The following is a 144179-nucleotide window of genomic DNA, read 5'->3' on the forward strand; positions in this document are numbered from 1 at the left end:
CTACTGTGGACCCGCAGAAGGATGAAGGAAGAACGTGGCCTTGGTGTTCTCCACCAGAGAGGCCTGACTGCCAGCCAACAAGGGGAGGACGCTTTCCTTCCGGGCTCAGTGGAAAAGCTCATCTTCCTGAGGCTATCGCTGTAAAATCGAAGCTTTTGCTATGCAGAAAACTCAAATCCAGTCCTATTTTCTAAGCTGGTTTATGTCTGTGTACTATAGAATACGTATTAATCTATATGAGCAAAAGTTAATACCTAGAAAGCATTTACTGTTTGCCAAACACTAAGGGTTTTACATCTACCAATCTGTTTCACCCTCAGAGCCACACTAGAAGGCAGGTGTTATTGTCATCCCCATTTTAGAGGTCAGGAGACTGAGGCACAAGGAAGCTCAGCTCTAAGTCAAGATACTAAGTGGTGCAGCTGGTCTTTGAAGCCAGGCAGTCTGACTCCAGTCTGTGCTTATGACTGCAAAGCTATCATGTAAACGCCACCACACACATGCGTGCACGTGCATGTGTGTGTGCTTGTGTGGGCATGTGTGTGTGTGTGTGTGTGTGTGTGTATGGCCACTGTGTGTGTGTGTGTGTGGCCACTGATCCAGGCGTCAGAGATGAGAATGTTAGCTCACTGTCGTCTGCGGAGTAAGAAGGATGATAGAGTCTTATTTGTAGGTTGTTAATGACTCACATGGGGGGTAATTTGTATTAGCGGGTTTAGTGAACACAGCACAGAGCGAAACCTGTTAGCAGTGCCAGCCGCACTTTCTGTAAGAGGCTTTCTGCGAAATTCGGTGTGCAGCTTGTATGTTGACAATATTTTTCAAGCCAGCAAAACCTGGGACTTGCGGGATCAGAGAGGATATTTGCAAGTTAAATTACTGGGAAATCCAAAATATTTATTCCTCTACCAGCAGATGATCCATACCGAATTCTGTCTTCTTAAAAGGCATGAACCAGTAGCCACAGAAAATATTTCAACTAAATTTGTCATATTTGTTATTTTTAAGTTTACTTTGGAAAACACTTCGAGACCAGGAGGACTAGATAACACGAAGCTGGATTTCCCACCTCTATCCCAGGTCATTTGAAACAAACAAAATCGTGGGTTATAGTTTAACCAACAGATTAGCCAAAGTTTGCAAACTTTTGTCCACAAGTCTAAAGGTTTTTTTAATGCAAGACGGTTTTAAAATATTATTAACAAAAGAGAATAGTTTAGTATATACGAAGGCTTATTTATAGATATTTATTTGCATATGAAGGCTACAGTTATCTTTTAAATAATCTAGTTCTTTGTGCCTTAAACATTAAAATCCATTAGGCGTTAGATGAGCATACATCAGCCACATTCATCAACCCAGACACACTTACATTGCCAATGTGATAACTGATAACTAATCAAATATATCGCCAACATTTTATAAAACTTCTCAAATAAAATTCTATATCACTAAAAAAATTTTAATGTTTGGGGCCATTCAGCACTTCGAGTAAGAAAAAGGATGGTGTTAAATTTAAATGCAAAACTATATGGGAATTTGATTTTGCATTTCATCATTCAAATATCAGTTTTACTTCACTAGATATTTTAAAGACATAAGGCATTATTAGAGGATAATCTAAGATAAATCCCTGGGTTTTTCACTTTTGCTTGTTTTAGTGGAGTAACCAGTTTTATTTTTAGAAATCCATGAATATAGTGGCAAAGTTAGGCAGCACTTGGTAAAGGAAAGGAAACAGAAACACTGATCATTCTCAACAAATGATACTTTTTACTAGACCCCTGATAAGGAATGTCCGAGAAAGGCAGCCGTGTGCTAAGTTGTCTAGATTAATCACTTGCTTCTGCACAAAGTCATGGGCTTTGTCCCAGGCACAGGTGTCCCCTTTCCAAAGTTCACAGGAGGCCACTTCGCTTTTACATTAGCACCCGTTTTAACTAACCAAAAGAAATACGAAGAGGATTTTCACTTCTATGAAAAAAGCCGTTATCAGACGGATGCTCTTCACTTTACGCCATTTCAAAAAGTTTCATAAGAACGCTCTCCTTTTGGATCGTGGGGGAAACCTGCATCTTAAAAGTCCCATTACAAAGCAGATCTTCCCAGAACTGAAATCTTCCTTCCGCTTGTGGTTAACAATTCTACTCCTTTTCCCAACTCTCTTTGCTCCTAGAAACGTAAGCGATGTATATTCATCGACACATGAAGTACACATCAGTCTTCCCTAAGTGAACACACTCACCCCTTTTTTTAAGATTTATTTATTTGAGAGAAAGAGAGGGAAGGGGAGGGGCAGAGGGAAAGGGAAAAAGAGTCTTTAAGCAGACTCTGCACTGAGCACAAGCCCAACGTGGGGCTCGATCCCACGCCCCTGAGATCATGCAGGTCCTGAGCAAAACCGAGGAATGCTCAGCAGACTGCCCCAGCCAGGCGCCCCACTCACCTCTTCTTTTCCACTGTTGGGCACTCGGCAGTATACATCCCCCGTAGACGGATCATAAGAATCAAGATAGGAGTTACAAGGTACAAACTCTCCATTAATGAAGTTTTCCAGCGTCAGAAGTGCCTTTGTTCCAGCCATGGTGGAGACAACTCCCGCTTTTCTCCGGGGCAGTTGTTCCCTTTGGTTCTCCCTGCACGCTTCCCTACCCTGAGTGAGCCCTGTCCTCACCTCCAGCTCCAAAGTCCTCATTTGCCAATCAGTGAAAGTGGGAGGTGGCCTGACACTCAGGAATGTTCCAGTCTCCAAACTCTGAGTGAAGAGGATTGGGGCATACGTCACAGATTCCAGTACTTCATGAGAAAGGGATAATAACATGGTGAGCTAACATCAGCTTACGTGTTCATGGCCCTCTGAAATGTCAGAAGGCACCTGTGTGTCTCCTTTTATTGGGTTCACACTCTATCGTTCACACATGGAGGGCCAGACCCTGAAGCAAGTCCTTGACATGAATTTACTCATTTATTCCACACAACAATCCTATTTAAGTGAAGTCATTAAATCCCCTGTATGATACAAGGAACCAAGCCTCAAAGAAGTTAATTTGTCCAGAATCGCAGTTGCTAAGGAATGAACTTCAATCCTTTTATCTCCAAATCATGTGATTTTCCTCAACACATCACTGCCCTCACCCCACAGAGGTGACTGAAGACAGACTCCCTCTTTCCATCTCTCGTCTGTTTCTCCTTGCTGTGGCTCCCTTGTCTGTGAACGGTCCCTCCATCCAGAAGCCAGCAGCTCCCATCTTCACAGCTGTGCCCGCCAGTAAGGACACAAGCCACATCTATGTACGGGGAGAGGAAACACACGGGGACTCATAGCCATGATGCATGTAAGAATTGCTATAAATTGGTAAGGGAACTGGACAAGCCAACTGAAAAAATACACACAAAGGCTATAAACAAGCAATTCACAGTAAAAGGGACGCAGTTGGCTAGCGAAGGCCTGAAAGGTGTCCCACGTCGTTGCTAATCAAGGGAACGTGACGTACAAAGAGGTGCCCTGACTCCCCAGTCAGACCAGAAACATTTTAAAAGGTCCGTAATATCCGCTCTGTGTGCGGATGTGGAAAAGCAGGTGCTCTCCTAGTCCCCCGACGGGGGTGGGAGGGGTCACGGAACTCCCGCGAGGGCAATCTGGCCATATCAGCATTTAAAATATGCCCACGTGGAGGCTAGTAATTCCCCTTTTCGGAATCTCTCCCACAGGATTTCTTGCTCTGGTGCAAGTAGGTAAGTCACAGGGCATTGTTTTATATGGTAATTTCAAAATCAAAAATAGAAATACCTACCAACTGACAATTATTATGATGAGTTGTGACACCCAGAATAAGGAATGTTATTTAGCCATTGAAAGGATGTACTGTTAAATGATAAAAAGAAAGCTAGTGGATAATATACACGATAGGATCTCCTTGGATGCCTGCTTGAGGGGGGTGCAAGGGGGGAATGAGGGTTTTTTCTTCTTACTCCGTATGTTTTAAATTTCTTGAATACTGTATGATGAACCTATATCAATATGCCACTTTCGTAGTTAAAATTTAGTCAAATGAGATATCGATACTCTAAATTCATTGGTCATCTGGGACATTTGCTGGCTGCGCACATCCTCACGTCCTCCTGCTCCCGCCTCAATTGGTCTCTCTCTAAATAATCTCCCCAAATTCTTGCTGATCACCCATGCAAAGCAAAAGCACCCCATTCCCTGTGCAAAGAAGCTTCAGGCCTCTCTGCAAATCGAAAACTGACCTATGATGGTCTGCTGAACAAAGGACCAACGCCCCTGGTCTTCTCGCCTTTGCAGCTCAAAGCTTCTGCAGAAACTTTGGAATTAGAACTCATTTTATATAATGGGGCCAAATTCTTGAGGCTCCTTCTCCCTACCCAGTAAGAAGCCAGGAAGAAGTTTAAAGATGAAATTTTTTTTCTCAGCCTAAAATTCTTAACCTTTCCGTTTCCAGGACAGTCTTCTTTTTCCTTTATCTTGTGTTAATAATTTGGGGCCATTTTGATGTGCTTCTGTTGAATACCTGGTTACACATAAATAAAAATATACCTACATGGACAAATACAATACTACATACAGCCCGGGTCTGTTCCAGAACACAGAAACTATGTGGGTATTTCAAAGTCTAACATGAGGAAATGGTTACATTGGGTTAGAAGGCTGAGAGAGGGGCCGGTCCAGCTGAGGTACCCAGACATTAGTAACATCTAGTAACAGGAAGAGAGGCCGCCATGTCTGAGACTGGACGCACAGCTCCTGCAGGCCTGGGGTGTGGCTGCTGCTGGCCAAGGGCNAGTAGTTGCTGAGATGCTGACAGGAACTGGAGACAGAGGCAGCATCTCCTCCCTCCCCCTCCTTCCAGGCTCTTCCTAGTGTCTCCAATTGGCAGAGAGCCAGCTGGCAAGAGCTGTGAGCAATATGGTTTAGCAAACCCAGCCCTGGCCCCACAGAACAAAGTAGAGGGGAGCCTAGAGCAGAGAGACCTCAGGGAAATGCCCAGAGAGACTTTTCCTAGCTTGTGTCCCTGGTTCTCTCACTCTTCAGCTTCTAGTGCCTTCTTTGCTCCTTCTGAACATTGTAGAAGCCCACTCTTCTCCCAAGCACTTCGCACTCAAAAATACACATCACTTTCCCTCACCCACTTCCTGAGATTTCTCTCACCCAAGCTATTGAGAAAAAAATCTGATATGAGACAGAAGCAACTGAGACTAATGTCGATTGATTAATCAGATTTGTTTGTCTTTTTGTATGGTTCATAATAATCCAAAAGAGTCCAAGGAGAGGACTCCCTAAGGGAGAGCTTTTTAAAGAAAGGAACTTTCTAAGGACACCATGGGGGTGGTGTTTTCGGCCACATAATCGCAGAATAGTGTGAGAGACTGGACCCGTACTCCTAAAAAGTGCTTGGTGCTTCTCAGGCCTTCCCAACACAGAAACAGGCCCAGCCTCTGGTCCCCGCATGCAGGTCCACCACAGATCTGGCTCTGGAACCAGAGCTCAGCTGAAGTGGGAGACACTTCCTGAGGACGCAGCCTCCGGCCTCACTTCGCCCTGAGCCCTAATCTGCCTTCACACTCTTCCCTCGAAATGTGGCACCAGTCATCTCTTGCTTTGTTTCCCTTAAGAAGACATAAAATCCTATATCCAGGCCTAGGAATAGAGGCCCTACTCCCTTGCGGCCCCACCTGCCTCACCGTACCTCTGGAAGCCACCTGCTCCTGAATTCCCTGGACTGGTGCCCTGCTCTCCAGGGCACGTTCTGCTGAGCGCTGGTCTGTTCTGGTCCCGGCCCTGGAGGAGCGGCCAGGCGTATTTCCATCAGCGGCAACCAGCTCTGCCCCCACCACACCCCAGGGGACGGATTTAGGGCCAGGTCCTGCGCGGTGAGAAGAGAGGACTCAAGACAGTAGCCCAACTGACAAAAATTATAAACATGACGTATGGAGCATACTACTAATTCTGAAAAACTAATAGTTCTAGAATATTTCAGAAGAGGAGAGGGTGTTTTCACCTCATAGACAAAAATCACTCTTTTAGGAAAGGGTGGGCGTTCGCTGATTTAGAGCTCTGGCGTGTGTTCAGAACTCTGCATCCCCCTCCCCCGGGCGGGCTGCGGTCCCGGGAAGCACACGGTGGGTCTGTTACGGGAGCGCCTCCCACCGGCCAGAAGCCACAGGGAGACGTAGAGGCACTTGATGCCGGGAGAAGTCCCCTGCGACTCGGGGAGACGGCGCGCTAACAAGCCGCAGTGTAGGAGCATGTGCGCCCCCCAGCGGTGTGCTCTGTGCTCCGCAGAAACCCAGGGCAGGGAACGGGGAGCTCCGCCTGAGTTCGGGGAAGGAATCGCAGGACGGAACCTGGGAGAAGGGTAAGAAAGGATTGGGGAGGAGGTTAACAGGCAGGCAAGAAGTGGGTAATTCCAGGCAGAGGAAATGCCTACTCAGGACCCCACCTGCCTTCTGTCTCCACAAGAACCTTGACCAGCGGACCATCTCCTCTCCGAACCTTTGTCCTCCTCCTCCCTCCTGGTTCTGCAGCCTTTCGAAGAGCTCCTCTCTCCACTAAAATATCGAATCACGTGACCAGCGTGGAGGCAGGAGTCTGGCAAAGGGAAGGTTGTGTACCTTCAACAGAACATGCTCCAACAATCACAAAACTAAACCCAGTTATGGGGTGCTGAATTGATATTACAAAGGCCACAAGCTACTTCATGTCCCCACATTTAGGTATCATTTAATTGCCCTATTTATGTTGTTTTACACTATTATTTCTACCTATTTAAATAATTTCCGTGTGAGAAAAAGTTGCTTCTGAGAGCTAAAAGCTGGTCTGACCCTCCCAGGCAGGCCATGGTGTTCTTCTATCGACCATTAACAATTCCTAAATCTCTGACATCAGACCAGGTCGCTCTGTGATCCTGATGAAGTGAGATCGTATTATCACACCTGGGCGAAAACCCAAGTACCGTGCAAACCTTAAAAATGATGAAACAGCCCCCTCTTGTGGCTAACTTGAGTAACTGCCGCCGCTTTGCCTTGTTCCGTTGCCCCTACCTCTTAGATAAAAATGGGTTACTCCCCCCTTCAGAATTACTCCCTTTCTGACATTACCCAATCCGGAAGAAACCCTGGCTCACTTGAGCCCTCCTCAAAATTACCTACCTTCATGTGCCAAATTCCTTAACAAGCCCCTCCTTACACCGTCGAGAAGCACTTATTCCTCTATGGTGTGTGGTCTCTCTTGCTGCAGCAAGCACCAACAGCAGTATGTGCCCTGTGGTCTTTGATGACATCCACAAATGATGGGCACCGTCATACGCTTGCTGCAGAATATTCTACTGTGACCTCCCTAATCTTAAAGTTTTGAACTACCTCCATGATCGGAGCATTTTATATCCTGCCTCCCCACTTCCTTCACCCCTCTCCCACAAGAACATCTTACCCTCACCTGTGAACCACACACAGCTGAATAATGAGTTCGTGGGTTGCAACCCCTCTAACTTAAAGTTTTATAGATTTAGCTCCTGTGTCTCTTTGTCTTTTAAAATTTAGTGCTGCGGGGACACCTGGGTGGCTCAGTCAGTTGAGCATCTGCCTTCGGCTCAGGTCATGATCCAGGGTGTTGGGATTGAGTCCTGCATCAGGCTCCTTGCTCCCTTGGCAGCCTGCTTCTCCCTCTGCCTGCCGCTCCCCCTGCTGGTGCTCTCTCTCCCTGATAAACGAGTAAATAAAATCAATCAATAAATAAAATAAAATTTAGTGCTGCAGAAAAAACTGGAGTTCAATTTTTGTTTCTTTGAAGATGACTCTTTTGGGAGCTTTGTTTCGTTCCCAAGATTTGTTTTAACCTTAGAAATGTAAAAGTTTTAACAGAAACAAATGTGGTTGTAATCGCTTTGTAAGGTCTCGAATAAAACGTTACACTCCCTTCGTGTGCGATCTTGGGGTCTTTCTGTTTATCATCTTCAACTCTCTGTACACTAGGAGCGGATTTCAAGGACAGCGGCCACATCATCGATTCACTGTCTCCAATTAGTATCTATTTTTACAGCCCTCAGTGCGTATTTGGATGTTGCTGTTATGGTATGGGTTCTTGTGCCGTCTCTTCTAACCTACCCTGATTCTCTTCTCAACTCAGGAAATCTACATCTCACAGACACCATGCCGCCGTGAAAGAAAACTTGTTACCTACAATACAAAGAAAGGTTTTTGCCTCCACCTGCTCAGAACCCTACATGTACTTCCGATTTTTCCACAGGCCTGTTACTATGTTTCATAGTCATCTTTAAAAGAATTCTATGTAAGCCCAGGGTTGGCGGGCAAGAATGCATCAAGCTCCCTCGGCCATCTCAGTCTACGCGAGGCCTGGTAGAATCCCTGGCAGCCAACTGATTTCCTGTCCGGATCCTGAAACGCGAGCACATCTGAATCTCCGAGGCTCACAAGGCTTGCCCCGCTCAGGAAGACTCCAAAGTGGGGCTGTGGTTTAACAGACAAGAGGACAGACAGAAGCAGTGCTGAAGTTTGGTTCTATAAGTTTTCTTTTTCCTTCACTATAAAAATAGCCCCTGCACACACAGCATTAGGATAGAAATAAAAACTTGTAATTTTCGGACAACACAGACACAAGGAAATTAAAATCATTAATTCTTTCACTCATTGAACAATTGTATGTGCTAGGGACTAATACCAATAATGAAATAAACAGAAAGGGCTCTTTCCTCTTGGGACTTACATTTCAGAAGGAGAAAACAGTGAATGATACAAATAATGTGAAACTGCAGCGCTGACAGTGTTCCAAGGAGAGGGACCAGGTCTGCTGAAAGCACATCGTAGCCCATCTTGTTACCGTGAGCAGAGTCCATGGGCTCCCTGAGGAAGTGGCGAAGAGCTGAGCCTCACGCTTCACCTCATATTCCAATTAGTCCTTCTCATGCACAATTCTATGCCTCATCTCGTCCCTAGTGCTTTTTAAAATCTTGAATAGCTTTGGCATTTTCAAAGAACCAGCCTGTAAATTACTCAGCCATTCTACTTTTTCTAAGACCTCTGATATAGAAGGGCTTTCAACGGCTCAAACAAGGGTTACCGCTGGGATCATCTTTCCACTTGGACCCATTCTTCATGTCAGCATGACTCTGCTGGCTTGTGAAGATTCTCATTCTTGTTGGCTCTTCTTCCTGGACGTGGGTGGGTTCTAAAGAATGGCTTTCACTCTGGAAAACAGTGTGGAGGTCCCTTAAAAAGTTAAAAATTGAGGGGCGCCTGGGTGGCACAGCGGTTGGGCGTCTGCCTTCGGCTCAGGGCGTGATCCCGGCGTTACAGGATCGAGCCCCACATCAGGCTCCTCCACTATGAGCCTGCTTCTTCCTCTCCCACTCCCCCTGCTGTGTTCCCTCTCTCGCTGGCTGTCTCTATCTCTGTTAAATAAATAAATAAAAAATCTTAAAAAAAAAAAGTTAAAAATTGAGCTACCCTATGATCCAGCCATTGCACTACTGGGTATTTACCCCAAAGATACAGACGTAGTGAAGGGCCATATGCACCCCAATGTTCATAGCAGCAATGTCCACAATAGCTAAATCGTGGAAGGAGCCGAGATGCCCTTCAACAGATGACTGGATTAAGAAGTTGTGGTCCATATATACAATGGAATATTACTCAGCTATCAGAAAGAACGAGTTCTCAACATTTGCTGCAACATGGACGGCACTGGAGGAGATAATGCTAAGCGAAATAAGTCAAGCAGAGAAAGACAATTATCATATGATTTCTCTCATCTATGGAACATAAGAACTAGGAAGATCGGTAGGAGAAGAAAGGGACAAAGAAAGGGGGGCTAATCAGAAGGGGGAATGAAACATGAGAGACTATGGACTATGAGAAACAAACTGAGGGCCTCGGGCGGGGGGGGGGATGGGATAGACCGGTGTTGGGTAGTAAGGAGGGCATGTATTGCATGGTGCACTGGGTGTTATACGCAACTAATGAATCATCGAGCTTTACATCGGAAACCGGGGATGTACTGTATGGTGACTAACATAATATAATAAAAAATTTAAAAAAAAATAAAGAATGGCTTTCACTGTTGGTGGGATTTTAAATGTTGCTAGTTTGGAGGCCAAAAGCTGCCCTCTTGGATGATTTTGCCAAAGCAAAACCTGCCTCCTGTCTTCCCCCACTGATTTCTAAATTGGCAGGAGGGAGACTGTGACTTACAGGCTGATTTACTTTGACTCAAGAATCTTTTATAGAAGTAAAATTTTACTTCAGCATTAATGGCTCTCCCTCCTCACCTAGACCGTTCTGCACTGTCCTTAGGGTACATTCTTGCTGGATGCTTTCATATTGTTAATTCTCCCTTGTAGTCTATGGTATTGAGACTCTCCCTGCCAGCCCTCAGGTTGGGCTGTCAGCCCAATGAAGACCTGCACTCCAGAGGTCTCTCCTGTGCCTAGAACATGGCGACCTCATGCTGAGGAAGGAAGACGTGTTTTTACATTAATATTAATCTCTGGATATTTTAGAGAAAAACTGGTAAGTAATGACCCAGTAATTTTTATTGGGTCTTCTGGAATGTGTGTGTGTGTGTGTTTCAGCTGTATAATCCTGACGAACTCCTATAGATCAGAAATGTGCTAGGGACATTCAAATAATTTCATATTTTTACATCATTTTTTAAAAGCTACTAATATTTTTTTTGAAAAATCTTGTTACATTATAAAATAAAAAGATCACAGAGGGGCTCAAATACTGTGATAAATAATGAACATGTGAAAAAACACTAACAAGTCTACACGTGCATTTATGTTTTTAAGTCCAGTTATTCTAGAGGCAATTGAGTAGTAGAGACACAAAGAGTTGAGATCAGAGAACAAACAGTAAAACTACACACAGGAAGAAGAAACACAGTATGTTAAGTAAAGTAATCCCAAATGGATGTACTATTGTTAGTATGGGTGGAAGTTTCAGGGGGAGGATTTCCACCAAAGCCAACCTTGGGCACGCTTGCTGTATGTCTTGTCCCTTAACCCCAATCTCCCACTGTCGGCACCCCTGTCCCACAGGTGGTCCCCTTAATGTCACCACCCCCTTCAGCAACAACCAATTGTAAATATAATGTAAATAAAAAGGCCATACTTTATCACAACTTAAGAAGGAATAAATAAACTCATTTCTACTACTGCTACTACCATTCGTTTTATGCTGTATTCTTATTTAAAGTTAATTCTATCATGACCTTATATAACATGGTGGATGTTCCTTGTTCTTGCCTCCAGCCCCACCAGGTCTCAATCCATTTCCCCTTCCTAGAAGCACCCTGAATTTCCTTCCCATGAATCTCAGCTATGTGCTGCGGGTGATTCACTTCACACTCAACTACAAGGATGCCCCAAGCAAAGAAATTAAACTCAACTATAGTCAATGATAAGATGTTTCTAGAACTTCTGGAAAACACATGCTCTTTAAACCTGCCCTTGACCCTTGATGAAGGCTCTGAAGATCTACGTGTGGAACTGCAGGGGGTTCTGTATGGAGTCTGGGGGCAAAACCAACACTGGGGAAGGCAGAGCACAGATGAGCCTTTGCTCACATTGCGAGCTGCTCGATCTAGGCAGAGTCAAAGCAAGTCTACCGCTAGTCTTTCGTGCTTAAGTCACTTTAAGTTAGGTTTTGTCAGATCTACCAGTTAAATTCCTGATTAACATAATATAAATAAAACACTTTCTTACCTTAGCAAGTTTATCTGAAGTAACAACTACTCAAATACTTCTCAGTAAAGAAATAGATTATACAGGTGCTCACTTTGTGCCCATTCACCAAGCAGCACATTTACGCTCTGCGCATTTCAGCATATGGATGTATATTCTCCCACAGAATAAAAGCAATGCTGTTGTATATGGTAAGTCATCAACATACAAATCACACCACTTCCCAATAAAAAAAGCGTATCATACAGTCTATCAGATCAGAGTGCCAGGCTCAGCTGAGCACAGATTCTACTCTAAAGCCACGAGCACTCAGGAGGCCGCTCAGCAAATACCCGTTACCTAAATACACCTTGGAGCTTGAGACTGAAACTTCAAAGATACATGACTTTTACTCACAGGGGACTTACAGTCTATAAGGTATGCAAGATAAAGATAAAGTCATCATACATGTAATTCTAAAAGAGAAAATAGGAGGGGCGCCTGGGTGCTTAGTCGTTTAAGCGTCTGATTCTTGATTTCAGCTCAGGTCATCATCTCAGGGTCATGGACCAAGCTCTGTGCCAGGCTCCACGCTGGGCACAGAATCTGCTTAAGATTCTCTCTCCTTCTGCCCCTCCCCTCCTCTAAATAAATAAATGAGTAAAAGAGAGAATAGGAGAAATAAAATTATGGTTAGAAATAGAAATACTATTAGGGGGAAAAAAAACAAGAATTCATGTGAAGGAGCCAAGAAACTTAGGTGAAACTGATCCCATAAAATCCCCAAGTCATTCTTAGCAATGGTGGTAGAGAAGCTCATAAACAGAATCTAAGAAATAAAACACAGTCTGCTGTTATGCTCAAACTAAGGCATTTTATTAGTTGGCTTTACACCTTAAATAATATATTGGTTACCAAAGGGACAGATTCCACCAATTCCAAACTAAGCTTTCAAAAGTTCATTTGTTGGAGGGAGAATATTCTTATGCTCAACACAAAACACCTTTCCTATAGTCTTTTGTTAGCTAACTAAAAAAAAAAAAAGAAAAAAAATTGCTCAGGTTGAATATTAACTGCCTGAACAACCCAATTTAGTCACTTTCCCTTAAAATGTGTGCAGTAGAGTTGAACACTGTAAACGTTCTGTGGTTTGGCTGGAAGCAGAGGTCATTTCATGATGACTGAATGTCGTCTAATACATATTTCTGATGGTTTCCATAAACCTCAGCGAAGTAAATCCATTCACTAACATTTCAAAGGGAAAGCATTTTTTTAAAGGAAAGTGTAGTATTAGCCTTTCTTTGCCATTTGGCAACTTGAAACTTTAGGAGGAGTGATGATTAATACTTCTTTGCAGATGATTATATCATTTTAAGTTTCTCATTTAAAAAAATAACCAATTGCACATTGCTCCTTTAACTGAACAACTGGATTCTTTAAAAACAGGTTAGCTATTTCATTGCATTTGGAAACACGGTAGAAATTCTGACCCATCATTCCTTTATCTGTAAAAGAAAAAAGAAAGGTGCTATAATTTAATCAATCACATTTTAAAAACAACAAACGGAAAATGGCAGCGATATAATCATTAGGTCAAGACGAAACTATTCTTTTTTCCTGTAACTCTTCCCCTTCCTCAGTCATGCTATTTCTGAGATTTACTACAATCTCTCCATTATTTTCCACAAGAAACCGTATCTTATTTCTAGAATGCTCTTTTAGAAAGAATGCTTTGGCAGACTGTGATATTGATGACAATGCATTAGGTAACATTTACTGAATGCCAATTACTGTGCCAAATGCTTTGTGAGCGCCTTTCACTTCACAACTGTGGGAGGTGGCTTCTGCCAGCCTGTTTTTACAGGTGAGTGAACTGAGGGAGAAATGTGCTTGCGCTGCTAGGAAGCAGTGGGTAACAAACGTGGGCAGCTGAACGCCAAAGCCTTTTGCAGGATGCAGGTATAACTGAATTTTGATGCAACATAAAGCCCTATGTTCAAGGCAGACATCCCATTTTCATGCAGAAAACAATCAAATGAAGTATTCATTAAAAATATAGTATTCTAAGTATTTTAAGATTTATATTTATGATGATTGCGTGGAAGAACATTTAAATTACTGAAGCTTGTTGGTTCACCTCTGGCTATTTTCTCCAAAACTCAACTGCACCTTACATTATACAACAGGTCCCTTTCGGAAACATTAATTGAACTTTCTGAATGGATCATTTCAAACGCACGGAGAACCAGTTATTTCAAGAAAAAAAAGTAATGAGGGCTCTGCTATTCAACGAAATCACCTCCCCCAATTCGTTTGACTCTTAAAGTCTGTGTTCTCATAATCTGCATTGCTTACTTACAGATCTATATGTCAACAAACTTACTTGAATTTTGAGAAACATTTTTCGTGGAGAGGACAGTTCGGAAGTCTCACTATGAAAAGTTCTAAAACCAAACATTTTCTTGACATCATTTAAAAAAATTTTAAACATGAATTTTAAAATCTTGTTCTAATACCATAACTGTGCTCCCCTTAAGCCAAGAACTCTCAGGAATTATTCTTACAAAGCAGGTCATGCACAGACACCTGGACCCGTGAGCAACCACTCCCTTCCCGATACCTCGGTGACCACGCCCGCGGCGATCGTGGCACCGCCATAGCGCAGCATGAACCGGCCCAGCTCTTTGAAGTCTTTGTACAGCTCCAGGGCGACCGGCCGTTGAGTCTGCAGCTCCACCAGGGCGTTCTGGCCTCTAGTCAGCAGTCTAGCGGTTAAGAGGTGGGGGGGGGGGGACAGCCCATACAGGTGAGTGAACATGGTAACAAACTGAAAAGCAAGTATTTCACGTTCGATCAAATCAACTTGCAAGAACTTAAAAAGAAAAAAAGGGGCGCCTGGGTGGCACAGCGGTTAAGCGTCTGCCTTCAGCTCAGGGCGTGATCCCGGCGATCTGGGATCGAGCCCCACATCAGGCTCTTCTGCTATGAGCCTGCTTCTTCCTCTCCCACTCCCCCTATATATATATATGTATATATATATATATACGTATATATATATATTTTTTTTTTTAAACCACTCTTCCAAATACAACTCTTGAAGGACCTTATGACCTAAAATGCTCAAAGACCCTCCACCAAAGCCTTCCCTTTCATTCATTCCTCATGCAATTGACAGGTTCAATTAATAAAGAAAACTAAAGAATTTTCATTTTAAAAAGAGGGATGCAATGTAAAATTCTAACTGGTGGTTTATAAGTTAGGAAGTTACCTATGAAGAGGACAATCTCCTAGTGCCAACAGACTACTTTAAATTTCTCTCCTTCCCTCCCTCCTCTCTCTCTCACACAGGAATAGTGATTCTTTAACAGGGGTTCGAATAAAATCATGTAAGATTTTTTTCCCACAATGTTTGTAGGAAATGAAGGTGGGGTGGGGGGGAGACAGGGGACATGAGCCTGACTGTAAGCGGTTTCATACAAATACCTAAACAAAAATCCTTGTGCATGAGCTCATCTAAACTTACAGAAAGAGTAAAACCCAAAAGGGGGCACTTTGAAAAGGTTCTCTAATTTAATTTTGATGTGCTCTAGAAGGATAGAAAATAGCAATTATAGACTCTCCTTCTGAAAGATTAGTTCGGTGACAGGCAGATTAGAATAAGCCAAACAAGTTTTTAAAAAAGTATTCCAAAATTTCCAAATACTGGTTTTGGACAATTTCAGTCCAAAGTCCCATTCCTAAGAAAGGAGAGCATCTAATATATTCATTATCTGCACTTAATTTTGTTTCTAGAAAGCTCAATCCATTCCACATAAAGCAACTGAGTCTATAATATACCTGAAGTGGAAATGAAGGAGAAAGACCAAAAGGTGTTGGTGCAAAGTAAGAGAAAAGCTGCAAATAAGGTGCCAGGGAACATTAATATGAGAATATATTAAAACCCAGCATCATTGAGTAAGGACTTTGTAGCAGAAGCAGGGAGGGGAAAATTCAGGATTAGGTATGATGAGTCAATTCTAGATTGAGAATTCTCCAAATCACTTGTGTGGGTCAACTTGGCTCCTGCCAAAAATAATATCCTGTATGTGAACCAACAGCCGAGGTTAAAATCCTGACTCTGCCCCTTGCTAGCTCTGTGAACTTGAACATGTTATGTAACCTCTCTAACACCTCAGTTTCCTTATCTGAAAAATGGGGGAAACAGTACATGCTTCATAGGGTTGCTGAGAACATAAACCATGTGAAAGCAGTCATGATAGAGCCTAGGAAATTGTGGTCCTCAAGAAATGCTGGCCATTAGTTATAGTTCTCAGAACATGATGGCAGACACTCATGCCAGAAGCTAAAGACTCAAGTTAAAAATGAAGAACTATCAGTTACTACACTGAAAAATGCACAGAACCGTTGGGTCACTATGCTGCACACCTGAAACAAATAGAACATTGTATGTCAACCATAGTTCAGTAAGTTCTTAAAACTTATCTTTAAAAATAAAATAAAAAGAACTATTAAAGAACTATTTTTCAGAGAGAGATTAAGTAGCCCTTTCTTTCTAACTAATGGAGAAACAGGCATGGGTTCAGAGCCCTGTGAAGACTCTCTCTTCTACTTGCAGCCAAACTATTAACCCATTAACCACCTCTGTCCTCTTTACAGGTGCAAATGAGGAGGAATACCCAAAGACTAAAAAAGGGGGATTTTGGGTGGGATTCCCCATAGGGTTGCAGTGAGGAAAACCCCAAAGCTGAAGCAGCCAAGCCAAACTGTGGTTAGCCTTTATTGAATTAGGGTTAAGAAACTTATTAAGTTTCTCAGGAAGCACTTCCTTTGAAAAATCCCAATCTTGTCCCAAAGGGAACTGTCCAGATGTAGGCCTGGATGTTAATGGTAATCAGAGGGAAACAACATGGTGAGTGATCCCCTCCGCTTAAAGCTCCAAGTGGATTCTGAGCAGAAAGGGAACAATTTCTAGAAGCTACACAGTATGTATTCATTTTCTTCTTGGAGTGTTCTTAGCATAGAGAATGATTCTCATTGAGGGGGTGACAAGAGAGTTAAGAGGAACACTCAGCTGGAATTTGGAACTAGTGGCTAGACATAATTCAAATTCATTCTTTAAAATGTAGAACTGATTTTTTAAGTGCCCCTTTATTTTTACATCATCAGTATCTAGGGCTTGACATATACATATAAATTTATACTTATATTTTTTATATACAATTCACACCCCACTGCCATCATCCACAACAGAACTTATACCTAGCATTCATACCTAGACAGGAGCTTAAATATGTGTTTTGTGTTTCTTTTAATCTAGTCTTTGAAAAAAAAAAAAAGATTTCTGGAGCAAGTAAAAATAGACTTTACTTATCACAAAGAGAAATACTACAAAAATGAATTAATCAGTCAAAAATTTGCTGAATTGTTTGTGTTCACTATTTGTGCATTAAAACACTCACTTTGGCTTCTTCTTTGTGACTTCACCGGTGCTCTTGTTTAAGACGCTAATCAGTCGTTTAATAACGGCAGGTTCACTGACAGTCTGGTAGTGTAACAGCACCTAAAACAAAAAACTGTCACATCAAACAACGCTTTACTGTACATCTGTGGCCTTTTACTCTGACGGTCACATCTCATCATATTATTATGGCCAGCACTTCTGCCTGGACCTTCCAGCGTCTCCAGCGGCTTCCTCTAAGTCCTACCACTCTGATCAGGGTGTTCCCTAACTTACTAAGGCAAAAAGGTCACAGGAGCCAGTTCAAGTTTCTCTTTACCACCTTACTGTGTGAACCTACAGGACTGTGAAGAGAACTGAACAGGACCAGAGACAGTGTCCGGGAGAAGAGATGCTCAACAGAGGCGAACTGCTCCGTCATACCGATGAGGGAAGGGGGATCATGTCCTAGTCAGCAGTCCTTACTGTATTCATTGTTGGATAATGAGAATAAAAGATTATGTGGGAGTGTAGACAGGCTTTGAAGTCAGGCCTGACTCGATACTTTCTAGGTGTATGATTTGGGGCAAGTCCTTTAAAAGCCCTTTACCCCCAACACCTCCAGCCTCAGGTTCGTTACCACTGAGGAAATTCAGATGAAGTTATTTTGAAGTGGTGCCTAGCACATGGTAAATATTCGGTTAACTGATGACCTTGGATATTTGCTATTACTGTTCATGCTTTATATATAAGGAAGTTTAAAATCAAAAAAGGCTAAGTAACTTTATGTGGCCATGGTGATATGTTTCAGAGGTGAATTTGATGCTGAGGTCAACTGGAGTCAGAGTCAGACTGGCTATCCTCATTCAAATAATAAATGCTTAGTGTGCCACATGTCTATGTTAGGGGATAGTGGGAAGACCAAATACTAAGGAAGTGGCAAAACCAAAGTTTAACTGGTTTGAAATACCATTTTATGCTGTTTGCTTGAAGAAGCACTGACACTTCTACTATGAAACTTCCTGGATGAAACAACTTGCACATTCAGAAAATAGAAATACAAGGGGGACTTGTGAACGCATAATCCTGAACTCTGTAACTTTCTAAAACCTGAGTCTTTCAATCAGCACTTGGTTAATTCTGTCGACTTCTCTCTCCAGAACAATGCTGTCCTCAGTCCAGGACCATCCTCTGTCACCCAAGTTAAAATGCAGGCTTCTTCCTGGTCTCTCTGCCACCACTCTTGCCCCCTGTCACCCATTCTTCATATGTCTAGTAGACTGATTTTCCAAAAGACAAATTTAATGGCACATCCTTGCTTTTTAAAACCACAGAAACTTTAATTCCACAACAAGGCACCAAGGCTCTTGGTCAACCTGACCGTCACTTACTTCTCCAGCCTCATCTCTCTCCACCTTCTCTCGCGTTCTCTGCTCCAGACACATAGAGCTTCCACTCCCTACATGAACCAAGTCCTTTCCAATCTTTAGGTTGTTACATATTATCATGCTTCTGGCCAGAACACATCAGCTTCATCTGGCTAAATTTACTCATCCTACTCTACCTCTCTTAGAGTAAAGCATCACTTCTTGCAAGGAGCCTGAACCCCTAGTCCGAGCTAGATCCTTCCTCTCTGTTCCATAATCCCATGACATAACATCTCACCTGTATTGTAACTGCTGTCTTAAGTGTCTGTCATCTCAGGTAAATATAAACTCTGTGAGACTAAGAACTATGTACACCAGTGCCAGATATTTAATCACTACTCCGTAAACATTTGTGAAATAAATAAAAGAATGAAGGAATAAGAACACCTAAAACACATGGAGGAAATCAGTCATGTGGTGTCCCTTTGTTTTTTTTAAGGCACAACTGAACCTCCATTACTCTGCAAAGGCAAATGAGTTTTGGGGTGTTTTTGTTTTGTGTTGTTTTTGTGTTGTTTTTATAAATGGCATTTGACCATTATAAACTGGAAACATTCCAGAAAAATTTAACAACCAACTCTTAGGGGAAAAAACCTTCCATAATGCATGATAAAGTCATATTTGTGCCCAATGGATTCAGGGGTCAAATAGCACCAATGTATAACATCAGTGTAGGTCTACATATCTAATAAATAGTCCTTTTGCAACAAACAGGTAAACAAGCAGAAGCCCCTTACCTGGCTTGGGTGTGACTATGACATTGGTACTGGTCTCCATCCATGGCTTGCCAAATTTGAAAGAATGGAGGCACATGAACCTAGTTAAGCTTCTTCTAACCTATTTGTGAGCTATGTGTGGGTTCCATGCAATGAAGCGGATGAAGAATGGGTTGTGGCGGTACAGTGTAAGTTTTATTTGTTTTTTATCACCACACCATCTCACAAGTAGTAGCTCAAAAACAAAAAACAAAACAAAAACCAAAACCCTTGTGGAACACAGGTGAAAAAAAACTACATACAAGTAAGTGGATGGAAAGTAATTATATATTATCTTAACATTATATAAACAAAGTCATCTAGAATTCAAAGCAGTCTGCAGCCTAATGTAAAAGGAAAAGAAAGGACTGGGTGTCAAAGTAGAAAGTACTGAGTCTGAGTCCTGCCTTAATCACTTCTTATCCAGACAGTCACCACCCCCTGAGTCTCAGATTCCTTCTCCGTAAGTGCAGACAACACTAACACAAGTGCATAATCTTATCTGCAACTGCAAAATCCAAAAGATTGAAAACCTAAGTTTTTCCTAATTCTGCTATAAACCATTTAAGTAGTAAAACAGCACCTGAAGTAAGGCAATTTATGGTTCTTATTTTTTTCACTTAGCATTAATATTAATTAGCTGTGGTACAGAATGATTACTATGCTTGATTACAGGGTGTTGCCCCATTCTCTCTTAGGGGTTTTACATAACCTACATGCATCACATCACCTTTCTATTATCTGAATATTTCTGTATTCTGAAACACACTAGCTTGAAGAGTTTCATATAAGGGTTGGGACTCTACTTCATGTGCAGCTGTGAAAATAAAATTATAAACTATAATGAGCTATATAATCTGTTAGGTGGCAAAATAAGCCAAATTCTTATTTTCCTTACACCTCCAGGTAACCTATATTATAAAATTATCAATGCATATATGGTCAATTAGTTTGCAACAAGGATGCCAAGCCCACTCAATAGAGAAAGGACAGTCTTTATAACAAATGGTGCGGAGAAAACTGGATATCCACATGCAAAAGAATGAAGATGAAGCCTTGCTTTACCCACATACAAAAAATTAATTCAAAATGGATCAAAGACCTGAACAAAAGAACTAAAACTATGAAACTCATAGAAGAAAACAGAGGGGGAAGTTTCCTTGATGTTGAATCTGGCAATGATTTCTTATATGTGACACCAAAAGTAAAGGCAATGAAAGAAAAAGATAAAGGGGACCTCAGCAAAATTAAAAACTTTTGTACATCAAACAGCACTATTAAAAGATCAAGAAGACAACCAATGAAGAATGAAGAAAATATCTGCAAATCACGTATCCGACAAGGGATTAATACCCGAAATACATAAAGAAGTGAAAAGATGCTCCCCAGCACTAGACATTAGGGGAAGTGCAAATCAAAAGCACAATGAGATACCACTTCCCACCCATCAGAGTTTGCCTCTTATAAACCAACAAACAACAAAAATCACCCCCCCCCCCAACACACACACACAGTAACAAGTGTCGATGAGGAAGTGGAGAAATGAGAACGCTGTGCACTGCTGGCAGGAGCATAAACTGGTACAGCTACTGTGCGAAACAGTTTAGTGTTGCCACAAAAAGTTAAACACAGAATGACCGCGTGATCCAACAATTCCACTTGTAGGTATACACCCAAAAGAATTGAAAGCAGGGGCTCAAGCAGATACTTGTATGACAATGTTCGACGGCCAAAGACGGAAACAATCCAATGTCCATCCACAGATGAACGGATACACCACAGGTGGCGTATACACACAAAGGAATAGCATCCAACCTTAAAGAGAAATGAAATTCTGACACCGGCTACAACACTGATGAACTCTGACAACATCACGCTATGCTGAGTGAAGTAAGTCAGACACAAAAGGACAAAATTGTGTGATTCCACTTACAGGAGGCACCTGGAATACGCAAACTCATAGAGAAAACAGAATAGCTGTTATGGGGAAAAGGGGAAGGGATAATAGGGAGTTATTATTTAATGGGTACAGAGCCTCAGTAGGGGATGAGGATAAAAGTTCTGGAGACGGGTGGTGTTGATGGCTGCACTCAATGCCACTGAACTGGACACTTAAAAATCATGAAACTAGAAAATTTTATGTTACGAAATATTTTGCCACAATAAAAAAGTGTGAATTTAGTTAAAGTCTAACCCATTCTTCTATTTTTTCTTCTTAAATCGAGTTTACCATATAAACCAAGAGAAACAAATATACTTCTGAGTGTTAAGAAACTAGTCCCTAAATAGTAAATTTTACTTGCTTGGGAAGCCTTTTCTTGGTTTAAAGACAAAACAAACAAACAAAAACTGGTTTCTTCCCACAAGAAGTAGATTAAATGACAAAACACAACTGTTTCTTTCTGAAACAAATTTCATCCGGGTACTCGTGAATTAACGTACGCGGGTGGAATCCCATAAAGCAGCACTGACAAACTTTCAATTCATCCGTATTTTTAAGAAACTACAGTAGACAGGAAGACAGTATTACTATTGAAACTAACTGCTGACCTCTTGACCTCTCTGCCTCTCCAATGGCAAAAGATTATTGCTGCATGAGTAAAAACACACAGTAACCAACCTCTCCAGCTTCTCCCCATTGGACGTACTGCTTTCTAAGAACGAGGGCCAGTCACTCATAGCAAATTAGCTGTAGTTTCTTGCCTATCAAACATGCATTCTAAATATTTAAAAATTAAATATTTTCAACTATAACCATTTGTTGGGGAGAGAAACTTTTACTCCTTTTTTAGGATATGGGAGAAAAGGAATATGGATTATAAAAACTAAAATATTTCAACAGTATCTTACAATTTTTATCTGATCAAATTTACACAGAAATAATTACAAAGGATTATAATCAAAGCACATGGTTATCTCAAATAAAGATGTATAAGTATAACATGAATTTAAATGCGTTAAATAAATTTATTCCCAACCTCTAGACATTATTACTAAATTAAGTTTAAAGGTCAATTACTATTATTGTCTTATTTTTACTGCAGTAATGCATCAAATGGTAAAAATCGATCTGTTTGGATTTTCAAAGGAAGTCATTTAATTCCACAGAGAATCATTTCTTTTGTCATGTAAATCTGTACTATATAGGCTGATGAAGAAAAGAAAAGCCTAATGTGAAAAACATCATCTGTTAAGTGGCAAAAACAAAGTATCAAACTATAAACAGAGTATGGCTCCCAAACATCTGAAAAAAAAATTACACATAAGAGAAGGAACTCATGCAATTCACAAGTAGTAGGTCTTCTGGCTAAGTAACATTATAGTATAAAATCCCCCTCCTTCCCATAATGTGTATGTTCAGATGATGCTGGGAAATGATAACCTACCAAACTAACCTCACAGTTTGCAGGGTCTGAACATGTTGCTTCAGCCCAATTAAAGTTAATTCTATGACAAGCATCCCTAGAATATACTCATAAATACTGAACATGAACACATAAAAAAAAAATCACTAAAATGTAAAGTGTAGAGATAGTTATGTGTTATGTAATTACAGAATATTCTTATCTTTTATTTGTGTGTTTTCCCAAGTTTTATATAATAATGTATTATTTTTATGATAGGAAAACACTATAAATAAGCATATCAAAGCAAGAACAGAAAGACACAATCTGAGATTAGTCAGATAAGCTCTAGAACACAGTAAAAAATATATACCATTTGCCCTAGATGAATTTGACTATTATCAGTTTGTATCCTACTGATTATTTCTTCGTAATACCTCTTTGAAAAAATCCCCAGGCTCAAGAACCAAAATAAAAAAATAAAAAATGACTTTCAAAGTCTAATGTCATGTTTTTCTGGATTAGAGTATTAAGATGTTAGTTGAAAATAATTATAGCATTCTCACTTGTAAACTAAGTTACTACTTTTTAGGATGCAGTTACTTTGAGGTTTACTTTGAAGTGACAATAACAAACATTTCGAAACTTACAGGAAATCCTTTAGTGATTGGAATTTCAATATTAAAGATGAGGATTCGAGCTCTGAAACGAGTGCAAGCTTTAATGGGTTCTTTGGGGCCACAAAATACGCAGCCAACACTGTAATAAAACAAAACAAGAGCGAGAGAGAGACTGTAACTGGAGGAAAGATAAATATACATCCAATAGCAATACCTCTAAAACCATTTACAAAGTAAAACAATCAAGTAAATTGGGGACTTTTCCTAAATACTCCCTTTTGGGTTAAAGCATAGCTTTATACCATTATTAACCTTACACCATTTTTACACATTATAGCTTTCATTCAAAGGACATGTCAAGTACATGTGCTGACATATATTAATTTCAGTTTTAAGTATGTTGTGCTCATCATTCTTATGCTTCTACAAGTGACTACTTTTGGCCAAATAAAATTCAAAATTAATACTCATTCTTTCAGTTTCGTGAGCGAATAGCAAAATCTATGTTTTGAGGTCCTATATCCAAAACAATGGTCGCTTAAACTGATTTTCTCACTCACTTGATCTTGATGATATCCATCCCCACCAACGTAAGACTAACATGATCACCTGCTGCAGCCCAGTCGACGGGTTCATCGTGCAGAGTGATTCCTGGAAATGAGTAAGAACCAAAGCATACAGTGAAACACCTCAATATCAAACCATAACAACCAAGACAGCTTGGCTGACTTATGCCTCCTCAGTCACTACTCATCATTTTCAATATGAATGGATTGAGAATGAGAAGTGTAACTGTGAGCGTTGAGGAAAACACACTTCCTCTAGACTTGACTCTTCTAGAACACCACCCTAAACATAAAGTGACTCCTATTTGTCCAAAAAAAGGCCGATTTTGACTTAATTAATCAAAACTTTAAAACTCACTTATTACAACCGGTATATTCATTAAACACACCCCATTCAAATAGTTCACTTACATTAACAGCTGCATGCAGAATAATGCAGTTCAAATACTTGATAACATAAAGTATGGAACTAAGGAAGGTGTCCACTAGTATTTTATTCTCTTGAACTTTGCCTTTAATTAGACAACTACCTAAACAGTCACCTTAACTCTCTGAGTAACGCTTACAGCATCAGTGCTCAGTCAGATGGTGCTCTTCACATGCTCCTTCACTACCCCTGGCTCAAAAGAAATGCTTCCCAGAGAGAGAGAGATGAACCGTGATAACTGATTACATGAAGAGTGTAGGAAATTTAATTTAAAAACGGTCCCAGATGTTGCTATATACCTTCAATACCTAGGGAGAATCCTGGAGAACAATTACAAAGGGCATTACTCAGCTACCTTATTCAAAAGCTTTTCAAAGGTATCTCATATTTTCTGATTCGAAGGGGCAATGAATGGGGTAAGTTCCTTTCCACTAGAATTTGAACCTTTTGATGAAGACAGTATACAGGCCAACCCCTGTGAAAGAGTTCTGGATTGACATGTTTTTAGTAAATTATAACTCATTCATATGTTTCTCAAAATACTCTAATTTCCCATGCAGCATACTCTTAAGAACTCTTAAGCAAGTTTCTTTTAGACTTTTTACGAGTTCAAGGAGAACTTTAAGAACTCTGAGACAACCTATGGTTTTATTTACAATTTTATGTATGTACACAACCGCATTAAACCGAGAGGGGCTGTAACTGTCACCAAGGCACCAGAGAGGCTCTTGACTCCAAAAAATGTTAACAATTACGGTATTAAGAAATGTTTGTTAAATTTTCAACTAATTAAATTTAGTTTTAAAATGTAAACTTAAAGTGACCATATCTCATTTTTGTTCTGAAATGTGGAACTGAAGACAGGGCTAGCTACTTACATACAACAGAGATTGCTTTTAGCTTAAGATTCTGAAGAGCTTTCATACTAGAAGTTCAATTAACAACAGAAAATTTTTTAGAGGCAATCTATCATCTGATTTTTTTCCCTCCAAACATGTTACACTGTCCTATGTATGATATTGGTCTTCTTAAGGACCTTCTTCATTGGACAGACATCACACAAAGAAGTTCTTTTGTAACAATCCATGAACCTGATATGTTAACAAAATGAAAACTCAATTTAGAATTTCCATTTGTTGGTAGCAGATTTAGTCACTTCTCTCTTTTAGGATACTACTGGTTAGCGACCGAATTGTTGAGATAGAAGGGTACACTGAATAATGAAGAAATCAAGCAAACGCAAGAGTTAGACATTGAGGACTAAGAACCTCCCAGGCGGGTTACAAGAGTGGCCGTTAAGGAGTGGGGTATGATCTTCAGGTGCTTCTCATACAGCTTCCCCTTACGATTAAAGATAAATGGTTAGAGTTTTTCTGGTGGGGAAGGGACAGGAAGGACAGAGGAAAAGAATGTGGTACTTCCACAGGTAAATTATGATTCTGAAGGTCACAAAAGAGCCAATCTGTAAGGTCCATGATAATTTTAGGATCATGGTTTTAATTCAGGTCTACTGATTATTTTAAAAATTCCTATTCTCAAAAAAGCTCGTTAACATACAAATAAATTAGTATTTCAAAAGCGCTGGAGCTCTTGATCACTTTAAAAAACAAAAGCAGAGGGGCGCCTGGGTGGCACAGCGGTTAAGCGTCTGCCTTCGGCTCAGGGCGTGATCCCGGCGTTATGGGATCGAGCCCCACATCAGGCTCCTCTGCTATGAGCCTGCTTCTTCCTCTCCCGCTCCCCCTGCTTGTGTTCCCTCTCTCGCTGGCTGTCTCTCTCTCTCTAATAAATAAATAAAATCTTTAAAAAAAAAAATAAATAAAAAAAAATAAAAAATAAAAAAATAAAAAACAAAAGCAGAGATCTGAACTTGCAAAGGTTAGGTCAATGGAAAATGATTCTTTTATAAAAAGCATGCATTACTGGGGCGCCTGGGTGCCTCAGTCAGCTGAGCACCCGACTCTTGGTTTCGGCTCAGGTCATCATCTCACGGTTGTGAGATCAAGCCTTGCGTGGGGCTCCGCACTCAGTGAGGAGTCCGCTTGAGATTCTCTCTCCCTCTGCCCCTCCCTCTGCTCATGCTCTTGCACTCTCTCCCTCTCTCTCTAAAATAAATAAATCTTTAATAAAAAAAAAAGTATGCATTACTTTTTATGGAAACAGAAACAGAATTTCCATGACCACTAGGCTGGCAGAAATAAAAAAGTAAAATGGAAGTAACTTTGGCTTTCATTCCCTTATTCATCATTAAGTTTAAACTCTTGTTACCTAAACAGATATTCATTAATTTCTTATAATCTTTAAGAAATCAGCTTTTAAAGTAAGCAAATTAATTCAAACAAAATGTACATCCAAATTTATAAACCAGTCAGGTGCAACTCTGGATATAAACTATAAATAAGAGTAACAGAGAAGGGGCACCTCGGTGGCTCAGTCGGTTAAGCACCCGACTCTTGGTTTCAGCTCAGGTCATGATCTCAATGTCGTGAGATCGAGACCTGCACTGGGCTCCATGCTCAGTGGGAGTCAGCTTGGAATTCTCTTTCCCTCTCCCTCTGCCCCCTCACTCATTCTCTCTCTCTCAAAATAAATAAATAAATCTTTAAAAAAAGAGTTACAGAGGAAAAGTATTGAAATCTAAAAATTTTTAACATTTTCAGTATACTTTAGCTTAAATTGTTATAAATTATTTACTCTGTAGTATAAAACAGATCATCAGTTTTATTTTGAAGTTGGAGGCTTACCTGGAAGCTAGACTAAGATACTTTTAAGCAGAATTCGGAAAGAATAACACATACACTAGTTAAGGACAAAGGATTCGAAGATAGAAATAGTTATCGGTCATTATGAAAGGCCATATATTACAGGTGGGAAAGCAGTTATTGCAGCACGTTAGCTCAATTTCTCTTTTCAACATTTGGATTCTCTGCATTTGCATCTTATTTTCTTAGCTCTTTGTGCAAAAAAACTTTTTTGGTGGAAACATGATCAAAGCTGTTAACTTATAGTAATTCTGAAATACACATTTCAAAACAACGCAGTACAGCAAGCAGTCTGCTTTGTTATTGACTGTTTAGTGCCAGGATGGGGTTAGATTTAATTTCTGCTACTGAATACTATTTTAAATGTATCTGTCAGGTGTCTATACATCTGGTTAAATCCTAACCAGGCTTTTAGAATCAGTGTCAGAAAAAAAAAAAAGAAGAAATGCTACCACAGTTAGAATGTTCTATGTACATTTATATACACATAGTCACAACAGAAAAAATCGTTTAATGTTTTCACATTTTTATCTTCAACAGTTAGTATCACTTTGACAGTCAGTTACAATTTCACTAAGAGGTTATTTACTCAGGAGTTAATAACTAAACTACTTTTAAAAATCTGCTGTCTCAACTTAAAGATTTTTAGCAAAAGAATCTTGCAGAGGAATACCTTTTGCAGTACAAGTTTCATTAGGAGGCATTGCTAGTAGTCGGTCACCAGTCTGGATATAACCAGCTTCAATTTTACCAGTTACACAAAATCCAGATCCTTGATCTGCAAAACATGCCCAAGTCTTACAATTCATACAGCACTGTTACCTGATGACTGCTGCCATCAGCTACAGCTGGCTCCCTAGGAGTTACACACAACTAGTAATGCAATGCACATTAAGCAGTGATCATTTCAGAATTTTTAACATATCTACTAAATATAGCATACCACATTCTACTCTAGACCTTCCTAAAAATAAAAATATTCATGTTATAAAAAGTGAGATTCATTCCTTTTTCAAATATTTACTGAGTGCTTACTAAGTACCAAGTCATGTGCTAACCTCTAAGGATAAAAAGATGAAAATATAAGCCCCTACCCATAAAGGGGTTTACTCCAGTGAAGAGAATGACAGAAACAATGACACTATCCAGAGACAAATATTATTTAGAATGTACAGTGAAAATAGAAAAAGGTACACCAAAGAATCCATGATGAGGGGGAATGACTGCACTGTAGCTGGACACTCGGAAGGAGAATGAACAGGAGTTTCCCAGGTACTTGTGTATATGGGTAGGGGGAGAAGAAAAACACTGCTGACCAGGATAGTGTTTGTGCAAAGGCACAGAGTCATAACTGCATGTGGGATGTGCTAAGTCCCACGTGTCATTTATATGACATGTTTATGGGACCACACGGAGTAAGGAGGAAAAAGCCAAGACATGAAGCAACAGGGATAGGCAAGGGACAAATGATAGAGGGGCCTCATAAATCATGCTCAGGGCTTGAATTTCATCTTCAGTTAAAGACTAGAAAGCCAGTAAATAGTGAACAGAGAAGTGACATGGTATTTCTGTGTCAGAGAGGAGGGGAGGTTGACTGAAATGCACACACTGCAGACAGGAAGTAAACTCAAGAATTTGGGAATAAAGTAGATATTTGGGTGACAAGGTAGATGGCGGACAATGGCAAAAAGGGAGAAGTCTAAGATGATGGTGCATTAAATGTGAGACAGGAAATTAAGGAAGATCTGTTTTAGCTTGGCGAATGTGAAGTGTCTACAAGACATGCAGGTGGGAGAAGATGTATTCCAGGGGGCACCAATCACACCAGATCCCATGAGAATGGGACCCCGGGAGCACACTCGCTGTGGAGACACCCAGCAGCAGTTAGCACATGTATCTGGAGAGCGAGAACAGGCCTGAGCTGGAGATAGGGATTTGGGAGCATCGAGACCCAGGAGGTGGATGAGCCACGGATGTCTGTCTGAAAATAGCATGTAGACCGAGCAAAAGACCGAAGCAACAGAACACCAGCGAGGAGTCAGAAAAAGAGGAGCCCGCAAAGAAGATACAGAGAAGTCAGAGAAATAGGAGAGCAGGAGAAAGTGGGTCACAGAAACCAAGGGAGAAAAGTTTCAAAACGGATATGGCTACCAGTCTCAGAAGTGATGCCAAATTCTGGTAAGGTAGAGGCAAGAGCTGGAAATGTGTACTGACTTCGGCAACCAAAGGCTCATTTGGTAACCTCAGTGGGAACTGCTGACGGGGAGGAGTGTAAGCAGAAGCCAGGGAGCAGCCCAAGGAGAGAGAGAACAGAAGGCGAAAAAGCAGACTCAGCAAATACTGTTAATCAAAATATTTTTATATTTTGTATTTTAAGTAGATAACAGGCATTTTAAAAAGCATTACCATATTTCTTCTACTACTAGAATTGGGAAGCTAATAATAATGATTCATTTCAAGTTCATTGAATGATTTTTTAAGAAGCACCTTCATTCATCCATTTATTAAACATTTATTAAGCATGTACTATGTGCCAGGCACTGAGCTAGGTCTTGCAGATTAAGACACAGAAAAGACAGTACTCACCCTTAAGGACTTCACAATCTAAGTTAAACAAAGGGCACAGAAACAATTATGATACCGCACAAACAATGCGATGACAGAGGATACACAGAACACAGAGGGTACCGTAGGGTCCATGCATGGGTGAGCCCATCTGTTACCAATTTATTGCTGCTCAGTCCTGAATCCACTCTGCACTGCCTGCTTGGTGATAATGGAAATTTGGGAGACCACTGCCATCTACACTGTACTGATTATTCCAACATATATGTTATACCCTTTTATTTATTAAGATCTCTATTCCACTTCCATTTTATAGTTTTCTAAATAGGGTCTAGTACACATTAAATTGGATATACCCTTAGGGACTTAATACAACACCTTCTTCAGCACGGCCTTCTAAGTTTCTCTTTCTTTGTGTCTCTTCCTCAGCCCTCCAGTACCAGATAGAGTTTCCTTTCCTCTTATAGTCACTCTTTTTATCATATTAATATTTTTTTATATTAAACTTAGCTTTTTAGCAAGGTATGGTATCCATCTCCTGTTTGGACCCAGACTGCTACAGATGGGTAGGCGATGGGCAAGTGAAGAAAAAGAAGAGCAGAACATCGGGTAGCCAGAGTGGCAACAAGACTCCATGTGCTTAAGAAATGGCTAACAATCCAGTTTGGCTGAAGGATACAGAAACTAAAGAGATCCAAAGAGAGGAAAAAACACAGGAGGCTAGGAAGGAAAGGATAAGGTGTGCCACACCTGGAGGATGAGGATGAGCTGGGGAAATGACGTAAACTGAAGCAAACTGAAGAGTTTTCTGGGCAGGGGAACTAAAGAACTAGAACTATGCACTTGGAGATTAATTTGGCAACGATCCTTACACTGGCACAGAGAAGGGAGAATACCAAGACAGTATAATAATTTTGTCTAAGAAAAGAGGTCAGGAGAAAATGAAAAGCAGGGGCCAGACTGAAGCAGCACTGTAGAGGGAGTACTTACCTTTGAAAACATCAGACACACATAATCTAAAAGGCTTATCAATAGATCTCTGAGGAGGCTTGAAGGAGTCTGAAAAAAAATCGCAAAACAAAACAAGGTTTAATTTAAAAATAAGTTTTGACTCAGGTCCAATTGGCCCATTATAGTCCCAACTCTCCTAGAAAATAATTTTCTCTTATAATTACTAATGGCAAATTGACTCTCATTCTTATAACACTTGGTAAAATGTTTCCATACACGTTATCTCATTTAAGGTCAACAATAGTTTGTGGGTTAGGTAGGATAGGCACGAGCCTCATTAACTAAGTAAAGAAAACTGAGTATTAGTTAAATACTGCAGGTGATTTCAAAACTACTACACTAGCTCTTCTGACTACAAATCCTATGCTTTTTCACATACGTCACTGTCTCCCATCAAGAACTCTAAATAACAACATCAAGCTTTTAGTGCATCAAAATTAGTATGGCAGGGGCGCCTGGGTGGCTCAGTCGTTAAGCGTCTGCCTTCGGCTCGGGACGTGATCCCAGGGTCCTGGGATCGAGCCCCACATCGGGCTCCCTGATCCATTAGGAGCCTGCTTCTTCCTCTCCCACTCCCCCTGCTTGTGTTCCCTCTCTCGCTGGCTGTCTCTCTGTCAAATAAATAAAATCTTAAAAAAAAAAAATTCGTATGGCAGTATACTTACCAATTTGTTCTAATAAACACAGTCCTTTATACCATTTTGTGAGTTCACTTGATTGAGATCTTGTGATTAGATTTTCACCGCTGAGACCACTTGTAGGGATAAAAGCTACATCACTTTCCTATTAAAAAGGATTGAATATATGAAACTTAATACAACACTGCTTTCAAAAAGTTAAAAGGCTCACTATTACCATGCTGCACCAAGTTTGCAAATTCAACAATGTACTTTTTAAAAAGTAGTAGAAATCATTGAACCAACAGTTTTCAACTATTTTGAGTTTGTGGGAAACTTGCAAATTTGTTCCAAAACACTCAGGCATTTTTACCTGGTAACACAGGGATATTTTATTCACATTTTGCTATAGAAATTCCTCTTCACTAGTTTCCACTGTAGTGGAAATGTAGTTTTCATTCCTCTGTGACCTCCCTAAACCTATCCACCTAATTAATAGCTGCAGAAAAGTCTTTTATTTATTTTAAATCCAAGCCAATTTATAAAATGTGCAATTTTCTATGGTGAAGTAACCCAAAGAACATAAGATATACATGATACCAGGCAGAAATAAAAATAAACAAAATTAAACATACTTAACAAGAACACCAAAGCATTAGGTTCTTCTCCCATATCAGTAAGACAAGACTAAAGGTAACTAAATGAATTTAAAATTATCTTACCTTAAAACCTGCTTGTTTAAGAAAGTGCCCAAGCTTTCCGGTAATCTCTTGAAACCTTTCTTGTTGCCAATTAACCTGATAAAGATTCAATTTTTAAAACTATGCTTCAGACCATGCTATATATAAAATTTAAATTTCTGCAATAAAATATAAAAAAATCAAGACTATAAAATATAAATATAAAACCTATTAAATATGAGATCTATTAAAATTTGAACTCAGAATATGAGATCTTACTATTGATATGATCTAAAAATAACTTTTCCTACAACAGAAAACCTAGAAACAAACTCCAATACATACAGAACTTTTTATATATGCTGTAAGTGATTTCAAATTTAAGGAGACAGAGTGAGTAATTTCTTAAACTGTGCTCGGACCAACTACTGAAGTAAAGTAAAATTACTGATACACCTCCCCAAGCCAAATAGACTAAAAATGTATATGTGATATGAACTCTGCATGCTGTAGTATTTAGGGGTAAGTGTAACAATGTGTAACTTACTTGGAAATTCTTGTCAAAATAAGATGAATTAATGGATGGACACAGGGTAGACAGACAAAGCTGTGATCAAGTACGTAGAAGAATCTTAAGCAGTGGGTATTATACGGTATTTACTGTAAAATTCTTTCTACTATTCTTTTCTTTTTTATATTCTCTGTATTTGAAATTTTTCATACTAAAATACTAGGGAAAAATAAAAGGTATGTGTAATAATGATACTGTAAAAGAACTATACAGAAAAATGTAGGTGAATAAGTACTTGATCCCAGGGTAAGAATATACTTAAGCATTAAAAAAAAAAGAATCAAAAAGAAATATTTATAAAGTTGAGTATATATCAAAAACACACAAAATGAAAAGTAAACAAAATGAAAAGTAAAATAACACATTGGGAAAAATATCTAAGACAAGATAAAGGCTTAATATTTTTAATAAGTAAATTATACTTAAAAATTGGTAAGAAAAGTTTTAAAAATGAGCAAATTATATAAATAATTCCAAAATTAAAAAACATAAATGGTTAATAAATATACAAAGTATATTAAGTTAACAAAAAAAGACATGTTTTGCATATCAAATTGGAAAATAATCACTTAATAACAGCAGTGTTGATAAGTGTTTGAAGAAGTGCATATACTATATATGCTGAGAATAAATAACTAGAACTTTTCTTGAAGGCATTTTGGTCATATATATAGCAAGTCTTAAAAATGCATATGCCCTTAGGCCCAGAAATTTCCAAAGAATAAGCTATTTCTAAATACATACACATACACACACACACACACACACACACACACACACACACACCTGGAAATATTCACAAATAGGGGATTATCTGAATAAGTTACATATATCTTTAAAACAGACTAGAAAAGAGCTATCAAAACAACCTGTTCATACAAAAGTTAATTACTAGGAAACATGCACAAGAACATTATCATTTTTTTAAAAAGGAGATAACAAAACAGACTATAACACAACGTTATGAAGAAAGATATTTTCACCTATAAAAATAAACAGGATGGATGCACAAAACAAAATGTTAAAAGATTTTGGGGGGAAAAGGGGAGTTGGAAATATAGGTTATTTCAGGTTTCTTTATACTAAATTAAATTATGTATTATTTTATACCTAAAAACAATTTTAAGATTTTTTTTCTTTTTTTTATTTAAATTCAATTAGCCAACATATAGTACATCATTAGGTTTTTGGGTAAGATTTTAAAATTAATGTTGAAAGTGAGAGAAGACATCTTTTTGCTTAAAAACTATTTGTATCTCATTTATTTAATATGAGGACCATGAATTAATTCTTTTAAATATGACCACCAGACGAATAAGATGTCATCTGAGGTCATCGACATGGCAGGATAACATCTTAACTAACATCTGAAATGAAACGAATGCTCATTCGTCTTCAAATACCTGATCCATCTTATTGACTGCAACAGCAAGCTGTGTGACTCCAAGAGAACGAACCAAGAGGCCATGTTCTCGTGTCTGTCCCCCAGTCTCAAATCCAGCTTCAAACTCTCCCCTGCTGGCGTCTACAACTAAAACGGCTACATCTGCCTAAGAAAGAAGAAATAATCAAAACTAGGAATAACATCACAGCACTTTAATTCAAAGGACAGATTAGTCCATTAATTGTGGTTAGATTTTAAAGGCAGACCCTAACCTGACTCCAAACCCCAAAGCAAATCAAACAAAAGACTTAACACAGATGGATTAAAATTTAAATATAAAAAAATACTAGCATGTGGCTAAAAATAATGGCATAAAGAATAAAAAAATTCCCATATTTGATTACATAACAATTAAAATATCTAGGCAAAGGAGAAAATACAGAAACACAGTTAAAACATAAGTAAACAGGGACAGATATTTGTAAAAGTTATAATCTTAATATGAACTTTACTAAACCAGGGAAAAAAGACACATCTCTGTAGAAAAATAGTTAAAGGGTACAAGTAAACAATTTGCTAAAGAAATACAAATGGCCGAGAAACATGAAAAAATTCAAATTCACTAGAAACCAAAAAAAAAAAAAAAAGACATTAAAAATACATGAACATATTCTTTCCTTCTCCCACTTTTAGAAATCACATAAGCAAGACTTAAAAGAATGATTTACTACAGGCGAGGGCGCGGTGAGATGGGCATTCTTCCGTACCTCCTGTTTAAGGAAGGAAGCTTTCTGGAGGGCATTTTCACAATAAGTATCAAGAGCCTTAAAATTATACATATTTTGCTTCCCATCACTTCCACTTCCTGGCCTTTATCCTCGAGAATTATAAATCGACAAAGATGTTTACCAGAGTACTATTTATAATGATGAAAAACTGAATAAATGAGTTACCCAGAAATAGCACATTCACCCTTTACGGCAGAGAAAAAGAACCTGGACTTAACAAAGTTTCCTAACCTTTCTGGAGCATTTTGAGAATCAGGTGAAAGAGATTTTTCCTCTCACACTCCATTTACATACAAAAAAAGAAGGAAAAAAGCTAACATTAGCTTTAGTTCCATTTCCTCTTTAGCCTTATTGACACTAGTTTTATGGGTTCCCATTATTTTGTGTTGATGCTTTTTTAAAAAAAGATGTTATTTATTTATTTATTTATTTATTTGAGAGAGACAGAGAGCGAGCACAAGCAGGTGGAGCAGCAGGCAGAGGGAGAACCAGACTCCCCTCTGAGCAAGGAGGCGCTCAGGGAGCCCGCTGAGCAGGGAGCCCGATGGAGGGCTTCCAGGACCCCAAGATCATGACCTGAGCCGAAGGCAGACGCTTAACCTACTGAGCCACCCAAGTGCCCGGGTTGATACTTCTTTATGTGACTCCACCTGCATCATGTGGATGCAGTCTTTGAGAATTTGCAGAGAATGGTTTGTGCAATCCTAGGTGTCCCTCCACTTTCGTCCTCGTCAAGTATTTCTGTCGATGCAATGTCAGGACGTTCTTGAGAGGAGCACTCTTGCATTTTCCCCCTTTGCGGTTTTTGCCTTGCAGGCCTACCTGTTCTCACAGAAATCTGTTTTTCTCTAATCCAGGGTGTAATGACGAACTCCAGCAGTCCCCTCCTGGCCAGCTCAGAATGGACCTGGATAATCGCTCTCTCGAGGCTCTTCCACCCACAGGAAGCGCTCTGGCCTTTTAGTCTGAACAGAGTCCATAAGAGCTTTCCTCATCATTGTTTCCTCAACATTTTATGTTTGCACTATCCAGTTTTTAAAGAATGTCACATACATTGCCATATAATCTTCACCAAAATGAGAAATAAAATGGTCATGAAGTAAGTAAAGAATTTATCAGATACTTTGCTCTGAACAGAACTTTATATTAGACGTATCACCCACATACTGTGGTGGGGCAATTTACACCATGATTTCCAGTCTTTTTCCTTTTATTCTTACCCACATATGCCTGCCTTTTTTCTCGTCTTAAGCTCAGAATTCATTTCCAATCCTTCATGACTTGAAATGTCGAACCCTAGTTTCTTCAATGAGATCCAGTTCTTTGAACAAGAATTCTTGGTTAAGAGCACAAATTGGAGCAATCCATTTGAAAACTGTTTCACTCATGTGTACTCACCAACAGGCCCCATACCTCGGGCACATCGTGTCATCTTGCCGGGTCTCATTCTACTTGTATGGAAGTGTTGAATCCCTATACTGTCCACCTGAAACTAATATTACACTGTATGGTAACTAACTAGAACTAAATAAAAACTTGAAAAAGAGTGCACTCGGTAGTGAGGAGCTCCAGGTGTTTTATGGAGTGTGGAATGAAAATACTGTACACCCGAAAATAATATTGCACTATATCTTAACTGGAATTTAAATGGAAACTTAAAAAAAGGTAAAGATTTGCTCACTTCACAGAAACACCGAAGAGTACGTGTAGTTTATATAAAGCATCCAGCCCTGACCTTCCAAATCCTAGGCTCAATAACTGTAAATCTCCTTCTAATCAGGTTTCGCTGATAACTGTCAAATTGTATTTATTTTCTTAGGTTAAAATCTGAAATTCATTGGGATGCCCTAGTCGCTCAGTCGTTAAACATCTGCCTCCGGTTCAGGTCATGACCCCAGGATCCTGGAATTGAGTGAGTTCTGCGTGGGGCTCCTTGCTCAGTGGGAAGCCTGCTTTGCTTCTCCCTCTGCCTGTTGGTCCCCCTGCTTGTGCGCGCTCTCTCTCTCTCTTTCTCTCTCGGTCTCTGGCAAATAAATAAAATCTAAAAAAAAAAAAAAATTTTGAAATTTATTGAATTGACATTAAGATATCTAAGGCAATAAGTATTCTTCCTAATTCTCTCTCCTATTACTATCTCTAAAAAATTTCGGGGCGATTTCTCTATTTTTTCATGCAGCAGCTTGTCTCTGGGAGCTCAAATGCCTACACATTTTCAAGGAAGCCTTTTCAGCACTACAGAGATCTTTCCTTATCACGTATACTGTGTATATTCTTATAGTACATTTGTGTTAGCCTTTCATCTTTATATGTTTTACCTTCCTACGTGATTTCCGAGGAGAAGCTGCATACCCGCATCTTTCTTTGTATCCCTAAAAGCCTACCCCAGTATTTTCCACACTAAGTTCCCTAATATGTTGAGCCCATTTCTTCATTTGTCATATAATAGAATTCAATTAGATAATTTCTGAAATCCTTTCCTATCCTAGTTCCATCAGGAGTTTGGAATAAATGATCTTTATGATTATTCTGGATTCTAAGATTCTAGGACTCAAAGACATTTTACTGTACTCCTTGTTTTGATGTTTGCCCCCCCCACCATTAAACTATCAAAATGTGCTTCTTAGTTCATATCCCTATACTGCCTACCACAGTGCTTGGCACACAGCAGGCACTCAGCAAGTATTCATCGAATAAAAACAAACATACGTACAGTACACACACACACACACACACACACACACACACACACAATGAAACAAAGGGAAAATATATTGTGTCCTTTGGTAAATGAAATGAGAAGTACACTAATTTAAAATAGGGATGGGGCAGCACGTGGACGGCTCAGCTGGTAGAACATGCAACTCTTGGTCTCGAGGTTGTGGGTTTGAGCCCCACTGTGGGGGAGAGATTACTTAAAAATAAAATCTTAAAAAAAAAAGGTAAAATAAAATAGGGCTAATATGCACCTTCCTTATAAGGATTAAACTAAATATATATGAAACACTTCATAGAGTGTCTAGCCCCTATTTGGTACTCAGTCAAGAGTGATAATTAATTTTCAATCTTCAATATCTTCTTCAGTCCATGGGCCTAAAATTAATATTCTGAAATTATGTATCAACTTCCTAAAATAGAATATTCTCTCATTTATCTTCAAATATATTCTAATTTATTTATGTAACATCCTCTCTAGGTTGACGAATGGTCATATGAACATTCCCTTTAAATAGATGTTAAGAACTCAGAAAATGGCCAATTGCTTAAGTCATACTTTTTGCCAAGTGACACAAGCAAACTTTTGAACTCTTCCAATAATCATATTTTATTAAAAAAAAAAATCCATGTCCTCTGGGTGCAATGCTATTTTCATCATTTTAATTATTTGAAGTTATTATCTTTGATTTTTTTCAGTATTCTTAAGAATCATGTAATTCTACAAATTGCAACTGTTTTTTAATCCTACAAAGAAAGCAATTAAACCACAGGGGCAAAAGTCCCAAGCTTCATTATCTCTGCATAAATCAGCACTTTCAAGATACAGGCCTTAAATATAAATACAGTAAAAATTCAGATATTGAAATATTCACTCCAACTTATCAAATACAATATAAAAACTATATCTCATCAACTATTTTACCTTTATTTTTACTATAAGAAATTCATAGCTTTTATACATTTATTTCTATATAATATTAGAAAAGCTTTTATACATTTATTTCTATATAATATTAGAAAAGTTTTATATAGTACCAATAAGATCATAAAAAAACAATCTTTATTTTTTCAAATTTTTTCAAAAGTTAAAATTTTTAATTTCAAAATATTTTAAAAGTTATAATCCTAGAACTATAAGCTCGGCATCAGAAAATTGTATGTACAATCAGTGTAGTATAATTTAGGAACTATCTGGTACCTGGGCTGCTCCTGTAATCATATTTGGAATGAAATCCTTATGGCCTGGAGCATCCATTAATGTAATAACTTTGGTTGTGGTCTCAAACTTTGTCATACCAACATCCATTGTTACTCCCCTTAAAGAAAACATAAAATGGTTAGAACACACTATAGAAATAATCGGTGCTATGGGCTAAATTATTTAATAATATAGGCTAAATAACAGTCTAAATTCTTAAGAAATAATGGGAATTTTATCACACAGTCTACTATTTTGACAAATTAAGCCATTCAATTGGGGCTAGAATTTCTGCTGTAACAGAATTACACGTGTATGGCTTTAAAATATGGTTGTGGACACAGCAAGAGCTTAATCAAAATGCTGGATATTTCCCATTTCTTTTCTTTTTTTTTTTCTTTTGCTAAAAGGCTAGGTAGACTGTGAACAAGGAAAGCTATATGGGGACACCTCTGGAGGAGGAAACAGTAAACACTGCACACAAGAGAGGGTAAAGTGGAGCATGAGCAGGCAGTTTTCCTCATCTTCATATGTAGATGCTTCACTAATTATAAAAATAAACTTATAAAACTTTCATTTGCAAGGTAGGTCAGTATGTCACACATTTAGAAAAAAGGAAATATCAAAGGAGATAACAAATTTTTAAAAAATGAGAGAGATAAACAGTAGTTTGTTTCACATCCCACTTCGTCCTTCTTGGAGACCAACACAGTGCCTCTTTCTAGCCACAAAAATACAGGTTCGGTTTATAAGAAAGCCCAGGGAGGGTCTACAAAGGTACTGAGCCTTTCCAGACAACAGGAAAGGGAAATAGGGTGGGCAATAAACTGGGTAATCATTCATCCTGGTTTGCGCCAAACAGTCCAGAATAATGAATGAGCACTCCCTTTTACAAGGGTTCTGACAATTATAATAATTTATGTGTCTCCCCTAGCGGGGTGGTAACGTAACTGTGGGTCTCCTTGATCAAGTCATTCTAGCTTAATCTATAACAATGAGCCATTTGACTTGATGAAAATGATGCTTAATTCTTTCTAATAATCCTCAAATAATTGCCTAGAATACTGATGAACCAAGACTTATTCTGAGCTCCTCCCTAGACTGCTTTGACCAGAATACACTCTTGAGCCAGCTCTGGTCTGCATTTGTAACCCTAAGGATGTAAAAATGTCACTCATTTTACTAATTTCTGTTCAACATATGAGAACAATTTATAAATATTTAACATGGTGGGATAAGTAACGCATTGTATTTTTGAAATGCTATTAAGGAATATACAGTGGTGAGTTAAAACTCTCATTATGTATCTAGAAGCATCTGCCATCTACAGAACCAAAGAATATTCTAAAATTGCATCATGTTGAGCAACAGAAAACTACCAGCAGCAAAACAGCCAACGAGTAGATGTATTATCAAAAATTAAAAATAAAAATAAAAACCCCACTAAAATTATTGGCTATTCTAGGAATTAGATAATTAGCTCACTTGCCAGCTCAACTCACATATTAAGTAAATTCAAACAAGTTATTCTAACTTAAATTTTACTGCTCTCAATCTCTTTACCTACTTAACAGACAACACAAATACAACTAAAGAGCCATATATTTTAATAATCTATTTGGTAAGCTGATAGGTGGAAATTATTTAGTCTTCTAACATTGACATCATACAAAAATTCCACTATTTTCCAATATTCATTTTCCCAAAATTTGCAGCCAACTAATTTTCCTTACTAGATTGGAAAACAAGTTTATAATGTGATATAGAATAAAAAAGACCATCTCCAGGAAAAAAAAAACCCACCATGATATAAAATTCTGTTTATCAGAAGAGCTAAGGAATATTATGCCTCCCTTTATTGAGAATTACCTTATATATTATAATGTAGACTATTCAAGACTCCCCAAGAAAATAAATACACACTTTTTTTAAAGTATGAAAATCCAAATATATTCTCTAATTGTACTCATAAGGAAGATATGGAACATGGAATAATTTCTTTGTTGATTTAGGACTTTCAGAGGACTTCAGAGTCTTCAGTCATTATTCTGACACAGTTGATATACCTGCCATTTCACTTACTAGGTGTCCTCTTTCTTTCCTGACAAAGGTGCCATTGGCTCCCCCATCCCTGACAGTTCCAACATGATGCAGACCACCACTCTAAAATGACTTCAAAAGAAATACTTTGGCCAGAGGCATATGAGTAGCTGTTCTCTCCTACAGAGTGAGCACTGGGCACAGTAATGGACTGGATTAAATCTCTATGGTAGGAAGTAGGTTTAGTTACTAGTTTGTTGACTCTATCTCATAAAAACATACAACAGAAAGTATAAAGATGAATAAAGTTTGCTAATTTAAATTTACTGGTCATCTTAATTCCAGACAGAAGACAGTAGCTCCCTCTCCTTAAAGTTACCTTACATAAAATTTAGTCCTATTCATAATTTTAATTCAAAATCAAGTCAATTTGTGACATATACTTAGGGAAGGAACAACTGAACCTTCTCCCACAGAATAACTAACTAAGGATTTTTAATGTCTTTTTCTGTGTGTGGTTTTTTTGTTGGTTTTTTTTTTTTTTTGATAAAAATTCTTTTCAACTATTCTCATAGAATTTGGAAGAGTAGAAAATGCATATAGATAAAATGGAAACTACAATAAAAATATTTCCCTGGTAATTAAAAGCTTTTCTCTAAAAGAAGTTTCTAAAATATTTCATGGCATGTTTCATACATATTCAACACATACTACATACTTATTTAAAAGACTATATATCATTTCAAACTGAAAATTTTGAAATATAGTGACTACCTTTCCCTTTCTTCGCCAGTCTCATCCAAGACCCATGCATATGCAAACGAAGCTTTGCCAGCCTTTTTAGACTCTTGTTCATACTTATGCATAGTTCTTTTGTTTACATTACCCAGAAGATAAAGCATATGGCCCATCAGAGTACTTTTCCCAGCATCAACATGACCTAAGGAAAATTGATTCAGGATTAATACTAGGTACATTTTCCAGACGCTGTTCACATTGAGGCATTGCATGAATATGTAATCCAATAGTTCATGTCAGTGTTTAGAGTGATAAATACCAATTTTTATCAAATGATAGTTAAAGTAAACGGAGAAAAAAAGAGTATCTCTTTAGAGAGGGGGGAAATGTCCTTGACTTTTGGAAATTCAAAATGTCAATAAGACATTGCATTTTCTAAACGTTCGCAAAATGAAAATGCCACAAGCAAGTCTAATGACCTCCTTGGCAACTTGGCATCATTTCCCCGGGGTGACTAGAAAGCATTATGATGCGACGCCTCCTTGTGTCCATTTACACCCATACAGAAACTCAGAGTGGGAACGAGTGTCCATGCTGCCACTAGGAAGTGGCCAGGCTAAGGCAGAGGTGACTGGCCACCCAGAGGAACAAAGGACATTACCGATGACCACCAAGTTGAGGAGCTGCTTCCCTCCTTGCCGCTTCTCCAGTTCCGCTTTGACATCTATTTGCTGCCTCAGCTTGCCAGACTTTTTCACCAGCGTTGGTGTTGAACTCTGCTCTTCTGATGTTTGAATGGTGTGGGATGGAAGAAGTGATTTAGAAACAGTGTCAGGAACATCAGAAGCAGCAATGCTGGTTCCTTCACTAAGATGTCCTTTTTGAGGTGTGTGGAAACTATGACCATTTTCTTCGGTTACTCTACAGAAAGCAGAGATAGGAAAAAAAGTGTTTAAACCAACTCAACTGACATCCTCTAAGGTCAGAAGGGCAGAGAAGTTGTCTCTTCCTATTTCTTACACTTGCAGACCAAAAATGATCTCTGCTAAGTGGTTAGTCTGTCAAGGTGGAAATGATAAGTAGCTTGACCCAAACCCACAAATACAGCCTTGGAGGATCCCAAGAGAAAAACAGTCCAGCAAACATTAAGATAAGAAGAAAATATCCTGTAAAATAACTGAATTCAAGGCCATAGCCTTAGTCATATAATCGTATCAAAACAGATGGCATAATGGAGATATTTTGTAAAACCTGGCGCTAAATGTGTTCCTAGAGATAAAGTAGTATTTAAAAAAATTAGTTTTATCCCTAACTCACTCTTCCAACAGGACAGAGACTTAACAATCTTTTTTGCTCAAACACTATCCTTAAGGGAGATAGCTCTGTCTACATTTTCTTAATACCTTCAGCAATAAGTTTTTAATTCATTAATTCAACTAATACTTGATTTTCTAAAAACTACAACTTCTACTAGGCATTGAGTTGAGAAGAAAAGAAGATGCAGATGAGAAATTTATCTACTAATCCCAAAAGCTTACAATCTAGTCAGGGACTCAAATACATAAAGTAGAAACCAGGCCATCTAGCATGACTTATTCACTCTCTGATAATGATGGTGCCCCCAAAAGTAAACACTGGCCTTAGTTCATTAGCTCTTTGACAGTCTTATCTACAGAAACTGTATCAGTGCTATCTATCCCGTGGACAGCTAGCAGCGATGTGATCTCGTCAACCAGACTACGATATACTTTACATTCCTTTCTGTGGCACAGATAAACAGAAATAGGACAAAGAACAGGTTAAATAGCAAGTTATTAAGAATGAAACCAATTCTACCCAATTCAATTTGGAACTGGCAAAGAATTACATACAAAAAGCAGTTTATGTGAGAATAGTACATTATTTTCTTCTTGTCCACTGTAACAAAAAACAGACTTATTTGTCCCTCTCAGGGCATTTTTATGGGCTGAACACTGACCCTTCATCCTAGTCCTCAGGAAAGAGTCACATTAGTTATATTTGCAACTTCACTAAAAACCTTCTATCCACTCCCCTTTTCTCTTGCTTTTGTAAATCTCTACTAACAATTTTGGTGTTCACTTGTTAACACGGAGTAGACAGAGTAGCTTCATCTAGATCCACAGGGGAAAAAATGTAAGTATGTGGAAAAGATTCCAGTTCTTTTAAAGGATTCCAACAGGCTAAATTAAATGAAATCTTAGACTATAATTTGCAAACATTTGAATGACCACAGCTAGTTCTAAAACTAAAACATGACAACTCTGCATTTAGACAAGTTGAAAAAACCCTACAAATTATAATAAAAGTGTTTAACCAAAATAACTAGACATGGGTTCTGGTTCTGATCAGATCTGGGAGAAATCACAATTTCTGGTTTCAAATCTGTTTTTAGTTTTAGAAGCTTTTCTTCAAAGGAAAGTTTACATTAACACCAGTGTGGAGAAGAGATCCAAACGGAATGGCTATGGCTGACAGTGGGTAGAGGCCCAGCTGGCCCAGCATAGGGAAGGGCTTCACAAACCATGGGTCTGACTTGATCGTTTCATTTACAACTCAGTAACGTGAAAGATTTGCTCTTCTTTTGGTTTCATGGAAACCAAATAAATTCTGGGTAAAATATGAATTAGTTCACTAAATTGTATACTGTTAGAAGGAAGTGACCAAAGTAATTAAAAAGCATCCTAGGGGGGCGCCTGGGTGGCACAGCAGTTAAGCGTCTGCCTTCGGCTCAGGGCGTGATCCGGGCGTTATGGGATTGAGCCCCACGTCAGGCTCCTCCACTATGAGCCTGCTTCTTCCTCTCCCACTTCCCCTGCTTGTGTTCCCTCTCTCACTGGCTCTCTATCTCTGTCTAATAAATAAATAAAATCTTTAAAAAAATTAAAAAATAAAAAATAAAAAGCATCCTAGGTAAGTCTGCACTTCATAAAAACTTCTACATATTACAAAGTAAAATTCAGTATTTAAAGGTTTTGAAAAATTTCTAAGATGAGGCCTAAAAAGGCTGTAACTACTGACTGATATGAAAAAAGGAGTAAGTTGGTTGAATGTTTTTCAGGTGCTTTCTGATACAATTTTGTAAACTTATCTATTATTATAAAATGACTACTCTGGTGTCCTTCCTAAACCATCTTCCAAAATTAGGAATACTTCTATATGACTCTAGAGGCTTAACCTTTCTTCTTCATTTATTTAAATGAGACTGGGAAGCTAATTTAAATTTAAGAGTATTTGCTCTCTATGCAAGGTTCTAACCATTTATACTTAAATAAGCTTTTTTTCTAGAGAGGCATTTACCATCTTTAATATTAGTAAAGGAAAAGTTTGCTGTTTTAGTTTCTTCTAAGCAACGCACTACCCCTTTTTTATGAGCTGCCATTGGGAATCACACTATGTAGATATTTATGATGCTGAAATCTTGACTCAGAAGTGTTTCATTATGTTTCTCTGTGCTTCCTCAAGATCAAATCAGAAAAACAGCCTAAGTATTATCCTTAGTATAAACTTCCTAAAAAATCCTATGTATGTATTTAATCCAAATACAGCTTGGTCCTTAAGCAATATTATGCATTTCTGGGTATCCTGATCTGGACCTACAGACTTCTCATGTTCTGAAGACTTCTCTTCTAGAGCTATAACAAAATATTGACTCACAAGCTGTTTTTTCACCTTTACATTTTTCCAAGTTTGTTTGTTTGTTTGTTTGTTTGTTTATTTATTTATTTATTTATTAAGATTTATTTATTTGACAGAGAGAGAGACGGCCAGAGAGCACAAGCAGAGGAAACAACAGAGGGAGTGGGAGAAGCAGGCTCCCCACTGAGCAGGGAGCCCCATATGGGGCTCGATCCCAGAACCCTGGGACCATGACTTGAGCCAAAGGCAGATGATGAACCGACTGAGCGACCCAGGCATTTATTTTTAAAATAAAATGTATTTCCCCAAGGATTCTGATCAATAAATAAATTATTCTATGAAAGAAATATGATGATAAACATTAGTGGTCCCTGTCCTCATGAAGCATGTAGTCTTGTAAGGTTGTAAAAGGCTTGCATTACACTTGTGAAGTACAGAGTTAGGTTGTCAAGAATTATTTACTTGTATTTACTATGTTTTTCTTGATCATCTATTATCCATCATTTTTTATAATTATTCCCATAGATAACTATGCACTTACTTCTAATATGATACATTAATTTGGGCTTATTTGCATGTTGCTTTCAAAGACTTCCAAAACTTTTGCAAAAAGATTATAAAATCCTTAGAATAAGGACTGAGTATTCTATTTTTTTTTCCTCTCAATGGAAATAATCCCACTATAGGATTAAATGGTTCCCAAGACACAAGAATAAAAAAGAAATTTGTGATTCTGACAACCCAACCCCAATTCAAAGAGAAAAGACATATATATTAAACTTCTGGTAACTAAATGAGGACTCAAAATTTTTGTAATGGGCTACAGTTACCCAAATTAATATGTCATTCATTTTAATTCATTCATCCAATCATTCAACATACACTGAACACTTACTCTGTCCTGGTTATGGAGTTCTTTCCTTCACTGAATTGGAATCTAAATCAAGTATTGTTTTTATAAAATCAAAAAAATTGAACTAAGTGATCATGAAGATTCTTCACAACCAAGAATCATGAAACTTCCATTAATTTAGACAGAACAATGTTGTAAGGGAGAAAAAATAAGGCTACTCTATTTTTTTGTTTATATTTGACAATAGTGATTCTTATCTATCTAAATGACAGACAAAATATATGTACGATTTATAAGTAATGGGTTTAAGAAATGATTAAACAATCTGAAAGTTTTTAAAGAGGTTTAAAGTTAATGTTTAAAGTTAATGTTTTAAAGAGGTTTAAAGTTAACTGTTCTGTTAAGCCTCAAGCAACCAACTTCCCTTACCTACAAAAACTCTTGGGAGGGCCTCCTGGGTGGCTCAGATGGTTAAGCCTCTGTCTTCAGCTCAGGTCATGACCTTCAGGTCCTGGCATCAAGCCCCACTTCGGGCTCCCCGCTCAGCAGGGAGTCTGCTTCTCCCTCTCCCTCTGCCTCTCCCCCTGCTTGCGCTCTGTTTCTAACTCAAATGAATAAATATAATCTTAAAAAAAAAAATCTTGAGAGAATCCTCGAGATTGTGATAAGAACAAATGAGTGCTACTAATGTAGGATCTATAATTTCTCACCAGATTTGAAATTCTAGGTATGTTTCATATTTTGTGCCTTTGTTCTAGTGATCCATTTCATTCAACCTGAAAATCTAAGAGTTTAAAGATTACAGTTAGAAAAAAATTTTTCATTAATGATTACATGATTCACCAACCCATTTAATTCCCAAACACTGCTTACCTACACCATCTAGTGGTAGAAGGAGTGCTAGACTTCACAAAACAGATAATTTGCTCAAAATTATTTATTATGAGGAAACTGACAGTGAGAGATGAAGTAACACGCGTATTACTACATATGCAAGCCTAATTTCTCATTCCCTTTTCTTTGTACCATGTCACACTGAGGACCCATGATACTTCAACCTTACTGACACAACATACAAAATTTATTAAAGTAGGTTCTCTTTCTTAGAGTCTAGAGGAAGACAATACCGATTTCCAAAAAAAGATGGGGAAGGGCTTAAGAACTTACCCAGGCACTTCGAATCCCATAGTTTGCTTCTTTCCAGACACAGTCATTTTAGCAACTTTTGGCACAATTTCAGATTCACTTCGAGACGACTGGGAGTCTACTGATTTTCCTAATTAGAGAGTAAAATGTAAAAGGCTAATTAATTAAAGCTGATTTCTAGAAGATTTGGTACACATTATATATTATATAAATATATAGCATGATAATTAAGTTTTATAGAATATATATCTTTATACATATTCTTTTCTCTAAAAAAAATTTAATGAACATTAAAATGCTGAAATTCTTTTGTCACCTTATATTCTGGGAAATCCCCTACTATTGGGACTCTGCTATGCTTAACCTCCACCAAATCTCTTCCTAATTTTGAACTGACTCTTAAGTTTCAGTATTAAGAGGTCACAAGGTGGTTTCTGCACTAAGCCTTGCTCTGACAGAATACCTAGACCTTAGATCCCTCTCTCCTACCACGCCCTTTCACACTACTAAAATTGTTTGGTCAGTTAGCAGATGGCTAAGCTATTTTTAATCCCATGATACCTATAAACTGATGAGCAAGTTAAGAGGCTGCTGAATTGTGCTGGACACTGTATATATTCTACTTGTGCACAATACTAGGCTTAGTAAGATATTTGATATCTAACAAGAATGTGGGGGAAGAGGTCAATATAGAAAAAGTGAACTAAGAACAAGATCAATTATGAGCTAGATCAAAGCCTTTCATGCATTTGATATTTTAAAAATATATACCTGTGATTCATGGAATTCTTTAGAACATATCTTTATAATTTTCAGTAACATTACCATCAGGACTGAGTCCCCTTAAAACTGGAAACTGCACATGCTACACTAGTAAATATATATACATAAATTACTTTTTAAGTTAGAAAAGATAAATTAATGTATATAATGCATACAGAACGTTTGCTATTTGCCTACTATATGCCAAGCACTATGCTAGAAATAAAATGGTGAACAAAAGCAGATGTAATCCTTGTGCTGAGAGAGTTTACATCTAGTGGAGAAAGTGTACTAACTGACCAAAAATAAAACTGTTATTAGTGTTAGAATGGGTACATGGTGTCATAGGTTTGGTGATAGGGGACACAAATTAGAGAGCTTCCACAGGAAAGTTAAGAGTTGAGGAATGATGCAAAAATGAGTGGGAATGACCTACACAGAAAGGAAGAGCACTGTGACCAGAGAGAGTAGCTGGTACAGTGACTGTGCTGTGGGACTTGCCGTGGGACCTCAGAGGAAGTAAACGCAGAGGAAAAGGGAACACAGCCCACTAACTGAAGCTGAAGCGGGGGCAGTGGCCAGGCCGTGCTGGGGCCCTCAGGCCATGCCACAGAGCCTAACACTTGTTCTAACAAAACCGGAAGCCACCAAAACGATGTAAGCAAGTGACGGGAAGAAGAGAGGAAAAGACAGAGTCAAGCTCAAGGAGAGGTGTGGGCTGGAGCGTCTATCTGTGATTCATCAGCACATAATTAGTAGTCGAAGGCACAGACCTAAGTGAGATCACAAAGCGAGTGAATAGAGAGTAAGAACAGAAGTGGTCCTAGGACAGGGCCTTGAAAGAAATCCAGCCTTTAATCACAAGATAGAGGACAATGAGCCTGCAAAAGGGTGACTGAGGAAGGCCGGGGTCGGAGGTGCCAAGGAAGCTGGGAGAAGAGTGTTTGATGGAGGTGGCACCACCTGAGCCTGGAGAAACATTCACTAGTGACATGATCGCTTCAAATGAAGGTCATCGGTAGAGTCAGTAAGAGCCATCTGAGAGAAGTGAGAGAAGGAAAAGCCACAGTGGGTTTAAAAAAAAAAAAAAAGTGAAGATGAGAAAACAGAGGCAGTACCTGGCCACAATCTCTTATTCGAAATTCCAAAACCTGAAAGCTCTGGAAAATTAAGGTTTTCGTTTTAATTTGGAAGCAAAACCTGACCTGGACTGACATGAAAGCTATTTGTAGCCGTTATTTATCCCACTTAAAGTGAAAAGCCATACATTTCAAGGTCAGAAATCACAATGTGATAATTATAGGGTGCTACTCCCCATCCCACTGAGGTTATCACACCATAGGTAGTACAAGCATGGTGATGCTTTTCTAAATCCCAAAACTTCTGATCTCTCAGTCAACGCTGGTCCCAAGGGCTTTAGATGAGCGATTACAGATATGGGCAAATGACTCACTTAAAAAGTTTGGCTGGAAAGGGAGGGCTATGGTAGAATGATAGCAAAAGGGTCAGCTGATAGAAAGGATAGAACTGAGAGGGACTGGTTGAAAATATTAGGAAGAGAAAAGATCACATTAGATATTTTAGAATTCCTGAGAAGGCAGAAAGGGATGTGATATGAAGCACAGGCCAAATCTAAACGTTGACAGGCGAAGGGCTCTTTTTACTGTAATAGGAGGTAGGTTTGTGTACTGAGGAGCTAGAAGATGACAATTCATAATGGTTAGCTTCTATTTTCTCTGCAAATAGCAAACGTTTTCTCTGTCACCAGTTAGTTACCTGGTGAGACTGAGGGTGAACAAGAAAGTAAAAGGACTGGTGAAGCAAATCGTTTCCAATAATCTTTGCACAAAGAATTGTTGAACAGTACTGAAGGCCCACTTAAGATCTGTGATAACACCTGAAGGTAATGTAACATTGTGGGTCAACTACACTCAAATAAAAACATCTTTTAAAAAGATCTGTGATAATGTATTTATAAGGGAATCAATCTTCCTTTGTGATTTTTTCTACCAATGCTCAGCCATTTAGGAACAGGCACAACGAAGACTAACTGCTTCATTCAGGGTTATGTTTCTACCCAATAGGTGCAAGGAGAAAGCAGAGAAATAAGGCAGGTAAAGGTATTGGCAAAATGGGAGGAAAAGTTATTGAAATTATCAATCATGAATCCTAAGTGGGATTAAACAAATAAAATGACAAAGGCAGAGTACTGATGCACGGGGATAGAGAAGAGAGGTCCACAGGTCAAGAAAAGGTCATGATCTGAGAAGCACAATGAGGTGGTCGTGGTCAGAACAGGACTGTGAATTCATGATTCTGATGGAGGGGAATTGGAGTGAATTGCTGAGGAAGTGAAGGTCAGTGGAAATCAAGTGGTCAAGGAACTCAAAGTCCACATGTGGCATTTGTTGGTGTTTTTCCACACTGATGGACAAGTAAGCTATCATCATCAAGAGCTGAAGGTGAAGAAGAAAACTGTAAGCCAACTGCCAGTATTCAATGAACAAGGAAGAGTGGGCATGAGGTTGTTCAATAAATGATAGCAGTGAGGATTTAGGCAAAAGATGGGAATCTCAAAGGAGCAGGAATTTCAGGGAAACAAACAAAAAGAATGATGGAATAATGGATTGGAAAAGGCAGCAAAGAGAACAAAGTTGACATTCCAGACCCTGAGGTTTGAGAGAATACAAGTGAAGTAAGGCAAGAAGTGGAAAAACCACTTGGAAAACAGATGGAGAATTACAGAGGGTTTTTTTATGGAAAAAGCAGTTTCAAAGTTATAGCAAAAGTAGAAAGGAGTGAGAGATGAGACAGGGATGAAAAAGGAGGATACACTGCATTGATGGTGGTGGTGGTGTGTGTAGAAAGGGAGGACATCCTAAGGCAAGGAGAAGAGGCATGGTAGATTTTGGCCTCTGTCAAAAGAATAGGGGAAGACCCAAAAAGCACAAAAATGTCTCAATCCAGGCTATCCAGGACTAATTCCATTTCGTACACATTTAGTACACTGAAAAACTGTACTTCTGACTTAAAAAAAAAAAAAAAAACAAAAACTAAAATGACATAGAAGGTCTTAAGCACAAAAATCAGAATATGACCCCATAGTATTTCTGGGGATGCAATAAATATATATTCTTTTCATTTCTAGCGATTCTTATATATAAGACATCAAACACAAGATGTAGTAATTCAAAAATTTGGTTAAGTGAAAGTCTTTTTTTTCTCAGAGTAAAATAAGTCTAGTATTATAGATCTGAATTTCACCCATTAAACCAGTGGTTCTGAAATCTTTTTATTTAGGTCACACACCCCTTTGAAAAAGCTCACAAAAACAATGGGACACGCTTGCCAGAAAAATGCACCATACACACAAAATTTTGCACGCTATTTCAAGGGGTTCAGTAATTCCAACTCTAGAACCCTCCCCTTGAGAGAGAAACTTGACTTGGGCTATTTTGGAAATATGTTAATTTCAATTTGGTGTTATCCACAAAGATAAAAGATACATTCCATAAATTTTCCACTGAGCTCTTGTCAACAGCAATGTGATACACTTGCACTTCTCCAACCACATTACAAAGTTCCTCTCATAATTACCATCACGCCAATGCCAGGCAAAATCTACAAATAGGTCAGAAGTGAACTAATAACTAAAATAACCAGTCACGGATCACCAAGAGATACATATGAGAATTTGAATCCATCACATAAAAGTATGAAATATTTACTGTGTTCTGCCATTTTCCCCAACCAGCTAGAAATTCATTCACTGCATAACCACCTCAAAAAACTGAGCATTAAATTTTCAGAAAGTCCAAAAAAATGTCAGTATGGAATGAATACTTGCACAGAAAAAAGAAGCGTGGATTCTGGGTCCTGCTCTGCCACTACTTAGCTACCACCTACCTTACAGCTTGAGCGGTTCCCTTAATTTCGCTACTTTCAGTTTTCTCATCTACAAATCTTCCTCAACTTACAGTGGGGTCACATGCCAATAAACCCATCATAAGCTGAAAATACCGTAGGCTGAAAATGCATTTAACACACTTACCCTACAGAACCTCACAGCTTAGCCAGCCTCCTTTAAATATGCTCGGAACGCTTACATTGGCCTATGGCTGGGAAAACTCATCTAATGCAAAGCCTACTTTTTAGTAAAGTGCTGAGGATCCCATGTAATTTACTGACTACTGTACTGAAAGTGAAAAACAGAATGGCTGTGTGGGTACAGAATGGCTCTAAGCATATTGGCTGTCGACCCCCGTGATCAGGTGACGGACTGGAAGCTGCAGCTCGCGGCCACTGCCCAGCATCACAAGGGAAGATCGCACCACATTCAAATTCAAGGTACGGTTTGTACTGAATGCATATCACTTCGACACCACCGTAAAGTCAAAACATCTAAGTAGAACCACTGTAAGTGGGGGACCGTCTGTTACAATGAAATAAGTGATTTCTAGTCCAATATATGTCTATGACTCCCAAACCACTAAAATTATTTTTAAATCAAATAGCCCATTAGGAGGTAAAAGTAAAAGGTGCCATTCCAAAGGAAAATAATCAACATCCTCCCTCAAGTCATGTAAAACCCAGTCACAAAAAGATACGCATTTTGAAGATTTACATATTAGTGACTAGTGTTCAGGCTCTAGGAGATGGACGAGAATCAATCATCATTTTGATTTTTCATTTGGATGAAAAAAACAGCCTCCCCAGTTGAGCAAGCCTAACCTGCTTATTTTATAGACCAAAAAAATGACACAAGGAAATTAAGTGACTTCATAGTAAGTGGCAGGACCCGCACTTAATCATCTCACCCTACCTGTCCAATTCACCTTTCTCATACTCCAGTTGTCTCTAAATCAAAGCCTTCTTTTGTCCCTGTAGTTACTCCTTGATGGGCTGCTTCCTCCGGGGCTCCACCGCTTCCTTTCTCGACTGAGATCTAAATTGCAGTGTCACAGTTTTCTCTTGAATACAAAATTATCTAGGTTTCTTGTTCTGAAGATCTTTTTCAATGTATATGCCTTTTAAAGGATACAAAGCTCAATCTGCCCAGCACTACACAACTGTCATACTCTTGCTGAATTTACTGAAAACATAAGCTTGCATATCCACATGATTTACCTGCCTCTAATTTATTTCATTGGTCTTAAAGCACACTCAATATTAGACTACCAGCTCTTGGGAGGGTAGTAACTGTCCTATACATATATTCACATAGTCCACAGCACATGACAACAGTGTTCTACCCACAACAAACATTCAATAGAGTTTAATAATTAACCCCTAAGAGTTTACACTTTGAAGACATCAGATGGTCTCTATTGCTTTTGCAAGTTATCTTTGATCTCTTCTTTGGACAATAACCTCAATTTACTCTCTATTACTTGCACTTAATAGCAGCCACCCCCTAATGTTTAGAGATCTGCATTCTAGAAAGCCAAACTGGCCCTACTATGGGCACTCTCGCATGCTCTCCTGTTAGGTGCTTACATGCTCTTTTACCTTCATAGCAACCATGCGGAGTAGGTATAATTATACCTACTTTACTTTAGGAAAACTGAGGTCACATCGGTTGATTTGACAAAGGCTATACGACCCTGGCCTGTGACATAACTGAGTTTTAAAAAAGATATGAATTGCATGGTGGCTATTCTCAAATGGCTTATACACTACCCTGAGAGGTAATTATAGTAGAGATGAGTTATAGACACACTAAGCAAGAGAATTCAAAGTATGCACCTAATTAGGAAAGTCTCAACAAAATGAAATTTGACATGACCCTGAAAAAGAAAGAGGAGGCAAAAATAATTTGAGACAAAGCATATTTAAGGGTCAACCAGGCAAAAAAAAATCTGAAAAAGACTGGGCTTTGTCACAGACAGACAGTAACACAAAAGTGTACCTTACCTTTAGATCGAGCCCAGATTTTTTTTTTTTTTTTTTTTGACAGAGAGAGACAGCCAGCGAGAGAGGGGAACACAAGCAGGGGGAGTGGGAGAGGAAGAAGCAGGCTCCCGGCAGAGCTGGGAACCCGATGAGGGGCTCGATCCCAGGACCCTGGGATCATGCCCAGAGCCGAAGGCCAATGCTTAATAACTGAGCCACCCAGGCGCCCCAGCCCAAGTTTTTTTGTTTGTTTTTATTTGCATAAGTGTCACGCAAGTAAATTTCAAGAGTACATAACAACAATAACAAAAAGAATGATCCAGTAGTACAAAATCCAAAGGGAGTATTTTGGGGAGAAACAAGCCAAGTTGATGCTGAAGTTCATCTGGAAGAGTAAATGTGAGAGAATGACCAATACAATTTTAAATTAAGAATAATAATAGGGGACTTGAACTACCAGATATCAAGAACTCCTATAAAGCTGGAGTAAATTAAAATGGGGTATAAGAATAGCTTGATGAAAGAGAATAGAGCATCTGCAAATGGACCAATAGGAATGTATTTATATTTGGAATACATAAGAATAGCATTTGAGTATATAGAAAAATATATAAGAATATACATATAGTTACAAGTAGAAATTCAGTATATGCAAAGTGATATTTCAAATCAGTGGGAAAAGGATGGGTTATTCCATGTTGTATTGGGAATACTGGCCATTCATTTAAAGAAATGTTCTATCATTTGTCTATGATATATCATATATAAATTCCTTATTGATCAAAGATATGAATATAAAAAAGAAAAATATAAAAATGTATTTCTGGGGCACCTAGGTGGCTCAGTCAGTTAAGCGTCTATCTTCGGCTCAGGTCATGATCCCAGGGTCCTGGGATAGAGCCCCACAACAGGCTCCCTGCTCATCAGAGAGCCTGTTTCTCCCCTTCCCTCTGCCCCTCTCCCCTGCTTGTGCTCTCTCTCTCTCAAATAAATAAATAAAACTTAAAAAAATATTTCCTTTAAAAAATATATTTATAATCTTTCAATAAGACTAACAAGTTTTATATAAAAATTTAAAAATTTCTCCCTGATTAAAGACACCACAAGGGAACATAAAGTATGTAGGGAAATATATACAAGGGGTTAATATATATAATAAAAGAGCTCCTACAAACCAACAAGAGAAAGCAACTCAGAAAAAAAATGAACAATAAAAGAACCGGGTCAAGATACACATGTCAAAGAAAGGTGTAGCAGAGGAAAGGTGAGACACGGATGGGAGGGGGACTAAGGAGAGGACTAAAAAGAGGAGGTGGTGGAAGAGGGAGGACAGAGGGGGAGAGAGGGCAGAGGAATAAGTAGAAATATTCTACTTTTCTCCTAGCATCTAGAGTTGCCAAGGGAAAGAGGAAGAAGAGTGCTATCTGACACTGTCGGCAAAAGCACAGCCTGGTGTACTTTTAGCAAGGAAAAATGTGATAAAATAAAAAATTTTACTGTGTACATTATACTCCTGGCAATGTGTTCTACAGAAATATTGACAGGACTGTGCAACGATATATGAACAAGACTGTTTACTGTGGTGCTGTCTGTAATGGGGAAAAAAGGTGGGTGTACATCAGGAAGGGAATGGTTAAACAAATTACGATGCATGTAAATAATGGAATAGTTGGCTTCAGATATAAAAGTAGTAAACCTATACTCATGAAAAGGAAACATAACACATTAAGTGGAAAAAGCAACTGCAATATTATATAGCAAAGATGCTATATCATTATATTTTTGGTATTAAAAAGTCTGCAAGAACGGAAGTGAACTTTTAAAAGCGATTATGTCTAGAGAGTGACATTGAAAAGGAAATAACTTTCTTTCCAAATTTATATACTTCTATGATACAACTATATTATCTTTATAATTAAAAATGTTTAAGTGAAGGGGCGCCTGGGTGTCTCAGTCGGTTAAGCATCTGATTTCAGCTCGGGTCACGATCTCAGAGTCCTGGGTTCCAGCCTGTGTAGGGCTCCGGGCTCAGCAGGGAGTCTGCTGCCTCACCCCCAGTTTGTGCTCTCTCTCAAATAAAATTTTTAAAAAAATGTTTAAGTGAAAAGCATTCAAATTAAAACAAATACTTCAAAACACTAAAAATTTCTTTCTACACTATTCTTCAGAGACGCTCTTGATTTTTCTTAGAATTTAATAAAGTAAAATCCTACGTGACAGTAACACTTAGAATCAGCACACCACAACCCAATCTCCATCAATGATCCTGAATGCCACACACTACTGAAAAGGTCGTGTTTGGAAACAAAAGTGCAAAGTTCATCCAGTCCGCCATTCAATGACAACTGTATATTCAGAATGCTCTACTAAGCTGAAAGAAACACTATGAACAGTTTTGCCTTTTGTGTCAAGCCATCCCCTTGTCTAGACTCCGAAGCTCCTTGACAGTAAGGGCTGCACATTTTGTATTTCTCTCTTTCTGCAACCTAAATATTTGATACTTTGTATGTCACTTACACATGTTCGCTGATTGAACTGAGCAAACACAATCATTTCCTGGTAGTTCTTTCAAATTTCTAAAGGAATACGGGTGACAACTAAAAGGGCATCATCGATGTGACTTCTTTGAGCAATGTCATGATAAAATCTATCCTGCACTCCTCGTGTGCTCTACAGCAGGGTTTCCCAGCGTTGGTACTACTGATATTTCGGGGCAGGAAATTTCTCTGCTGGGGGGAGCTGGCATCCCCACCACAAGATGTTTAGCAGCACCCCCAGAGTGTCTACAGACACAGCCAAGTGTCCCCTGTGGTCCAAAATCACCTCCAGCTAAGTACTGCTCAATGGTTATTAGAAAAGAATTAAATACATATTCTATACCCTACAATCACCATCTCAAATGCACAGACCATCTCCCAACTCATCCTCTTGCCCACGAAATGATCAACTGCCTTTTCCTGTCCACAGTTGTTATCTGCTTCTTCCTTTTCTCGAAATCTCTATATACAATTAATACTAACTCTATTTACTTTTTCCTCATAAACATTTCTCAAATTTGTCCTTTTCTTTCCTTTCCCACCTGTAGGTCAAGCCCTTAGGATCTCATGGCTGATTTACCTTTCAAGACTCATCTCTTCCCTACTACTCCCATAAGCGGACTGGAATTTTCTGGCCCCCACACACACTCTTATTTTCTCAAAACCACGGCCATGGCCCATGCTATTTCCATGTTCATGCGAATACCATTATTTTCATGAAAATTATTAATACAAGGAAGCCAAGGCTTCTTAATAATACGGGAATCACAGAGGCCAGCTTTAGCACTGTACGATCAAACACTCTCAGAATCATCCTACAAAGATTTACTGAGAGCCTATGAGGTAGACACACGTCTCCTCCACGTAACTGGCAACAGAAAAAGTACCTGTAGATACATTTGCACACTTTCATGTTCCCACAGGAGAACCCCCATAACTACTCCGTGTCAAAATCCTCCAATTTACCACTCAGAGTTTGGTGAAGTAGGTAAGACATGGACTCTGCTGCAAAACAGCCTAGGTGGAATCCAGGCTCTGCTATGTGACTTCAAGTGAGTTATTTAACTTCTTTCTGTGCTTAGGTTCCTCATCTACAAAATAGCAATTATAGAATCTACCTGGTAGGGACGTTACGAGATGTAAATAAGTCAAAGTGCTTAGAGCAACGCCTGATACATATTAGGTATTCAGTGCTTCATAGTAACGACAGAAAGCAGCCGTCTGTGAGTCTCTGATATCACCAAAATACCAACTTCCTTTTCCTCATTTGATACCAGGGAATCCACAGATACATAGTACTCTCTGGCAATCACATATTAATTAATGATGGGGAGAAAAAATATGCCAACTGTGTGACACTGTGCTAAGTACTAGGATAAACAGATGAAGCAGTATGACATCATTCCCATGCTCAAGAAACAGAAGTCTACTAGAGGTAACACACATACTACCATGTGAACTGTGACAATGCAGGCACAATGAGTGTACAGGAAAGGTGCCGACCCATCCACAGTGAAAGAATTAGGCAAGGTTTCCTTTAAAATATTTCTAAAGAATCTTGGAGGACAAAATAAGGAAAAAGGGATTGGGAAAATAAGACACAATGCCTGAAACAGTATGACCGCTGGTAGATCAGCATGGCTGGGGCACAGGAAAGAGGTTAAGTGGGTAAGATATAAGAATAAAAAAGCAGGCAACATATTTAGGGTCATGTATAACATTTAGGAATTTAACTTGATTTTGAAATACAAGAAGACCCACTAACAGAATTAAAGTATTGGAATAAAATATCCAAGCTTTTAAAACTTATTCGGACCACAGCATGGAAAATGGATTGTGAAGGCAAGACTGGAGAGAGAACAGTTAGAAGACTGTTGTCTCAACACATGTAAGAAATTCTATGCACTGACCCAAGATCAGACAACGGAGACAATGAAATCCAAGCTATTACAGGGTAAAATTAGAACTGCTTGATGCCTGGATGTATGCAGGCAGGTCAGACAAGTAATAGTTCCCAAGTTTTCTAGCAAGGAAGAAAGAGCAGATGGTTATGTCATTACCAAACAGAAAATACATTCCCGAGACCTAAGAGAAATCTGCTATCAGTGCCTTATTGTCTTGATTGGTCCTTTCATCAAGTGCAAAATTACAACAGTCCATAGAGAAACTGCTTCCTCCTAAATAGACGGGGATTGCCACCAAATTATTTTTTTAAACACTGCTTAGATACTATCTCAGCTCTTTATAGAGTTTTGCAAGTTAAATTATAACATGTTCTTGGCACTGGGGACACAAAGATGAGTAATAGTCTCTGTTTTCAGGTAACTTTCATTCTAAATGTGACGGACATGTAGACAGACAAGACTGAAAGAAAATACAGACAATGAAATTAAAGAGAATTTTGCAGGAGAGAAGTGCTATGACTACAGCTGAGCAAGTACCACAGCACACAGAGTGTGTAAGAAGAAAGAGGCAGGAGAGAAAAATACATCCGTACATCATGATGATGAACTAAATGTCAGGGAGGCAAAAAATCGAGCTCTTAATCCCTAGGACTCTAAATTAAATATGAATATAGAACACACTGGGTCTGAGAGTCTTTCAAGGTGAAGAGAAATTGGATAGAAACCTGGATAATCACGTTTGCAGAGCAGAAGAAAGGAGAGCCCCAATTAAAACACGGGAAGCAACTTATGACCTGGGAACGGATGAGGCAGCTTACAGAAAGGGAAGGCTGAGCAGGCAGGCAATGGTGGAACTCAGACTAATAAAGGGCAGGCGGAAAATAAGTATTCGCATTCCTTGTAGAATCCTGACATGGAATCTAGATTCATGGAACCAGGCAATGTTGTGGCTGTATTTTTAGAAGTCACGTGGCCCAGTCCCTCATTTTACAGATGAAAATTTTAAGTAGATTTCTAAAGATCACATGCCTAATTAATGGAAATTTTGCTTCTTTTCTCCCGGCTGCTTCCAAGACATGTTCCCCTTTCCCGTTTCTGGTTACACCTCCTCCAGACTTCATGGGCTTGATTTTCCCAAGATTATTGAACCAGGTTTATTTTGAAGTTAAATGTATACAAAAACTGCTCAATCAAGTGTCTCTATAAACTGTTAATGCTTTGTCAAGATCATGATTTTGTGATTTTAAGTGAGGTTAATCATTCAGATCTACTCACATGCTTCAGATAAGTTGTTAGAATCAGTAATTCTGATTTCATGTTTGCGTTTCAAAATCTCCAAAGAATCTATTTGGTTAGAGCCTAGTAGTTAAATCTTTCTCTGCTTACCAAAGAAGTTTGTTTGATACAATTTTAAATTCCAATGGGAAACTGGAAGGGTAGGCTAGTCTTCCCCTAATAACACATGCATACTACCTCCTCAACCTTTTGCTGATGCTGATTTTAGGAAGGCAAAGTGACACTTAGGCTCTAAAGCATACATCACAGCATAAGGCTATCAATTTTAGGTCATACATGATACTCCCCAATTCTTACCAATGATAACTCCAGACCAAAATGATATGACTTGAAGTCAAAAACCTTTACTGTATATTCTCATATTGCATATGTTGTTTTCTGACTATACTGTAAAATATCAATACAAAGTATATGCCTTACCTCTCCAACTAACCTATGAGCTCCAAAAGGGTAGTTTTTGATGTTTTCCACAACATCCAGTCCAGTACCTAGCACATACATACTAGGCATGCAAATATTTAGTAAGATTACATAATTTTATAGATGGAAAAATATATTCTCTAAGCCAGTGATTCTCAGCTTGGGAGGAGGACGTGGATGGAAAGAACAAGACCATCCTTGCCCCTCTTCCTTCGAAAACCCTTGTCACTGTAAGATACTGATGCTGACAAAGTGCTGTATCTCTCAGATGTCCTGAGACAGAAAAATAACTGAGAATAATTTATCTGGTGTAAAAATAATTTTATAAATGAAGAAGTGAGGTTCATGTAAGTTAAACAATTTGACCAACCCAGATTAACATTCTTTGCAAATTATAACCACCTACCTCTTTTGACTGGTTTCAGGTTCATAACTAAAAAGATGTTTGAAGATCTGCCTCAAGTCAGGAAATTAGTTCAGATGACCTTTTAAGGTTCCTGCCCTCATAATCCTATTCTTAAAAATAACTAGTTAGCCTATTCAGTGAGACTCTCTCATAATTATATATATATATATATATATAATTAATCTCTAAATAACACCAACTGTTAAAGTTTTTAACACTTTTAATACTATCAGGCACATCAAACAGGGTACTAGTTAATGAAAACTTATCTAGGAAATAATACTTTTAAACCCAATTAAAAATAACCAAGGTGTGTTTGGTTTTTTTTTCCCCACGTAAAATCCGTAACTAAACATGAGAAATATTACAGGGGACGTGTTTAAACTGTAGGCTTGTTTATCTGATGGCATTAAGTAATTTCAAACTTGAAAAGTACCTACAAAGATGTAAAAACACTAATATAAAACACTAGTTTTTGTTTTAAATTAAAAATGCTTTTCACAATTTTTTAATCAATGTTTTTCAAGTATTCACTGAATCAAACTGGGATATGTAAATTGATTCTACATTTAAAAATGTGTGCACAGAGATATAAAATGTAAAGAAGGAAAATACAGGATACAAAATTTTATGTATAATAATTGTATATAAAAACCTTAATAAGATAAAGAATATGCATAGAAAAAATGAAAAAAATATGGCAAAACACAAAACTATTATCTTAGATAAGAAAATCATGAGTGACTTCTTCCCTTTTACTACATTAAAGATACATTACTTTGATACTGAGAAAAATAGGTGAATAGGTGATTTGAAAGATTTCAAAAGGAGAAAATAATTCTTTGTATTTATAAGATTAAGATAGGAACATTCAAAATAAATCTACAACAGATTCTGAATGTAAGACAAATTTACAATTTAAAGTCATTCGAATCAAAACACCTTGAGTTTAAAAAATATTTAAGATTACTTAGAAAGAAAAAAGAGTGGAGGGGGGGAGTTCCAGGTAAGTATACTTTTTGCCATCAATCATTATTGTTCTTAAAAATGTTTGAAATACACCAGTACATACAGGTACACTCACATACAAAAATAAGATTTTCAAAATTTCAAAGAAACCAGTGTTAAATTTTCAATGAAAAACAACTATTTCAACTACTTCAGATATGAAATCGTTTCAGTGAATCTGACTACATATTTAAATTCTAGTTACCAGATGTACATTCAAAAAGTAGATCAACTAGGTTACAGAGAATAAACCACTTCCTCCAATATTACAGCTGCACAGACTGTGATTTATTCAGTATGAATTATTTTTTCACTTTAAAACATCTTTTACACAGCAAAATTTGCCTCATCAAATCCCCCATGTACCATCACCTGCTATCACACAGAAGAAAAAGTTTTACCCCAAAATATCCATTGGGATCAGATTTCAATTTAAATATTGCTGAGCCAGCAATCTTTAAAAATTAAAAAACTTTAGATGAACAGATTTCAACCTGTATATTACTTTAGATTATATATCTTCAAGTAGCATCCACAAAATTTAAAATCTAATATATGTAACAAATTTAAAATATGGTACTTTAACCATTCCATAGCAATAAAATTCTTGCTACTTCAAGAGTTAAAGAATAAAGACCATACTACATTACTAATAATTTTCCTTTTAAACAAGCCATTTACATTTTGTTAATATTGCTGTGATAAAAATTTTGTTAGACCAGAATTAGGAACAAAGCCTTTTTATTTTATAGAATAAAATTGTATATTTCAAAAAATAAATCAAGTGTCCCTAACCATTCTTTCCTAGACCTCCTCTCACTTATTCTAAACTCTCCCTGAGAAACCTCATCTGTATTCCTATCCCTGGGATTATCTACCCTTGAGACTCTTCCTAACAAATCTTCTTAATACTTCACATCTTCAATTTAGGCATGAATGTATATTTGAGAAACACCTCTTCAACAATGCAGAATAACTAAATTTAATGAGTTCCTACTATGAGCCAAGACATGCTATAATGGCTTACTACAGCATTTCATTTAACATCGTAACTACCCTAAAAAATAAATTATCCTAATTTTGCAAATGAGGAACTTGTGACACACAAGGTTAAGTAATTTGCTAAAGGCACAAAGCTAATAAGTGGTTCAAATGAAATATAAATCCAAGAAATCTACACAAGTTAACAGTGCTCTTCTCCAAATTACTGTGGAAACTAGGAGTGAGAATCAACTTTCAGTCATAAAATCAGAAAAACACTAAGCATTTGGACAGAGGAAAAGGTACGAGGAAAAGTCTCATAGTACAGATATGAGCTGAAATAATGGAAAAAAGTTTACAAGAACCTTGTTAAAAACATCAAGAAAGAGGTCCAACTTAAAAAGAGATGATAAGTAAATATTAAACTGTATTAATCAAACATAAAAGGCATAAAATTTCATTAATATTCCCATTACCTAGATGGTGTTCACACTGTTTTATTTTAATGACTATAACATACACACATATGTACACATACCCCGGCCTACACAGGTTCAACCTAATCCTTATTCCCACCTAATCTTCAATTTCTTTCCTAAATTCTACCTTTGGGATCTTCCAAGAAAATGACCTTAAAGACAGGAAGAGGCTACTGCACTGAATAATTCTAAAAAAACTGAAGTTTTAAAAGGATATACAAAAGGTCATATACTAACTGCAGACATCATCGTGAATTCATATGTGGGACCAAGAGTCATTCCCAAATGATTTAAGAAGACCTAGTAATATCGAACTTTACCCATATACAGAAATAATTCCCTTATAATAAATGTAATGAATTTTAGAGTAATTAGTAAAAGGAAGAAGGTAAGGGAAACCAGCACTGTTTTAAGAGACTACTCTATGGTAGAAGCTGGGTTCAATAAATCATAATACATTTGAAGTAGATAACATTATTGCTATTTCAAAGACAGTCCCAGAAAAATCCAGTCACTTTACCAAGTCCTGCAGATAACAAATGAAAGAGCGAGTTTGCAAAACAATACTGACCTAATTTGAGAGCTACTATCCCCTACTACTGTACCACACACTACTGATCACGGCATAAAGCTGACGCATTGAAAATCTGGAAGAAAATGAAGTCTGACCCTTCTTTACATACCACACAAAAATAAATTTTAGAAGAATTAGAAGTCAAACATAAAAAAATTCACATAATTCTCTCAAAAGAAATTTTAGTATGTTTATAACCTAGAGACTGAGTTTTTGGAGTTTTTTTTAAATCCCAGACTGGAACTTAGTAAGTTAAAAAGACAGATATAGTGACATAAAGTTTTTAAATTTTTCTGTAGAAAGAGAGATGATTAAAAAAAATAAAGACTGGGAAAATTACTTACAATGCATTGGACTAAAAAAACTTATCTCTTAGACACTGTCCTTAGCCACATATTTATGGATATGCCTCTTTAGGCAAGGGAAGCAAAAACAAAAATAAACTACTGGGACTACACCAAAGTAACAGTGAAGGAAACCACCAACAAAATGAAAAAGAAACCTCAGGGAGAAGATATTTGAAAGCGATAATATCCGATAAGGGGTTAATATCCAAAATATATAAAGAACTCACATAACACCAAAAAACAATCTGATTAAAAAACAGGCAGAAGACCTGAACATTTTTCCAAAGACATACAAATGGCCAACAGACACATGAAAAGATGCTCAACATCACTCATGATCAGGGAAATGCAAATCAAACCCACAATGAAGCATCACTTCACACCTGTCAGAATGGCTAGTATCCAAAAGACAAGACATAACAAGTGCTGACAAGGATGTGGAGAAAAGGGAACCCTTGTGCACAGTTGTTGGGAATGCAAACTGGTGCAACCACTGTGGAAAACAGTATGGAGGCTCCTCAAAAAATTAAAAATAGAAATACCATATGATACAGTAATTCCACTACTGGGTATTTACTCAAAGAAAACAAACACATTAATTTGAAAAGATTTACGCATTGTGATGTTTATTGCAGCATTATTTACAATAGCCCAGACATGGAAACAACCCAAGTGTCCGTCAATCGATGAATGGATAAAGATGTAATACACATACATATACACACACACACACACACACACACACAGGAATATTATTCAACCATAATAAATGAATGAAATCTTGCTATTTGCAACAACACGGATAGACCTAGAGAATGTTATGCTAAGTGAACTAAGTCAGAGAAAAGACAAACACCACATGATTTCACTTATATGTGGAATCTAAAACACAAATGAACAAAAAACACCTCTCAGATACATGGTTGCCAGAGGAGAGGTGGGTGGGGAGATAGGTAAGGAAGGAGATTAAGAGGTACAAACTTCCAGTTATAAAATAAATAGTAATGGAGATGAAAAGTAGAGCACAGGCAATAAAGTCAATAATAATGTCACATGGTGACAGATGTTGATTACACTTACTGTGGTGAGCACTGAGTAATGTATAGAATTGTTCAATCATTATGCTGTACACTTGAAAGTAATACAACATTGTATGTCAACTAAATTTCAACAATAATTTTTTACATTAGTGTCTGTAATTCAAATTAATAAGGAAAAGACAACCTAATTAAAATGGACAAAGGATACGATTAGCAGTCCACAGAACAAGTCCAAATGGCAAATGAATATATGAACATACTTGACTTCAGTAATGATCACAGACATGCAAATTAAAGTAGCAATAATACATTAACTTCTCACTTGTCAGACTGCCCAAATCAAGAAAAGTACTAATTACCTACTGCTGGAAAAGGGATGACATGCAATAACTTTCATAAAGAATGGTCAATACCTATTTAAAGCAAACGATACACTTTTCAACATAGCAATCCCGCTATAGGATATCTATCTCATAACATCAAAAGCCTTGGCTCATAAAGATATGTTTGTAGATGTTCTACAAACAGCGCTCTTCATAGAAACAAAAATCAGAAATAAAATGAATGCCCTTCAATACGGTAAATTTTTAATAAATTGTAGCATAGCCACATCATGGAATATTATAAAATCACCAAAAAAATAAGCTGGAAATATCCTAGTTGACAATGTATTATAAGGAAAATGATAGTATTTTGATAAAACATTAATGAAAAATCCCTATATGTGTGTCTATTTTTACATATTACGTGAAAATAAAGAAATATATAGAAGAATCTCTATCAGGCTATTAAAAATGGCTAAGTAGAGAGAAGAGCAAAAAGGGGCTTAAATGAAAACATCATGAATGATGGGGGAAAAAAAGCCTAAAAAAGTCAAGGGCTGGAGGGCACTTGATGCAATGAGCACAGGGTGTTGTATGCAACTGATGAATCACTGAACTCTACCACTAAAACTAATGATATGCTATGTTAACTGGTTTTAAAAAAAAAAAAGTCAGAAGTCATTTAAGCACCCCAATACATTAGACTTCAATATAATCACCTTTAAAAAAATATATTTATTTATTTGTCAGAGAGAGAGAGAGCACAAGCTGAGGGGAGCGGCAGGCAGAGGGAGAGGGAGAAGCAGGCTCCTCGCTGAGCTGGGAGCCCGATGTGGGGCTCAATCCCAGGACCCTAGGATCATGACCTGAGCCGAAGGGAGACACTTGGGTGACTGAGCCACACAGGCGTCCCTAATATAATCACCTTTTAACTGCACTTGCTTCTTAGTTGGTAGTGAAAGAGCACTTCATTTCTCTGAACTAAATCACTCAGCACTTGTTGAGCATTTTCTATGTGCCATACACTGAGCCAACAGCACATCATTTTCCTTCTCATAGAAACTTCCAAGTTAGGTACTGTTTTCTCAAGAATAAGTGGTATTTTATAAAATGCCAACAGCATGCACAATGCAGCACAGATAAAATTTTCAGGAACACACAGGTGACTGTCATCACAGCAAGCCTCCCAAAAATGGCATAAAATAAGTCACCATCTCTGACTCTTATCCAGTCTATTAATGAAACAAAACGTTAATACAAATATATAATCCACCAGTGAAATATAATTATCCTTTACAAAATAACGTTAGAAATGTTACTATGATTAAAAATTAAATGTAAGAAGTAAATTAGTACAATCTTTCTAAAGGGTAACTTCATAATATGTAGCAAAAAGCATTAAAAATGTCCATAACTTTTTAGCCAGCTACTCTATCCAATACTACTCTATAAATACCTTTTATAACAGAATTGAAAAAACACACAAATGTACAAAATGTTTGCCAAAGCATTTTTTGTAATACGTTGAAAACCTTAAGTTCCTAGAGTAAGTGATTTAAATAACAGAATACTATGAAAACCTAAATTTGCTGGCATACAAAAAAAAAAAGTCTATGGATCGTTGCTAGGGGCGGGGGGCGGGGAAAATGAAGAGCTGTTTTGAGTATCGAGTTTCAGTTTTGCAAGATGAAAAAGTTCTGGAGATTGGCTGCAAAATACCATGAATTTACTTAACATTACTGAACTGTACACTTAAAAATGGTTAACGTGGTTGTCTCCTTGACTATTATGGATAATGCTGCAATAAGCATGAGAGGGCATATTAAAAAATGGTTACTATGGTAAACTTTATGTGTTATTTTACCCCAAGTAAAAATAAAATTGAACAAATTTTTTTAAAAATTTTAAGTATATATGACTAAGTTAAAATGTGTTTAAAAAGTGATGTGTGGTCCCATTTAAAAAAAAAAAAAGACTAAAATTCTCTCTATACAGAAACAGATACACAATCAATACATAACAGAGAGAAGGACATTGGTATTAGAAGCATCTTACTTGGAATGCTGGTTTCACCATGTACTAGTTTTGTGGCCTAGAGCAAGATGTCTCGTCATTTTTGAGCTTCACATCCTCCAGGTGTAAAGCTAGGATAAAAAGAATCCTTACATGGGGCGCCTGGGTGGCTCATTCAGTTAAGCGTCTGCCTTAGGCTCAGGGATCATGCCCTGCTCAGCAGGGAGCCTGCTTTTCCCTCTCCTTTTGCAGCTCCCTCCCTCCTCCCATCCATGTGCCTCCCCCCAAATAAATAAAATCTATTTTAAAAAAATCCCTACTCTATGATTATTGTGAATATTAAAGGAGATGAGATAAAAAGTTAGTACAATATTCAGCATGTAAGTGTTCATTGTCTACTGTTATTGCTTAAATGCATCAAAATGCTAATAACTCTGAATTCTGGATAATGGGATTAGGTACATGTTTTTTCTTTCATTACCTCATTTGAATTTTTTAGTTTTACTCAATAAACACTATTATTTATTTAAGCTTTTGCCTTAAAATGGCACGACACTGGCAACTATAAAAAATTTAATTTTTCAAGATTTTAAATCAAACAGAATTGTTGCTCAAGAAATGGAAGACCACAAAGCGATTAAAAATTAAGTAAATGAGAAAAGGCCTTCACTTCTTAGGACTGCTCATTGGCAAGGATCTGGAAATTGATACCAATTCTCTATACATGAATGCCATGTCTCTTAGTTAAGTCATACCGGCAAAAAATACTTGGAAGTAATTTTTGAATACCTCACTGATGATGAAGCTGATTTCCCTAACAAGGGATTTAATTTTATCCTTAAGATACTTATCAACAAACACCAAACAAGGTTAAATTATTACAATATAAAACTTTGTTGCAAGTACAATGTAACCATGAAAAAAGCACTGGAGTTCAAAAGAACTCAGTTTGAGTTACAATTTGCCTCTCAATACTCATGTGAAATTAAGTCAAATTATTTATTTTATTTGGGCCTCAGTTTCTTCCACCTAACTCACAGATTCTCCTGCTGACCAGGAGAATACCGGAGCTACTACAGAGCTCCACGGGAAAGTCGGTGACCTAGATCTATGTCTCCAATGGCTACCACATGCTTTTCTGATGAAAAGTGAACATGAAAATTAAATACTGGCTAAAATGAATTTTGTCATTCGCTTCCATTCTACTCCTTGCTGAAGTACTCAGCAATGCTTAGTATGTACACACATTAAGGACTCAAAAACCAAAAGAATTGTCTGAGAATGAAACATGGAAGTATACACCTGTAATCAGATTATAATTTCTATGGTTTAAAAAAAATGTAATTAGGCCTAAGAGAAAACTCTGTATTTAGCATTCATGCATTTCTTGTATGGTACTGGCTCTATCAAGAAGGTAAGCTGTTTTGAAAGTCTCAAGCAAATTATTTTTAAATTAAGCAATTAGTGTTTAAGTTTTTCCAGTGTAGGTGTACATACAAAGAGAATCTTAAGACCTATCTGAAAACATTCTGAACCAGATGAGTTTCTTCAGCGAAATAAACCACTTCCTTTCAAAAGCCCACATAATTTTAAAGCAGAAAGTCAATTAATTCTTAAGTTTTCTGTACAAGTATAAAATTCTTCTAACTGCTTGAATAAAATTACTTAGTGATAAACTAGTGAAAAAAAATTTTCAAAGAAAAAGATATTTTAAAGGGACATCAAAAATGCTGTAGTTTAAATTAAATATGCCTATTTTAAACTCCTTACAACAAAGGATTAAAGTAAAATGAAATATGTATTTTAAGCACATTACTAAAACTTCACATAAAAGTGTTCATAACATCTCATATTAGTAAGTTTTCTTTGTAATACAGACTTTTCAAATTAAAACTGGGATTTGTTCTCAGGACAAGGATAAAAATTTTGCAATACGCTCTGAGAAGAAAGAGGAGGCTGCATCTACTCCTAAAAATCTAATGTCACTTTCTCTTCCATTTATAGCTGGGTAATGCCGAAAAGACAAATACAGCACAATAAAGACGTAGGAAAAAAATGATTCTGTTGCAGGCGCATTTACAACTCTGCTTTTATCTTTAATTCCTTGTACCTTTTCTAAGTGAACAACCTACCATTAAGACTCAAGAATATGAAAATATTGAGTATAGTTATGAATTATATTTACAGATATTCAAATAGTAGAATACAGACATACTATACGAAGACTGTTAATAGAGTATTAACATTACAAAACTAGCAAAGTGATGCTAGAAAATACCACCTCACTATGTAAAATTAGAGTTTATTTTCCAAATGAAGGGAAAACAAGATGAAATTCAAAGGAAAATGAATAGATTTCTAAACAGTATGGGCAACCCAATATTACTTAAGACAAACCTTACCAAAAATAGTAGCTCTACTATAAAGTACGCTATTGAAATACATTTCTCCAAAGCCTCCAACACTTTTAAACAATCAGTTCTTTGAATGATCTAATTAATTTAAATAATTACTGCCTACTTTATTTGTAAGGCAATGGAAATATCAATTTTAAGAACTGTAAAAACCATTAAATTACATATGATTCCTTTACCAGACTTGCAGACCAACCATTTTTCTTAATGCTTACTGTTTTTTAGGCCAACTATTTTTCTTAAAAAAAAAAAAAGAGAGAAATAAACCCAATGTTAGAAAAAGCCTCAACAGCCATCAAAGAGTTAAACCTCAATCACACAATATCCGTGTAAAAAGCTATTTTTCTTCCACGTTAGGTTGACTAATCATACAATTGTAAAGATAAATATTAAGATTTTTCTGCCAAGAAGTCTCCTTTCAAACAATACTATATGTATCTCAACTTGGATGTTTTTGTAACAACAACAAAAAGAGTCTGTGTTACTCAGTTTTGGAGAGTGTTTTCTCCCTTGGTAGATTTAAGGTAACAAGGAAAACACCATCAGAAAACTAAAAGATTGTCCCAGGATTTTACTCCCTAAATATATGCTCTTTTAGCAGTCCACTCATATTAATGTATAACAAAATTAGACAAATAACCCATTTGAAGGTCATTTAAATTTGCTATTGGTGATTTTCCGTATTACGTATGTCAACAAAATGAACTAAAATGTTATCTGAATTAAGGAGACACACTGACATTTAATGCATTATTTTAGACATCAGAGTTCTGATTTCATTAAACCATAATAAAAGGCTAATTTTCACACAAGTATTAAGTTCCCGTTCCAAAATTCTGAAAGTACAAAAACATTGAAAAATTCTCTAAATGACGAATAGGTTTCCTTCTATATTGTTCAGCAGTATGTCATGATCAGGTCGGGGTGATATGGACAAGTGGAATCATTATATCTAAGCATTTAAATCTTTGGTACAAGGTCTGCCTTATTCATGAGTCTCTCAACTCAGTCTAGCTTTACAGTTGGAAGGGAGGTGTTTAATCTGATCCCGTGCTTTAAGGAAAAAATTTCTAGTTTCTATTCCATTTTTCTCCCAAAACACACACACACACACACACACACACACACACACACACACACACACACGGGGGGGGGAGGGCGGGGGAGAGCAGTAAGAGAGAGAAAGAGAACACTAAGGATAAAAGAGAAGATGATAAAAACACCAGGAGAAAAAGTTGGAAAGCAAGTCTGCAGAACTCAGAAATACAGAGAGGAAGGGAAAAATACTGGAGAAATAAAAGCCGCACTAAAAGCAGCAGAATTAGACTAGCCAGCAACATACAACATTAGAAAACGGTACAGCAGTGTCTGCAAAGCCCTCCACAAAAGAAAGAAGGACACAAAACCATTATTTGTCAATTTGTCACTAAAATATAGGCCATAGAATCACTTTCAAATATTCAAAAATTTGCGAAATATTTCACACGTATATTTTGCAAGGAGGGGAAAGTGATCTGTCAAACCAAATGTCAAAGTCAAATGATACAAACAGAAGCCTAATCATGAGAAATCTGTTTTAAAATAACTACGGTTGGTTTGAAACTATGGAAGCTTTCAAGACAGAATAAAATAAAAATGCTATAAATCTTGGCAATAAAAAATATGACTAAAAATATAGAACAAAAAGAGAGAGGGGGGCAAATATGAGAAAGTGTAACTTTGCTGAGCTCAACTTTTAAATCCAGGACTCATTAAATTAACTGTTTAAACTTAGTAATTCAATTAGTAGAAGTTTAAACATATTATAAAAGGTATAAATAAGAACTTAAAATATCAACAAAATTATGAGAAACAGAGTGGAGGTGAAGTGTAAATTAATTTCTTCATCCTTCATAATGACATCAACACATACCTTTTAGGGTTGGCAAATTTTAAAAGTTTAAGTATGTTATTATGTTACAAAGACAGTACAAATCTCCAAGTTATCAGAGTACATACCAAGTCAAAATACAGACCACATATCACAGAAAGCGTTCTATCCACCCTATCATTCCCATAAACGAGAAAAACTCACCTATTAAAACAGTCTCTGACAAACGCAATTACACACATCTACAGGAGGCACAACTAAACCAAAGTGATTCAAAACACTGAAAGCAAAAGGATGAACAAATACAACTTAGAGAAAGCAGCAATCATGACATTAAGAAAATTGAATTTAAGTCAAAAAGCATAAAACAAATCATAGAGGAACTTTTCAGTAATGAAAACTGAACTTCAAATCCACAGAAAGATCATGTGTCTCCATCTATCAAAAGGCATAGGGTAAAACCTGTAAGTAGTAAGATGAAATAAAATGCAAGGATCTTATTACATTTTAACTTACCTCTCTCAGCTTATAACTACCAATTAAGGAAACAATTTCAGTAAGAATACTGAACCCTGTAACAATTTAAAAAGTAACTAACAAGGAGTGCCTGGGTAGCTCAGACAGTGAAGCATCTGCCTTTTCATGATTCCAGGGTCAAGGGATGGAGCCCTGTGTAGGCTCCCTGCTCAGTGGGGAGTCCGCTTCTTCCTTTTTCTCTCCACCTGCCCCTCAGTGCCACTCCTGCTTCGCCCTCTTTCTCAAATAAATAAAATCTTTAAAAAAATAAAAACCAAAAAATAACAGAAATGTATCATATTTTGTATTCTTCAGACAGAACGCATACTCTTTTGACAAGTGCCCATGAAACCATTCTAAAACTACATCGGGCCTCAAAGAAAAACCTCAATATACTTCAATGTAAAGGGCATAGACCACATTCTCTGGTAACAGTACAATGAAACCAGTAATCATAACAAAAAACAAAAAACAAAAAAACTCCCATAACAACCTGGAAATTTTAAAATTCTTTCAGATTCTTGGCTTAAAGAGGAAATCAGAATCAAAACTGCAAATTATCCAGAAAATAACAGTAACTAAAAGAACCCAGAAAATAACGATTCTAAGAGAACCCATGAGCCACAGCAAATGCAGTATCCATAGGAAAACTGTAACTTCAGAGACCTAAGTAAATGAGGCAGAATGTGAACAATGCACACGTACTACAAGGCAGTGGGGAAGAATAAGGAAAGGGTAGAGCTAGGACTCCGATCTAACAATTTATTTCTTACAACAGAGAGAGATCTGAAACTAAATGATGGGTCCACGAGTGATTGTCACATTACTTTCTGAATTTTTCTGTGTTTGCAATCTCATAAATTAAAAGTAACTTCTAAGATAAAGAATTAAAAATGCATTTAAGTTAAATGTTCCACTCACAAAGGTAGAAAAAAATGGAAAACAGATTTGGTAATAAACAGATAAGCTCACAAACTAATGAAAAAATACCAGTAGAGCTAATTATTAACCCAGGAACCAATCTTTGGGAAATAAAACAAAGATAATAAAAAAAAAAATCAATAGGAAAAAAAAAAAGGCAGAGGGGAGGAATAAAGTAGAGGGAAGAAAACAGTATTTAAAATAAGAACAGAGATTGGGGTGCCTGGTGGCTCAGTCTGATGAGCCTGCAACTCTTGATCTCGGGGACCTAAGTTTGAGCCCCATGTGGGGTGTGGAGATTACTTAAATAGTAGTTTTATTAAACTACCAAAAACAATTAAAATAAGAATAGAGATGTAACTGCATATAAGAATCTAAAAAAATAAGACAATGTTTGCTATAATGCTAAACAAATACATCTGTCAACCTGGATGAAGACGATTTTCTAAGAAAAACAAAACATTCAAACTGACCCTAGAACACTGAGAAAGACAAATCCTTTGATGAAAGGAATAATTTCAATGCTCTTTAAATTAGTTAAGGATAAAGAAAAACTCTAAGTTCTCTATAAAACCATCACAAAGAGAAACCAAAACCCAAACATACATACAACTGCAAATTAAATTTATGAATAGATGGAATAATTCTGAATAAAATATTAGCAAATAAAATCCACCACACTAAAAGTACAACCTACCATGACCAACTAGGATTGTACCAATATTACAAGTCTACTAGAAAATCTATTAAATAAAGTTTAACTTTTAATAATGTAATGTCAAAAGCCTTTTGCCACCTATAAAGACAGTATATTTTCTCCACAAAGCTTCTGATGACATTTAATATCTTAATAACAATTACAACTGGATTTTTTTCAGAAAATTGGACAAGCTGTTTCCAAATGAGATAACTCACGGGAACTATGAAAAAGGAGAGAAGAAATAAGATAGCCTACAAAACATAATCGAAATTGTGTAATTGCTACAGTAATTAAAAATCTGCTACTGGCACAAAACAAGACAAAGAAATGGAACAGTAGAGTCCCAAAACAGAGACAAACTTAGTGCACGTCAAAGGTGACAGTTCAAATAAGGTTAAGACAGAAAAGGGATATGTAATTCAACAAAAGGTACCGTTACAAAACCAGCTGTTGAAAAGACAAAGGATGCTGGTGAAGAAACTGGATTCCTTGTTACTCCCTAATGGCAGCTGGATCAAAGATTCAAAGGTGTTGAAAAAAAGAAGAAGAAGAAGAAGAAGAAGAAGAAGAAGAAGAAGAAGAAGAAGAAGAAGAATCTGTCAAATGCCAAATATATTAGAAAAAATGAATAATGTTTTAAAAAATTATCTTGTAGTGGAACAGAACTTTCAAACAAAAACCTTTAAGAGAAAGATCAATGCATTTGAATGTATTAAAATTAAAATTCTGTCTCACAAGAACAAGCTGGGAATCAGAAAAAGTATTTTCCATGCATATAACAAAGGACTGATTTCTTTACCATTTAAATACATGTGTATGTATGCATGTGTGTATACAATACATACATCCATTGCATGTATACACACACACACACAAAAAGTCATTATGAAAGATAACAAGCAGAAAAATGGACAAATTAAAAAAAGACAGTTCCAAGAAGAAGAAATACAAATAGATTTAAATATACAATAAAGCAGTTACCTTCACTCTAATGAAGACAAATAATAAATGGAAAAATATTTTCTAATTATCAGGTTGGTGTAATACCAAAAAGAGTAATAACCATATCTGTGAGAAGCTAAAGAGAAACACTGACAAACTTGTGAGAAGGAAATCAGTACAACCTCTGCTAAAGATAATTAGGTAGTATCTATCAAAAATTTGAAGTATATATTTTTTGGCTTAGAAATCCACTTTCTAAAAATATATGATGTTCATTTCGGAGTCATTAGCAATAGCAACTGAAAACACTTAAAAATGAGTATCGACAAGGGCTGTTTAATGTACAACCCTATAATGGAATTCTATACAGCTTTCAAAGAGAATGAGATTGATCTCTACATAAATTGTAAGGAAAAATCTGCAAAATGCTTTGGTAAATGACACAGACAGAGAAGTGTTATGTATCTTCCCATTTGTCTAAAGATATATATGTAGGTTCACATATGTGGTATACAAGTAAAGTTTCTAGAAGAATAATACAAAAGAAGCGATTTGTTTACAGATTTATTTACAGCTTCCTGTAGGGAACAAGAATGTGGGACGGTATTAAGAGTGACACTTGCTTTCTACTTTAAACCCTTTCCTACACTTATGAGCCAGACATATTCTAAGCTGAGGAAACAGCAGTGAACACATAAAATCCCTGCACCCATAGCAATTGCATGGGGGGCATGGGGATCAGTAAGGAGACAGGTAATAAAACAATAACTGTGTACACACACACAATGTCAGATGACGTAAGTGCTGTGAGGAACAATAAAGCAGGGTTACAAGGGGAAAGGACTATATGTATTGGAGAAAGAGATTACATTTTACATGGAATGCTAGTAAAAGGAATACAGTGAACTAGAATGTGTATGAAGGTTCCCCTACCCCAGGATTAGGAGTAAAGTGATATATAAACTACAACCTGAAGGATGATCAGCCAGGGGGGAAGTGGTGATGGTGGCAGGGGCAAAGCACTATATAGAAGCAGAAAAAATTCAGGTGGGTTTGTTCTTAGGCGGGTTGGGGGGAGGGGCACACATGAACAGAACCCAGTTCCTAAAAGGTCTTATAAAATAATTTAAAACGTTTATACAGAGGACAGAAAATTAGAGCTAAATTTGGAAAAGTTACTCTGGCTGTAATGCGTAAAGTGTTTTGGGCAAAATAAACCAAGAAGTAAAGAAAACAAATGTTTCCATAATTCTGCCCCAAACTAATAGTCTTTAAAAGGAAAAGTAGCAACAAGGATGGAGAATAGTGGGTCAAAAAATGTACAATCTATCCTTATTACTCACAGTTTCCATATTTGCAAATTCACTTGTTCACTAAAATTTATTAGTAACCCCAAAATCACTACGTGTGGCACTTTTGCAATCACGCCCAGACAAGTGCAGAGAAGCAAAAAATTTGAACCCCCACATGCACAGTCCCAGCTGAGGTCAAAAAGGTGAGATACTCTGCCTTCTTGTTCTAGCTCTCACACCCTAAACAAGTACCCTTTTCATGCTCTATTTAGTGTCACATTTTTCACATTGTGATTTTAGTTAGCAATTTTGCTGTTTAAAATGGTCCCCATGAGCATCGTATGTTAAGTCCTCCAAGGTAAACATATATAAAATTCTACTTTTTGGAAAGCAAGAATTCTAAGTGACAAATATCTTAGAAGAAATTCTTTACAACCAGGTAGTTTCTTTTTTTTTTTTTAATTTGTTTACAGGAACATAAAAGCAGGTATCTTTAGCATAAATTATTAAAATTCTGTTCTGAAGGATCAAGCTTATCTAAAAAATCCCTATGGATAAACTGTGATGTTTTCTTATTTAAAAGAATCTCACAATTATAATTTATTTTAATGTAGCTTTTACAAAAATGTATATATACACTCAAAATGACAAGTCTTTTACACCCTAAAAATTAAAAATACAATGTACAACTGTGAACACTGGGCCTATGTAATTTTAACAGAAAACTAGTAAAGAAATTTCTATCAACCCTTCCCTGTCTGGTCAACATTCTCTTTGTTTATATAAGTAACAAAAAACAATTTTTAGGCTACTACTAAAATGACTCTAAAACCAAATACATACTTATAGGAACACAAAACAAAAAACTTGTTGATACACAGTCTTCAAGGTGTAACTGTGTAGTTGGTTTATTTGTAATGGTCCACATAAAAATTCAGGGTCAATTTAAAAGGAAATAATCACATACGAACTCATTACTTTTCTCTTAAATGTGTTTAACAGCGCTTCCTTTCATACACAAAGAAAAGCACTGTACTAGTTTGATCTCTGGTGTGACAATCAGTTGCATGACCTGCCACTTGGACACTAAACATGAAATATAACACACTGGGAATATTTATTATTACTTACATGAGAAGATAAAAGAGTAAAAGAGAAGTTCAAGAAAGAAGGATTCAAAGTCAAAAAGAAGTTAGAATGCCAGTTATTAAACTCCAAATAGGAAAGAGTAAAACAAAAAAGAAAGAAAAGTTAAGCAAAGTATCATGTACATAAGTGAAACCCTAGTTTTTGGAAATTAATGGAAAGAAGAACCATAACCAAAAGAGCCAACCAAAGACTAGAATGCAAAAGGACAAAGCATCCAAGAACCATTTAAATCATGTAGATCATTTAAAGACAAAAAAACGTGAGCAAAAATAGTAATTTTCAATGTCTTTTGTATTTTATATCACTTAGAATATAATTACAGTACCGCTTACATTCCTAAAGAAAAATATTAATGCGCTTGATCATAATGCAAATAAAAATGGCTTTTGCATCACAAAACTGATATTGGAATTAGAAAATTAACCAAAACTCTTTGCATACCTGAGCTACCAAGACAGCAGTCAGTCAAAAACCAGCAGCTGGTGCAGAATATGCACATAGTGCAAGCAATCATCGTCACTGGGAATGTAGCCGGAACAGGCACTGGTCTCTGTATCAACGGCCAAAGGCCAAGGGTGGAAAGGGCAAGGGGCCTTCTTGGTTCCACCCTCTGAATCTCAGAGACTGTGACACTTCCTTAGTCAACAAGGCCATATCATGCATGTGCCTGACGGACCAGTAGCCATGACAAGGGAAAGAGGGAGAGACCTATTTAAAAATTGTTGCCTTCCCTATCATTCTGCAACATAGTTTTCCCCCTAAATAATCTTATAAATGGTATTTACAATCCTAATCAGTCAACAAAAAGAGACCTAGTTCACTCTATAAGATCTACTACACATGGCTTAGAAGTATTGTATTTCCACTTGAAAATCTGTTATAAAAGAAGGTAAAATAATAGTACCACTGTTCAATTTCAATATGGGTTAAATAAGTATTCGTGGGTTCATGTGTGAAGTGGACCACTTGCTTAACACTTAATCTATCTGGAATTATTGTCAGTTCCAAACAGACTCATAGAATACAATTCAATTCTAAGTGGGAGACTGCCCATACATAAATCTAGCTGATGAGCTGTATTCTAATTTTGCAAAATTACTAAAAATGTGTCATCGAGGTTTAAAACTAGGAAAACAAAATCAGCAGTTGGGATAATTCAAACTTTAAAATTGACCATAAAACATAACGTGATTTATATGCTCTCCTAAGCACCAGTATGATATGCACTGAAATATGCAATTAAAAACAAAACCTGAAGACATCATGAAAAAAGTGGTCAAGAACAATGAAGACATAATTCTTGCTTTTCCCACCAAAACACTGGATATAAGACATCATACACAGCTAAAAATATTGGAATGTCATTCTGAAAACAAACAAACGAGAAATACAAAAAAAAATTATCAAAAGCACAGTGAAGTAGCTGCCAGAGAAAAATATTTCTTTACTGGGAAAAGGCCAGCCATTTCATTTTCACTAAGAAATAACATTTTAGATACTATTTCCTGCAAGAAATATTAATAATACAATATCAGCATGCTCATGTAAAAGACTATAATTCCTAATTCGCAATTTTCCTTGGTATTCCTGATTACTAGAAACTATGAAGTACAAATTCACATTAGTCAGATGTTATTCTCAGCATCATTAATTCCTCTCATACCACTGATTTCTTCCCCTAAGGCAGTAGTTCTCAAGAAAAAGTAACACATCACAATCACCTAGGGACTATTTTGAAAAAACACACTCACTCCCAAATGCCATCCCTCAGAGGCTGATTCACCACGTCTAGAGTGAAGCCACAGTTCCTGTGTTTTGAAAAAATTTCCCCAGCAATTCTGATTGTTAGCTGAGGACTACTGCTTTAAGGGATGAATTACATACTTGTTCTAGCAACTAGAAGAGCTCTTATTTCGTCTACCATCGCTGAAACTTTGTCACTGTAGTACACACAGCTGTCAGTATCAAAGAGGAAAACTCCACATTTCTTTACTTACAGTATAAAAAAAAAAAAAGGTAAGAGATCTGATAAAACTATCTATCCAAACAACATGCAACCATACTTGAAAACACTTTCTATATATTTATTTTAAAGTGTGCATTTAGGACAAATGGTTTTGAAAATGTATAAAAATAATTTATGTATTAATCCAACTTTAATATATACATGGTCCCTTAAAGGATTTTCATTTTATTATCATCAAAAATGTATTTCAACAACCTCCACAGTATTCTTAAAAGTCAGGAATTTTAAAATTTTCTAATAGAAAAATTTTAAGTATTCACCTACAGAAAAATAATGAATGGGAATGATATTACTAATATTTTAAAATATAATTACGTCTCACCTATGCTATGCCACGTATCATAAGAAAAATCTTTATCACTAAACTATAATTCCAAGTGGCATTTTTGCTTAAGAACGAAGCACAAAAATACTTTATAAAAGAAAACATCTCACTGTAAAAACTTATAAAGTTGAATACTTTGAACAAAAATATCTGAGAGGTTTGATTTCACAATATCAAGTTTCCATATGCACTTTGTAAACATACACCCATTTTTAGGCTATCAACTTAAATAAAGCCAGTTATCACTAAAAGAAGATAGAGTAAAAAAAAAAATTTTTTTTTCAGTGCAAAAATACATATCAACTAAAGCTATCAACTGACTTAAGACAATTTTAATATAAAACTCACAACTTGAATCCCATTATATAATTCTACAGACTTTAAATTAATTGAAAACAAAAGCTCTACAACAATTATCAAGTTTTCCTTTTGTTACTATTCTCTAGTGAAAGCTTTCTTTTGATTAGCTTTTACAATGTCATCAGGAGATGCTGATTTGAAGTCAAATGGTGTTATTGCTATAAGAGGACTTATTTCTTTGTCCTTTATGTCTTGAACTTGTCTACTATAAAGAAAAGTCTTATACAGGTCAAGGGTGCGTCGCTTGCAGCTTTTCAGTGGGTAACGAAGACACAGTGTTGACGCAAAAGCTGAAGGTCTAGCAGCAAGGGCCTTGGTCCAAGAGAGAGAAAAAGGTGGTTTCCTAGTCAAAGAGCCTTTATTGGTTTTCTTATTATCCTTAGCAGAATTGAAACTTTTCCCTAACTTTGAACTTAAAACTTTTGTTCCTGATGTTGGAGCAACTGATTGGTCTACCGTGTGTTTTGGAACAAAATCAGGGGGTTTTATAAGGACACTAAGATCAATATTTGAATCTATTCCAGGTGACTTCATTTCAGATAAACTGAGCTTAAAAGAATCCTTCTTAATCTGAGAGTTGTCTATATCAATTGTTTCTGCAATCAAATCAGAAAGTGACAAATTCTCAAGGTCTCTTGTAGGAGAGGCTTTACAAAATGCCAAAGATGACAGAGATCCTGTTAATTCTGACACTCCAGTAGAAGACGGACACCGATTTGCTAGCTGTGACAGGGGAAAGGATCCCAAACTTAGATCTGTGAAACTGGCAGATGACTGGTTACAAAGATCAGATAAAGTAAAGCACTGGCTCGGGTTGTTTTCTTTGTGTTCCTGAAACTGCTCAGCTAGGGATGGACTTTCACACTGGGAAAACTGCAAATTGTCGTTTTTTAAAGTGTAATTCTTGGCACTTTGTTCAACTGAAGAAACATTTCCAACTTCAGTCATTTTACTAGCATTTAAATTATCATGAGCTCTATTTTCCAATGAGCTAGTTAAGACCGAAGGATTATTTAAATTTCCTATGCTGTTTTGTACTGGAATGTTTTGTAAATCAGGCAGTAAATTATTTTGAGTACATAAAGAGTTATTAGGTGTTATGTTCTTTATCATTAAGGATTTTAAATCTGGTATTTCTTTGAATGAAGAATCATCTTTGGAAACACATTCAGATTCATGAGGTCTTAACACATCAGCACCTAGATTCTTTGAAAATAGACTTGCCAGACTATCTGTGGTTGATAATCTGACTGATGGCTGACTTTTACAAGAATCTCTTGGCATATCATCAATTAGGTCAGCTAGTGACAGCTCTTTTGTTAACTTACATGATTCTAGTTTCTTTTCACTTTTAGGTCTGTCAAGTTTCTTTTTTTTATGGAGTAAATAGTGACTTGGTACAACTGAGGAATTAGGATATAATCCAGATTTTGCTACTGGGCCAGAAAAATCAAAGGGTTTGCTACTATGATCCAAGTGGTGTGCGGATTGAGGACCAGAGCTTTGAACATTATCAGCTGAAACTTCAGAGGAAGATAATAAGACTCCTTACCTTACAAAAGCCATTAATTTTCAGATGAATAGGTTGACATATGCAGAAGACAGTCACAGCAACCAAAAGGAAACATGAAATGAGGCATTTAATTACTAAATGTTTTGATTATAACATGAATAAAGTGATCAAATATTTGATCATTATTTAATAAAAAGTGAACACTCTGAAAAAAACAGTAATAAAGGAATTTTACCTTCCTTTAACCATCTAAAGTGACCTTCATACTTTGCTCACTGATACGTACAAATATAAGTACCAAGTTAGTCAATATTCTAATTTTCACAAATTTTATAATGTGAGGTTTTAACATATTTAAATTATCATCAGAATTGTCAAATTCAAAACATCTAAAAGACCAATGTAAGGAACTAGGTTCATCTTCTCCTGTATTTTTTAATGTATTAAAAACAAGCAAACAAATAACATTCTGTAATTTCTGAAATAAACTATTAATAAAGATAAAATATTACAGACTCATTTTCATAAGGTCAGTTACAAGTGCCTCCCCATCAAAATTCTTTTAAAATTTAAATAGAAAATAAAAAACCACCCTTATTTCATGGTAACAGACTGCATACAACTTTGCATGGTAAAAATCTAGTCTTCAGGATACAGGAAATATTAACCCAGTTAAGAAATCACCATGCTCCCACTGACAGATACCAAACCAATTATTATAAAGATCTCTAGTTCCCTTCTTATGCCAATTAAATTCAAGAAATAACTCCAAATTCTGTAAATTTAAAATTAAAGATCTGGCTTTGAAATGCAAGAACAGTGTAATTATGATACTTATGATATTTAAATAAAACTAATACATTTACAAATGCTATAAACATAAAGGCATTTTTGTAATTAATTATCTGGCTATTAATTTCCACCTTCTGAGCCATCAGAGTTAAAAAAAAAACAATAATTATTAAAAAGCTCTCTAAGCTACTGACAAGAAGCAACAAGTGTCTTATCTTGTTTTTATCTGATTTTATTTCCCCTATATTCTGCTAGTTAAAAATAAAGGCAGGGAAATAATCAAAAAACAAGCTTTAACAGAGGGAAGAAAACATAGCACTCAGCTTAAAAATTCACAAATGGGAAAATCAACCGATGATCATCAGGATTACTGTAACACGCACAATTTTCTGCCTACTTTTCTAAACAGCTAAAGGAAATCAAAGCCTCTTTTAAACCATTAGCTGTAAAACAAATAAAAAAGAACAAGTAAAAGCATACCTTTTGCTATCTTCCCTGTAGATATTGCTCCCTCACTCTTGACCTTCCAATTCTGCATCTTATCTTGTTCCAGAACCACTGCCAAAGCCTTCTGCACATCAAACTTGTTCTTCAGAACTGCTTCAATCAAAGTGTCATCTGGCACAGCATCTCCAAGTACCTCTCTCATGTGATCAAGGCATGAATAAAGACGAGCTAGAACAGAAAATAATTAAAAGCCATAAACGATGCCATGAAAGAACCCTCAATCTTCAAAACAAAACAAAAAAAGGATTTGAAACTACATTAGGATGTCCAACTCTCCTCTTTCCTTGGCAAATATTACTTATAATGATTATATTTCTATCCACAATATACCTATGTTTCCCTATTAGAGCTCATGAAACAATAAACAATAAACATTGCTAGAAGAAAACAAATCACTGAAGTTTCTCTTCTAAGGAAATGAAGATCTCAGTCGAAAATTCCAGTTACTAAATAACAGCCACACAACCAATTTTTCAACCATAGAGTTGAAACTCCTCACAAAATATACTTACTAAAATGTAAATTTTCCTTGAAGATACAAGAGACATTTATACCATTCTTACCTACAATCACTATTATGAACAATCACAATAAACCTAATAACTTCTGGTATACTGATTATCAATCATTTTCACACATGAAGCACAGATTAACCACTTTTTACTATACCTTGATCAATTCCACTCAGCTGATGGTTCAGAAGAGAACTGGAGGACTCTTTCAGATCTTCATAATCGTACTCTTCTACAGGCTCAACAAGTGAAGGCTTGTCGCGCCGCGAGTAAATGAACTGAGCAGCTAGAAGAGAAAATGACGGAAGAACGCTGAAGCACAGCCACTTCCCAGTAAATCTTTTTTTTCCCCACAAAAGTTAAAATAGAAATTAAAGATTCTGACCTACCAGCTATGGGCATTTACCCACATTCTATAATAATGGATAAAAACAAACGAAGACAAAGCATACCATACCCTAAATCCCTCTCAGACGTCCTCAGTAACTGCTCACTGGCCTCATGCAATCATCCTCTTCCTTTCTTCCTATCTTCAACACCTCAACCAAGCTGATTTTCACTACAGTTTTCAAACGCTACCTTTCCTAATACCTCTTCCCTGCCTACTACTCCATCTTCCATGCAAAATGTTCTCTTCTTTGGAACAAATATTTCAAACCACATACCAAACTTGCTTATTTGTATAATTAAGAAAATACTAAAAACGAGTTAATTTTCACTTTCCAAGAACTGCTAATTTTGCCTGAACCCAACAGTTGACCAAAATCATAGGCCTTAACTTCTGAACAAGTCCTACTTTCAGTCAAACACTAGCTACGCTGCATGCTAGTGTCACATACCTAACTTTGACTTTCAGCGATCAGTCTACGCCATACTACAGCACTCAGTGTCATCACTCAATGTATAGCTGGTATTGTAGATTTCATTAAAAGAAGGAAAGACACGATACACCGAGTATCATAAACAAAATACAAGTGAGCAAAGGAGAATCACACACGCCCAAAGTGCTGACTCTTCCACCTCAGCGGGATGCCCACTGAACTCAATTCCTGGAGACTCTGCTCAATTATGAAGAAATAAAATTAAAGAATAAGAAAGACAGAAATTTTAATACAGTATTCTACAGGCAAGGTGTTACTAGGGATGTGATATTATTTAGCTTTCTGCAAGAGCACGTAACACTTAAGTCTACTGCTTAGTGTTCCTACATTTAGCTTTTGTTCATGTGTTCAAGAAGGCACTATCAATGAAAGAAAGGGAAACTAACTACATTCAAAATTTATGGCTACTGCTTATAAATAATGCACATACAGACATTAGATAATACTATGGCTTATGTGTAACACCCATACGCAGAACGCTGTAGCATAAGGGCTATGTACGCATAGAATAAATCAACCGTGGCCTTACGGATGAGTAGGAAAGGCAAAGAAGAAAAATGGAGCGATGTATTTTAAAAGCCAAAATAGTAGTATAGATAACAAGTGCCACAGAAGCACAGAAGATTGGCACAGTTCTAAAAAATGAGGTGAGAGCATCAGAAAAACTGAGGAAGAGGTGGAAGACATCTTGGAGAAGGAGAGCAAATAGAGAGAACAGCTGAAGAGAATTCAATCTATTCCGGTATAAGGCATGTTACCCCAACAAAACCTATTCTGACCAAATGGTAAAGAGGAGAATGATGAGGGTGTAACTTTCAAGTGCTTTGGTCTATGAGATTTTTTCCCCAACACTTCAATGTTTGGCATCATCACCTAATAGCAGCAGGTACAAAGTAACACGCACCACAGAATATGACACCGTAACTGTAATGGAGTGCAATGCCAGAGAGACCCACACACTTCCTCCTGGCTCAGTCTGGAGGACGTGCGGCTTGCTTTGTGCATGCTTACTGCTTGGCTCTCCAGGATCTGTGAGCATTTGCCTTTGCAACTTTACTCGTTAGTTCAACTCCTTCTCACATTTCTATTAAGCTTCCTACCTTTTTTTAAATGTAAACTCCTATATTTACTAGAATATTTCTTTATTAGGAAGTTAACATATCTTTTCAAATGTGCGAACATTTTTATTAACATGATTACTGCCTTAGCTAGTACTTCACAGATTGAGTCTGATCTGTCATGATCCTATTTTTTCCCAGATGTTCTGTTATTTTCAGTATACAGTTTTGAAGACCATAAGGTTTTTCCAGAATACACATATGATGCTGTATATATATCTCCCTATTTATCCCCTTCTAGTACGAGGAGAATAGAACACTATTACAAAGTCAGCATGGCTAAACAGAAGAGACATCCTATTTACAGACTCTTTAAGAGGATCACTATTTTCATGTTAAAATCTCAGAATGAGGACGTGTCTTACAATCAAATGGCATCTCAACATTATTTACTTCAAGTGGTACATAAAATTACAGTATTTACATTCTGTGTCATCTTAGATTTAATAAAATGTGGTAGTACTAAAAAAAATGTGAACGGGGCCACTCGGTGCCTGATAATTTAGGAATTATTTTCCTAGCTATAATAAACTACTCAGTTTAGCTTAAAAGTAACAAATACACTTTCTCCAACTTCCTCTCATAGCTTTCACCTGCAAAGAAAATCCCAAGAAAAATAAAAAATTAAGTGAGGAAAAAATCAGATCATTTCCCTCAACAATCTTCACTTAGGAAATAGTGACGGGAAAAGGAAGTTGTCAATATCCAGACTGCTACCCAACCTCAGGGAAGCGTGAGGGTTCCTTACCCCCGATCCACACACAAATCCAACTCAGAAACCTCTACTATGGCCACTGTTTTGGAAGCAGGGTTGGCTAGATTTGCTGGGAAGTGGGGAGGGAAGGAGGGTAGACAAATCCCCCAGGGAAAATAATTACTAGTGGGGAAAAACAGTCCAAATCTTTGAAGTTGAAATGAGAGCCCAAAAAGCAACAAATACAATAAAAGAATAAGAAAAAGAGCAATGGAGAGGAAAGGATAAATCTAAAATGCTATTCGTTTTTAAATTTTAATCACAAACTTTGATGGAAATGCTTTTTGAAAAACTGGGACACCCGTGGTGACTTTTAAAACTTCAGGCAGTTTAACAAACATAAAAGTTTACAGAATTCAAAATCTGACTCCTACAACTGCCCCAAATTGTTTCCTTAACACCTTAAAAATAAAAATCATGTAAGAGGCACTCGTTAATGACACAGCTGTCTGGGCTTCCTGCTCTGGAGGTTCTGATTCAGTGATGCTGGAAACGGGGCAGGGAATCTGCATTTTTAAAATGTCTCCCAGCTGAGCAATTGATCATCAACAAACATTAGGAAACACTGGCCTACAAATCCCCCCTGTAGTCCACTCTGTACAGTCATCAATTCCTTCTGAAAATACTGTCCCCTCACTCAAAACCCTTCAACAAGCTGACATGACACACCTACAGTTAAAAACTGGCTCTCACAGCTTGCCTCCTACTTCCTTTCCTAGTCCTCTTTCCAGCTGCAACTGCATTAATCGTATGAGTGTTCTCAAATAAGCCTCACACAGGCCACAGCTCAAGCACGCTATTGTCTTCTTCTGCCAAGGAAGCCATTCTTCCTCCCTAATTTACCAGTCCAACCTCCCCTCCCTCCAGAAGCCTTCCCAGACTCCTTCATGCGGGGCTATGGCTTCACCCACCATACCGCTGTGGCATGTTTGAAGAGGACTTTTAACATGCTAGCTTATATTAAACTAATTTATAAACTTATTAGAATAGGGCTTTTCTTACACGATGATGCTCAGTAAAGATTCTGAGTTGGAATGGACTGAATAAGGATCACTACTGTTTGAGTAATCACTGGAGGCCTTTCGACTGAGGTGGCTTCAATGCCTTGACAACAAATGGAAAACCAAGCCAGAGTGAATTACTGTAAATGCCTCAGGAACAACCAATCACAAAAGGCCAACTAGACTTTCCCAAATAATGCAACCCTTAAGCTACAGCCAACTAGACTTTCCCAAATAATGCAACCCTTAAGCTACAGCCAAATAATTTCTTTGCTTTGTTTCCTGTATTCTCTATAAAAACCTTGCTCCTAGCTCTGTTCCAGTGGAGCACTCCTAACCCCTTCATTTGCAGTTGCCTGATTCAACTGTTGTTTGCTCAAATAGATTCTTAAAAATTTCAATATGCTTCAGTTTATCTTTTAACACTTCTAATTTCAGTAGGCAAAACAAAACCCACAACTGTTCAAATAAAGTTAAATATATAGGTTATTTTTGCCATCCCCAATTCCTTGACATATGTTCAATATTCAGTATCAGAGTCAATCTTTCCAAAGGAAAAAAAACCGTAACATTTAGAAATCACCGTTTCATCATGAAAACTGTGCTTAGTAGAGTTCAAAAAAATACAAGTGCTGATGAATTTTAGACATATTCCTATTAATTGATAAAATCACTCAATTATGAGAATTCATTAAGACCATGAATATGATCATCTCTTCAATGACAGTGGCTAAGAACAAAGAAGATCCTTCTAAAACTATTCTTTTTTTTTTTTTCAGAAAATCACTCGGAAAATATACCACTAAAGAGGAAAAGTTTCTGATCTAATATCACTATGTTTTGAAAAATTAAAAAATCCAAAACCACATGTTTTTTGTTAAAAATAAAGTTTGTCACAGAAAAAACTCAAACCATTTACCTGTATCTCCTGCTTTGATAATGACATTGACTTCTTGGAGAGTACAAAAGTAACTAAAGGAGTAAAACTGTCCTGAATATGAACCACACACAAGACACACATGAAGAGCTATGAGAGACACAAGGATAAACTCTGACCTCAAGAAAGCTAGACCATGAGTGCAAATATCAGAAAAGCATCCTCAGAATGTCTGACCTGGTGTACTATCAGTTCCTCACATAAGATTAAGGATGATTTATCCAGATAAGCCTAGATAAATCAATGTGTTAACCTGCAAGATTAAGATGTCTTTCGGTAGTTCCTCCCTCTGTAAAGGTTTCTACCCTCATGCAAGCCAGATTCAACCAACTTCTAAATCCTGCAGACCTTAACTCCTGTAATTATCTCTTGAATCTATCTCCAAATCGAATGCTACCACCCTTGTCCCAAACGAATGATTCTCAAAGCAAGCATCAACATACCATGGAGGGCTTGTTAAAACAGTAGCTGTGCCCCACTCTGAGTTTCTGACTGGAACGGGGCCAAGAATTACTTTTCTAATAAATTCTCAAATGATGTTATGACACATGGACCACATTTTGAGAACACTGTCTTCAAATATCCCCATCTCTAGATTAGTACAATAATCTCCAAACTAATCTACATATATCCACTCATGTACTGCCTTCAATCCAGTCACTACCAGGTAGAAGGGATTTTTTAAAAACTCCAATCTAATTATCACATCCACATCATCTTCTCATTTCATGAACATGTCCTGCTCTCTACTGCGCTTACAATATGAATGAGGAAGTTAATGCTACCAGCTATCACTTTATCACCTAGTCAATTGTGTCAGTATTATTACAGGAGCCCACAGGGTTAACCCACGAAGTTTTTTTTTTAACACTGCAAATAGCAAGTGTTTGGGAGGTTCCTTGGACAAAATGAAATTTCTTTTATTCCTCATCCCTACAAAAGTGGCCTTGAACCCCTGCATAAGGAGCTCTAAAGGAATGCTGATGAAGCCATCTCTCAGCTTCAAACCCAGCCTTCTTTATTCTGCTTTGTGATGCTGGGGTTGCAGTCTCTAGGTAGTTCATTTCTTCGACAGCTGGCTTCCTTTTAGGATCAGCCAATAGGGGAGATGCTAAAGGGAGACTGGAAGGCCAGAGGAGGAAGACATGTGCTCCTGTCCTTTGCTTCTTGTGCAGCCCCCTTGCCCCAGCAACGCTGCACTTTGCATAAGAGCAATTAGTACCAGTGAACAGTTCACCCATAACTCCCAGAACTAGCTTCCATGTGTCCCCACCACATCCCCCAGAAACCATGACCGACCAGCCAGCCAGCTAGAATTCCTTCTTCAAAAGACTGAATTCCAGCTTCACGGGGTCCTTTTGCTGACACCAGTACCAGCCATGCAGTATCCCCCTCCTTGGAGGGCTGAGTCCCCATTCCACAGTCCCTCCTCTGAATTTCAAAGGCGAAGCAGAACCCCCTTATCATAGGTCTAAGCCCGAGCTCCAAGTAGGCCCTCTACAAGCTCCTTAAAGGTTGGGTCTGACCTCACCCATTTGCTCCTCCAGAACTAGGTAAATGCTTCCTGAAGTTACCACCTCCTTGATATTTTGCTTGCCTTTCTTGCATTTTTTTGTTCTTTAAAATCTGGTGAACAACTTCTTGTATTAAATTCTCTCTGACAAAATAATTGGTGCAATTTCTATCTCCTAACAGGATCCTGACTGGTAACGGTGTTAACACTGGTGCAAGAGAGGAAAGGCCTTGATTAGGAAGGCTAAATGAGGCAAGTACAAATAAAGAGTTAGATGCACTTCAGAGGAACAAGTAACAGGGTAAGAGATGGCAGGAAGAGGAGAGGTGCTAAGACAACTTGTGGAACACCTATGCTTCATAAAGAAAAAGGAATTCTAAAAAGTCAGAAGGCACATATTTGGTCTTCAGAGACTGAAAGTGAGATTAAAGCAGGCACAGGTGTACAGGACAGCCCCGTAGACTATATGGTATTAATGACAAAGTGGATTTTGATACAAATGTTAATTGTATTAAGTCTTTAAACTCACAGAAAATGAGTTTTGTGAATTATATTTATGTTGTACCTAACTGTATTTAATTTCACCCTTCCGTGGCATAGTAAAATTGCAGGGCATTTTAACCAACTGTTTATAGAGTAGGCTGAAATTTGAAGACAAATATATTGCTAGGGAAATTAGGAGAAAAGGTCCGGTCAAAGAGCACATCTTTGCTGAAAAGAACATATGAATGCTTCATGTTTTCTTTATATGGTGGCAAAGAAGAACTCTTTCAGAGGGTAAGACAGGAGATGCAGCTCTGATGTGGAGTCCTACAGGAATGTGAACTCTAAATCACTCTGGCTCCAGGAGGACTGACCTACATATATTTGGTTTATTTAACGAACTGTTTAATAGCAGATAAACTGAAGTACTGAAGTATGAAGGGAAGTCTATGCATAACACCTCAATGTTTCTAAAACTCAAGAGATTCCTGAGTATATAAAAGTAATTGCTACCGGCCTTCAGAAGTTCTAAATTTTCGTTACTGACTAAATTACCATTTCGGTACAATTCAGATTAATTGCAAGGTACAAAGAACATTGTAAAAAACATAGTTTTCAACATTTCTTCAAATGTTTAAAGCTAAATGATGAAATCAAAACTTTAGATTCTATTCATGGATAAAGAAATGATTCTATACACCTTTAGAAAGTTAAAGACATTATCTTTTTAAATGTTACATAATATAATAGTCTTCAGGAACACTCTAATCCTAGAATGACAATAATACTTAGTTAACATTTTTTAACACCCAAATAATGGAAATTAAATTATTTTTTAAAAGTCACCTGTTGATGGCGAAATACAGTAATCATCCTCCACAGACTGGCCATAGAGATCATCATCTTCAAAATCTAAAATAAAAACACAAGAGATAAAGTCTTCACAAGTTCTTTTTATATTCTTAGTTATTAACAAGGAAGCATCTGAATTCTCTCCAAACTAAATTGTTCCTCAAAATTAAAGGACCTTGGAATGTCTACATTTCCAAAAAATTCTAAAAATTTTACCCACAAAGTAGGTACTTACTTTCTGTATTCATAAAGACATATATAGTTCTTCAGTTTTTAAGCTAATTGGTTTTTTTTAATTTTTCCAAGTTTTCACTGCATGTGATCAAAAAATGATACTACCAGAGACCACACGCCTGAATCGTCTCCAGTGTTAAATCTGAAATAAGTCATCCATTCATTTTTTTTCACCAAGCGCCATTCTGTGACCAAAGCATTTATTTCCCATACAACTGACTAGCACGGGGTATACAATCAGACCATGAAAACAGTTTTTCTTCATGTCAAGCTGGTTAATTTCTGTAAAAACCATCTTATCCTAAATTCCCTTATGCTCTCTGTTCATGCTAATTAGACTTTTTTCCTACTGACTAGAATATGTACTTTGCCCAGATTTTCCTAAGGCTGTTTCTTTTTCCTCGTTAAGGTTCCAGCTCAAATGTCACCTACTTGCATACGTCTTCCCTGACCACTCTGGTAAAGCGGCAAGTCTCACCCCAACACGTTCACTCTCTAGCACACTCCTCCAGTTGTGTCTTCAATGCACTATCTGTCTCATTCCATGAGACTATAAGCTCCTTGAGGGAAAGGCTTTGTCTTAGCCAACTACCTGGCACATGATTGGAACTAAATTAGTGTTCCTTTTATTATAAATTAATGAACCGAACAATTTAAAACTAAAACCCACAAAAAAGGTTATTATGTTTACATAAATGCATTTATTCATTTGACAAATAGATTATGCCAAGGACTATTAGACATATCTGAGGGACAACAGTGAGTGACAGGTACATTCCCAGATCTCTATGAACCTAAAATCTAACAGGAAACATAGACACAAAAGCAGGCAATTACAAAATTATATGACAAATGTTTGAGACATGAGAAATATACAGTGATTTGGGATCACACATATGAACAACAAAAACAGAACTGGGAATGGGGTGGCTGGGGAAAGATCCCCAGAATATAATATTTAGACAAATCCCAAAGGACAGTAAGCTAGTTTCTGAGGGTATTCATATAGCAGGAACAGCATGTTCAAGGGTTGAGACCAAATATTTACAGCAAAGAAAAATTAGATAAATGCTGCTTTTGGATAAAAATATGTAACAGTCTGGGGTGCCTGGATGGCTCAGTTGGTTAAGTGTCTGCTTTCGGCTCAGGTCATGATCCCAGGGTCCGGTGGGTGAGCCCCACACTGGGCTCCCTGCTCAGCAGAGAGCCTGCTTCTCCCTTTCTCTCTGCTGCTCCCCCCGCTTGTGCGTGCTCTCTGTCAAATAAATAAATAAAATTTTTTAAAAAATATGTAAGTCAATAAATTATTAGATCACAATCCCAGTAAATGATTTATTAGCAAATAAATGAGGAGCCATTTACAAAATATTATTTTTAGATATGAAAGCCAAGAAACTTTTTTACCATGTCAGTTTTTCAACTCAAATTGACCCTAACTATGCCACAATATAAAAAGATGAAGAGAACTCTTTCCTAGTATTTTTGTAAAGTGATTCTTTTCCTCAACAAAATTCTGTAGTATTCACCGCACATAAAGTATTGTTGGAGTAAATGTAACAATAGAGTAAATATAACAATAAGGTATGGACTACGCCCTCCTGGCACTTTTAAATTAGTAGCTAACTCAGCATTAGCTAAAGGCAGTCATGTAAAGTACTACCCAAATTAAAGAGAAGAACAAAGTGAAAGTTAAATAGAGGAACCAATAGGTTTAAAGCACATACTCTCTCTAATAACGTCATATTACTTTTAAGAATTTTCAATTATTTTAAAATAATACGAAGGGGAAACTTAAACTGAGAAAAAAGAGAAATAAGCTGAATCTTTAAAATGAGTACAATTTTATAAGCAGGAGATGGGGATGAACCTCCTATGCTATAGGAACAGCTTGTTTATGATGTCATCAATTGTTCCAAAGAAATATGAAAAAGAACAACCTGAACTGGGGTTGCCCAGGTGAGAAGACACTTAGCACTCACTCCCACAGGCCAAGCACCTCTCCTCCAGTAAGACTTTCCTTCACATTAGAAATCCTGCTTAAACTCCTCCAACCCACCGGGAATAAGGGGTCCTCACTTACATAGCTCTCACAGCATCTTGGGAGTACTTTTTGTAGCCTGTCATACTCCAATCATCTGTTACTTGTGTAGATTCCCTTTAGATTCCCTCAAGCATCTTACTATAAGTCCCCAAAGCTTTGAGCAGTACTCCGAGCACTCAATTAATGAAGAATAAACACTCAATTAATGTTGGTTGAGGAAATTATACTTACTTAAGAAATGAATAAGTTGCAATTAGACCTATTCGTATTTTTTATATCATAACCTCAAAAATATCTCTGAGGCTAAAGTCATCCCTCAAGTAGCAGTGATCCACATGCAATGCTTACCCACTGCAACACTTAAAACGGCCTCCAATCTGAAGTGAACACCAGGAACCTAACATGAGCCTGGCTGACTAGGTGACAGTCTCCAAATGTAGCACACAGGGTTAGTTATCCTCCGCTGTGGTTAGGGCAATACTAATGTTCTAGGATAATCGTCTGGCAATGCCAATAACATATTAACCACACATATTATATATAACATATAATATGTTATAACATATAACCAACATATTAAGCACACTTACACGATCTGCACTTTAAAAAGACAATAGGTCTTACTCCTTTTTTGCACTCTTTCATATTTATTTATAATTTTAGTTTGCATAATGCTTGGTGATGCCTATAATTATCCACTGCATAGAGATGATGTGCTTACCCTAAACTAATTCTCTTTTTAAACTCCTAAAGAACATTCATATGCACATTTTTTTATTTCATTTTTTCAAATCAAGAAGTATGTTCCGGAGCCGCCTTGCTTCTAGTATTTTTTTTCCCTCCCATTCCAAAATACATTTAAATTCAACATTATCGACCAAGAACTGGGTATACACGTCAAGGTCAACTGATCCAGTTATTCACTGGGCCTTTTTGATATATTTTTTTATCGTCTCCTAATTATTAACTTTAAACTCATAGAAAATAAGTTATCTGCTCAAGCCAAGTTCTGTACTCAGTATATATGAACAAACACAAACGATTTACCATGTATACCTAAGTTACGGCAAAACAGTTGAATGTAGGCATGAACTCAATCCGTCTTTTACAAATAAGCAGTTTCATGGGCATTTTTGAAAAGGGGGTCGCAAAACACTACCTAGGAGTAGACAATTATATACCCGACCTGAGGGGAGACAATAGGAGGGAGAGATGATAATGCTTACGTGCACAAATATCACCAGATCCCAACCTTCCCAAATGTCCTTCCCATACGACTGCGTGCAGCAACCTCCCCCTCCCTAAATAAAATCAATCCCAGAGAGAAGCCACGACTTAAAACAATGCCATTCGCCAGCACTCAGATGTACTGTTATTTTCTCCAACTGAGCCTAGTCTGAATTCCAGCCTTGCACCACAAACGAGAAATTCACACATCGAAGTGAAAGCCAACGGGCTGCGATCCCAGCTGGAACCGCGAAAATGACGTCCCGGCATGACCCTGCCACCTACCTTCATCGTAGTTATAGCCTCGGACATTCCGATGCCGGGCCATGGCGTTGGAGAGGGCGTTCGCCACAGCCCCTTACAAAACACACGGTTTAGATACTGATAAAGCGCCAACTGCGGCCTGACCGACACATACGCGCCATCTTAACTTCCGGCAAGCCTCTGCGCCGAGCGCCTGCGCACGCGCGACGTCTTTTCTGCGCACTGCAGGACGGCAACGTCTCAGGGTCACCCGCCACCCTGGGGCCATGCGCAGAGACGCGCACGGAAGCGTCCTTTTAGCATGGTCCCGCCCACAGACGGGTTGACTGACAGAGGGCTCGAAGGGGCGGGATCCCAGTGTCTAGTATTTGCCGGTTTGTACCAAAGCTTTGGAGCCTGAGTCCTGGACCTACGTCAGCGTTCCGGGTTATTTCCCAAATCTGGTTTCTGATAATGAAGCTGACTGTGTGCTTGATAGAAGCAGGAAACTTATGTAACTTTCATCTTTGAGGCCTAGTTAGGCACGTAATAGGCACTCACAAACTTGTACACGTTTGGTTTAAGAATCGGTCCAAGATTTAGAGGGGCGTAAAAATGACTCTGTTTAAATGGGTATATATGGTTTAACTGAGAACCTTGCTACAATAGGTCACCATGCCTTCGTGTATGTAAGTTATGGTTTCACGTGTATGCTCCATCCTGCGTTAACACCTTTAGTAAACAGATGTCTGCCCTTTAGCTGTGCACACAATTATCAGCATCGTAAGGAATTCTTTGAGCATTCATTGAACACATAATCATGTGTAACATGCGAAGGGTATTAAATATAGCTTATTAGACATAGCACTGGCCTTAGATATCCTCATTTCTTAGGACGCAAAGTGGAAACAAAAACACAAAGTGAATGATGCCATGTAAAAAAATCAGCATCATTATCATAACTGAACAAATTACACTTCGGTTCTAGCCTGTTTTCAAAATGGTGATACATCAAATTCTAGAACTGAATTAAAAACTTACTCAACTTTATTATACGTAATAAAAAGATAATGATGCAAATGCAGTTCATATTTGTAAGTGGCTTGAAATATAATTTATACGTGCATTTGATCGTGTCTGATTGCCAAGTGTTTGTTCTTAATTATCATTGATGTTTAATGTAGCTCCAAGACAAAATTATACACAAAAATAGTTGCTAATTTTATATGGCCTAAGGGTTTTATTTTACACTTTTAGATAATTTTTATGTTGCAGCCTGTTTCTTTGTAAAATGGAGATAGTAATAGTATCTAACTCACACAGTGGTGAATAATAAATTATCCTTTTAAGATGATTTCACACAGATCTCAGATGCTTTAAAATGTTAGGCGTTAAAATACAAATGGCAGCTTCTAGCCGGGTGTAATTGTCAATTACGAGCTTCAGTATATAACTCAACTGAGGTAGGAAGCGGATGAGTTATAAATTGACCACATAAACAGTACTACAAAGCAATGAAGAAGAAAATATTACTTCTTCCTGAGGAATAGTATATAATTTGCTTCTGGTTCATCAATAATGCACTCTTTTCACATTCTAAATACTTTTTAGAACCTTGACTTCATCTCAAGCAATAGCGTCTTCAGAAATAAACCCTTCACTGACTTCCTCAGAAAGTGTTAGGAATTTTATTCTCTGCCCCCAGAATTCTTCAGTTGTGATTTTTGTATTGTGGTTTGATGGAAAGTACTGTAATTTTGGAGTCAGACAAACCTGGATTTCAGTGCCAGTTCTGCCACTTTCTGTTAACTTCTTTGGGCTCAATGTATTCATCTGTAAAATGGGTACAAAAAGTTATGTCTTCTGTTTTGTGAAAAGTAAATGAAGGAATGGATATAAAAACAGCTGTTACCTAATAAGTTCTGTAAGAGAGGAAAAAATCTCTTCTTTGGGTCTCTGACTATAAGAGTTAAGCTGCCATAAGAGAGATTAATAGGAGAAAAGCACACAAGTTTAAATTTTTACACACACATGAAAGCCTTCACAAGAGAGTGAAGATCCAAAGAAATGACCACAGCAGGAAGCTTTTATAACTTTTAAACAAAGAAACAATCAACTTGTCAAGAATTGATAAGACAAAGAGTTATGGGCTATGGGTAGTTAATTGTGGGGAAGTAACTAGGAAATGTATGGTAGTGGTAAGGGGGGTGCAAAACAAGTGGAAGATAAGGGTTAGTTCAGTAAATTTGTACAGATCAATTTCAGCATCAGTTCCCTCTGACAATAAGGATGCTTTCTTGTCCTGGTATAGGAAAGGTATCTTTCTCATGGGAAATGTGATGGCCTGTTTTATAAAGAAAAGGTTAGGTTTGCAATTTCTGAGGTTCCTTCAGCTCAAAACAATCAGTATGCCAAAGTGGCATATTTTGGGGTGAAAGGCTCTGGAGTCCTTCAATACTCAATAAATGCTAGTTCTCTACCCAACTAATTGGAAAGCTTTATCTTTGTTCCTCCAGCACTTTGAATGTTTACCGAATGAACTACGGAATGAAAAAAAAAATAAAGCCTCTGAGAAAGACAAATACCACATGATTTCATTCATATGTAGAATCTAAGAAACAAAACAAATGAATAAACAAACTCAAAGCAGAATCAGACCTGTAAATAGGAAGAACAAACTGATAGTTGCCAGAAGGGAAGGGGGATGGGCACATGGGTGAAGGGGAGTGGAAGAAAAAGGTCACAAGAATAAATGGCACAGCATAGGGAATATGGTCAGTGATATTGTACTAGCATTGTATGGTGACGTATGGGAGCTACACTTGCTGGGAGCACAGCATACTGTATAGAGAAGTTGAATCACTATGATGTACACCTGAGACTGATGTAACATCGTGTGTCAATTATACTCAAATAAAATCATTTTTAAAATATGATACAGTCTCTCGGTATATTTAACAAATGTCACAAACAACTATACAAATAATTCATTTTTATATCAACTTGTAAAAAAAGCTAGAAATGCAAATAGCATAAATACATTACTGAAAAGTTTTTAACACCTTTATTGAGGAATCCTTGACAAGAAACCTACACATATTTAAGTATACAATTTGATACATTTTGACATATGTATTTACCAGTGAACCCATTAACCCAAACAAGATAATGAACATTCCAGATACCCAAAAGTTTCCTCAAGTATCTTTATAATCTGTCTCCTTCCGCACCCCCCCCCCACATGCCCTCCTCACCCTGGTCCCATGCAGCAACTCATCTGTCACTATAGATTAGTTTGTATTTTCTAAAATTTTACATAGAGGAAATCATATAATATGTATTCTTTTTTATAGGTCTTCATTCACTCAGCATAATAATTTCGAGACTCATCAGTATAGGTGCTTTAATCAATAGTTCATTCCTTTTTATTGCAGAGGGGAATTCCATTGTATGGATATATGACAATTTGTTTTTCCATTCGCCTATTGATAGCTATTTGGGTCATTTTCAATTTTGGTTACTACAAATAGGGCTACTATGATCATCCATGTACAATTCTTTGTAAGGACATAAACTGATTTCTCCTAGATAAATACCAAGGAGTGGAGTGGCTGGATGGTATGACAGGTTATCTCTAGCTTTTTAAGAATCTGCCAAACTGTTTTCCCAAGTGGTTATAACGTTTAATGCTCCCGCCCTCTGTGCAGTTCCATTTCCTCCACATCCTAACCATCACTGGTTATGGTCTAAAGATGTGTTTATTTGACATTTCTATATCCTCTTTGGTGAAGTGTCTGTTTGAATGTTTTTGTGTATTTTTAATGAAGTGTTTGTTTTCTTATTTTTTACTTTAGAAAGTTGTTTTTATATTCTGGATACAACTACTTTATCTGATACAATTTGTAAATATTTCTCCCAGTGTGTAACTGGTCTTTTCATTCTTTTGACGGTGTCTTTTGAATAGCAGAAGTTTTTAGGTTTGATGAAGTTCAAGTCATCAATTTTTTTAAAATAATAGATTATTTTAAAATATGGATACTGTATCTAAGATCTTTGCCAAGCCCAAAGTCACAAAAATTTTCTCTTAATTTTTAAAAAGTTAATGGTCTACATTTAGATTTTTTTATCCATTTTCAGTTGATTTTTTGTATATGTATAGAGTTTGCATCAAAGTTTATATATATATATGTACATATACATATATATGTGTGTGTATATATATATATATATATGTGCAATTGTTCCAGCACAATTGTTGAAAAGAAGGTCATTTTCCCACCATTTCATCTGCATCTTTATCAAACATCAGTTGTCCATACACGTGTGATCTATTTCTAGGTTCTACATTCTATTGATCTGTCTTGATACCAATACCATGCTGTCATGATTATTGTATCTTCAAAATTCTTAAAATTAGGTTATGTTAATCCGCCACATTTCTTCTTTTTCAGAGTTTTCTTAGCTAGTCTAGGTCCTTGGCATTTTTATATGAATTTTTATTTTTTTAAAGATTTTATTTATTTATTTATCTGAGAGAGAGAAAGAGGGAAAGCACAGAGGGAGACTGAGAGGGAGAAGCACACTCCCCAGAGAAAGAGAGAGGGGAGGGGCAGAGGGCATTCTTTGAGAAAGAGTCTCAGACAGACTCCCAGCTGAGCACAGAGCCCAACTCAAGTCTCAGTCTCAGGACCCTGAGATCATGACCTGAGCTGAAATCAAGAATGGAACGCTTACCCAACTGAGCCACCCAGGTGCCCCTGTAGTCCATAATTCTTAAAAAGAAATGAAGAAATTGATCACAATCATTAAGAAAAGAAAGGGGGAGGGGATATAGTTGTACTGTGACATTAGACACAGCATATAAGAAAAGTTCTGGAATTTTCTAATTAAATGCCTAGGAAAATGTGGCCTATACTACAAACTATAAAGTGACATTGATATCTAGAAGGATCCCTTTGGGGTCTGTTGCAGTTCTGTGATTGTGATTATACATGAATAACATAAATCTATTCATCTTGGTTATTCTTACCAAATATCTGTAATATCTATAAAGAGATTATTTGATTTTCCTCCTGACCTTCTAAATTAGTTCTAGAACCTTCTGTCTGACCTAATGATATTCTTACCCACTTTTATGGAGTTTCCCCTGACTTCTCTCATATATTATTTTTTCTTTTTTCATTTTTTCTTCTTTTATTTTTAAGGCATAAATTTAGTTGAGTGAAAATTGGCAAGATCCAGTGAATAAGTACTTCATCAGGACAAAGCTTTGCCCCCAAAGGGCTTGAGGCCATCCAGGGATTCCATGTTTGACAGAAGCATTCACAGCATAACTAAACAAACAAGAAGGTATTCAGAGAAGCTGAAACAGATCTTCAAAGAAGAGTCAGTGGTTGATTTTTAATTTCTGTGTGGTATTATAGAGCTTAGTGTAGACCATATAAAACCTTGGAAAGGTGGGGTCATGAACTTCATAAAGCAGAATAATTCCCTACAAGAACAAAATAGAAGTCAAAGAATTCTACATTTAGATATGAACTACTAAACGGGGAATACCAGCAAAACAATAATGCCTGGGAAAAACCTCCTTCTTCCAGAGGTAGGTTCTTTCAACCAGCAATCCTGGGCTGTCTGGCTGTCAAGCATTTTATCATGAAATATAATAATAAATGCATTCCTTATAAGAGTCACTTTTTCAAAAGTTCATGTTGTTTTAAATGTTCTAGTAATAAATGATTCACCAGTTTAAAAATCTTGGACTTGAAAATCAATGGAGCCACATTACTTACAAAACAGGTCCAGATTCTTAGAAACATATAGGAGCCCACTGTGATTTCACTACTGCCTGGTTACCCTTCTCATCTGCCACCACTCCATCCCCTGACCTGAGGTACTCTAGGCCACAGCACCTACTGTTAGGGCTTCGAGTCCAGCCATGCTCTTCCGGCTCTAGGACATTTGTACTTTCTTTTCCTTCTGCCTACGATGCCCTTCTGTTTTCACGCCCTTGCATGTTGTTCAGGGGATCCTTAATAGCATCACATATTATGTGACACATTCCTTGGCTCTAACAGAATAAGCACCCCTACTCTGTGCCCTTTGTTTGTCTCAGCTATAAAACATTAATACTATTCTAATTGTCTCTGTTTGCTTCTAACCTTCTCCACCTCCCTAACCAGATATAAATTCCTTAAAGCAGGACACTCTTCAGTTTATTTTGTACCTTCAGCATGCAAAATAGTGGCTAGTACAAAGCTGGAATAAATAAAATACATTTTGTTGAGTGATTGTTGAATAAATCTATAACATGTAAAACATATTTGTCAGGTAGAAAAATTTCATGACTTTGTAGACCTCAATATCAACAGGATTCTGAAGAAACTGTTTGCAAAGAATGAGAGAGAGTGGGTAATACGGGGAAAAAGGCTGTGAGTACAAATTTATATAAGAGTCTCTCTTATATAACCCCAAAGAAATGAAACATGTTCACACAAACATTTGTATACAAATGTTCATAGTAGCATTATCCATGACAGTCAAAAGGTAGGACCAACTGAAATGTCCATTACCTGGTAAGTGGATATATAAAACGTGCTATATCCATAAAGTGGAACATGATTTGACAATAAAAAGGAATGAGTACTGATAATATGCTATGGCATGGATGAATCTTGACAACATTACATTAACTAAAACAAGCCAGTCACAAAAAAAAAAAAAAAAAAAAAAACCCAACCCATATATTGCATGATTCCAATTACATGAAATGCTATCTTGGCAAATCTATAAAGACAGAAAGGAGATTAGTGGTTGCCTAGGGCTAAGGAAGCAGGGACAGATGAGGAGCGATTGCTAATGGGCAGGGGGGACTCCTTTGGGGGTGACAGAAATGTTCTAAACTTATGTAGTAACAGTTACAAAACTCTGAAAATATATGAAAACCACTTTTTAAATTACATACTTTTAATGTGTGAATTGTATATGTTAATTACATATCAATAAAGCTGTTATTAAAAAAACCAAGAGTCTCTTTTAGTGAAATTCTATTTTAGATAAATATTCAACCATCCTCCTGTGAAACAGGGGGCAATGAGAAGTTTCTGTACCTTCGCAGCAGAGAAGGAGAACAATCTATCGCAGCTTACTATAGTGATTATAAGCCACCTGGGCAAAAAGTCTTGTTCTACCATTTACCGGCTCTGTAATCGTGGGCCACTTGCTCATTTTCTGATGCCTTAGTTACCATGCAGCAAGACGGTGAATAAAAACCGAACCGCCTTAAATAGTAGTGAGGATTTGAATGTCTCGATTCACGAAGCACTTAAAACAGCTCCTGGCACATAGAAAGCACTCCAGCAATTCTCCTTGGGCCCCACTAACTAACCCTGAAGTGGGACAGAGCCCATCTGGCCCTTGAATGCTATGTTGGTCCCCACCGAGAGGGGAGCTGGGGGCAGTCTGGTTTTGTGCCTTGGTGCTGACATCCACCACTGATGCTCTTGAACTTTACCACTGCCTTCAATGGTAAGGCCCCGGTGAGGCCTTCCCATCTTTACTTCGGGTGTCTCAGTCCATCAGAACTTTTAGCACTTTCCAGTTCCTTGGCAGGGCTAATGATTTTCACATGTTTTCTCAGGTCTGTGCTGCGGCAAGACTCAGTAAGTCTGTGCTCAGTCATAGCTCTCAGCCCCTGTCAAGGTAACACTGCACCATCCCCTACTCAACCTTCACCAGTGGATTCCGCACCATGTCTAGGACGCTTTCTTGAGGGACTTTCAGCCTCTCCCAATTATCTTTTAAAAATCAAAGCACAGCTCTCAATATTCCTGAATTTATCCGATGCATCTGGAAATCTCTAATATAACGGTTCCCACACAGGTTGAAGAGTACAATCCTGTTTGAACATAGATTTCTGGTTTTAAATGTTTATTGTTCTCCCAAACTTGTCAAAAAATTTAGTGACGATTAGTATGATAATGTTTAGATTACTTATGTGTATGGGCAGAGCTTGAAAGGACACATGAGAACATAAAGGTAGAAAGTTGGAGGCATTCTAGAGGATATTCCCAATTAAATGTGTTTTTGTCATGTGATAGAATTATTGTTTTAATCATCAGTGAAATAAAGATAGCTAACATTTATTTAGCACATGCTATATTTTAGGCATTGCAATATGTGCTTTAAAAGCACTGTTTACCTAGAAGAAAACATAGTCATTAAGCTCCTTGACATCAGCTTTGGTGATGATTTTGGATTTGATAACAAAAGGAAAGGCGGCATAAGCAAAAAATTTAAAAGTGGGACTACATCAAACTGAAAAGCTTCTGCACAACAAAGGAAACCATCAACAAAATGAAAAGGCAACCTACCAAATGGGAGAAAATATTTGCAAATTATATACCGCTTTCCTCCATTATCCAAAAGTTGAAAGTGTTCCTATGAAAGCTTTCATAAGCCAAAATGGCACTAATTTATACAGAAAAACTTTTGAAATTTTTCAGACCCAATAAACCTCTCTTAGGCTTTTCGGATACCTTAGGACACATCTTGCTAATGGATGCACAAAATAAATTAAGATAAAGCACAGACGTTCACATAGTTCCAAGCAATGGCGGCTTGGTGCGAAGATGCTGAGTGTAGTTCCTGGGGAAGCAGCCTGGTGGTGCCGCTCTCGCTGCTGGGGGTGGGCTCTGCCTCTCCAGCGGCTTTGCTGTAAAACAAATGCTGAACACCATTTTCGCTTTTCACCTTTTTTTCATGAAAACGAAAATTCTCCTGATTTCTTTCAGTTAACGAAACAAGTATTAATGCAGGTCTTTCATAAGAAAGGTGGCGTAAAGTGCCATAATGAGAGATTTCAAAAAGTGGGGACACCTGTATCTAATGGTGGGTTAATATCTAAAATATATAAAAAGCTCATATAACTCAATAGATAAAAAGAAAACAAAAAAAGATTAAAAATGGGCAGAGGATTGGCATAGACATTTTCCCAAACAAGCCCTATAGGTGGTACATGAAAACCCACTCAACATCACTAATCATCAGGGAAATGCAAATCAACAGCACAATGAGGTATCACCTCACATCTGACAGAATGGCTATTATCAAAAAGGCAAGACATAACGAGCGTTGTTGAGAATGTTGAGAATATTGCACTGTTGGCAGGAAGGTAAATTGGAAAACGGCATGGAAGTTCCTCAAAAAATTTAATATGGAACTATTATATGATCCAGCAATTCCACTTCTGGGTATTTACCCAAAGAAATGAAAATACGAACTCAAATAGTATGCATGCAATCCATGTTCATTGCAGCTTTATTTACAATAGCCAAGACATGGACGCAAACTAAGTGTGCATCAATGGATGAATGGTTTAAAAAATGTGGTACATCTATACAATGGAACATTATTCAGCCACAAAAAAGAATGAAATCTTGCCATTTGTGACAACATGGATGGATCTTGAGGGCACTATGCTAAGTGAAATAAGTCAGAGAAAGACAAACACTGTATGATCTCACTTACATGTACAATCATTAAAATAAAAACAAAAATAAAAAACAACCAAGCTCGGGGCGCCTGGGTAGCGCAGTCGTTAGGCGTCTGCCTTCGGCTCAGGCCGTGATCCCGGCGTTCTGGGATCGAGCCCCACATTGGGCTCCTACGCTATGAGCCTGCTTCTTCCTCTCCCACTCCCCTGCTGTGTTCCCTCTCTCGCTGGCTGTCTCTCTGTCACATAAATAAATAAAAATCTTTAAAAAGAAAAAAACCAAGCTCAAGGACACAGAGAACAGACTGGGGGTTGCAGAGTGACGGGAGGGTAGAATGAGTGAAGGTGGTCAAAATGTACAAACTTCCAGTTATAAAATAAATAAGTCCTGGGGATGTAATGTCCAGCATGGTGATAGTTAATAACACGATATTGCATATTTGAAAGTTGCTAAGAGAATAGATATTAAAAGTTCCCATCACAAGAAAAAAAATGTAACTATGTATGGTGACAGATATTAACTAGACTTATTGTGATCATTTCACAATATACACAGATACTGAATAATTATATTGTTCATCTGAAACTAATATACAATTGACCCTTGAACAACACAAGTTTGAACTGCACAGGTCCACTTAAATGTGGATTTTTTTCAATAAATACAGTACAGCACTGTAAATGTATTTTTCTTATGATTTTTTAATAACATTTTCTTTTCTTTAGCTTACTTTATGGTAAGGATACAGTATATAATACATATAAATACAAATGTGTTAACCAACTGTTTATGTTATTGGCAAGGCTTCCAGTCAACAATAGGCTATTAATAGTTAAGTTTTGGGGGAGTCAAAAATTATACACGGATTTTCAGCTGCGTGGGGTGTCAGCACCCCTAACCTCCACATTGTTCAAGGGTCCAGTGTGATGCTTTATGTCAATTATACCTCAAAAAAATAGTTCCTTTACCTGCCTTCCATCCACTGGTTTTCTATATAATCAACGTCATTGGTTTAGCTAGTGTTCAGATTTAGTAAACCACATTGGAGATGCTTAAAAACACATGGCAACACACTGCTGCTGTAAGTTGTTCATTCTCTAGCAGTGGTAGACTCCCGAGCAAGTAACTTGATTTCTGAGGACCCCAATTTCCTAAATGCATAATAAAGGGCCTTGAGAAACTTACCTCTGTAGTATTTTCTTTGTTTCTTTATTTCCCATCATTCTCACCTTTTCTTCATTCCATGCCTGTCACTTCCTTTAGGACAACTCCAAGACTCTTTTCCTATATAAATTCATTCCACAATGATCATTCACTTAGTATTTAAGCACATTTTATACAAAATTATTTTGTACTTGTAATCAATAGTTAATACATGTATTTCACTGCCTATGACAGGGGTGATGCTTTTCATTAGACCTGTGGAATTCCACCATGAAGCATAAATGCATTTGAAAGACACATGTTGAAAGCATGTTGAAAATGCCAACAAATCAAAATTTAAAGTAGGTTTTTAAGAAATCTGAACTCACCCAAACTATAAATTCATATTTGACTTTTAAAAATATTTACTGAAAAAATTCTAAAAATATCGAAGAGAAACAGAGGTGGGTTGTACCATGAAACTAAGAAGATGAAGCTTCAGAAGCCCTAACTTTCATGAACTCCCCACTAGAGACCTTGGGAGGCACCCTGTGAGCTTGTTCACACAGTCATGGGGTTCTGCGAAATTTCAAAACTCATGCCTGGTTAAGACCTCAGTGTCTCTGCACTTCAACTTTCCTTCCAACATAATTCCTCTCCTGTTGGATGTCAGCGATGTGGCCACACACATTTTTAGGTTCTGGCTAAGAGAAAGCTGAGATGGGGATAGCTTAGTGAATATATTTTAGTGAAATATATTTCTTTTGTTCACACTCACCTCTACTTTATGAGGAGGACATCAACGACAAGGTAATTAATTATATCATCACTTCAAAGGATATTGAAGATTAGTCAAGAAGTCACAAAATGCATTTCAGTGCATTTTAGTCAGTCCTAAACGTTACGTGACATTACCAGTGTCACATAACATTATATGACACTACCTACTATGCATTGTGAAACTGAAAGAAACTTTTCTAGATCTTCAACAATGAAAAAACTAAAAAAAGAAATTTCAGTCAGCTTATGCTGATTGAATCACCTTTCTATTCCTTCTACAGAAAATATTACAAAATCATTGTCATGGAAAGAAGAGATCCCATTACAGTCAAGCAAAACTGTACGAAAATGTATCACAGAAGTGTGACAGACAATTAATTCCTAAATATATTATTTTTATGGATTTTATTATATTCGTGATATTCATCATCTTTTAAAATAAATTTATAATTTTTGAGGTTCTCTTTTTCTATCTAAATACATACTTTTTGAAATAATTTTGTAATAATTTCATATTTCTTTTATTAAAGAAGGACCCCAAGTTTAAATAAAGTACAGACTCCACCAAAGCTGAATCTACTTTGATAAGAAAAACCACAGAGGGGCACCGGGTGGCTCAGTCGGTTAAGTGCCTTTGATTCTTGATTTCAGCTCAGGTCACGGTCTCAGGTCATGACAGCCAGCCCCAGTTTGGACTCTGTGCGCTGCACGGAGTCTACTTATCCCTCTCCCTCCCCATCCGGTCCTCCCCTTACTTATTTTTTCTCTCTCTCAAATAAATAAATAAATAAATAAATAAATAAATAAATAAATAAAATCTTTAAAAAAAAAGTCACAGATAAATAATCTGAAATAACATAGCAGCTTCCTCCATTTTACTCCTCTCCTTCAAGCATTAGTCAGCAGCTGCAGTTTAAAAGTGTATAGTTTTGGGGCGCCTCGGTGGCTCAGTCATTAAGCATCTCTCTTCAGCTCAGGGCGTGCGTGATCCCAGGGTCCTGGGATTAAGCCCTGCATTTGGCTCCCTGCTCTGCTGGAGCCTGCTTCTTCCTCTCCCACTCCCCTTGCTTGTGTTACCTCTCTTGCTGGCTCTCTCTCTCTCTGTCAAATAAATAAATAAAATCTTAAAAAAAAAAAGAGGCATATAGTTTCTTACACAAGGAATAATGCAGAAGTAGTGGGGAAGCTACAAAAAAAAAAAAAAAAAAAGGAGGTGGTGTTTGAATGTTGTGTTGTCAGAAAAAGCAAGACCAAGGAAAATGTATTTGTTTGTATTGAAGGGTTGAAGAAAATTGGGTAAGAAAAAAAGTTGGGTGGTGGGGCACCTGGGTGGTTCAGTCGGTTGAGCATCTGCCTTTGGCTGAGGTCATGATCCCGGCACCCTGGGATCGAGCCCCGCATCGGGCTCTCTGCTTGGCTGGGAGCCTGCTTCTCCCTGTCCCTCTGTCTGCCACTCTGCCTACTTGTGCGCTCTCTCTGTCAAATAAATAAATAAAATCTTTAAAAAAAAGAAAAAGAAAAAAAAGTTGGGTGGGAATAGTTCAGTGAAAAGATGAAATGTGGATTTGTCCACCCTGGTTTAAATCCAAGCTTGCTGGACATACATTGTTAGCGTACACACAACTTCCTTTCGGATCTATACACCGTTCATTTCTGCATATCATCTTGAATGTTGCCTGTGTTTGTTTAACTTAGGGATACACACAGCTCCTTCACCATGGGAAAGAGATATATCCACCATACAAAATGCTCCAAGGCACCAACGGAATATTAATAACAAATCAAAGGGCAAAGCATTTTTAAATGCCAAGGGAAAATTCAAAGCAAAGAAAATTTGCAAATCAAATTTAAAGGAGAAAAAAGCATAAACATAAAAGGTAGGGTTTGAAAAGGTAAAATAGGCTCTCATTAGAAGTCATTTAGAACAGTGACCTGTTTGAGGAATTTCCCTTCCTTGCCTTGTCATGCTATGTTTTCTTTGAAAAGGCAAAAGATGGGGTATAGCGTTAATGTATTGTTTAGGAACCTAAATCTGGAAAAACTCTGAGAAGACAAGAGTAAAATAATATAAATCAAAACCATTTATGCTACTTAAGATAGTTCTTAGAATTCCTTCAGAGGGGAAAGTTGGAAAGTGAGGAAAACAGAAGAGAAGCTTTTCTTTCTTCCTCATCTCAGTATTTGTATAGGGCTGGAGGCGTTGGTCATCTTAGAACATGGATATGGAGCAGTCACAGCACAGTGTTGCCTGTATACGGGACCACAAATTGCGTAGACTAGCCCATAAAATCTGCTAACAGTTCTGAAAAAAATCACACTGAGAGAGGCCCCTTGATACTGATTAATTTTGTGTAACTTGACCAAAGGTCGTTTAAAAGACTTTTGGCTCCTAAGGAAAACATTCAATGTGATCGGTCATGTTTTCAAATTTTTCTTATATACTGACTTGTGATTTTCAGATATGATTTAAATAAGCACGAGTTACTCTTGACTTTGGTTGAGATATACATAACCACATCAATATGGCTAGAAGGCTTATAGCCATGTTACATTTAGATAAATAGAAAAAGCATTAGTTCTTTTCAAGTAGAACACTGGGTAACAATTAGTCCTAATGATTTCCCATCACCACTTTGGTAGATTATATTTTCCTAAGATGTCCACATCAGTATTCCTCATCTAATCTGCTTTACTTACCATGTGATGCTGGCACTCCTCCATTGAAAGATGAGGGTCAATAGTTCCTTGTTTAAAACTGGATGGATCTGTGACTTCAGTGGAAGCAACATTATGTGTCTTCCAACGCTAAGCCATAAAAGGTGATATATCTTGCACCTGATCCTCTTGAGGTGCTCACCCTGGGAACCAGTCACCATACACCATGTGTCTTCCAACGCTAAGCCATAAAAGGTGATATATCTTGCACCTGATCCTCTTGAGGTGCTCACCCTGGGAACCAGTCACCATACACCAAACGTTAAGCCATAAAAGGTGATATATCTTGCACCTGATCCACTTGAGGTGCTCACCCTGGGAACCACCACCAACAGCCACATGGAAAAACCAAGTGTAGGTCTTCCTGCCTTAGCTGAGGTTCTAGATGGCAGCCAGCATCCACAACCATGAGGCTTCAGATGATCCCAATTCCTGGCTTTCCAGATAGCCAGTGAGTTTTGGAGTGACTCGTTATATAGCAATAAATAGCTAGAATAATTACCAACCCAAAAATATTTCAGGCAGAGAGAGCAATAAATATCTCCAAGTTTAAAAAAGAAAAAAAAAACCTCCATGCCTGTGGGCTCTCATAATTTATAAAAATGCTAATGGTAGTGGGGCGCCTGGGTGGCTCAGTCAGTTAAGCATCTGACTGTTGATTTCCGCTCAGGTAGTGATCTCAGAGTTGTGGGATGGAGACCGGTGTAGGGCTCCGCACTCAGTGTGGAGTCTGCTTAAGACGCTTTTTCCTTCTCCCTCTGCCCCTCTCCTCTCTCTTTCTCTCAAAATAAATAAATAAATCTTTAAAAAATGCTAATGGTAGTTAAATAAAATTAATGATAAACACTATTGATTATGATCATTTCTATGACAAAGAATAAAAGTTTAGAAAGTCTGCTTTAAGTGAGATTTCTTTTTTCTTTTTTCTTTCTTTTGTCATTAGCCACAATTCTGAAAACTGCCTCCCAGGTATACCATGAATAATCACAAAAGATCTTTTTATTCCATTCTGTTGATAATTTACACTAAAATTACTCAGGAAGACTGGTGTAACAAGGCCTTGATTTTCTAACTGGAAAATGTATGTTATGAAATTGTGTCATTTCCACTCTTTCACATGTTACCCAACACAGTAATTGCCTGAAAAGTTTTAAGGAACAAATATTTTATTCAAAGGTTTATGCTTTTTTAAAAAACCACAGCTCAACAAAGAAACTTTTGACAAAATGTCTTCTTCCCGGTAATGTTAATGTGGGTCATTCATGGTTTTTTAAAAAAATACTACTATAGTGTTATTACATGTTGATTGTGCTAATAAATGATTCAGACTCATCACAAGGACTGTTTGTTCCTTAAGTCATTTTTTGATGAATGAATGAGAAAGGGCAAGAAATTCAACAGCCTGCAACCAACCACGTCACCAAAATAGTCTTCATAAAATTCAATCAACACAACATTCTCTATAAGAATATTTTTAAACCTTCAGTAAGATGCTTAAGAATTACTTGTCCCCTTCCAGGTGTTTTAGACTAAGCAGAAAGGGAGACAATGTTGTTCCCACACTCAGAACATATCAGTGTATGTACATCTGTTTTAATGTCTAGGTAGGTATAGCTAAGTCATAGCCCGTCGACAGTCAAAGAAAAAGAAGAAAAAGCAATAAAATGTTTGAGAGGAAAATGGTGTTGAAATTATGATTTAAAAAAAAAAAATCACAGGGACGGCTGGGTGGCTCAGTTGGTTAAGCATCTCCCTTCGGCTCAGGTCATGATCCCAGGGTCTCGGGATTGAGTCCCACATCAGGCTCCTTGATCAGCAGGGAGCCAGCTTCTCCCTCTGCCGGCTCTGCCTGCTGCCCCCCTGCTTTGCTCTCTCTCTCTGACAAATAAATAAATAAAATCTTTTTAAAAATCACAATCTGGCCAACAAGGCTAACACAGCCATTTACAGCCTAGTCTTTACATTGGCCTCCCCTGCTTCTTCTCAGCCTTGGACCCAGGGGTATTGGCTTGATGAATTCTGAACTGGTATAGACATTTTGCCTTTGGCTGGCTGCTTCTACTTCAGGAAAAGAACCTTTGGGGCATGTACTGATGTTTAAGAAGGAGAAATATTTAGAAGTAGTTTACGTGCCTTAGTATAGGCACTCTAGAGTAGGTGGTAAATGGGGATTGAGAAAGAATCTAGATCATTCTGAGCTGTGGTAGGAGGGAATCCTGGAGTCCTTCATGTCATAGCAGATTTTCAGTGTTTAGCATGGGTCTCAGGGGACCTAAGTTCACTACTTCATTTATCAATATAAGCAGTGGCCAGAGAAAACTTTGTCAAGAAGAAATACATAGGAAGAGTCCTTTGTTTTGCTTCCTTCTAAGGAGCAACTTGGTGCAAAAAAAGAAAAACTGAGCGTCATTTAGGAGCTTTTGTCCCGGTTACTATTCACCAGTCCTGGTGCAACCTGAGATAGAACTCACTTCACCCTCACTTGCCCGTTTGCTTGTTTTTAAGTAGGTTTTGCTACATGACCTCTAAGTTTCTTCCCAGTTTAACATTTCTATAATTATTGAGTAACAGCAATACCAGCACCTGTCATCTTTGAATGTGAAAGAAATACATATACACATAAATACTATATAGTGTTCTTCACTAGACCTGAAAACAAGAGCACGTTTCTAGCTTTAACACTTAATGTTGGTATGACCTGATCATTCTATAAGGAAATCCTTATAGATTACGGCAAATAAATAATATGCTCATTTCCACATATAAAAAGTTGTTTGAAATGTCTCATCTTGATTATCTATCTGGATAATAATTTTAGAATTGAAAAATCTACCCATTTCTCTCTTCCTTTTAAGATACGCTCTACAAATGAAATGTAAAAAACAACATAGACCCTATTCTAAAATTGTTTATAAGCAATATGCACAAATTTGAACATTAGTCAAATACAAAAAAATATGTTAAATAACCAAATAAATATTAATATTGAAATAAGCACTTCCTGGGAAGTTGATGGAAGGGAAATATAGGCATCAGATGATTATAGACAGAGGTCAAAGACTGAGAGTGATTCAGATACTAAATGTAAGAGGCTTCACACTGTGCTTCAGAAAAAATTTTTGAATGGCTTGGAGCTATTTAGTCTGGAGAAAGGAGACAAAAGAAAATAAGACTGCTATTATCAAATATGTTGAGAACTGCCTATAGGTTACAGATCAATTTATTTTGTGTTGCCCCAGAAGAGAGATTTATAAAGAGTGAAGTTTCGGTTGAGTATATAAGGACAACTTATTGGCATGTCTTCAGAGACAGTGAATTTCCCATTATGGAAAATATCTTGTTGAGAAAATGTTAAGAATATTTCTTCATTTGGGAAGAGACTGTCCTACAAGTCCTTTTATGAGCTCATGCATCTCTAGTCTGTGATTCTATTTTTAATTATATAATAATTATATAAATATAAAATATAAAAAAATAAAATTATATAATAAGCAAAGGCAAGAAAATATTTTCAGCAAAAAAATAGAGACCAAAAAAAAAAAGCCAGAAGTTGATTAACAAGAAGAAAAAGGAAACAAATCAGAAGTTGATTAACAAGAAGAAAAAGGAAACAAATCAGAAGTTGATTAACAAGAAGAGAAAGGAAACAAATCAGAAAGTCGATGTGATACCACAGAAGAGTGTAGATAATAACTGTTAAGACATGCCCAGTGCTAAACGTAGGTCAGGCATCCAATGACTTTGAGATTGTAGCAATTTAAGTAGGAAAAGACCAGGACTAAATCTTTGACCATATATTTTTGCATAATTCATGCCAATGAATGAGATATGGTGGGGGAGGAACAGGAAGATGAGAAGCTGGGAAAAACAGATGGAAAGGAAGGTGTGAGGTTAGTTTACATGAAGGTTAGAGAGAAAACTTTGCAAAAGACCTGCAGAATTTACACTTCGGTTTGGTTTGGTTTGGTTATTCTTTAATATTATTTCTCCATCCAGCAAAAGGGAATTCTTTTCTGGAAAGTAAAGTCTGAGCCCTCTGTACATTTGTATTTATTAAAGATTACACACTACTCCAAGAAAAAAGTATGCTAATATCCCCACATCCTGGTCAAATTCCAAGTCAAATAATTTCATTCTCCCTACCTAAATCTTCTGCTGTTTGAGGGAAGTCATACTTCATTTTACTTCCTAAGGCTAGTAAAACATGTCTGGAGTTGTTCACACAATTATATTATGTGGTGTAATGGGATTTTTAGATTTTTTAAAGTCCACAAACTCTTTACATCCTTCAAAAAAGACTTTAAATTGAAGTTGCTAGCATTTTGCCAAACACTAACATTTTGGATCTTTATTATGTTATTAATAGATGTTTATAGAGCATCATGACTAGGGAATAAAATTTAATATGATTACATTTATAGAGCAATGTGGCATCCTTCCCAAAATTACATGATAGAAAGCAACTTCTAACTTTTCTTGTATTTTACACAATTCTCTTTGGAATGCTTTTTGGACTTGCCATAGAAATCCAAGAAAACATCAACTTCTGCTTGCTGTCGGGTTTTTCTGAATTCTCTTTTATATTAAGGCAAGACGTAACTTGGCTTGGTTGTTGGAAAATCCTGGCATCATAGGAGGGTGGAAACTTGGCCCTAATCCAATAAACTTTCATGATAACACTCTTTCAGCTTCATTTTGGTGGTTTAATCTGATAACCAGAAAGAAAGGAACTACTTAACAATATGTCAGCTTGCTATCCAGTTTGCTTTACAGGTCTGAAGTATGAAATTCTATTACCCATTGCTGGGATAAATGTCATATCTTGCAAAGACTAATCTTGTTCAACGGATGCACTTTTAAAATGTATAAGTCTACTTGAAAACCAATCTGATAACAAGGACATGCCTGCAGAAGGACGATTCAGTTGTATCAATGCACTCGTCACTCAGACCTCAACCAAAAAAAAAATAATAATGTGATGGGGCTGGGTGGGTGTTAAAAGCATGCAAAGTCTTGATAATAGGAAAACATTAGCCACAAGATGAAAAGAAGAAAGTTTTTTTTAAAGTTCCAGGCAAAATACTGTCTAATAAGTTTTTTAAGACTTCATTACATGAGTATAAGAAGACGAAATGTCAACTTGCCTGAAAAATTAGTAAATCTTAAGAGAGGTTTTATTTACTTTGGCCATTATCATTATTTTTAAATGGAGATTATGCATATTGTTCTGATTCATTCTCAGATAGTATGTTTGAAATTGGGAATACAATTCTTCTATGCTTCAAACAATGTATCTAATTTTGTATATTAGTGGGGGAGGAAGAGCTTTCTCTTAAATTTAGTTGCAGAAAATGTGTTCTAACTTCCCACCATTTCTCATTTTCTCCAATTTTCTTGCCCCAGAGACCTTTTTTGTTGTTGTTGTTTGTAAATATATTATAATATGATTTTACTTGTAGGAAATATTGGCCAAGTCCAATAGTCTATAAGTGAAAATGAAGGTTGTTCTCTGTGCATTCTTTAATACTTTAATAGCACACTTTAACTATGTCCAATTTCACATGAAAATCTGTTCCTCTGAAAACTACTTAAACAATTCTTTGGTACTAACAATTTTTTAATGTTTGCAAAGTCCAACTCTAAAAAGCTAAATTTTCCTAATTATTTCAACCAGCCCCTCCCTACCACAGAAACCAGATCCTTATGTATATAGTCACATAAGAATATTATTTGATATATTGATCAGGATACCCTAGTATTTCCCATGACTTAATTTTTTTTAAGTTCTAGCAAATTAGGATCTCTATCCTTCCCTTGTAGATGGATAATTAATTGCTCTTTACCTGACCTTTCTCACTTCTACTTGATCTTGACTTGACTTTACTATTTTATTATGACTCTAGGTGGCAGGAGTAGAAGTTATTCTTTCTTTCTTCCTTCCTTCCTTCCTTCCTTCCTCTCTCCCACCCTCCCTCCCTTCCTCTCTTCCTTTCTCCCTTTCTTCTTGTTACTTATTCTAGTTAAGAGGTTAGGAATTTAACTAAAGCAACTGTTTAAGTTTGCTTTTTAATATTTTTTTTGTTTGGTTGGTTATTGCATATTTGTTTAGTTAGAAATTTAATTATACAGATTTGTGAAAGAACGCATGTTATGTTTTTATTATTATATTCATAGAATAACATTTCATTTCTCACATCTTTAAGAATTTTATTAGAAAAATTCACATACAGAATAAATAATAACTTTCCATTCCTATGTCCATTTAAAATGTGAATATAAAAATATTAAATGAATATATGCAATGTTTTCTAATTCCATTTTAAAGAACTGAGCAAATAATATTGATATTTTATACATGAGTGTTTTAGGCAAAGCTAAAATATGACAACATCTGATTTCCTCTTTGAGGTCCCGAACCTCTAGTGTCTCTGTGCACTTTCAAATGCTAGCATCATTTCAAAATTTTCTCTTATTGACTGAATATAACTCAATGCATCATTTCTTCTTAGGGGGTGGGATCTCTGGACTTTAAATTGGGCTTCCTAAAACCAAAATGCCTAAACCTAAAGGTAGGCATGCCTAGTAGTTGGCATTTTGGTCACAGGAAAATCAGTGAGGTTCTATACTTTGAGAAAAGGGAAAACACATTCTTGCATATATTTTTCAAGGATTTATTGAACACTTACTATATATGACAAGGCTTTTATTAGAAACTGGAGATACACACTGGAAAAAGAAAAGTAACAGAAAACTGTAAGGAGGATACGGTCTAAAGAAAACAACACCGTCACTGAATACCAACTGTTCTCTACCTGGAATACTCTTCCCCATTCCCCTGGCTCTTGACTCCTTCCCAGTGTGACTTCACACTCGCTGTCCTGCATTCCTCCTTCACTTCCCCACTCCCCATCACCTATTCAACTTTTTTTTTATTTTAATGTTTTTTTTTATTATATTATGTTAGTCACCATACAGTACATCCCCGGTTTCCAATACAAAGTTCGATGATTCATTAGTTGCATATACTTCTATTCCTTCTTTTAATTTCAACCTAAACGTCACTCCTTCAGGAAGACCTTCTCCAACTCCACAGACTCAGTGAGGTATAGCAGCTATGAAGTTGCAATTCTTCCTTATAATTAATTCCAGCCATTTTATTATCTTACTCGCTTAATGTCCGTCTATGGAAATCTAACACAGAAACATGTTTGTTGTTGTTGTTTGCTATCATATTCCCAATACCTTGCACATTTCCGGGCTTATAGTAAGTGCTCAATAAATACTTTCTAAAGTAAATGAATGAACAGATGCAGTTCAACATTTGTAAATAAAAAGGTATATTTATTTAATAAATAGGGTGAGTAAAATAGAAAGCAAAGATTTTATTTTTTAAAGCAAAGATAAAAACACGATCGGGTCGTGACTCCAGTGTTATACCTTTCTCCCTGCTGCCTGGAGTCCACGTGCCCTCTCAAATCTTTCTACATCCTGTTATTACAACTAAGTTTTACAACTCCATCTTTACTACTTTCTGAGTCCTAGTTTTAGATTATATTACCATCAAATTATCTTAGAAAGTATGGGCATACATTCACCTTTTCTTTTTAACTAAATGAAAGTTGTTAGTAATGAAACAACAATGTATAGCTCTGTATACTGACTTAAGACAAAAAAAAAAAATTAGTCCTGTGCACACTGTGGAATGCCTGTCTTCCTAATGCCTACCAGTACTTTGACTCCCTAACACTTGTCAGAAGTCCAGTTGGGATCACTCATATTTAAAAGCAATGGTCAAAACTACGTGTACTGATTATTACATGATTATCTCAGCTCTAAAACCTGTTTTGTGATGCTGGGCTGAGTCTCTGCAAAGCACATTTGTCCTTCGCATCTGGCTCTGGGCTAGCCTCAGCCAATAGAAGATACTAAAGGGAGGCAGGGAGGCAGGGAGGCAGGGAGGCTGGAGCTGAAGAAAGGACTTGCTCCTTCCCGTTTGCTTTCTGTTTTGTTGGTGTTGTCTCAGCAAACGTCTCTCACCCTGGTGGAGGCAAAGGTTCCTGTGTCCTGTCAGCCTCACTGTGCTGCCCTCCACCCCCACCCTGCACTTTTAACCACCAGCATCTAGTCAGAAAAACAGAAACTATGCCAGGTTAATATAACGAAAGACTGAATGAAGTGTTAAAGAACTGAAAAGCAAAAAGGGGCCACTGAGGTAAAACAGAGATAAGCAACCCCAGGAAGCGGCTACCACTCAAAGGCAAAAAGGAAGAAGTGGGAATTATCAGAACCTAGAGACCCACAGGAAGGACTCAGCAGAGCCTCTGGGGAGGGGCTGTGCCTGGCTGGTGCTGATGCCGCAGGAGCTCAGAGGAAGAAGTTCCTAGAGCTGGGATTCAGACCTTAAAGCGGGGTGCTGCCCGGCTGGGACAGCATGGAGGGAAGGAATCTTCAGTTCGAGGCTAGGCTTTGTCCACTACTGTAATTCAGGAACAGCTAAGCATATTTGTTTGTTTGTTTTGGTACAAGGAGGAGGAAATAGGGTTTAGTAACCAAAAGCTAAGGGGAAAGATTGGTGAATGAAGAGCACAGCATGGCATTTAATTCCTAGCTAGGTCTCTGCCAAATTCAGAGAGGGAGAGACTGTAAACAGGCTGAAGAGATCCTTTCCATGAGGGTCTTTGTAAAGCACGATGCACAAGGACTACCTCAGACTTCCACACGACTAAGTATGTCATGAACTGTAGGGAGTGAGTGCTCTGTCTCCCAATTCTGAGAAGAACTCAGTGTCCCAACAGCACGATAAAAGCTGAGTTACATATGGTGCCGCTCAGCACAGTGCTGCTACCACAAAGCTGAGAATCAGAGAAGGCAAGGGTTCAATAGGGAACAGTTAAAGGTGTAACTCGGAAGGGAAGTTCTTCTGCAGATGCTAGGTCCCTCCCTCATTGTTCTCTACTGTACAAATGGATTTCTAAGTAACCTTTTGATTTCTTGGTGAGGTGTTCATTCAATTGCTATTGATATTTTCCGCCCAAGGCACAAAGTCTTGTGTGGAATTCAGAAACACTTGTAGGTTCCGTTGATAATACACATCCTTGCCATGAAATTTTGATTCAGTTAAAATGTGTGCCAATTGAATTAGGTATTACTAATTATGTGAAATATGGGAAACACATGTCACAAATACTGAGGGTAATTTAATATCATGCCTGTATTTACAATATGTCTTATTTTTTCAGGAGGTCATTCCCCACACAGTCTCTCACATAGGGAACCACAAAAGTCAGCCGCTTCCATGCATTAAAGCCTTTGTTTTACCATAAAAAGTGGTGTGCTAACATGTCCAAAAAGAAACATGGAAGTCGTGCCACCAAATTCTAACCATGAGTTCCCCTTAAAATCTTTTCATCTTAAATTAGAGGAAGTAAGCCTTTATGGATTCAGAATTTTTATTAATTTAAAGAACATTAAATGTCTAATCATGCTTTGGGGTATACATAAAAAGACGTCAAATGCAACGGAACATTTAAAAACATTCTGAAACATTTCCATTCCATATGCTGGAGGGCATACTGCAGTATTGCAATGAATTGTTGGAAGCATGGTTTCTGACAATCTGCTCAAGATTTCTGCCTGCTCAATTATTTACAGTCTAAGCTTAATGTATGCCTGACACATTTATTTCTGTGAACAGCAAGTATTTTGATGTAGAAAGGAGGTGTTTGTAAGCATTGCCACATGGTCCTTGGGATATCTGAGCACAGTAACACAATCATTTCTTTTTAAATTAGAAAACAAAGGAAATCCACAGACTAGAGAGAAGCAGTGATGAGTTTTGTTCATTTAAAATGTTTCATGAGTTTTTACATTGCTTATAACTTAAGACATAGAAGGTATATGGTATAAAAAGTAATTTCCTTTTTACATAATAAAATCTCTCTCCCTAAGAGCTGAAAGTATCCCTTAATACACACACACACACACACACACACACACACACACACAGAGTCCCTCAGCAAAGGGTAGAATATTTACTAGTTGACGGCATTTTAAGAAACCTCTGGCCATTCACTAGCCGAGCACTGAGCTAACAAAGCAGAGACTTTAGTGGCCAAACACAACAAAATATACAGACTTAATATAATTAGTTTGGAATGTCACCAAATAAACAAACAGCATTGGCAACAACAAACCCTTCGGCTTCCAGATTTCCAGTTTGCCACGTTATATTATTTTAAATGTCCAATTCCTAATATAAAAAAATTAAAAGACACACACAGAAACAGGAAAGCATGGTTCACACACAGGAAAACAGTAGCCAACAAACACTGTCCCTGAAGAAACACAGACACTGGATGGCTTAGACAGAGACTTTAAATCAATTTAAGGAACTAAAGGAAACCCTGCTCAAGAATTAGGACAAGTATGAGAATGGTGCCTCATCAAATAGAGAATATCAATAAATTAGTAGAAATCATAAGAAATGAACCAAATAGAAATTCTGGCGTTGAAAAGTACAATGACTGAAATGAAAATATCACTAGCAGGGTTTGATATCAAATTTCAACTGACAGAAGCAAGAATCAGTGCCCTTGAAGATCAATCAATGGAGATTATCCAGTCTAAGGAACATGGAGGAAAAAAGAATGAAGAGAAATAAACAGAGCATCAGAGACCTGTGGGACAACATCAATTGTACCAAGATAAATACAATGGACGTTCCAGAAGGAAAGGAGACAGAGAAGGAGCAGAAGGAATATTTGAAGAAATAACTGTTTAAAATTTTCCTAAATTAATGAAAATCATTAATCTGCACATTCAAGAAGTTCAATAAACACTAAGTGGGATAAAAAAGAAATTAAGAGCTAAGTAAACCATTGTCAAACTATTAGAAGATAAAAATAAAGAGAGAATCTTGCAGGCACAAGAGAAAAGTGATTCAACATGTATAAGGGACCCTCGGTAACAGTAACATCCTGACTTCTAATCAGAACCCATGAAGTCCATGGGGCGCCTGGGTGGCTCAGTCATTAAGCGTCTGCCTTCGGCTCAGGACGTGATCCCAGAGTTCTGGGATCAAGCCCGGCATCGGGCTCCCTGCTCTGCTGGGAGCCTGCTTCTTCCTCTCCCACTCCTCCTGCTTATGTTCCCTCTCTTGCTGGCTGTCTCTCTCTCTCTCTCTCTGTCAAATAAGTAAGTAAGTAAGTAAATAAATAAATAAATAAATAACTCTTTAAAAAAACAACAACAAACCCATGAAGTCCAGGAGGCAGTGTGTTAACACATTCAAAGTGCTGAAAGAGAAAGACTGTCCACCGAGAATTCTATATACAGAAAAACTATCCTTCAAAAATGAAGAAACTGAGGCACTACAAAATAAACAAAATACTAAAAACACTAAAGGCAAGCCTTTAAATTGAAATGAAAGAACACCAGACAGTAATTCGAATCCACATGAAACAATGAAAGCACCAGTGGAAAAAAATATATAAGTGAATATAAAGGACAGCATACATGCATTTTTTGGGTAACTCTTTTCTTCTCCTACTTGATTTAAAAGACAATTGTATAAATAACAGTCGTGTAACTGTGTTGTTAGGCTTCTAACAGCACAAAGGAAGGGGGCATGGAGCTATATTTGAGCAAAATTTTTGTATAATATTGAAATTAGTTCACTCTTAATCCGGTGGTTTTAAATTTACATGCTAGTGACAGTCTCCAGAGAAACTTCTAAGAAAATAACAAAAAACTTCTAAGAAAATAAAAAAAGAAACAAGAGAATTCAAATGTCACACAAGAATGTGACAATTTAACATAAAAGCAGGTAATTAGTATTAAATTTTATTCAACTCTTTGGCTTAATGTGGTGAGATTAAACTGCTGAGTTCTTTTTTTTTTTTTAAAGATTTTATTTATTTATTTGACAGAGATAGAGACAGCCAGCGAGAGAGGGAACACAAGCAGGGGGAGGGGGAGAGGAAGAAGCAGGCTCCTAGCGGAAGAGCCTGATGTGGGGCTTGATCCCATAACGCTGAGATCACGCCCTGAGCTGAAGGCAGACGCTTAACCGCTGTGCCACCCAGGCACCCCATAAACTGCTGAGTTCTTATTAGGTAAGATGACCACATAATTTATTATCAAAATCAAAGTAATTTTGAGAGTGATAGAGGACATTATTAATAATTATGTCAAGATATAAGGCATAAGGCAGAACTGTCTCTTGTTAAAGGGTATACAATCACCCTGTTTAGGTATTTTGAAAAATTTAGTTCGTATTACATATTTGGCTATTATCTCCTAGGGCAAATTAAGCACTATGTTTTAACACTTTGATACAATCTGATTATGAGAAATTACTTTTTTAAAGATTTTATTTATTTATTTGAGCGAGAGAGAGGGAAAGAGAGAGAGCACGAACAGGGGGAGGGGCAGAGAGAGAGGGAGAAACAGGCTTCCTGCTGAGCAAGGAACCTGATGCAGGGCTCCATCCCAGGACCCTGGGATCATGATCTGAGCTGAAGGCAGACACTTGACTGACTGAGAAATTACTTTTAATGACTGAAACATGGCCACTACCATCAAGTAAATATTTTGTTTGGGATTGTATTGGCTGTATAGACCAATTTGAGGAGAATGTCTTATGGTTTTCATTATACAAAATTTTTAATATATATTGTTAAATGTATCCCTAAGTATTTCATGCTTTTTATAGTATTTAATCTATATATTTTCAATTTGTTTATTGCTAATGTAAAGACAGAACTGATTTTTGTATATTGACCTTGCATCCTACAACCTTGATAAATTCACTTATTAGTTCTGGCAGTTTTTTGTAGATTCATTTTATTCTGTTATACAAGACTAATATTTTAAAATATCAATGCTTACTTACTGGGGAGGATGCAGGGAAATTGTATTTGGAAATGTAAATTCTTAACACCTTTTTGGAAAGCATTTGATTGAATCTATTAAAATTTACACTAAAATACACATATATTTTTAGCTCAGCAATCTTACTGCTAGGAATCTATTTCATAGCCAGTATAAGGATACATGTACAAAGATGTTGATTACAGTTCTCATTTGTAATGGCAGGAAATGAAGTGGATGAAACCAATAGGTGAGTGGCTAAGTAGTACATCCATCCTTGGCTTAAGCTAGCTTGAATGGGTTTCTCTGACTAACAGGAAAAACCTATTTCAGGAAAGGACTGTATAGTACATCAATAATATCTCATTTCCAGATCTTATTATATATTTGCTGAAAACTCTTTGGAAAATTTATTATTGCAAAACAGTGTTTATTCTTATTCTTTCTAAAGCTTTGTCTTGCTTTGAGGATAGGTATCCATAGTCTGTAAAACAAGTGTTTGTTCCTTTTGAATTTGCATAATGGCCATGCAGCTACACAATTTTTTACTTAATTGCCAGAGATTTTTTGTAGTTTATTCAAAAAAACTTAATCAAATACAGCAATATATTTACTTAACCTACTACTAACTCTTTTTTAAACTCTGGTTTCTATCTCTCCTCCATTATCACTTCCTTAAAGAAAAAAAACAAAAAAGCAAACAAACAGAAACAAAGAAAACTTTATTCTGAGTGGTGATGAGATTACCATGATTTCCACGTTTCCTTGTAATACATTCTTTCATGCACACTTTTAGAGTTGGATGCTACCCGAAATTATTCATTATATCACTGTGTGTCATATTAAATGTCTATTTTTATTGCTATATAGACTTTTTTGCCCTTTGAAGAAATACACAAATACTTTCTAATAAAAGTAAAAGTAAAGTAGTAAAGAGATTTTATAATTAGATCTTCTTCTGCAAGGCCATCCAGAGTATGGATGGTTTTCTTTTTAAGGCCTGACATATGAGAGGACTGATTTATAGCAGATTCTTGGAACAACTACTATCTGGAGGACCTAGGAGAGAGAAAAAAGTGCAAAGACATAAAGAAACTAAAAAAAAAGCCACTTATGCATAGTCACTAACTGCACAGAATATGGTTTATGCTCTTATAAAGAAATTATTCGAAATACCAGATACAAAGGGGAAGTCAGAAGCAGTGACAGATGCTTCAAATGGGGCCTGCAAGCTGGCCTGGTCAGGCATTGAGAGGGACACACAGCGTGGACTGGGGGAAACATGCTGATTATTTCCTTTTCAATTTCTTGAAAATCTATAATTATAATTATAATGAAACCCCTTTTTACTTTTTCTTTATCTAATACCCTCTTGCCTGAAATGTCCTTATTCTGCTCTAGTGTCCAGAACTACTACAACTGAACTCAGCTCTCAGAATATTCTATTCTATTTCCTCATCCTTTGCCATGAACCAAAGATTTCATATAATAATAAACTGAAAATGGATGGTAAGTACATTCTTCAGAGATGAATAACTCTCCTTCAGCAATCCTAGACTTTTAAGTGCTCAAAATTCTTAGAACTATCTACTGGACTAATACTCAAGGTGACCCTTGAGTCTAATTACCAAAGATGTTAGCTTGTTTCCTGCTGTGAAGGAAATATACAATAGTAATCTTATTGAGTATTTTCATACATTTGATAAATACAGCCAGCTAATTTCAGTAAGTATGATGGTTTAAAATGAACATTTCTGGAGTACCTGGGTGGCTCAGTCAGTTAATCATCAGGCTTTTGGTTTTGGCTCAGGTCATGATCTCAGGGTAATGATCTCAGGGTCATGAGATAGAGCTCTGCATCAGGCTCTGCTGGAGATTCTCTTGCTTTCTCTCTCTGCCCTTCCCCAACCCTGCTCGCTCTCTCTCTAAAAATAAAATAAATAAATCTTAAAAAAAAAATCCCATTTCCTGGGGCGCCTGGGTGGCTCAGTTGGTTAAGCGTCGGCCTTCAGCTCAAGCCATGATCCCTAGGACAGTTATCAGGCTCTCTGCTCCGTGGGGAGTCTGCTTCTCCTCTCACTCTCCCTCTGTGCGCGCTCTCTCTCTCTCTCAAATAATAAATAAAATCTTAAAAAAATAACAAAGCAAGGTGGTTATCAAAAATCAATGACCAAAGAAACTTCTAAGAAATAGATTTAAAAAAAAAAACAATTTCCTGCAATATTTCGAAGGTTTTATTTATAGCTGCTCAACCCTTCATCTCTTCAGAAGAAAAGAGCCAAATAAATATTTACTGACTATCAATACTTTTCATCTATGATGGTATAGCCATGAAAACAACCTTAAAGTTCATGTTTATAGTGTTAGTCAAATATAGGAAACCATAAGTTGGTGAAGAATGCCAAAAATGAGGGAAGGAAGGAAGAAACAGCAGTTTCTGAAATGCAACTTTGACTCTGCATAATCTGTTGCGAATGAAATATATGCTGCAAATTTAAAGCATGGTCTCCAAGAAAAGATCAAAATTAATGAAAAATCTTATAAACAAGGTGGAGATGCTGTAATCACCAAAATAATTGGGAGTAAAATCACTATAACCTCAGAGGTACCTTTTACTAAAAATAACACATAGGAAATTTCACCAAAAACCAACCAAACAAACAAACCCTTAAAAAGAAAAAGAATCTATGTGATTGACCCTAGGTTGTCATAGCAGATTATCCAGGATAAATAAGAGCTGGCGGCTGATGATTACAACCCAGTTTTAAAATGGCCACACTGGTATATGATTTTGAGTCAAATTTGGAAGTCTCCCTCCTTTACAAATAGACAAGTCAGGCTTTAAAATTACTTCCAATTAATATAAGAATTGAACCAAAGTGCCTTTGAATGTAAGCTCCAGAGGCATTTTTTTTTTTTTGGTAGATGATCTATACAAAAGGAAATGCACCTTTCTACAGTCAAATGTTGGGAAAAAGTCAAAAATTACAGGTTTGTGTTCAAAAAACATTTAATAAATGCCTTGGGTATCATACAAATTAACCTCTTGGCTTAGGCCTGAGTGTCCCTAGCCAACTTCAGAAGATCTACTTTACCCTTCCTTGGGGCCGCAGGGGAGCCCCTCAGCAGGGGGAGTTGGGATGGCACATGCTGATTTATCATTTCCCCCCACCTACCCCAGCCCACTTCTTGCAGGAGTTACCCAGGGCTGCAGACAGACAGAGGGATGTGCTGCATGGACTGATTCTAGGGATGCCCTGAGCAAGTTCACCTAATTCAGGCAATGCTGTAATGTGTTTCTGTGTATAAAATCATACCACAGAAAGACAAATTCAACTGCTTTCACACAAGCTAGTTCTCCTAATGCATTTTGTCTTTTTGTTTATATAATAATTTCCTCCAGATTGACTGGGTTCTAAATTAACTATGGATTTGGTAAAAACTCTGAACTTTGTGTTTTGATATTCCCCACCTTGGGTCTGTTACTACTGCTGTGGTTCTACACTCTGGATTTTCAAGTCTCAAAGATAATCACCGTGTCAACATCAGTGGCTCTGTTTAGAATATTCCATTCACAGGAAGTCAGCACAGATAACTTTCACTCGAACAGCTCTCAGTGACCCTTCAACATCTTTATATTCAAATGATGCGTTAAAAAAACAACGGCGCCTATTTTTATTTAACTTCAGCAGCATCTGGAAGAAGAGAAGAAAATTTATTCTGAACTCCATCACTTGAATATTATTATGGTTACTTCATTGTTGAAACTAGAGAAAATTAGTCTGAGATCTGGAAAGAGCAGCGAAATGATTTATTCCAGATTCTTATCTATGATGACAAGATTATGGCAACAACAACAACAAAAGGACAAAAACCAGAGTAACAGAAATACTGTTTTGGCATAGCACAGAGTGCAGGCTTTAGAGCCACACATAGACATACATCCCTTGGTAAGTGCACTGTGTTAAGCTGTGATACCATTACACTTCAGTTTCTTCTATAAAATGGAAATGATAACTCCATGGCATTGCTGTGAGGACTACAGCGTGATGGGGAACTCTCGTACTTGACACAGAGGATACACTCGATATGTTGATACTGTTAGTATTAGGAAAGCCTCTTTCTGCTCATGATATAGACAGAGGTTAAACACTGGACCAGGGTATTTATAACTGTGTAGAAAGACTTTGGCTTCTATGGTGATGTCATAGCCGTAGGAATTAAGACAAAAACTTACGTATCCTTTTGAGACTCAATGAAAAAGAAAAAGCTGGGGGTGCTGAGGGCTAAACCTCAGGAGAGCCATGGTTGAATTAACACAGCTGGACCAGGTGGCTGATTAGAACCACCAGCTGGTTGAGGACAACCATCTCCTTCCCCTTCCCAACACAGAAATCCTAGAACCCCATGTCTTTTTGTGTGAGCTTCGTACCTTCATGTACGAACAAGCAAGGATCTCCCCAGACAGGTCCCAGCTAGTATATTACCAATGACTTTCACGAACTACCATCTGAGTCCTGCCTCCTTTTGATGCCTTCCTGCCCTTTCACCACCACCAAGGAAACACCTTTAATATCTATTATGATTATGTTTTATTTCTTTAAGCCAAAGACATTCCACAAGACATTTCACTTACAAGCGGACTCAAAACCTAAGTTCCACTACTTTAAAAATGGTCATGTGATTGTGTTTTTTTTCCTTGAGGGAGTTATACCTTTGTAAACCATATGGCAAGGGAACAAGACAGAACGTGAGTCACAGTACACATGGGAACAAACAGCCAAACAGCCAGACATGAAGACAGACAGCGTCACAACAACTCCAGAGGCTGGCAGTTTCTAAAGTAGAATAATTTCTTTTTCTTTCTTTCTTTTTTTTTTGTGTGTGTGCTAGGCAAACCACAGCTACTTGTGTGGTTGCTGTGTAGCTAAAGGCCGTGGCTCTCCTATCACATGATCTCAAACAGAGCTGGCGTTCTTCCAGTGAGCAGGTGCTAACGGTCCCTGGAAACCAGTTTTTAAAAGAGACTAGAGAGGGGTCAAAAAGACACCGTCAGCTGTCATCCCAGGGTGATATGCTTTGAAATCGAAAGAAACCCAGGTTTCCCAGGGAGTTGGCATCAAAGTTGAACAGAGATTCCAGTACATAAGCAGGACACAATTTACTCACCACTTCTCTTCATCAAGTACCTACTGTGTGCCAAGTACTATGCACCTCCCTAGTTTCGTCTGTTTAAATCCTGCTGTTCCTTTACATCTCTGTGAATCATCACTTCCTTCCTGGACTAGGTCAAATCCTTTTAGAAAGGCTGGTAATACTATGTATCTCTCCTTCACAGCTCTTACAACAGCTGAATTTTACATTCATTTATGTTCTTCTTTGATGAACATCAGTCAAAAATGAATGAATGAATGAATGAATGAATGAATGCATGAATGACTAGCACAGTTTTTGGCACAGGTAGGTACTCAAAAAGCTTCCACTTAATCAACTGTAACTTAAATATATGAAACAAGACCTTTGTAAAAGATCTTAAGATCGAAAGCATTTACAATAGGCACAAGATAGAAGCAGTAAATGGGGGCAGATATGACAATAGAGTCTTTGATGTTGATAGAAAGGCAAACTGGAAAATATTCACCCTTCAGAAGCTCAAATCCACCCACACTGGAAATTGTCACTAACGTACTCCCGCCCAGGAATAACACATACCCTGACCTGTGAAGCTTGTCTTGTTCTTTTATACTAGAAAGAGGTCAAGGAGCGAAGAGAGGACAACATAGTTCTAACAAATCCAGGTTGAAATATATTAGAACTTAATCGGGCAAAAAATGCCAAACTAAAACAGTGAGAAGTTATGTGGTTTAGATTTTAAACGGTCTGCTATCCCTCTGATATTCCAAACCTCCATCAGGAAAGCTGCTTGGCTTTGAAATATTTTATATTCATTCTGAGGGACTGGGCAACTTTTCCTTTATTTAGTTACACTGGTTGGCTTATAATAAAATCTTCGGTATCTTTCTCAGTAACAAAATATAACAGCTGCATCTACTTTATGATAACTTCTTTTCAGGGTCTCATAAAGTATTGGTTGTTACTCTGCAAGAAAATATGGAGCTATGGGCATTTCTCAAAAGATGAATTTTTGCTTTACCAGTGTGGTAAGTGGAATAATGGCCTCGACTGTTGTCCAAATCCTAATCCCTGGACGCTGTGAGTATGTTAGTTTACATGGAAAAGGGAGACTTCACAGAGGTAAAGATGTCAATATTAATGTTAAGGACCTTGAAATCAGAAGATTATCTAGGTAGACCCAACCTAATCACATGAGTCTTTAAAAGCAGGAACCTTTCCCAGGTTAAGGTCAGCATCAGAGGGAGATGTATGGATATACAGGATAGTTAGAGAACTGTGATTTGAGGAGTCAACCCCCTGCCGCTGGTGTTGAAGATGAAGGGAGAGGGCCATGAGCTAAGGAATGAGCAGCCTTTGGAATCTGGCAACTGATTCGTCCCTAGAGTCTCCAGAAAGGAGCACAGCCCTACAAACACCTTAATTTAGGCTGATAAAACCTGTGTCAGACTTCTGATCTACAGAGATATAAGATAATAAATTTGTGCGGTTTTAAACCACTAAGTTTGTGTGAACTTGTTATGGAAGCAATAAAAAGTGGATACAGCTAATATCAAACATATGCCCCGCTGCTCTGTTTTCATGCCCTTTTTTGGGGTACCTACTTACCTTGACCTTCAATGCCGAATAATAATAGCATACCCTTTTAAAAGGCGTGTGACAATAAAAATCAATACATGGAGTATCAATAACGCATGTAATTAAATTGAATCGGCTACGATACAAACAGCTGTGACCAAGTCCACGCACGCACAGGTAACGACAACTACATTACAACCCCCTCTCACCGACGGTAATACAGAACTGTTAAGATGCACCCCCGTTTCAGAAATGTTAGAATGTGAACAAATAGAAGCTATGCAATGTGGAAGACAGGGACTGTGCTCTTCCGTTCTTCCCAGTCCGCACCATTCCTCACCGCCAGCTCCTCACGCCCACTGGCATTACTTGCGTGGCCTCTGCGGGCCCTGCTGTAACCTTTCAGTGTCTTCTTTTATGGACAGGAAAAGCAGTTCTAAGCCTAACTGCTATTTCTCTTCTTCGGTCAGTTCTATAAACAACCACGTGGTTAATTTTTCAAAACAAAACAAAAAAACAAAAACAAAACAAAACAAAGCAAAGAAAAAAAGTCTTATCTATGTCTGTCTTTCCTGACTGGAAACTCCAAACTTTTAATGGTTCTAAATTTTGACTGAAAAAGCATAAACCCTTTACCCTGGCATCCGAGGCCCATCACAATGTTGCTCGACTAAAACCCCCCTAAACCCAGCATGTTTTCCCAAGAGCATTCTCCTGGTTCTACTCTCCCCCTCTATGTATATCTAAGTGCTAAGATTTTGTTAGAACTGGGCAGAAGAGGGGCGCCTGGGTGGCTCAGTCTGTTGGGTGTCTGCTTTCGGCTTGGGCCATGATCCGATGGTCTTGGAATCCAGCCCCGCATGGGGCCTGCTTCTCCCTCTCCCTCTGCTGCTCCCCCTACTTGTGGTCTCTCACTCTCTCTGTCAAATAAATAAATAAAATCTTAAAAAAAGAAAAAGAATTGAGCTGAAGTGTCAGCTCCTCCATGAAACCATGAAACCTTTATCAGCCACCGCAGTCCGTGATCGCCCCCTCTGACTCCTTGTATCAAGTGTCTAAGGCCTCCAAGTTTGCTGACATTGCTAGCACCGTGCCCTAAATCATACAAGATGGCAGTTATTAATGACTGTGAAAATGTTACCAGACTTTCTACTGTCCCTTGAATCTGCTTTGCTCACCTCTCTATTGGCAATTTACTGATGCACTTTACTTTGCCTCAAACACCTTTTCCTTACATGTAACCTGTCCAAATCTTACTCACTCTTCAAGGGTCAGCTCAAGTCTCCTACTTTGCCTAAGAACCGAACCACCCTAGCTCATGCCGTCTGCACCATCTGAATTACTGGTTAGGACAACTGAGTCTGTTCTGTGCGCCAGCTCTATCTAGTTGGTGCACGTAACTCATAGTTTTTCCTCCAACAAAATTTTAAACTATTAAAGACAAGAACCTTTAGCATACTTTTTAGATATTAGAAATCCATCCCTGGCACAGACTTGCTGTGTGGCCTTTGAAAAGTCGCTCAATCTCTAAGAGCCTCAATTTCTTCATTTGCAAAATGGAGAAAATGTATGAGAAGGAGTCTATCAAAGTGCATGTAGTAAGTCCTCATTAAATATTTATTGTTTGCCTAATATTAGTTTATAAGCTTCTATCCCATCTCAGTCCCCGCCACTGTGTCCATGTTTACATAAAGGCTACTGGTTAGACTAATTATTTCATCCCTAAACTGGTGTAATTCTAATCTTTGGAATGGTTTGCTGCTCACCACAATGACCACAACTAATGATATGCTATCCAGAGGACAGACACGCCCGGAGGTCGGTGCTTTGTTAGTGAGATATTGAAGGAAAACACTGTCATCTTTGATCCTGTACCTTATATTTTCCAACTATAATAACATCTGCCTCCTTAACAAGAGTTTTGTGAAGTTCAAATGAGATAAATTATGTGAAAGTGTTTTATATGTTTTATAAAGTACCATTAACATAGGTTATTATTCCAGTGTCCTTATTTACAATGTTGTTTCAATTAAATCACTTTCCCAAATACAATGAAAGAGGCTACAAACTATACTCAAAGATTATGCTTTTATCCCTTCATTCTCTCTGTCAACAAATATTTATTAATGTTCTATTACGGGCAGAGTATGTTAGTCACAAAGGGGGGATATGAAAACGTAATATGTCTACCCTTGAAAGACTTCTTATCCTTTTTTCCTTCTCACCTTTCACCTTAAGCCATCCTGTTTATCAACTGAACATCTTATGTGTCTGCACAGGCGACAGGATGGGGCGGAGAAAGGAGCTGAGTAGGTGACACTGAACGGGACTGTATGAACAACTCTGTTGTACCATGTGAACCACAAGAACTGTATTTATAGTGTAGTGAATCTTCTAGAGATGAAAAGTCCCAGCCCCAGAAAGCAATGCCAGGTTATGAAAAATCCGGAGGCAGAAGAAAACCACCAAAGGGTATTCTTTAAAAAAAAAAAGCAAACCTACTGAAGACTCTGACCACATATCATTATGACTCATAGTAAAATGGTCCTTGGTGATTCACTGTTACATTTTTTTTAAGCATGATAATTATCTTTACTGCTTAAATTAAGTTTTCTTATTTCCAAAAACAATTTTTTAAAACCTTTGAGGCTTTGTTGGATTTTTATTCCATTGTTTAATGTAAATAAGATTAAATACCCTGGGTCTTTCAAGTCTAACATGAGACTTGGTTACACTTTTGTAATACAGGATGTATTTGGAGTTTCCATTCTAGATCGTTTTTTGAAAGAATAAAAAAGATTTTTTTTAATTGTGCATTAGCTATGAAATACAATTTTAAAAATATATATTATAAAAATGCTATTCAATATATTCAAACACTGAGCACTTAAAGATAAGCAAAGGAAGAGAGTGCAGGAGGGAGGGGGAAATCTATGAGATATTTTCACTGCCTATACTTAAACAAGTATTAACCTACTTCAAAACCAATATTAGTTTCATAGTAAATGAGTTTTGACGCGTGCATGATTATGGTTACATTTTAAGTGCAAATAGCCTGGCCTGAGGCTGAAAATCTTCTGAAATACTAACCACTTCAGGTATTCTTACTACATTTGTTCATTAATGAGTGAATGTGTGTGATGGGTAGATTAGATGCAACCGAGCTCTCCATTAAGTAACTGAACTTATATATATTTTTAATGCCTGGTCATTTGTGAACAAGGAAATAACCTGAAATGATCTAAAGAACAGCGAAATCATATCCTCCAAAGACCAGCTTACCTCCCGAGCTTGGCCCTTGTTCTCTTGTACTTCTCTCATCTTCCACGGTACTTGGCACACCATAGTGGTTGGTTGGTTGATTTGCTTTTTTTTTTTTTACATTGCAGTGAATGCATTAAAAAATAAACCACATTGACAGAGGAAGTATGCATTTCTACATATGTATTTTAACAACTGAATCTGGCTTAGTGGGCAGAAAACTACTTTGCTAAGAATTTCATTATTTAGATAACTAGCACTGCTACTAATTTACACCATGTGCTTAACCAAATCATTTACTCTTCTGTTTCCTCATGTTTGTTTGTTTAATAATTCTTTTATTATTTGTGAAATAGGACTGTCTTTTCTGACTTTACAAATATATGAATATATTCTTTGTACCTGCCGACCTAGACAGGGATACATAATCAGAACTTGGTGTGCTGTCCCAAACCCACTAAAAGGCTAGTGTCCAAGCATATTAAAATACTAAGACAAGACTTAAGCCAAGACCTACTCCAGAATCCTGTAAAATTTTAGAAAGACCTATATTCATATTGTCTTGTGTGTCTGAAACTCATTTACAAGAATGGGTGTCTCAGACACTTAGGAACTATCATGCTATGAGAGTTAATTCTATATTTGACCCTTACCATGATTTTTAGTCCTTTTATTTTCTCTTAAACCTCTATATTTAAAGAAATCTACTGAGAAGACAACTGATCCATACTAGTAATAAATACACATTTTTAATACAAAATCTTTTCAAGTACCTTCAACCTAGCCAATGAACTGATGAGTTTGGTAATATTACTGATCTATTTTTCAGATTCTGTAATCAAGCAGAGGACGAGGTAGTAAAAAAGGCATCAATCAGTTCAAAGTATACACAGGGACATTGCTCAAGAGAAATAGATGTAACTAGAAGGAATGACACATGCACAAAATTCGAAGTAGGCTAGTAGTTCTAGCAGTGAACACGATCACCATTACAAAATTAGGCACCAGACTGCTTGTTTAATTCTTCAACAAATACGTATTAGTACTTTCATAAGTACCAAACCCTGTTCCAAGCCCATCACTTGTAACTCTTTTAGTTCTCCTAAGACGTTTTGAGGCAGGTATTGTTATTGTTCCCATTTTATAGATGAAGAAGCTGGGATACGCAGAAGTCAGAGCCCAAGGTCCACACAGCTAGTAAGTGAAGAGCCTGGGATCCAAACACAGCACTCTGGATTTTAAGCTTCTACAAAGCAAGGAGCATTTCCCACCATAATTAGCAGGGTACGTGGTACATAGAAGCAATTATTCAGTATTTGCTGAAGAGAATTATGACAGCAATGAAAGGTTTTGGTCAATATAAGATACTGAGCTTTTCTTTGCAAGCCACTGCCTCCAAAGTAAACCAAAGATACTACCCTTAATTGATGTTTCCTGGGGAAAAGGACTTTAGCGAATGAAACAAACTGGAAGTATCACTGCAGCTTGCTCTGCAACTTAGAAGTTAGATACCAGTCAGCAAGCTCTCAGAACCCGTTTCTCCCTTCATCAGGAAAACAGAGAGACTTAATACCCTGAGAAAGAAGCTATGAGAATTAGAGATAATACAGTAAAGTGATGCAGAAAGTAATCTGTAGTAATCAAGAGCTTAATAAAAATAATGCAAGCAATTATTATTATTATCTCATTAGCTCTAAAGCACACCTCAAGCTGGTGGAACAAATGGAACTAGAACCTGGGTCTTCAGATTTCTAATCCAGCCTGTCCAAATGCTCACTGTTCTTCTTCTCCTTTATGGCTATTAGGGGTAAATTAAATAACGAACACTCACTGAATACCATCATCATATTTTCAATGCACAACATTTTAAATGCTGTTTTTCAGCCCGATTGTGAAAATAATTTTGCAGTGTTGCAGGAGAACAAAGCAATTTGGTCTTTCTGATTAAGGAACTCTACTGACACTACATCAGGATTAAATTCACTCTGGAAAGCAGATGTTATTATATCAAAACCACAAAACGTTATCAGGGCGGTTCCCTCAGGAGACACTTACTGGCAAAAACTTCTGACACTCAAAAAATTCAACATTTTTCTCTTTATAAGAGTTTATGGTAGAAAATTTTAGAAAGTACAAAGGAAAACAGTAAAAAAAAAATATATATCTCCAGAAATGCCATCACTGGGAAAAGCACAGGCCTGTGTGTGTGTGGGGGGGGGAATGGACCTGTTCCTGAGTATATGCAATATTTGTAATTTGCACTTTACTTCTCTAATAAGACATTGTTTCATGTCATTAAATATTCTTGTATCACATCACCCTAAAAGGCTATGTGGAATTCTATTATATGGATACACAATAACTTAGTTAACCAAACATATGATTGCTTACATTTTTTTTTTTTACTATTATGAGCAGTATTGCTATGAAGATTCCTGTGCACAAATATAGTTAAGATAAAATTCTGGAAGTAGAATCACTTGGTCAAGGTTTTAAGCATTTTTAATGCTTGCTTCTGGCAATGAATGAACCTCGCCAGCAAATAAAAACCATATTTGTCCACTTGTTGCTACTTTTCGTTAAATGACATCTTACTAGCCCTTTAAAACCTAAAATTTCTTTGCCTACGAATGATACCCAAATTTAAAAATGTATTTGTCTTTCATTTCATATTCTTCTCTTGTGAAATGCCTATTCACATATTTAATCACTTTTATATGGGACGTTTTTTATTATTTATTTCTGTGTACTCTTTACGTAATAGTCCTTTGCTACAAAAAGAGCAGTATTTTCATTAGTCTCTTTTCTTTTGATGTTAGTTTTTAATGTTTTTACCAAAAAACCCCTTCATGTTTTCATATGTAATTTAATCTGTTACCTTTGGCACCAAGCTTAGAAATGCTTATTCTACCCAGAGATCGTAAAGATATTAACAGTTATTCTCTGGCACTTATAGGTTTTAGTTTTAACATTTAAGAACATATTATCTCTGAGATCTGTTTTTGGATCTTCCTAGAGGTAGGAATATACACATACATAGAGATTCCCATATAAAAGGATATATATAATATACATTTTATATTTTCTCCCTCAAATAATTAGCCATTTGCTATAACATCATTTATTGAATTACTAACCTTTCCCCCAGTGATTTGAAATGCCACTTTGCTCACATACTACACTCTTTTTATTTATTTATTTATTTGAGAGATTATGTGAGAGAGAGAGGGAGAGAGAGCATGTGCGGGGGGGGGGGTGCAGAGGGAGAAGCAGACCCTCCACTGACCAGGAAGCCCAATGCAGGCCTCGATCCCAGGACCCTGGGATCAGGACCTGAGCTGAAGGCAGATCCTTAACCGACTGAGCCACCCAGGCACACCAACATCCTTGTTTCCAGGAGTGTTTATGAACTTTTCAAACTGTTGCTCTGTCTGGCCATTCTTATACCAAGTCCACATTATTTTAATTATAGTGACTTAATATCGCTTCTTAAAAACTCATAGGACAAATCTCTCCCATTACTTTTCATTTCCTAAAATTTCTTCGCAAGTCCAACTCAGATTTTCTTCCAAATAAATTAAAATTTTTTTCGACACACTTTTATGGCTAAGGATCCACAATTTGTCTATTAGTGAGCTAGTAAGACATTGTTCTTAAAATTGCAATACTTTTGACCAGTAGAAGAAAACAAGGTTGTAGATTACAGAACACGAAACTAGAGAAAGCTGTGAATTATTTTTCCCATGTCTTTAATTTTAAGGTAGCCCTTCAGATGAAGATATTCATGAAAACAAGGTGTTGGACTCACTTCTACTTCATCATAAAGCTGCTGATTTCCCCCCACAATATTTCTGAAAGCAGGACCTATGTGATTTAGGCCCAGAATCATGTTTAAAATAGTGCAATTTGAAAAAAAAAAAACAAACAGTGCAATTTGAAGCTAAGAATAATTTTTTCTTACTTAAAAATTATGAGAGGGATATATGAGTTCTACGCTTCCTTTAAGATTCAGATCACATTCACTTTCTTACAGGAAGCCTTCACTATTCTCTCCAGACACTGGAGTCCTCTCTTTACTGAGAACTACTAACAGACTGCCTCTTGATATATACTGCCTTTTACTGTTGAGGAGGATGCGTGTGTGTGTGTGTGTGTGTGTGTGTGTGTGTGTGTGTGTGTGTGTGTGTGACTGGTGCTGGATGTATCCACTCTCTACGCAGACTGCAAACACTATTAGTCCAGTGTCCCAGAACTGATACGTGACCTTTGAGGGGTTATTTCCAATCCATGTTTGTGTTTTCATTTCTTCAGTGCTTTATAGTCTGGCACTGGCATTTGAGTATTATACTACTTATTTGATTTAAGATATCATAGCTTTTATAATTAACCTACACTGGTTAGCATTATGTTGGTGTGGAGATCATATATGAATTTTTACTGTGAAGACTTTTTTTTTTAAAGGACTCCTGAGAGAAAATTATGGAATAAAGCAGGATTGTAGACTCCCTCTTCCAAATGTACTAGGAAAAGTGAGTAAAACTGAACTATAAAGTTAGAAAAGGGTTGAGTAGGAGGACAAAAGTTTTAGATGGGGCCCAACATGACACTGTATAGCTCCAAAATCTTCCCGAGACATAATCAGCAAGGAGTAAAAAAAAATAAGCTAAAAATCTTGCAGAGTAGGGTTAGGGTACCTACTGGTCGCTGTGGGAAAAGTCTAGAGAAATTCCTCAAAAGTGGAAGCCCCTAAAATTAACTTGGAAGTTCGAATGAGGCAGAAGGCTATCAGTACCTGTCACCCTATAGGGCGCTGTGCTGTCTTAGGGTGGGAAGCCAAAACCCAGACATGGGCTATGCCTCTGGCTAACCGGACTGAGTTATAGGACAAGACATTTCACACCCTAAAAAGGCTGCAGAACAAGGTTTCCCAGAAGGGCTGCATGAGCCCAGATGAAGTCCACTCTCTTTCTTTTCCCTTACCTCTTTAAAAAGTGGTTTGAAAGAATAAAAATACCTCAAATATTAGTTCAGAGGGGGAAATAATAAATAGGTCCCAGAGGTAAATGGGAAGAGAATTAGGAAGAACACACCCACACTATATCATAAAAGGCAGAGTGTTTGAACTAAGCCATCTAAGTAAAACAAGAACAAGAAGGAGAAAATGTCATGGCAACTAGACAAATACATGAAAGAAGGGAGGGAGGGAAGGAGGGAGGGAAGGAGGGAGGGAAGGAGGGAGGGAAGGAGGGAGGGAGGAAGGAAGGAAAAGAAAGAGGAAAAGGGAGAACAAAGAGGGGTACTGGGAGGGAAGAAAATATTTTAGCAGCAAAATTAGGTGAAGAACCTTTTTTGAAAAAATATAACAAAGAAACAGAAGCAGATTTCTCAAGCACTTTATTAATAAAATAATGTAATACATGTACAGATTTAATAAAAAGAACAGGTCAAGCTGATAAAAAATACAATGAGATGATAGAGTGATTCTAAGAACAGGAGTCCACAAACTACAACTATTTTGTATACCCTGCACCTGCAATTTAAGACTGGTTTTCACATTTGTAAAGGATTATAAAAACAAAAAAAAAAATGAAGAATATAGGACAGAAATAATATGTGGCTCACAAAACCTAAAATATTTACTCTCTGATGCTTTACAGAAAAAGCAAGTGGACTCCTGCTCTCGAGCAATGAAATACATTAAGAATAAAAATTATACTGTTAAAGACTTAAAAATCTATAGGCCATAACAAACGGGATATATTTAAGTATGCATGCATGGATATACACATATATACACGTGAATATCTGGTTACCTGCTATTTGAATGAAAAAAGCTTGAACTATTCCTTGTGAATCCAAAATACAAAGAAAGAAATTAAAGTAATAGGGAAATGGAGGACAAAGATAATAAGGTAAATTGAAGACAGGAATAATTTATCCAACATACAGATAATTTGGTCCTTGAAATACCACCTTGACAAACCTAATGAAAAAGTTATTTTAAAACATAATTCAGTAATATTTTTCTGAAACGAAGGAACAGCTAATCTGCAGGTCAAGTGGATACACCATACACTAGAAGAGATCGACACAGATTGCCCGCGATGGAACATATACAGGGTAAGTTATTGGGCTACAAAGCCAAAGAAGACTTCTGGAATCCAAGCAGAAGAAAGAAGTCATCTACACGGGAGGGGTGGGGGTGTATCACTCAGGCCTCTGGTATCTTCTCAGCAATATTCGACACCACAAGACCTTAGAGCAGTGCTTACAGTGCTCTGCGGGAGGAAGAATGTGACTCAAGAATATTGTACCCTGTCAGTCTGATGTTCGAATATAGAGATACAGGCATTCCTCAGTGAGAAAGCATTCAAGGACTACAGCTCATCCTGAAAACCCACTTTAACAATGAAAGCTAACCAACTTCGCGGTGAATCAAAACCAAAGTCTCCACAACAGAAATAGGAGGGAAAAGACTGATGATGATCACTAAACCCATTTATTTTTTCAAAGACTGATTGATTGATTGATTGATTTGACACACAGAGAGAGAGAGCACAAGCAGGCAGAATGGCAGGCAGAGGCAGAGGGAGAAGCAGGCTCCTGACGAGCAGAGAGCCCGACGTGGGGCTCGATCCCGGGGCCCTGAGATCATGACCTGAGCCACAGGCAGATGCTTAATAGGCTGAGCTACCCAGGTGCAAAGCCCATTTAGATATACAAATTTAAAGCTAACAATTTGGGGGACTGTCTTTTTCAGAATAGGGTGTAAATGCTGTAAACTCCAATAAAATAAAAATAATAGAAGTAACAGAACTTGGGAGACTGGTGTAGAGGAGATGGAAGTGTAAGAGTGTTAATCACCTTTCTTTCATTGCATGGAGTCAGTTCACATATTGTCCGAAATTGAGGCATGTAGCTTTAAAAAAATGTATGAACCTAAATTGGAACCAGTCTTAACTGCCTTCTTATGGTATTAAAAAAAAAAAAAAAAAAAGAGGGGTGCCTGGGTGGCACAGCGGTTAAGCGTCTGCCTTCGGCTCAGGGCGTGATCCCGGCGTTATGGGATCGAGCCCCACATCAGGCTCCTCCGCTATGAGCCTGCTTCTTCCTCTCCCACTCCCCCTGCTTGTGTTCCCTTCTTCGCTGGCTGTCTCTATCTCTGTCAAATAAATAAATAAAATCTTAAAAAAAAAAAAAAGAAAAAAAAGATTCTGAATTTCAATAATTCAGTTTCATTTTAGTTTTTTTCCCTGGGTTATATTTAGGTCAAATAAATATAACATCTCTATTTCTAAAATAGTATGTATAGTATGATCTCATTCTTATTGAATTGTTTATGTTCTGTATCTCAGTCCATGCAACTGTCAGTCCATGTATTCATTCATTCAACCATCTTAAAGAAACGCACAGAGATGTCTAAAATCATACTCACCACAATGCAAGGCAATCAGAAAACTTGCTGTTTTCTACTTGGTAATGTTCTCCATTGCCTAAAATTCATATGCATATTGGCACTTAAAAAAAAAAAAACAGTAACACCGGAAACTAATGTAATGTTGTGTGTCAACTCTACTTCAAAATAAATAAATAAAATAAAAACTATTCCTTTTTTTTAGAGAGAGGGAGGTGGGGGAGGGGCAGAGGAAGGGGCAGAGAGAACCCCAGGCAGACTCCCTGCTGAGCGTGGAGCCCAACGCAGGGCTCCATTTCAGAACCCTGAGATCATGACCTGAGCTGAAGCCAAGAGTCAGACACTTAATGGACTTAGCCACCCAGGTGCCCCTAAAAGCTATTCTTTTAAATTTTTAACAAAATTTGAAAAAATCATTACATTTTTCTGACTGATGAAAAGATTTCCTTTTTAAAATTGTGATAAAATGTACGTAATATAAAACTTGCCATTTTAACCATGCTTAAGTGTACATCTCCGTGGCATTTAGTACGTCTGCAAGGTTATACAACCATCAATGTTACCCATCTCCAGAACTTTTTCATCATCCCAAACAGAAAGTCTGTACCCATTAAATAATAACTCCCCAATCTCCATTTCTCCAGCTTCTAGTAACCACTATTCTACTGCTGTCTCTATGAATTTGCCTATTCTAGGTCCTTTTTTTAAGTGAAATCAATCATACAATATTGGTTCTTTTGCGTCTGGCTTATCTCACCTAGCGTACTATTTTCAAGGTTCACCCATATTGTAGCGTGTATCAACTTCATTCCTTTTTAAGGCTGGAAAACATTCCATTGCATGTATACACTACATTTCATTTACCCATTTGTCTGTTTATGGGCATTTGGGTTGTCTCCACCTTTTGGCGATAAGGAATAATGCGATTTTGAGCATCGGTGTACAAGTATCTGTTAGAGTTCTTGCTTTCAATTCTTTTGAGTATATACCTAAAAGTGGAATTGCCGGATCATATAATAATTTTACTTAATTTTTCTACTTCACATTTTTGCTATAGTATTTTCCACAGTGGCTATACCATTTTACATTCCCACCAGCAATGTATGATTCCAATCTGTCCACTTCCTTGACAACACGTTTTGTTCTTGGCTTTTTATTTTTAATAAAAGCCACATTAATGGATAAGAAGTGATATCTCATTGTGGTTCTAATTTGCATTTCCCCATGATTAGTTCTGCTGATTATCATTTTATGTGTTAATTGGACATTTGTATATATTCTTTGGAGAAATATCTATTCAAGTCCTTTGCCCAGTTTTGAATGGTTTAGTTTTTTGTTGTTGTTAAGTTGGAGGAGTTCTTTATATATTCTGGATATTAATTCCTTATCAGATATATGATTTGCAAATGTTTTCTGTACTCTGTGGGTTGCCCTTTCACTCTGTTGTGTCCTTTGACGCATAAAACTTTTCACTGTTGATGAGGTCCAGCTTATCTATTTTGCCTTTTATGGCCTATCCTTTTGGTGTCTTATAGAAGAAATCACTGCCAAGTCCAATGTCATGAAGCTTTTTCCTGGTTTCTTCTAGAAATTTTATAGTTTTTATCTCTCATATTTAAGTCTTTCATCCATTTTGAGTTAACTTTTGTATATGATGCAAGGTAAGGGTCCAACTTCATTCTTTTACATGTGAAGTCATTACTTTTTAATAAACGTTATTATCCAGCAATTTAGCTTCTGACATTGAAGACTCACCCAGGAGAAAGTTCAGTGAGCACCTAAGCGTCCTGATACACCTCTGTGACACAGTGACCCAAAGCTGCCGCTGAGCCAGTCTTCCCATTGCTCCCACTCATCACTTCCTGAAGGCTGCTGTAGACTGGTACAAGAGCTGCTTTTTCTTTTTTAGACATCTACAAGCACCTGTTCTTTGAAGTGGGTGTCAGCTGCAGATGTAACACCCATCATCACATGACAGCTGTTTTTAGTTAGTGGAAAATGCTGCAATACTTTACTTACTTGCCACCCTGCTTGAAAATCCACAAACTAAAATTTCTCACAAGGGATAATTATTTTTTTCGCAAGTAACTTTTTTTTTATATCAAAAGACTTTTTTTTAGTATTTATATGTACCATTTAAAATGGAAATAAACAAAATGGCATATTTTAAAAATAGTACCTTATAGGCCAGTTGTCAGACTGGAAATATCAAAAATTCTTGGCAGCTTTCCAACTGAAAAGGCAGACAAATGATCAATTAAAAAGTCACCAGCAGCAAATACGACACACATCACAAAAAATACTACAGGTCAATTAAGACGACAAATATGACCTTTTTGTAAGTATTCCATAGTGGTTTTTCTTTCCTTTTTTCTTTCTTTTTTTTTTTAAGATTTTATGTATTTATTTGACAGAGAGAGACAGCCAGTGAGAGAGGGAACACAAGCAGGGGGAGTGGGAGAGGAAGAAGCAGGCTCCCACCAGGGAGCCCGATACGGGGCTCGATCCCAGGAGTCTGGGATCACGCCCTGAGCGGAAGGCGGACGCTTAACGACTGAGCCACCCAGGCGCCCCTCCATAGTGGTTTTTCTAACTAGTATCAATTGTATTTTTTCTCCGTATAAAGCAACCTATAAGTAGTAATATATATTACATCTATCCAATAATGTTTTAATGATTTATACCAAGCAATAGTATCATGAAATATTGCTAGACCATTTATTTCCGCTTTCAAGGCTGCTATAATTATCTGATATAAGAAATGAGCACTCTCAATTAAAGCAGACTATGGGAAGATCCTTAGAATTTCTACCAGACGGAAATTCTACCACCTAGCTCTATAAAATCTACTTTTCTTATGCCAAGCCCTTGATTTTCTATTCCTCTTCCTCAACTATCATGAGAAACTATGGTGTATACCTTAGGTTGGCTACATGATTTGTGAGGCCCCATGCAAAATCAAAGTGCAGGGCTCCCTGTTAAAGAAAATTAAAAAACACTACTAAGAATCTGAAGATGGCAATAGCAGAGCTTCAAACCAAGTACAAGGTCATTCTGAACATGGAGCCCTCTGCAACCAGATAGGCCTCACACCCGTGAAGTCAGCATCACGTGTGTCTGTTTCCGTGTTCAGCCTTGCAGATTCTGAGGCCCCAAGTTGCAGACACTGATTCTCAGGTGCTGGCAAGAATTCATTTTCTTTACTTTTTTTTTTTTTCCATATTATAATCACCTCGTCTCCTCCCTAGGATGTGGTAGCCCGTCTCTTGGTTGCTGAGCTAACTTTCCACCCTCTGTGAAACTATGCTGCAACTGTCCCTCGCCAGTCTTGTTTTTAAATGTATATCCAGAATCCACTGTGAATAATTCATTCAACAAGAACGAATATTTATCATCTTGGTTCAGGTTGCTCCAAACAGATCCTGAGACAAGAATTTGAGGGTAAATATTTACTTGAGAGGTGCCAGAAGGTTGGGGAGTGGGGAAACGATACTGGAAAGGGAAGGGAGCCAATAATGTGTTGGTAAGAAAGCTACCTCGGTCCCAGAAGTCCTCCCCTCATCTCCTTACTCTGAACCCCCCTGGACTGAAGGAAAAGGAAACTGTAGCATTTGTACAGCAAATGCTGAGAATGAGCAATTGAGGGCTTCTCTTTGGCAGAGGCTGGGGTTGTAAATCCTCAAGCCTGATGCCTACGTGGGCAAAATGACCTTCTACAGTTTCTGGGAAGCATCCTCTAACCTGAAGACGCAGATACTGGCAGCTGGAACTTGGCCTCAATGATACAAGGGCAGGGCCCTGACAACATCTGCTTTGTTTGAGTGCCTGCTTTTTCCCAGGTACTGATCTAGTGCTGCGAATATAGGCCATCAACAAAAGCCAAATTCATCAAGTTTATATTCTGACTGAGGAGATAGAAACACACAAACATATAACAAAAGATGGTAAGTGCTATAAAAAAAATAAAACTTATTATGGGAATAGGAAAGGGGAACTGGTTTAGAAAGGGGGTTTGGGTAAAGTCTCTCTGTAAGGTCATGTTTGAGCAGTGATCTGAGCAAGTGAGGGAAAAAGCCTCGTGGGTTTTGGGGGTTGGGAGATCCAAGCTGAAGGAAGAGTTAAGTACAAAGGCCCTGAGATAAGAGTATACCAGCATGTTCAAGAAGGAGCAAGAAGGCTAACGTTGCTGGCTAGACTGCAGGAAGAAAGGAAAAGAGTGGTACAGTCAGAAGAGCGGGTAGAAGTGAAATCATGCAGGGCTCTGTAGACCACACAAAGGACTTGGTATTTCATTTTGTTTTGTTGTGTTCTGTTCTGAAATGGAAAAAAGTGGAGGCTTCAGAGTAGAGAAGTGATTTGATCTGTGGTGTCACCAATGAGAATTCATAGTTGCCATATTGTTTCTGTTTTTCACCCTATATACAATAATAGTTAGTAACAGACATCTGTAGGCCAAAGGCTGCCTAGCTTTTTTTTTTGCTCCCTGTAATCTAACTTCAGAAACAAAACACTAAAAATAGTAAGGTAAACACATGATCACTCATCCATTCATCCGTATGTTGAGAAAACCTTTCAAAGTTGAGTAATTCCTACTCCCCGGCCCCCACTGCCATCTGGGACAAGCTGCTGTGGGGTGTGGCAAGTGGGAGACATGACCTATTAAGGAACATAAAGCAGAATGAAGAACAAAGACAAAGACCTAATTATTGCTGCTTCTCATTTTTCCTTTCTTTTTTTCCCCTTTTCTTTTCTTCGAATACCTACCAAAAAGAGTTCCAACCAAACATACATCCCAGTTCTTGACACTAGAAAATACTTAACAAATATTGGTAATTTATAGAAATCTGTACTACTTTTTAAAAGTCATTATAAATTTTTATTTTAAAAATTAGAATTGTTAAAAAAGTAAGTATAAAAGGCACAGGAGCACAAGCAGCAGAATACGCACAGATTCACCCCAAAAATCACACAAGAGGTTTGCTTGTGCCTCAGGAGACTAAGGCTAGAGGCCAGGGATCATCATGGTGAGGAAATTACATTCCCTTTTATGAGAAGATTAAACTGTTGTGATTGTTGAAAAAGGGGGTGGAGAATCAGGATAGGGAATCGGGGCTCCTCCTGTTGAACTGAAAGGAATCTGTAAAATGTTGCTCCCTCCCGGGGGCAAGTGATGGATCAGGAAGACAAGAAGCACGGCTGCGGGGCGATGTGCATCCTGGCTGCTCAGATTTCCATGGGGCAAAATGGGAGAAATGGAAACATTGACGTCAGTCGTCTGTTCCATCTGCTAGAAGACAGTAGATATGTTTAGAGTGTATACGCTTGACATAGATTTTTTTTCCCGTTTTTTAGCATTCTACTAAAGGCAGAAATGCAGAGAAGGCATCTCTCTATCACTGGAAGGGAGCCTATGCTGTGGCCAGGGACAGTTTTGTTCATAGCTAAGATAGGCATTGGGGGCAGCGGTTCTGGGGAAGGATGAAGAAGAAGCTCCAGAGAGTCTCGAGATAATGCAAAATCTGTGACGCTGGGCCGCTCCCACGGCCAGAATCTGGGAAGAAGCCTGGAGGACCTCATGTGGCCCTTCCAAAACTTAGATTGAAGGGAGCCACATGGGCAGTTGAACAGCCAGGACAGCAGGAGTGAGAGAGAAGAAGGTCTTGTCTGTCTATCATTTAGGATTTGTAGA

At 37.3% G+C, this 144179-nt stretch overlaps 2 protein-coding genes across 4 annotated transcripts in view; both read right to left on the reverse strand.

The window, feature by feature from the left end:
• The window catches only part of ALDH8A1 (aldehyde dehydrogenase 8 family member A1), a 21413-nt gene extending 18829 nt beyond the window's left edge, over nt 1–2584 (reverse strand). The window contains exon 1 of the mRNA XM_008691070.1: nt 2447–2584. Within this exon, the coding sequence (XP_008689292.1) occupies nt 2447–2584 (138 nt within the window). The remainder of the gene's footprint in view (nt 1–2446) is intronic.
• Nucleotides 2585–12553: 9969 nt separating this feature from the next.
• HBS1L (HBS1 like translational GTPase) lies at nt 12554–94336 on the reverse strand. Of its 3 annotated transcripts, XM_008691067.2 has the most exons (18): nt 94148–94327; nt 90355–90420; nt 82979–83107; nt 82283–82477; nt 47022–47130; nt 42006–42265; nt 41381–41546; nt 38567–38684; nt 33885–34031; nt 31953–32027; nt 31279–31396; nt 30593–30661; nt 27711–27815; nt 23843–23933; nt 23313–23421; nt 17159–17259; nt 14320–14464; nt 12554–13204 (listed from the first exon to the last, which is right to left on the reverse strand). In XM_008691067.2, the coding sequence occupies exons 1-18, from the start codon at nt 94188–94190 to the stop codon at nt 13193–13195; spliced, it is 2058 nt and encodes a 685-aa protein (XP_008689289.1). In that variant the 5' UTR covers nt 94191–94327; the 3' UTR covers nt 12554–13192. The 3 variants fall into 3 exon arrangements, with proteins under 3 accessions (XP_008689289.1, XP_040483750.1, XP_008689290.2); XM_040627816.1 differs by lacking the exon at nt 33885–34031 and having other exon boundaries at nt 94148–94328; XM_008691068.2 differs by lacking the exons at nt 12554–13204; nt 14320–14464; nt 17159–17259; ... (9 more) ...; nt 42006–42265; nt 47022–47130 and adding an exon at nt 76099–81044 and having other exon boundaries at nt 94148–94336.
• Nucleotides 94337–144179: the final 49843 nt, after the last annotated feature.

Source organism: Ursus maritimus, unplaced genomic scaffold (assembly GCF_017311325.1).
Source record: "Ursus maritimus isolate PB19 unplaced genomic scaffold, ASM1731132v1 scaffold_13, whole genome shotgun sequence".
NCBI lineage: Eukaryota > Metazoa > Chordata > Mammalia > Carnivora > Ursidae > Ursus > Ursus maritimus.

Bases quoted from the DNA above. Each gene is read 5' to 3' on its own strand.
- HBS1L (XM_008691067.2), bottom strand. From the start codon at position 94,190: ATGGCCCGGCATCGGAATGTCCGAGGCTATAACTACGATGAAG. The intron at 31,397-31,952 runs GTAAGATAATTT...CCTTTTTAATAG, and splicing joins TTAAACAAGCAGGTTTTAAG to GAAAGTGATGTAGCTTTTAT. The intron at 14,465-17,158 runs GTGAGTGTTTTA...CTTAACCGCTAG, and splicing joins GTCACAAAGAAGAAGCCAAA to ACTGCTGACTAGAGGCCAGA.